Source organism: Poromitra crassiceps, assembly GCF_964638095.1.
Source record: "Poromitra crassiceps genome assembly, chromosome: 2".
NCBI classification, from domain to species: domain Eukaryota; kingdom Metazoa; phylum Chordata; class Actinopteri; order Beryciformes; family Melamphaidae; genus Poromitra; species Poromitra crassiceps.
The window spans coordinates 107,886,202-108,030,380 of record NC_139624.1 but is presented as its reverse complement, the minus strand read 5'-3'; the positions used below and the strand labels follow the sequence as shown (position 1 = coordinate 108,030,380).

The following is a 144,179-nucleotide window of genomic DNA, read 5'->3' as shown; positions in this document are numbered from 1 at the left end:
CCTTGCCTCGTATGATTGGTATGAATGGTATGATTGGTATGAATGTAGACATGAATGATGGTGGTTCGGAGGGGCCGTTGAGCGCCAATGTGTGGCTGCCACGCTTCTGAACCACCGGTACGAATGGTGTGAACGAATAATGATTCTGTGAAGCGCTTTGAGCCTTGGAAGGGCGCTATATAAATCCAATCATTATTATTATTATTATTATTATTATTGTCTGATACAGACGTCTCCCCCTCTCTCTCTCTCACTCAGAGGCCATTTACACCTGGCATTAACATGCGTTTTCTGCCATCAGATTGCAATCCGATTGTATTTTATCACTTCAGCCTGATTCCATTTACACCTGGCACTAACATGCGTTTTGGGTGAACAGATTGCAATCCGATTGCTCTCCAGCTCGAACGTCATCACGCGCGCGCCCCCTGAACGTGTGCATGCATGTTTGCATACATGCACAGGGAAATAGAGGTTATTGTTAAGCTCAAATGCACAGTGAACGTCCCCTTCACCTGGACAAAACGATGGCCGATCACGCAGCACTGCATCTATTTCTTTATAAAAAGGACACGTTGCTATCTGCCCCTGCCACTTTTCTTGTTCTTGTCCTTGGCCTGTCTGTAAGCCGTGTTTCCATTACCCTCAGAAATGCGCAAAATCTAAATATCGCAATAAAAATCGGGTAATGCAAACACGTAAATTTCGAAACCTCCCAAATATTGCAAAAAGCTTTTGCGCTCTCATGAAGTAGTTTTTCAGACGTGTCGATATAGCAGTTTTCTCTGTAGGTTATTCTCCCATGGAGCTGTTTGACACTGGGTCCGAGACACACACACATACATACGTTTTCCGTGCATGTCATTGGCTGTAACCACCTGTGTTGCGTTCAGGTAACATCCTAAATTACAACGTTATACAATTGAGAGCATAATTTCTCTTTTATATCAACACTTCTCCTTTGGAAAAGGAGCGGAAAATGAAAGGAAAATGAGGGAGAAAGGGTTCGATAAGCCGTGGCAAAACCTCCGCAGCAAAACTTTGAAGCAACGCTACCTAGCAGAAAGAGAGTGTTGTGCAAAAGCGGAGCGGGGGGGGGGGAGAAAGAGAATTTTTAGCCGGTCTATGGTGACAGGCTGCCTGTGTGTGTGCGCATTTGACACAGCGGCGAGATGAGGGCACACACCGGTGCGGTGTATTTCCGTATGGTAGTTGCTGAATGCGTTTTGAGAGGACGCATTGCATTTACACTTGTGTTAAATGTTGTCATAATGCGTCCCTGACCACCTCCGGAGGTGGTTTGGCCGATCAGATTGCAATCCTTCTTCAATGCGTTTTGGGGGTGTTTACACCTGTACTTTCAAGTGATAAAATACAATCGGATTGCAATCTGATGGCAGAAAACGCATGTTAATGCCAGGTGTAAATGGCCTCTCACTTGCACTCTCCCTCTCCCTCTCACTCTCAATCACTCTCTCTGCCGCTATCTCACTCCCTCTCTCTCTCTGTCTCTCTCTCCCCTATGGGCTCTATCTTCCCAACTTGCATTAGCGCCCGTTTTGCGCTGGAATAGCGCCACGCAAAGCCCTAATTGTGGGCGTGTCGGGCCGCTGCACTTCACGTCATCTCAGCGCAAACCCCGATAGCCGTATTTATGCCCATATTAACAGGATTCACCACAAGTTGAGATCACTCCCCTTAAAAGCCACAGCGTCACTGCCTGCACATCTGTGACAGGCAGCAGCTTCTTTCTGGCTTAGTGCAAGCAGAGTGACAGTGTGAGAGAGAGAAAAGAAATGAATGAATGAATGAATGGTTTATTTTCGGTCATAGGTTAATGAACCACAAACAAAATTTAACAATTTGTGCGAATATACAGCAAGAGAACATCATCATACATGTACATATCAAACCATTTCACACAAATACAATTTATACAATCAATGACCGAAATAAGGAATAGGCTGAAGCCAAGGCTTATTTTTTGCCTATCCTGTAAGAAAGAGGGAGAGAGTCAGAGAGAGAGAGGGGGGAGAGAATGAGAGAGGGAAGAGAGAATTGGAGGATGAACCAGTTCGGATTGTAACGAAAATTGATGCTTTTGTAATTAGTAGCCTTTTAATTAGCCGTTTCGCTCATGGCTATAACATACACATTTAAAAATAGCCTATTCGTTTCTTTAATAGGGTAGGGATGTGTGAGATTTTATTTCAATAGCCTATACCAGAATTGTCCACTCGGGTTAACCTATTGTTGCATGGTGCAATTGTGCAGGGAGAGAGGTTACTGTATACTATCAATGGTTACTATTTATTAAACCTTTATTTTACCAGGAAAATTACTTTTTCGAGTAAGACCTGGATACTGGCCGGTGTTGTGCCAGAAAGTGATTTTCTGCCAGAAACTGATATCGATCCGCGGGACCACCAAGCACAGCGCTGCCTCGGTGCCTGGGCAGTGACAAACCATGACAAACGAATTCTCATTGTTAAATCAACGTGTGTTTTTTTCTGCAGTGTAGGTTAGTTGAAAATCAACATGGCATTCTGAGGAGGGAATTGTGTGTCCGCGCGCGAGCCGTGCGTAATGGCACTATCCAAGCGAGGATTTCCTGCACTGCGAATACTGAGAATACTGTCTGCGCTCAGGCGTACATCTGCGTTTGCGCTAAGACCAGCTATTTCCTGGTAGGGCTGGGCGATATGACGATATATTTCGTCTGGACGATAGAAAATGTATTTCGTCTGATATGATGCTCTATCGTTTATATCGTTGTGTTGCAAATCACACTCTTTACGGCAATATTGTCCGTCATTTGTATGACGCTGTGCTTTCTTCATTCATTTTACTCACGTCCACAGTCCACACACGCACCAGACTGGTGTCAACAAGCCCCTTGCGTCCCTTTATAAGTGGCACAAATGACAAATCAGCCGGTGAGTAGGCTAAAGAGCAGGGAGATGTTACCTCCACTCCGTCCGCCTAGCCTACCCAGGCATTTGCGCTGTGTTTGATCCATATTTGCGTGTGTCCTCCTAATGTTAAACCTGGCAAAACATCTCCTCCCATCCTCCCAAGGAAATCCCTTGAGGGCAACAAAACATCTATTGTTAGCTTTAGCTTTTAGCTTTCCCTGGGTGAGTTGTGTTGGTTCACGTTGTTCTTCTTCTACCGTTTTATTCTTCTTCTACTGAACATGTAGGTATTTTGACGTTGACTAAAGAAATACTGCCGCCTAGAGGTCGCTTTTAGATATGATTCCAGATTAGTGCTTAAATCAAATGCAGCAATAGCAAATGCTAGTGAATGCTAGTGTCCTCTTTGAAAATCGAACTGGTGGTGTGTGGTTCAGTTTGTGTTTCATTCTACTGCCCTGCAACTAATTATTATTATTTGTGTTGTAAAGAATAGCCATGCTTATCTGTATTCTGAATGCATGTATCCTTTGTGAGGTTTGACAACATTTTAACTGGTTTAACTGCTACATAAATAAATGGCCATGTGGTCACTTTATATAAACTATAAATAGAATTTACAGAAAATATGTTATATCGTGATATATATCGGTATCGGGATATGAAATGACGTATATCGGGATATGAGATTTTGGTCATATCGCCCAGCCCTATTTCCTGGCGTTAAAATTGAGAGCACCCAAGGCGATTTTTTCACATTGCGCTGAACTGCCTATTTTGGAACGGGCAACTCCCAAACCTCTCTTTGCGCTCGCCACATACCGACGGTATCTTCCCCACATCGCTAAATGACACTTGCGCGAGACACATGATAGGCTAGAGGCCCACCGACACGCCTGGGCCACGCCTACACCTGTGTCATCACAGCGCAAAACTGGACGGTGCGCTGGGAAGATAGCAATAAGAGGCACGCAAACGCAGCGCAAAGGCAGCGCAAACGATAGCGCCGTACAAAGATAGGGCCCAATATAAGTCGTGTGTGTGTGTGTGTGTGTGTGTGTGTGTGTGTGTGTGTGTGTGTGTAAATGTGTGTGTGTGTGTGTGTGTGTGTGTGTGTGTGTGTGTGTGTGTGTGTGTTCATGAAGGGGGGCAAATTTCAAAATGCAGTGGCAGAGGGCTGAAATTTTGCATGGAGGTCAAGTGTGTGTGTGTGTGTGTGTGTGTGTTCATGCCAATTGGCTAAAAGGGGGAGGGGGTTCGAAATGCAGAGTCAGAGTTAGGGATGGGTACCGAGACCCGGTACCAAACGGGCCCCGGGGCCGGATTTCGGGATACCGGAGGATCAATAAGCTTTCACGTTAACGGTTCTCTTATCGGTACTGTCTGGAGTGGAGAAATTAAGAAAATCAATTTCCTATAGGCTATATAATTGCTAAATAAACGTTACGTTATCTTGCACATTTTATCTCACCAACTCCGTAAGACAGGCCTATGATGTGTTTTTTGCGATTTCCAAACGAGAAAAGGGATCATCTTTTCCGCGTTGCTCTCCGTCAGACGAGAGAGACACAGCTGCTGCACTGCCAGCCAAGACGAGAGGAGTAGGACTGAGAGAGGAGAGGGGAGGGGCTGGGGGCGTGCCTGAGAGCACCCACCACACACATGCACAGGGAACAGGGAACCGGCTAACCTCGCGTCACCAGGCTCTTCTCGGGGAGAAAGAGCCTGGCTCCCGCCCACAATTGATTTTGTCACCCTACCTGGTTCCGGCCTAGAGCCCGCCCTAGACAGGATGGGCAGCGTTTCTAGCTCGTCAACTTTCACGTTAACTTGACAATTTGACCCAAGTATCAGAACGGCAAACAACAAAACAAAAGATGGACGTACCGAACAAAGTTTTTGAAGAAGTTCTTTTAGAAACATTGCGGATTCACAATCTCACATCTTTTAAGCCAATACAGAAGCTTTGAATCAGACAATTAATCGAGGCAAGAGACGTCAAGCTAACGGCAACAAAGACGTTTTTTGGCGCACTGCCTTCCAGTGTTCATTCTGGTTCCGTGGTTTACGCCCCATGACAAAAAGCGGGATGAAAGGTGCCCAGACTAGGAACCGGCAAGCGAAGCAGGCAGATAGACTAGACATGCAACTGAGCAGAGCACATGTTAAGAATGGCTGAAAGAACGAAGCGTGTGGTTGTACTTCACTCGAGTCGATGGTGACAATTCACGTTGTCACAAGTGCAATAAAACCTTCGCTAGTAAAAGGTGGAAACACGAGCAATTTGTCTAAACACTTAGCCAAAGTGCATCACATTCAAATGGAGAAATGCACAGTTTTTGACAAGCTAGCTCGCCCTCCATCATCTCCTGTCAATGATGCCACGGCTGCTGTTACCCAGTCTACCTCATCAGGTAACTATAGTATGTGAACATGGTAATGATTAAGACGAGAGTAGTAAACATTTCCCCGCTGTTTGGGTGTGTTAATCATCATAAATACAGTCTGATATAAATCGTCAGGTGACGGTCATCATCTCAGTTGTCGTTCAGAAATTTTACTTTCAGAGCAGGGGGTGATTTTTATTTAGTGATTTGGGGGGGAAGTACAGCAGACAGATACTGTCTTGCTTTATTTTTATTATGCTTTCCCTAGCTGAATGTTGCTATTGGCACAGTGTGGTAGAAGGATATTTTAGGATATTTAAATTAATAATAAAAACGCACCCATTAACACGTTCACTGCCAATGACGTGTTGATACGTCAAAAAAAATCCAACGGTTGACTGCCAAAAAAAAAAAAAAATTGACGGTGGGACGTTGATCTAACCCTTTTACAACTCTTATATAAATATTGGAGCCGCCGAACGTGTACAACCCATTCCACCGACCCACTAAGTGGCGACAGTCCTCTCCACACTAGAAAAAGCCGAGCCAAAACTGCAGGGGAACGCGCGATGAAACCATTTTCATACTGTAAAATGGATTGGCGAAAACGCTTTCGCTTTCGCGCTGATTGCTGGTGGTGGGGGATTGCAAATTTGCATAATAGATTATGGGTGCAACACACTTTGAAACACGCAGCATAAATAAGACCAGAATCGCAAAAGAAACGAGCAAGCCCATCCTCGCCCAGCGCCCGCCAGCAGACAGGAGCAGCAGCAAAGCAGCAGCAGCAGAAACGAGCTTGTGACACGCCCGCTGCAGCCAAGAAGAACACACACGGAGGGAGGAGTTTGAAGTAGAGGGGGGTTTCCTGCTGTTATGGAGGAAATTACTGTTCAAAACTATTGTTTAGATGTCTGACGTCTTACTGATGCCAAAAATGAATGGTTAAAGTGACTGTTCTATCGAATTTCACAAAAAGCTATTTATCTCAGCTTAAATTTTCAGACGCTGAAACCATGCTGTATTCAAGTGCTAATGCCTACATAACTACTAACTCTACAAACTAACTCTTTTAGACAGAGAAAGCACACATTCTATTAGTTCTTTTGAGATATTTTGTGTTCACAAAATCTTAGCAGAAAAGAATCCTCGGGTCTTGAAAGATGAGCCAGAATCCTCAAAAAAAACCTCTGGCAGAAGCTACCTACAGTAAAAAAAAAACGGCTGGCAGTGAATGTGTTAAGATTTTGCTACTTTTTTTTGTTAAAGCTAGCTGAGCCTGCAGCTACAATGAACCAGCCCAGTCCCACTCCCACCCCTCCTCCCTCTACTGCTGGTCCAAGCAGAAACCCCTTCACCATGGCAGCTAGTGGGAGAATGACTGAGGAAAGGATAAATGAGTGCCACCTAAAGGGGAAATTATGCTCACCCTGCCGTGAAGGGCGCGTGGGTGGAGCGAGGGGCGGGCGCGTCAAATGACGTAAATTTGTTGGGCGTGGTTATTCGCTAGCTCCGTCGGGCACTTGCGCGGTGCGACATTTTTTTCCTCACAGCGCACGGCTTCTCTCCAAACATGTCCGCTTTCGAGCCACTGAACCCTGAACACTGAGCTGTGTTTTCGCCACATTTCTTGACCCATGTGGTAGGCTATAAACTTAGATTTGCAACTGTTCGTTTTTAGTCATTTCACCAAGTAAATGTGTTGTGTTGAGAGCATTATTGAGAGGGATTAAAAGCAGCACAGAGTAGTAGGCTATCAGGGCTGAGAAGTAAAAACGGCTTTCAGTAAAAACAAGTTTGGTGAGTCCTTCATGTGCTGATGTTCGGTCGTTTGAGAGTGAAAGCGCACTCAGTACTGCACAGAGTTTCATTGCGACTTTTCACGGGCTGTTCTCACCATTGTACAATACATGCTGATCACTTTCTGAGTATAATGGCATCACCCCCAGCGCGAGGTCTGCACGGTGACTACGGAGACTCGCGGGGCCCCACCCCCACGGAGCTTTGCTCGAGTATAAGAGCACTACTGTGACCAGGTTAATTGGTCTATTCCCCCCCCCCCTTTCTCCTCTTAAAAATAGCAAAAAGAACCGACAACAACCAGTCCCATTTGTTTTAGGATTTTTTTCTCGTAAAAATAACAAAAAGTACCGATAAGAGTACCGTTAAAGTACCGGATCGATAAGCAGTATCGATAAGAGTACTAGTATCGTTAATTCCTTAACGATACCCATCCCTAGTCAGAGTAGGGCGGGCTGCCCCTGCCATCCTGCATTTTGGAAATTTGCATAATTATGTGGTCGCAGCTATTGCTAATTTTGTCTTGTTAATACAGGGGGAGTCTCACTGAGAGCAGTGCTCACTTTTTCAGGAGCACCATGTTCACATTCACACACATTCACACCTGGAAGCTGACCAGTACAACCACAGCCTGATCTGTTGGCCACTGATCAGCTCCACTGGAGCGATTGGGGTTAAGGGCCTTGCTCAAGGGCACCTCAGTGCTGGTAATGCAATCCCCACCCAGATTTATCCTGATGGTCCGCGGGATTGAACCAACGACCTTCCGGTCACAAGCTCACATCTCTAACTTTTGGGACACCACTGCCAACTTCTTGAAATCTGGTTGAAACTGAGTTGCATTTTCAGAGATGTAATGAATCCCATTTCAAACTACCTTGGTTCTGAAAAGGTTCGAGTCCATGTGTGTTTTGCTCTTCAGACTCTTGTAGAATAAGACAGGATAGGAGGATTTGAACTGCCTGTCTGCGCGTAGTCATAGTCTCTCGCCCCTATCGTTGCATCGCGCTGTTTCTAGGCCGAGCGCCTGGCGCAGCGCAAATCAGTGGGCGTGGACCAGCGCATTTGATATCGTTGTGCTGGCGCTACACGCAGCCTAAAGCATTACAACCACGCCTTTTAAGCGTAAAATTATGCACCTTCATGCTCATTGGATAACTGCAATAAACGAATCGCACGCTTGCCTTTTTAGCTCCAATTCCAGTGGTCCCGCAAAACCAGACGAAAGCCAAACGCTCTGCCCCCCCCCCTCCCTTCATCCAGTCTGTCTGTCTGTCTCCATTATAGGCTATTATTCCATATTATTATGCTTCTCAAACCAATCTAACTGCAGTTTAAATACTGCAAGCATGTAAATACGCTACACTATAGCAAGATCAAAGTGAAAAGAATGTTCTAAATGCATTGGATAGAAAAATATAGCCTATCCCTATATGATGAGATTAATTTTATATTGGTGAAAGTTTGTCCAGAACGATATCGTTTTCTCTCCCCTGCTGCAGGTAGAATGATGCACATAAATATACCCTACATTATGTGAAGTCATTGCATAAATGTGTTTTTATTGTAAAAATAAATGTGAAGTAGGGCCAAGTTATTGGAGCGGACATCACAGTATAGCACATGACAGTAGAAGCGCGTTCCGAAGCGCGTTCCGCTAACACTTATCTAAATCACGTTAATTAGACAAGGGATATATATAGGCCCAGGAGGACATATATGTTTCACTTAGGGTGGTGTTTTAATTTCGATGTTTTATTTGGTCCAATATTGAAATGTTCTACAATTGCAGGCTGTGTTACCATTACACATTATTTTAGATCGACCTTTTATATCTATTTTGCCTCATTTGGTTGCTATTTAGTAGCGAAATGGAGTACCCAATTGCATGCTGGGACATTCACAGGCAGTGAACTTATAACTGCTATTTCCTATAGGACGTGTGTTGTGTCTGTCTGAGCGAGGGAGTCAGAGAGAGACAGTCGTATTGTGCCTGTCAGACTGAGGAGAGAGGGAGAGAGTGACACAGAGAAGGGTGACAGAGGAGAGAGCCAGAGGGGAGGGAGAGAGCCAGAGGGGAGCGCTCCGCGCAACTGGCTGCACTGAATAGGCCTGCTTTTCAAAAGCGCAAGGCGCTAAATTTACGCCAGGTCGGAAGATAGCAGTACGCCGGTATTTAGCGCCGACACGCCCACTTTGGCTCATTCTGGGACTGCGCCACGCCCATTCGGCCTAAAGCGCATTTGGCAGCGTAAAGCCATATTGATATCGTCCCAAAACAGGCGCAAGGCACGTTTTTTTGCGTTTAAGGCCCGTTTTAGCGCCGAAGGCCTGTGGGAGAATAGGGGCCCTTGTCTCTGAATCTCTCTCACACACTCACACACTCTCTCTCTCTCTCTCACACACACACACACACACACACACACACACACACACACACACACACACACACACACACACAATTTATAGTGCTGACAAAGTTGACTCATCACAATTCTACCTCTCATTTGCTGTCATTTAATTGATTCTTCATTTTGTATAGTCATATCCCATGCGTTATTGATAATTTCAGGAAGGATGTGTGACAGAAAACAGCATGAAAACAATGATTTATTACTCAAACACACGCTCCCCATAATTATTTTATCCGTTTTGGATGAATAATTTCCCCAGTCGAGCGCTGCACTACACAACTCGGTAAATGCCCAGAAGGACTGTGAAATTTTTATGATGGTGGCAATTTAGTCAATAAAAGCAGACGCATCTCCCGCTGAGCACTTCCATGAGAAAGTGTTCGCAGACTGAGTGAAGTGTCATCACTTTGGCTGGGGACAGCCGCATCCTGGGGGCCTTCCTTCTGAAGCCATCAGCTGCTACTTCTTCACACACCACCTCACTCCACACAAATGTCAGTGGGGGTTTGTGCACACCGGTGCTGCAAGTTTCTTCTAAAATAGTAACGTGCAACACAATTTGTGAAAATGTTGAAAACGGTTAGGTTATTTATTCGCTACATTCACTCTCAAGTTGTCATCCATCGATTTACATCAAGGCCACGTTTGACGAAAATGCTTTTCCCCCCACTTTCTCTCTCTTTCCACTCAATTAACATTACTGGAATATTCCCATGTGCAAAATGTTAAGTGGGATATTGCAGCTGCAATCTTGAACTGGCTTTTAGGAGAACTAGGAATTTTGCATGCTACGCATGCTCGATTCCTATGGTGGAGACTCTGGAGATGATGCGCCATGGCTGGAGTTATGGAAATCGCCGCTCCGCAGGCTCCCAAAATCGTGACTGACAGACAGACAGACACCGCCCACCCACCTAGGCGCCATCGTGCAACTGTGCTCATCGCCGCATAGTACATCACTTATGACATTACTGATGACATCACAATCAAGTGACATCACTGATGCCATTACTGATGACATCACAATCGTGACAGACACAAAGCGCCGCCACCCACGTAGCCAATTTGAACTAAGACTAGGAATTGTTTGTTGGGGGGAAATTACTACAAATGTTGAAGAACTTAGAAAAAGAAGTGTGCTAGTGGAAGAGAAAGTTATGCCAATGGGTTATGCATGCATAGAGAGCTTAATAGAGAGCTTACTCTGGGGTTCAGAATTCATCTATGCCAGTGACTACAGTATTCATCATCATTCAGGAAGATGCCCCAAGAAAAATCCCTTTGCTAAAAAGCATGCAAAATGCTGCAGTGCCTGTGAAAAGGTTATGGAAGTGGCCCAAACTCAACTCTCCGAAAAACTTCTGGGCTCAGTCACATAATGAAATATTAATCACGACCCTTATGTCCTAAGTGGAGATGACTTCCGAATAAAGTTTCTAGGGCGGCTAGGCTGCTCCAGCGGTCACAGGAACCATTGGAATAACCCAATGGTCACGGGTTCAATCCCCAGCAATACAGCGGCTAATGTGTGTCGATTAACCGCCCTGTATACTGTCAACGTGTCCTTGAGCAAGGAGCTGAACCCTCACTGCACCTTCTCACTCAGTGCAAGTCGCTCCAGTTACGAGCGTTAGCAGCAGTAAAGCTGAAATGTATGTAAATGAATCACTAAACCCACGGCCCATTAGATTGTCTCCTCCGACTCTCCCACTACTCTGAGTGTAAATATAGAATATCCTCAGCAAGACCGTAGGAAGAGAGAGCTACAGGTACTGGCTGATGCTGCATACTTTTGATGTTGACACTGACATATTTAATGAGTGCTTATTATATTTCTATCTCAAGATGAGATACAGTACGCTTGATACTTGAGTCATACAGTAACAGATCAGTTATAGTGAATCTGTGAGTCTCTCCCTGCCTTGGACTGTGATTGAGCTAAAACTGCTGAGAAGTCGACTTCAGTGACGCATCGCAGCGATGTAATGTGTCAGTTAGTTCATAATGATGTAAATATGTCCTGTGTAAACAGAGGGAGGTTCCACTTATGATGTAAATATATCCTGTGTAAACAGAGGGAGGTTCCACTTATGATGTAAATATGTCCTGTGTAAACAGAGGGAGGTTCCACTTATGATGTAAATATATCCTGTGTAAACAGAGGGAGGTTCCACTTATGATGTAAATATGTCCTGTGTAAACAGAGGGAGGTTCCACTTATGATGTAAATATATCCTGTGTAAACAGAGGGAGGTTCCACTTATGATGTAAATATGTCCTGTGTAAACAGAGGGAGGTTCCACTTATGATGTAAAAATGTCCTGTGTAAACAGAGGGAGATTCATAATGATGTAAATATGTCCTGTGTAAACAGAGGGAGGTTCCACTTATGATGTAAATAGGTCCTGTGTAAACAGAGGGAGGTTCATAATGATGTAAATATGTCCTGTGTAAACAGAGGGAGGTTCATAATGATGTAAATATGTCCTGTGTAAACAGAGGGAGGTTCCACTTATGATGTAAATATGTCCTGTGTAAACAGAGGGAGGTTCATAATGATGTAAATATGTCCTGTGTAAACAGAGGGAGGTTCCACTTATGATGTAAATATATCCTGTGTAAACAGAGGGAGGTTCATAATGATGTAAATATGTCCTGTGTAAACAGAGGGAGGTTCCACTTATGATGTAAATAGGTCCTGTGTGAACAGAGGGAGGTTCATAATGATGTAAATATGTCCTGTGTAAAGAGAGGGAGGTTCCACTTATGATGTAAATAGGTCCTGTGTAAACAGAGGGAGGTTCATAATGATGTAAATATGTCCTGTGTAAACAGAGGGAGGTTCCACTTATGATGTAAATAGGTCCTGTGTAAACAGGGGGAGGTTCCACTTATGATGTAAATAGGTCCTGTGTAAACAGAGGGAGGTTCATAATGATGTAAATATGTCCTGTGTAAACAGAGGGAGGTTCCACTTATGATGTAAATAGGTCCTGTGTAAACAGAGGGAGGTTCATAATGATGTAAATATGTCCTGTGTAAACAGAGGGAGGTTCCACTTATGATGTAAATAGGTCCTGTGTAAACAGAGGGAGGTTCATAATGATGTAAATATGTCCTGTGTAAACAGAGGGAGGTTCCACTTATGCGCTCCTAAACTTGGCAGACATGTAGCCTCCTTATCAATAATAAATCAAGACTTCCAAATTGAGGTGTCCACCATGTGAAAAAAGAGTGACACAGATGAGAAAGTGACACCTATTCCTAAATGACTCACAGCAACAAATAAAATACAGTACTTGTACTTTTTAGGCGATAGTAAGCAACTTAAGCGTGGTGCAGGTAAAAATAAAAATACATTTTGAATTTATAGTTAGGACTCAAGATTCTTATGAAAATACCCCCAAAAAACAAAAACAAAATTAAAACGTGCCCCCAGGGCAGACATATGGAGAAAAAGGTGGCATTATAATGCACATGTGCACATGTTAGCCCGTCCCTCAGGCTACTGTACTTACTGTAATAATAATAATATACAGTCAATGTGTGCAGCAGAAAACTTTCCAAAACACCAGACGTACGATAATTATCGTATTTATACGATAATTGACCTCCAACAATGATCATTTTGACCCTCTGGTACGATAATTCAACACTGCCCAGAATGCATTTCGGCATTGACGGGAGAAGGGAAAAATGTCGGTGCGGAGTTTTTCCTTCCAAGGTAACTGTTTACTTTTAGTTTGGGCTCTATCTACAGTATGGTTAATATGGCACTTTATGAAGTTTCTAATAGTTTAGTAGTCAAACGTAACTAGTTGATCCCCAATATGCAATCGGTTTTTCAAAATAACGCCTATTTGGAAATATAATTTTGGAGAACCGTGCCGACAGACCATCTCCGCTGATTTGCATGAATGACATCGCTAGTTAGGTACTAGCAGCTAATGTTCGCGTTAGCAACGCAAGCGTTAGCATTCCACTCGCTAATGCTATCTTCAAAAAGACCTGTTGACAATCTGGCTAACATTATGCTGTCTGTTAGATAGACCATCTATATCAGCTGATCTGATATATCTGATAACATTACACAGCTATGGTTTTCAACAGTCCTTGCTTCCTTTATCAAACTAATAGCACAGCAGCTAACATTAGCTGCATATTCAACACCCAGTATCTAACGTTACTAGATTTGATTGGTTTTATCAGTGTACTGTCATGTGTTGTTGTGTTGCACTGTTGTTGTACGTCTTCTTTGTGCTTTGTCACAAGATGAATTTCCCCCAGTGGGAGAATAAAGTACTGAACTGAACTGAACTGAACTGGTGATTTCACTGGATCCAGTCTAAATCATGCAGGGCAAAACCACAAAACCTGAATAATACTCTGCCTACTGTTATCTGCCTGATGTCACACTGTGGTATATGCCACTTTCCACCACAGAGCATTATGATGATGATAAACTTGATTTGTATAGCACCTTTCTTAACTCATTGAGTGCCAGCCACTTTTGGAGAACGGACGCTCCCAGTGCCAGAGTTTCAGAGCGTTTTCAGTGATTTCTCGAGGCCCACAGAATATTGTGTGATATTACTATGTAAACACCGAACACGCACAAAGAACGAGGAGACTCTATTGTATCATCAGCAAAAAAAAGTTTATTGATACCATTTTCCGTTCTTTAGTTATCAGCCGGAGAAGATAGGTTGTTTTGAGCAAAAAGAGACGTTTCAAATTATAAGCTGAGATATTCAGCCTTTTGTGAAATGAAGCATTTCAAGCACATTCACTGACTCTGAAGCTAACATTTTTTCTGATGTGACACCTCAAAAATAATTTCCTTCAATAAAACAGTGAAAACAAAGGAATTTTGTTTGGCCAAATAATATTTTTTAGCTGCAACCAGCAGCGCTGGCCCCTGCGTGCGCAGACCCTACACCTTCTTGCTGGTCTTGATTTACTGCTGGTGGGCATCAGATATTCTAGCTTGTTTGCCTGTCTCTGTCCATCGAGCCTGCTGTCTGGGTCTGTGTTTACTGTCAATGGTTGTATGCTGCCCTGCGTGCCCCACCCCCCTCCTCCTCCTCCGTGGGAGTGTCTCTGGCGGCTCTGCTGCGTTTGCTCTGCGTTTGCTCTGCACTGAAAAGTGCGCTGCACCCCGCTTTTTCACAGCGTGTCGCCGGCTCCCAGCTGAGAATAATGTAACTTTTCAGAAAGACGCTGGTGTCGGCAACTAAATCATATGGAGGGGCTATCGCAGCGGAGACGGAGGGGCTCAATTGTGGCAGCAGATTGACTGCTGTTCACAGGCACAGCTAACGTTATGCTTCATGCATATCGATGCATACCGATGCCGTTTCCGTTTCCATAACGACTTCTTCTCTGTTTTTTACTCAACTTTCTCTAATCTGGAGAGCACTGTCGCCACCTAATGGGTCGGTAAAATAGGTTATACACATTCAACATGCCCCAAAATTTTACAGGAGATGGATCTGGCTTTGATCCACGTCCCACCGTCAAAAAACGCAATTGACGACAATCGTCGTCATTGGCACTCTACGTTAGTATTCGAATTGACGACGATTGTCGTCATTGGCACTCAATGAGTTAACAAGGTTACATGGTGCTTGTACAAGTAAAAAATACAATACAAATAAAATGAAAAAGCATTAAAACAACATAATGCAATACACACAACAGAATAAGCACACCAGTGACGAGTCGATCAATGGTATAATAAGGGAAAACAATTTTAAACAAGCAACAAGAATTATAATAAGCTATAAATACAAATGGAAAGTTTTTAAAAGTGGATACTATGGACATATTGTTAGGCAAACAGATGACTACATAAAGGTTTATTATAATTAAATTACAATAGCCAATGAGCTGTATTGAGCCTCTGCCGATCTCACACTCTCTCTCCCCCTCTCTCTCTCTCTCACACTACCTCTCTCTCGCGCTCAGACAAGCACAAAGACCGATGAAAAAGAAGTTGTTATACTGTACGTAGTATAACAACATGCCAGTTTTTTATAACATGACAGTTTTGAGCCCCTGACATTCAGAGGCTGTTGCATCATCCTACCTGTGCAGTGGGGGAGAAGAAAAGGCGAGAGAAAACGAGATCATTCTGCCCAAACAAATGTTCACTGCCTGGCTTCCCTACCAAAGCCACAAATGTGAAATCTCCCAGCATGCATTGGGCTAATACATTTCGATAATAAATAGCAACCAAATGATTTTTCTAGCCGATGCGTTTAGAACATTCTTTTCACTTTGATCTTGCTATAGTGTAGCATATTTACATGCTTGCAGTATTTAAACTGCAGTGAGATTGGTTTTTGAGAAGCATAATAATATGGAATAATATAGAGAGAGACGGGGATGAAAGGGAGGGGGGGAGCTCGGCAGCGCTTGGCTTTTCTGACCGGACTGGATCGCTCCGTGGAATTGGAGCTTAAAAGGGAAGCTTGTGATTTGTTTACTGCACTTCTCCAATGAGCAGATTGTGCATAATTTTACGCTTAAAATGCGTGGTTATAATGCTTAAGGCCGCGTGTAGCGCCGATACCAAAATATCGAGTGCGCTGGTCCACGGCCACTAATCTGCGCTGCGTCTGGCGTTGGGCGCAGTTCATAGGCCAATGCAACGATAGAGCCCTATATGCTTTACATACGCACGCACGCATGCACGCACGCACGCACACACGCACACACACACACACACACACAGGTTATAATGATAAAAAACATGTCAAGTAAGATAGAAAAGGAACATAAAGAGTCTATGTTAGCGGGGTAGAAAAATAAATTGAATTGAAAAGTACATGCATACACATACTGTACATACGCATATGCATGCATACACGTGCATACATACATTCCCTTCCTCTCCCCTCCTCCCTCGTCTGTGGTATACGTTAGAATTGTACATAACAGGAATACTGAGGGCTGAATAAACCGAGTGGGGGGGGGGGGAGTGATGTCCCATCTATATTGAAAAGTGAAAAATAAACAGCAAAGAGGCTGTAACTCAACAGCCCCGGATCACAAGATTCGTACGGCTACCAAGTTACATTGTGTTAATAGTTAGCCATACATATTCAAAGCACATGAATCTTGACAGAAAGAAAATAAACAAAATAAAGAAAAGCATGACATGCATACAGCGCACGCGCACACCCGCATGTGTGCACACACGCGCGCGCGCACACACACGCACGCATACACACACACACACACAGGCACACACACACGCATCCACACACACACACATGCACGCACGCACGCACACACACACACATACACACACACAGCTCCATTCTGTTTGGTTGACTTAATCCCCTGCTATACATATTTATAGTAAATAAACATGTAAAATGACATACATTCATACGAAGAAAATTCAACAAAAACAAACTTAGAGTCTATAGAAATAAAGAGAAGATTTAAAAAGAGAAGCCAAGCGAGTGTTTCAGTATGTCCTTCTGTTACCTAGTGAGCTTCCGAACCCCAAAATAAGTGTACATATAGCCTAGCGCTAGAGTCTTTCAAGAGTTGTCTCTTCGGCGTGAAAAAGCAGAAAAAAGAATAATCCAACGAGGAGGGAAAAAAGAAAAAGTGAATCCGTTTGACCCATGGATCGATGACATTATTTCAGGTCTATACAGTCAATGAATGAAATTGGTTAGCTTAGCAACACGCTAGCATAGTGTGGCCGGCTCTGTTAGCAAAAGTCAACAAGTGGCTAGTTAAATTAGCTGGTTAGCTTAGCTAGCCAGACAGCCGAGAGTTTGCTGGGGCGAAAAAGTAGAAAAAATACAAAAATATAAAAAGGCCCAGACTAACCAGTGTCATGATCGGTGGAAGCCAAATACTTTTTGGCCTCTGTGACAGAGGAAAGTCTTCTCCTACCTCCCTTCTTTGTTACGATGGAGAGCCTGGCCGGGAAGTGCAAAATACATTTCTTACCTGACATGATTCTATCTCTTATGCATGCATATGATGGTAAATGGTAAATGGCCTGCATTTATATAGCGCTTTTATCCAAAGCGCTTTACAGTCAGTAGGTACATTCACACACCGATGGCGGCAGGTTACCACGCAGGGTGCTGGCACACCAACGGGAGCAATTTGGGGTTCAGTGTCTTGCCCAAGGACACTTCGACATGCAGACTGGAGGAGCCGGGAATCAAACCACCGACCTCTTTTATCCAAAGCGATTAGTGGACAACCCGCTCTACCTCCTGAGCTACAGCCGCCCACGGCTCTCCACCTGTAACTCCCTGTCTTAGTTTATGTACTTTATGTACTACTTTCATAGTACAGTTTCTTCTTCTTTCTATTTAGTTTAGTTTAATTGTGCGCCTAAAATTATTTGTGTGCTCCTAACTTTTTCAACTCAGGAGCACATGTGCTCCTTGGGAAAATGGTAAGTGTAGAGCCTTGGATCCGAGGGAACATTTATTGTTATTGGTTATTCAAATCGTCACAGGTGTTATTGTTATGATTTGTGGGTTTTTATGCGCGTGTGCCAGATGCTTCACAAAAAACAGTCTAGATGCAGTTATGTGTGGGGGGAAAACAAAAAACAAAAGACAATCCTAATTGCTACATAAAAGTCCCACATATTAATGCAAAGTGGTCTCTAACCTGGGCCTATACCACGAAGCAAGATTAATGGCTTAGCGAGGTAACTTCAGGTTTAACCCTAGGTTTGCAGTGCTACGACGCTAGTTAACTTCTTACCGAGATAGATCACCATAGCAACTTATATTCTATACGGCTAACCTGCTCCAGAGCAGGTTAAGTTGAGAGGATAAGATCCCAAAACCTATGAAAGACCCACCTTCTGACCAATCAGCTCTGTGGAAACAGCGAGTCACCATTCATAGGATCCCCATATGAAAAATAGATTGCATAAATGGGGGGGGGGGGGGGGGGGGACAACAACATTGTCAGGAGGCAGCAGGGTGTGTGTCTTGTTTGTCTCTCTCCCTATGTGTTCCCCCTCCCCTGAGTGTTTCTGTACAGTGGGTGGAGTTTCTGCACCTGGGCTCTGCAGCACGGCTGGCAGCAATCTTCTAATCATCAGACCCGGCTCTTCCACCACTCGTCGTCAGATTGTTCAGTCACCTACGCTACGTGGTAGCTATTCCCAGCTCTGAGCTTTAATCTCTTTTGAATATCTCTCGAAGTTTCCTCGTGTTTTCCTGTAGACTGTTTTTGACGCCTGCCTATCCTCCTGTGCTCAGGTCGTATGGTTCCTCTCCCTGCTGTCAGCTGTGAGCAGAGTCCCGGGTTCGTCTCCATCTTCACCTGCTGTAACTCTCTGCCACTGCCTGCCTGCCTGCCGCTCACTCCAGCCATCTATTTTTCAATAAACTCTGTTAAACTTGGAAGCTGTCTCTGTGTCTGCTCTTGGGTCCAAAATCCTTAAACTGTAACAAACATATGGCTCCTGTTGAATTAATCGAGGACTAAAGCCTTGCACTTGTTGCAGGCTACATAATTAAATTAAGCCCTACTTACCACTTTGGAATATGCTTTTATATTTGTCATTTTTGTGCTCCCAAGTAGGCTAGATATGTTTGACCCCGCCGATCGATTGCAGCTGAGTGGTGAGTGGAGAAATATCACTAAACCGGCGTAAAAAGGTTACATAAACGTCTCCAAAGGGCACGGTGCCGTGTGCACAACGGAGCTGATGCTGACGTTGGGTTGGACATGGTCATACATGCCAGAATAGCCTACTACATCTAAGCAATTTAATATGGGATCACCTGCCCACAGATTATTCAGATCTAGGCTACTCCTGCATTTTGCAGCTACAACTGTGTTGCTTTTGGCCTGTATGATGTGATTGAACTTCATATAATTTCCAGCATAGTCCTTGTATGAAATATGGAAATATGCGACTCTGCTGCCAATATGTGACCACAAAATAGGCTATTTTTATCAATGAAATCTATACCCACACCATGTCGATTCAGTTTAGCAGCCTTTTTTTATTTTATTATTATCATTTTTTTTATTGATAGCCTATTTTAGGAATTATTCCATCAGTGCGACCAAATGCATCATGAGATTATTATTCATTGAGCCTAAATAGTCTAAATACGCCTACGGATTTTGGAAATTTAGACTGAGATAGATTACACATTACTTCCACTCGAAAAAAGACATGTAGGTTTTATTGAGTTTACTGAGAGGGTGAATTGAAACTGCTGTAGGATCATATGTGGAGGCAGACACTGCTCTTCAAAGAAATTACTGATGTGAATAAAAGTGGTAACTTTAGACAGTCATTCAGGAACAGACTAATTATATCCAACACAGATTTTGATTCTGACATACAGTATAGCTCCGCTAATTAATACACTTTGATTTGCGCTTTGAATGAATGAGGAAATAGGCGTGTCTAGTTGTTAAAAACCACGCCTCTTTCATGGGCACGAGCTCGAGCACGAGCCATGCATGAGCCACTTACTGTACCGAGTTGATACCCACGTTCGTGGTATCGTTCAGCTGGATTGCAATGATCTGGTTATGCCAAACCAGATCGAGGGACAGATCCCGGATCTGCTTATTCTACATTTGTGGTATGGGCCTTAAGTATTTGGTTACCAACATACAGTAATAACACTTCTACATAGTGGCTCCTCGACAGTATATTTCAGAGATATTGAATGATAAATTATACAGAATATACGTGACACAGTCTGGTGAACAGAGTAACAAGTAGGCGACCGTGAAATTGCACACATCAAGATCCAACCTTGTTATTGTTGTTGTTTTAAATATTAAAACAACAAGAATAGATATTGAAGAATGCACTCAATATAACAAACAACAGTTTTAGCATCATTAAATACTTATAATTTGTTCGCAAACTAAGCTTGTTCACGGCAAATCAAGCTTGCTCAACTTTCAGGGCGATTTCCTCTGAACGTTGCTTTTATGTAGCCTAAGTACGGGCATTCAAATAAGCATTATGTATGACACATCATTTTGAAAGCTTACAATCTGCACTTTCATAACCTGTAACAAAGTGAAAAAATGCCCTTGGCCTACCTGTTACCCAAAACACCAGTCCTTGTCACATATATATTGATTTTTGGCAAATAGATGCATAGTGTTTTGGAACAGGACTCTATGTGTGTCCTTCTCCAAGAGCAACAAAAAGGGATCAGATTGAATTTTCTAGTGGCCAACTCGACTACTGTGGTCTTGTCATTGCCTTACAGAGAGCTATATCAATAACCTAGTAGCAGCTGCAGCTGCTGTGCTAGCATAGCAAACAGTGGGTAGAGGACCACACTTGAGCGTTCCTCTGGGAAGGCGAGGGAAATCAGAGCAGTAATCAGCGGCGGCCTGGACTGTGGAGGCGCATGGAAGTGCAACAAGCCAAGTGACGCTGATGGGAGCCGACAAAGAGAATTGGAAGAAGATCAGGAGACACTCTTACTTAAGAAAGCTGTTTCCTCGGCCTGGGAAACTTTGATTTAATGTAATGGAGTCCTCATCAAAAAGAAGAAGAAGGGACATTTGTAAATGGTTCGCCTGGAAGTGGCATGCACACAGTAGCCAGTGTACTTAAGAGTTACAAGTCACAGGCCTGGGCCATCGGGATAAGAAGATGTGAAGTGTGTGTGTGTGTGTGTGTGTGTGTGTGTGTGTGTGTGTGTAAGGTGGCAGAGAGCTTCGGCTCTGAGAACATTGAATTGGGTACAATGCTTGTTCTTGTTCTCTGATGTTTGCACACAGTTGTTTGGGCTCTGTAACAACAGTGTAATTAACATCCCAGGGGTGTGAATAGCAAGTAAATTAATACTAATTCTATGCAGAGATGTACAAAATAGCCTTCTTTTTTCAAGTGGCTTATTAGTGAGGAACACCAGGCATGTATGTGCATATGTGCACGCAAACTCACACAGACACAGCTATGAACATACACACATGGGTATACAGTAAGTACAGACACACGCACGCGCACGCACGCGCGCGCGCGCGCACACACACACACACACACACACACACACACAAGAACAAATACTGTACACACCTACTTCCTAGTGTCGGAGTGGCATAAACAAGAGGAGGCTGTGAATGATGCAGTGTGGGGACTTGGCTCTCTATCAGAGGGAGGCGACCTCGCCGCTTGTTCGGATGTTAATTAGTTTGGCCTGTTTGCATTTTCATTTATTTATCTGGAGCACAGAGTTTGAGCTGATAATCTATTCACACTGATATTGGGCGATAAAACTTGAGCTGGGATGAGGTTGGGCCAGCCAAAGTGCTGCTTTCCTTAAATTATTCATTGAGACCGCAGCCCTGAGTGGCATCCCATGCATTTCAAAGTCACTTCGTCCCACCGTTTATCAGCTCAAGGTACATGTTGGGTATGGATATCGGCATCTAATACCTTATCAGTCTCTCTCTTTCTCTCACGCCTCGACATCAAACGGCTGCATGATGTATTATCTCTCTGTTCCCTTCAGCTGAATTAAAATGCTATATCACTTTTTCCAAAGGCGCGCATTGTGCGGAGATGCATTGATATGCGGAGGCGTGTAATGAGAAGAAGAGATGACAGAGTGCCTGGACGGGGTGCACCTGCCGCACGCTGCTGGCCAAGTCGGCGTGATGGAGAGACAGGGAGTGAGCTGGGAAGTCGGCGTGATGGAGAGACAGGGAGTGAGATGGTGTGATGGAGAGACAGGGAGTGACATGGGAAGTCGGCGTGATGGAGAGACAGGGAGTGAGATGGCGTGATGGAGAGACAGGGAGTGAGATGGCGTGATGGAGAGACAGGGAGTGAGATGGCATGATGGAGAGACAGGGAGTGAGATGGCATGATGGAGAGACAGGGAGTGAGATGGTGTGATGGAGAGACAGGGAGTGAGCTGGGAAGTCGGCGTGATGGAGAGACAGGGAGTGAGATGGTGTGATGGAGAGACAGGGAGTGACATGGGAAGTAGGCGTGATGGAGAGACAGGGAGTGAGATGGCGTGATGGAGAGACAGGGAGTGAGATGGCGTGATGGAGAGACAGGGAGTGAGATGGCATGATGGAGAGACAGGGAGTGAGATGGTGTGATGGAGAGACAGGGAGTGAGATGGCATGATGGAGAGACAGGGAGTGAGATGGTGTGATGGAGAGACAGGGAGTGAGATGGCGTGATGGAGAGACAGGGAGTGAGATGGCATGATGGAGAGACGGGGAGTGAGATGGCATGATGGAGAGACAGGGAGTGATATGGGGATGAACGCAGACCTCCCTCTGCCTAGGCTCCCTGTGTGGCTGATTTACAAGTTATGGCCTTTTTCTCCTTCCTTCCTCTGTCATTGAAGGGAGATCAGACAGGGCCGATTGCTTCAGACATCAAGCATCATACAGTCGATGCGTCTGGAAGCGGCGGTCGCTTTCTCAGTGCATAAGCGCTTATGCAGAGAGAGCTTTCTGGATGCATTCACAGCAAAAAGAGAAAGAAAAAAATGGCTCTCTGTGCCTTGCCAGAGTCCACCCATTTCTGCAGCCTCCTAACCTCCCCCGGTTCTCCATTCCACAGTCAACTGATGCTCAGTGGGATGTAAGGGCACTATTTTCTCCCGTATCCAACCAGCCCAAACCCCCCCCCCACACCTCCCCCCCTCCCTCACTCTTGCCTTTCTTCCCCCTTTTCTCTCTCTCCCCTTTTCTTTATCGCCAACTTGTGAATGGCAACCAATCAGGGGCTAGAGTCGCCTCGGCTTCTGCCTCGGTGACATCTACCGCCAGAAGTGATGTGCACTGCTAGAGAAAGAGAGAGGAGGAGAGAGAGAGAGAGAGAGAGAGAGAGGATGAGAGAGAGAGAGATGATAGAAAGAAAGTGTATAGGAGGAGAGGGGAGAGAAGCCAGGGAAGGGGGTGGAGAAATAGAGCAAGCGAGGGCAGAGAGAAAGAGAGAAGCATAGAGAGAAGAAGGCAAGAGACTCGCTCTCTCTCTCTTGCACGCGCACACACACACACACACCCACACAGTCTCTCTCTCTCTCTCCCATGCACATTTGCGCCGGCTGAGCTGGTGTCAGTCTTGGAATGTAAGCACCGCCGTGAGGAGTCAGATTGTCCATCGCTAAGCACTGCTAAGGAGTAGCATCAGTCTCCCATGCTCTGCACATCACAGATGGATGCTACGCTGCTGTGAAAACCAAAGGTAAGGCTTTCCCCCTGATTCTTTCAGTTCTTTATTGATGTGTGTTTATATTTGTCTTGCCTCCAGACTCTGGGGGATAATCTGCTCCTTGCTCTATGGCAGACTAATGTAGCAGCAGCGGCGTATCCTAACAGGAAAGAAGTGCTGTAACTTCACACAGAGGTTCATTCACACAGAGGTTAATTGATAACAGCAAATGCGGCAAAGATTAGGTTTGCTGCTGCGCATTCTAATTTGAATTTATTTATTTTTTATTCATAATTTATGCACAAGGGGTGTTTGAAAATGAAGGGAACTATAGGGATTAGCACCAGAGCAGATTCACAAAAATGTGTCTTCAGAATCAGAAATACTTTATTCTGATTGTTAAAATAAATTATTGTGACACTGTCTTATGACAAATTTGAACTTTTAACTCAATAATGAATCTTATTTTAGCCAAATCTGCGACTCGGTCACGCATAATTCCTCATTGGTACCACTAACGAGCATTTTTATAGCATCAAGTTGATTCCATTATGCGTTTTCTAACATTCAGCCTATGACACCTGTCACACAGTGGTCACATTTAATATGGGACCTTAAGGGGGTTGGATGGTGTTATGGCTTCAGGTTATCATACTTTATTTATTTATTTATTTTTAGCGTGAACTTTACCACAAGTGCTCCATCCAACTCAGTGCCCTTCTGACTTCACATGATGTGTCAGTGTGTTCACAGTTCATATGTGTGCATGGGTGTGTGTCTGTGTGCGTGCAGGTCTGTGTGCACAGGGGCATGCATGTACATATATGTCTATATGTGTGTATGTTATGTATGTACTGTACATGCCAGAGAATGTGTACATGTTTGTGTGCATACGGCCATGCTGTCTATGTGTACATGTATGTTTGTGTTTGTGTGTGTTTGTGTGTGTGTGTTTGTGTGTGTGTGTTTGTGTGTGTGTGTGTGTGTGTGTGTGTGTGTGTGTGTGTGTGTGTGTGTGTGTGTGTGTGTGTGTGTGTGTGTGTGTGTGTGTGTGTGTGTGTGTGTGTGTGTGTGTGTGTATGCGTGCTGGGAGGCAGTGCTGGTAAATGGAACTGTGATGTGGTGTGAGCAGATTGGATGGAGAGGCAGTGTGGCAGACATATCTCTCTGGAACGCATGGAGGTGTTTATTGCCGTGTTCGAGCGGCGCGACCAGGCCAGCCAGCAGGGGTGCAGGGTCTGTACATGTGCATATCCTCCACAGCACAAAGTTAATCCGCCCCTCTCTATCTCCCTCCTCTCTCCCCCTCTCCAGCACTCCCACTTCCCCTGTGTTGCCAGCCAGCGTGCTGCATTATACACACAGACAGCTTTATAGTCGCTAAAGTGATATATTGGGGTGTAGTTAGCGGCGGGTCGCTCGTGTAACGCCATTATTGTTTAGCGTAAATTAGCCGCTAACGTGCTTGCTGAATTATAGTCAGATATGGGAATGACCTTTCAGTGTGGAAACGAAGAGAGGTGGAAATCCATCCTCCCACACAGGCAGCGAGGCTCACAAGCGTTCATACAGCCGCTTTCAAATATTCTAAATGGAAAATGTGTCTTTTTGAGGAAATTAAATTCATTAAAGGAGTATTTTCTGGATGAAACAGAGTATGGTCAATATTGTGAATTTTGATTTGATTCATCGATTTCTATGTCTCTTATGGTATCTTTAGTATTCGTGTGTACGTATTTTCTTGTGGTGTGGCCATGCATGAATTGTATTCACATAGCTCCTCAACAAGACAGACGTTGAGGTCAATCGATCATCATTACCTTGTTATGATCCAGTCACCTCCTAAAGGCGTATTGCACCCCTTTCATAAAAGAGTGGATTTTTAATTTTAGATTTTCACAGTCATCCCCTTTTAAGACCCCCCCCCCCCCCTTTGGAGTAGCTTTTCAACGAGGGGGGAAGTGTGGACTGTATCATGAAATTGCTCTGAGGATTTCAAAACATGAGCAAAGCTTGCTGAGGTTTGCCAAAGACTGCAGCCGGTGTGAGCTCGCAGGCTTGGGGAAGGTCTAGGGCTCCCCCAAGTGGAGGTTTGCACAGGTGCTGTCATCTGCTGCATCAACGCTCCATTCTCACACACGCACACGCGCGTGTGCACACACACACACACACACGATTCCAGAGCTATTCAACCTGCCAATCACATAACACTGTTTCCTCGCCCTCAAACCCACATCGCCATTTGTTTGTTTGTCTTTACAACAAATGTCACATTTTGCCGCTCGCAAAAAGCACACGTTAGCACACGTTGCCCTCTTACCATATTTTCTCTTCCTCTCTCTCTCTCTCTCTGTCTTCCTCTCTTTGCTGCCCCTAATCTGTTCAATTGTTGAATCTCAGCAATCTGCACATAATCAGCCATAGTAATGTATGTATGAACAGAAGGGATCTGAGATTAGGATGATATTCAAGTAGTATTGTCCTCCCAACCACATTGGTGTGTGTGTGTGTGTGTGTGTGTGTGTGTGAGTGTGTGTCAAAATAAGGGTTCGTGAAATGGTTCCCGTAGGCGTAGCTGCTCTGATTTGAACGTTTTTGTCTGTTGAAGCCTTTTCTTTCTCTCGAAGTACTCAGTGAGTAGAGTATTTTATTTTCTAATAGATTCACAGCGAATTTCCTCGCTGTTCAATTTGTTGTTTGATCAGTTTTATCCGAACATGGTATTAGCAAGTCCACTGACTGAAGAAAATTTGAGCCACTGTCGTAGATATATAATGAGTGATTTTCAGAAGGTTCCTGGGAGCAAATTCAGAGTGAAGTTGAAATCAGAAAGCGGAGAGGTTTGTTTGCAATTATTACTAGGGCTGGGTATCGTTTAAACAATTACAATACCATACCTACAGTACAGTACAGCCTACCAGTACCCTTAAAGTGATACTCATACCATAGAGTAGTTCATTCAATACCAGTATAGCCATACTTTTGAACCTTTTGTGGAATCTTGGCACGCTGAACTGCCATCTCCGTCACATTCACTGTGCTCGACAGACTGTATGGGCTGTAGCTGCTGCGGTAGTGGACCAATCACACGTCACATTAAATTGAAGAACGCATGCGGTGAGCAAAACCATACAAATATTTTTATTTTATTTTCTAGATCTGTGGACAAAAAGGATTGAATGCAGGTATCATTTGACTGGAGAAGTTTCAATACTACTTGGTACTGGGTTATTTCGGCCGAGTGAAAGTGTTCGGCTGCACATGCATGTTCAGTTTTGGAGTACCCTGAATTCATACGCACCAATGTGCAAGCCTGTACTCCTATAGCAAAAATTTCCTTATGAACGTCTTGTGTTTGTCTGATCAAAGATATTTGTATTCAGCACAAGAAGAATGTATAATTTATCAGATTACTGAAATAGAGCGCATACGCTCTTGCCAGAGTGCATCTTAACCAAGATTAAGAAAATAAAAGCCCTACTTGAAGACAAAACCTTTCTAACAATTGTGTCCCTTGCTCCCTTCACATCTCTTGTCTCATCATGCCAGGCCATATTAGCTGCCTACAACCTAATCTAATCATAAACAACATTTTAATAAACCCCACAATTTAATGGGCTGAATAAGTTGAGATAATTCACTTTGAGTCTATAGCATCTGGCATGGATTCAGCATGCTCACTCATCCTTTAATGGAGTGTTTGGAAGAATTTTGAAAAGACACACTGGCCTAATGCTTAATAGGCACGCCACATCAAAGATTAACATCCAGAATGCTATTAAAACTCAAGGACAGCCCGGAATGATAATTAGAAAATGCAATCACAAGCATCAGGCTAGATTAATTGCAAGGCAGAGTTTCGTGATTTGGGGAAATGCGTGTGTCACACTGATGCTAGAGCATGGGCATGTACAATAGAGATAACACCGTAGACAGATCAGCGAGTGCTTCTCTGGCTTCTTCTGATTCAGCAGCAAAAAAAAAAGAAAAACAATCTGAAATGCCCAGAGAGATTAAAATAGCTGCAACTGTATGGCATATTGGCACCTAATGAGTTCCCCCTCTGCCCTTCTCAGCACTTTTAGCTCCGGCTTCACAGAAAGGCCCACACCTCTCTTTATTTCATAATTTACTCTCTGCTTCCATATGATTATGTTTGGCTCTGAATCACCAGAATAAAATGTTGCCATTTTACATGTCTGAAAACCAGGATACAATATCAACGTAAATTTTAAATAAAACGTCGGGCAAAATATGTATTTAAAATCCGGCATTTTCCAATGTGAAACAAAACGTCTTAACTTGAAAGCCTCACTGCCTTTCCAACATTACGTAAATGAAAGTAAAACAACTTGGTTAGGTTTAGGCAACTAAAGCAACTTTGTTAGGTTTAGGCAACTAAAGCAACTTGGTTAGGTTTAGGCAACAAAGCAACTTGGTTAGGTTTAGGGTTTCGGTTGGGGTTAAAACCGAAAGTAAAAACACGATGTGCCTCGCTTGGTAGTCGAACATGTGCTCTCTCACTTGTAAGACAGGAGCGCTACAGATCTACTTTAACATGAGACAGTCATTAGATTCTAGGACGTGTATAACATTAATATTCACGTATCTAGATAGATAGATAGATAATTTTTTATTTCTGTGTCATGCACCATATTCAAGGTGCCCAGCCCGTCTGGGCTTACAAGACACAAATCATTCAAGTTCAACAATACAAACAAATCAACAAACAAGCTACAAAACGCTCAAACATAAACAAGACAGAGTTATATATTCAGATGAACAGCTTCTCCATTCTGAGATTCCAAGCCCTCCCAATAAACCTGGCCAAACTGAAGACTTCATCTCTGAACAACCATTCCAACTTCGCATCATCTCCTGACCAAAATAGTTCCGGTTTCTTATTTTGCATTAACTGAAATAGAGATAATCTTGGTTCCTCATATAGCGTACAATGAAACAAAAAATGATTTTTTTTTCTAGAAATGTGATATGCAACACTTTTTGGTTTAGAGATAATATAATAATAATATATTACATTCCCGTGGATTCCATAAAGGTACAATGGCTAAATATTATTCTGGCAAGTGGGCTGGGTTAGATGATCCCATGTTGCTTATTTCTGCATGAGCGGTGCAAAACAGATCACAATCAGAATCACTTTTATTGCCACAATATGCAAGGTTAAAAGTTCTGGTAGGAAAAGCAGCTATAATACTTTAAAGGAACAAGCGTAGTCCAGCTGCCGTTACTATAAAGTGACATATGATGGGATAGGGGGGGGTCCATGTCAGTGGGGGGGGATTCGGCTATGCTCGGGGGGTATTTGGGGGAGGGGGTTGATAGAGTCCTTAGTAGAGGGGGCTTTCAGGCATTGGTGATGAGGCAGATGGCAGTTGGGAAGAAGCTGTTCTTGTGTGGCGAGAGGTTTTGGTCTTGAGAGACCTCAGTCTTTTGCCGAGGGGGAGTATTTCAAAGAGTTGAAAATAGCATGGAAAATAGCATGGAGCCGAAACTGGCTCCATGCTTCCTCCGAGACATGGGCAGTAGCCAGCCGCTTCTTTTCACCTGACAGGGGAAGCTTCACCGGTAGGACATAGCACGTGGCAGGATTACGCTATTCCAACGAGTTCCCCTTCCTCCGAACAGGCTCCCCGAACGACCAGAGGAGGCACCACATCAGCGACCAGGATATTGCATGTTTTGATGAGGGGTTCCTATATGAAGGAAACCCCCAGGAGGCACGGGGAGAACATGCAAACTCTGAGTCTGTTAATGTTAAAAATATATTGCATTGCATGTTGTGAGGTTTTTTAAGGTTTAAATGCAGGGTTCCTCTGCAGCAAACCTGCAACTTCCTCAGAACATTTTCTGAACCATTTGCAATTTATTTCTGATTACAAGGATTTCACTCAGTTAAACTCTCTGTCTGAGTGACTGAGTATGAGTGGAATGAGCCATGTTTTACTTTGAGATCTCATTAGCTAAATTATTTGATTTTCTATTCAAAGGATAACATTAATTTATATTCTGTACTCCACTTTCATCAATGGAACCATAAGTACTAATGTGTTCACAGACAGTAAGGGGCTCTTTGTTCATTTGAATGCCTCCATTGACATTACAGTCCTTATTTAAGAGCTGGGAACAAAAGCAGAGGAATTGCAAAACTGCCGTGTGCCTTTATGCAGCGTTCCCCCGAGGTACGCCATGAATGCTTGTCAGGATAACTCTGGCACTCTGGCCTTTATACACGGACCCTACTAAATAGGCTCTTTTAGAAAGGGAGGCAAGATTTATTAGGATTAACTTCCAAAAGCCCATAAATTATGCATGCGTCCCCAAATTACCTATCAAGACAAGTCCTGGTGGGGACACAGCCTCTGTGAGGTATTGGGAGAGGATTGCCAATAACCTTTTAACAGGCACAAATCCTGATCGACACCTGGGGATGATTTTGGTGCTGTTGTCAGTTCACCGCATGGCTGCAATGAATTCACCGTTACAGCAGCTCAGAGGATGTTGAAACAAATCCTGCAGCATTAACCAGTGGCGGTTGCCTAATTGTTACAGAGGAGAGGTTGTGACTGGGGGATTTCTCGTTGGGATCCTGGAAAGTCTATACGCAAACAGGGTTCCCACCTTCTTAAACATGAAATTCAAGGAATTTCCAGGCCCAATTCCCTCAAATTCAAACCCAACACAGCATAGTTTGAGACACAGATCAAGGTTAATTAGTGTTACAACACAGATATTTTTTTATAATGAGAACTAGCAGGCTTTACAGAAGCTCACAGACAACAATTACACTGTTTAACCTGCATCATTCAACTTCAATCACTCATGCACGCACGTGGCCGTCACACTTTCTCAAGGCAGGTGGCGCGTGAAACAAGGACGCACAGATGGTGAGACACACAAGCAGACAGCGGAACGTAGCCTATTTACTAAATTAATGAAAACATCAAAAGAACTTCAATATCTATTCTTGTACAAAATATAGAAATTCAAGCACTTTCAATGACTCATGTCTATTTATTTATATATTCAAAAACGTTCAAGGCCTTGATTTCTTCCTCAAATTCATAAACTTCCGTTCCTAAGCAGTGTTGGGCAAGTTACTCTGGAAAAGTAATTAGTTACTGATTACTGATTACTCCTTAAAAAAGTAATAAAAGTTACTTTACTGATTACTTTTTCAAAAAGTAACTAGTTACGTTACTAGTTACTTCTTCTTTTTTTACCCCAAAATACCTTACACTTAAGTTGTTACATGTCTAGCATGTCACTGTATTAATTATTTTCGCTTTGGTATTATATTATGTTAAAAGAAACGCCAAAGGCATTTTACTTTGAAATTCGGTTAGAAAGAACAGGATGTGGTGTGTTAAGACTGGGTAGCTTCACACGCGAAAAGACGTGAAATGAGAGAGTCAGACAGATAACGTTAAAGTAAAGAAAGATGCTGTTACTGTCGGAGTGGTAATAAAACAACACAGCCTCAATGCAAACGTTTCAAGCTTTGTTGCTGTAAGAAATGTGATGATGATCTGTCAACATTCCATTTACATTTACATTCCATTTACATTACGTCATTTGGCAGACGCTTTTATCCAAAGCGACTTACAATAACATATTTTTGTCAGCAATAGAGAAATCAACTATGCAACACAGTCTATGACAGCTACAACTTCTGAAGGAATAGTGGTAAAGTTGTTTTTTTTGTTTTTTTTTTATAGAGAGAAAGATGTTAGTTCAAGAAGGGCCCAGATGGAGCCTGAAAAAGTGTGTCTTTAGTCTTTTCCGAAAGATCGGCAGTGATTTGGCGGTCCTGACCGAAGGTGGGAGCTTGTTCCACCATTGGGGTGCCAGGGACGAGAAGAGTCGCGAACGGGATGAGCCACTTTTCAGCCCCCGTAGTGGAGGAGGGGCGTAGCGTCCCGCACTGTTGGAGGAGCGGAGGGAGCGGTGAGAGGTTTGGAACCTGACAATAGATTGAAGGTACAGAGGGGCTGTCTGGTGTACTGCCCTGTAGGCCAGAACCAGTGTCTTGAATTTAATGCATGCCGAGATGGGAAGCCAGTGAAGGTCCCGGAAGAGGGGAGTGACATGAGAGAATTTGGGTTGGTTGAATACCAGACGGGCTGCAGCGTTCTGGATGAGCTGAAGCGGTCGGATGTCAGCGGCAGGAAGGCCGGCCAGAAGCACATTGCAGTAGTCCAGGCGGGAGATGATAAGTGACTGGACCAGGAGTTGTGTTGCTTCCCTGGTGAGAAATGGGCGGATCTTGCGGATGTTGTACAAGGAGAACCTACAGGAGCGAGCTGTCGCAGCAATGTAGGCCGAGCAAGACAGCTGGTTGTCAATGATCACCCCGAGGTTCTTAGCTGTTTAGGAGGGAAGCACAGTGGTATTGTCAATGGAGATGGAGAGGTCTGCTAGAGGGCAGTCTTTCCGTGGGAGGAAGAGTAGTTCTGTCTTACCAAGATTGAGCTTAAGGTGGTGGGCAGACATCCAGTCACCAATGTATTTGAGGCATGCGAAGATGCATGCCTCGATTTGGGTGTCTGAGGGGGGGAAGGAAAGGTAAAGCTGGGTGTCATCGGCGTAGCAGTGATAGGAAAAGCCATGAGATGAGATGAGATGACCGAGAGATCTGATATAGAGAAGGAAAAGCAAGGGGCCCAGGACAGAGCCCTGGGGGACACCGGTGGTAAAGGGAAGGATCTGGAGAGAGATCCTCTCCATAAGACCCGGTATGAACGGTTAGAGAGATAGGAAGCAAACCAGGAGTGTGCAGATCCTGAGATGCCAAGGTCAGATAGAATGGAGAGAAGGATTTGGTGGTTGACTGTGTCAAAAGCAGCAGACAGGTCCAGGAGGACAAGGACAGAGGAGAGGGATGAGGCCTTAGCAGTGTGAAGGGCCTCTGTGACTGCAAGGAGAGCTGTCTCAGTAGAGTGAGAAGCCTTGAAACCGGACTGCAGAGGGTCAAGGAGGTCGTTTTGGGATAGATAGAGAGAAAGTTGATCGGACGCTGCTCGTTCGAGGGTTTTGGAAAGGAATGAGAGAAGAGAAACAGGTATGTAGTTCTGAATAGCAGTAGGGTCAAGGGAGGGTTTCTTAAGCAGAGGCTTGACTCTAGCATCCTTTAGAGTAGCCGGAACAAGACCAGAGGACAGAGAGGAATTGATGAGGGTAGTGAGGAAGGGAGATAGGTCAGGGGAAATGGTTTGGAGGAGAGAGGAAGGGATAGGATCAAGGGGACAGCAGGTGGCTTGGTTAGAGCTGATGTGTTTAAGCACCCCACCAGGAGAAAGGGGAGAGAAGGAAGTAAATTTGGGAACAGGGGGCAGAGAAGCAGAGTTGGAGTCTGGAGCGCTGTTAATGGTATCTGAAGGATGGAAGGAAGAGCTGATGTCATCCACCTTCTTAGTAAAGAAGGTTACAAAATCATCAGCAGAGAGGGAGGAGGGAGGAGGAGGAGAGGGTTGAGGAGGGTGGAGAAGGTGGAAAATAGTTTGCTGGGGTTGGATGCGGAGGATTGGATTTCAGAGATGAAGAAGGAGGTTTTTGCTTTTGAGACAGCAGAGGTGAAGTTAAGTTAAGTTAAGTTAAGTTAAGTTATCCTTTATTTATCCCCTTGGGGAAATTCATCCTCTGCATTTGACCCATCCCCTACTAGGAACCTTCCTAGAACTAGGAGCAGTGGGCAGCCACTGTGCAGCGCCCGGGGACCAACTCCAGTTCTTTTGCCAGTACCTTGGTCAGGGGCACTGACAGGAGTATTAACCCTAACATACATGTCTTTCTTGATGGTGGGAGGAAACCGGAGCACCCGGAGAAAACCCACACGGACACGGGGAGAACATGCAAACTCCACACAGAAAGGACCTGGGACGGACCGGGGTTCGAACCCGGGACCTTCTTGCTGTGAGGCAACAGTGTTAACCACTGAGCCACCGTGCCGTCCTGGAGTGGATAAGGTGGTAGGAAGAGAGATCTTCAGGGTGATGTGATTTTCTCCATTTCCTCTCAGCTGCCCGAAGCTCTGTTCGATGAGTTCGCAGAGATTCAGTCAGCCAAGGAGCAGGGGGAGAGGCAGGCAGGCTTAGTGGTGAGTGGGCAAAGAGAATCAAGAGCGGAGGAGAGAGAGGATAGAAGAGTAGTGGAAGCCTCCTCAGCGGACAGGAGAGATAACTGCTCGGCTGAGGGAAGCAGGGAGAGGACAGCAGAAGAGAGGGAGTTAGGTGAGAGTTTTTAGGTTGCAACGGGAGGTGATAAAGTGAGCAGGTGAAGGGTGGGAGGTGGGGAGTGAGATGGGAAGAGAGAAGTTTATAAAGTGGTGGTGGGATACAGGAAGAGGGGTCACAGTAAGGTTAGAGGTGGAGCAGGAACTGGTGAAGACCAGGTCAAGCACGTTCCCTGCTTTGTGAGTTGGAGGAGATTGAGAGAGGTAGAGGTCAAAGGATGAGAAGAAGTTCAAGAAAGGCAGAGATTGCAAGGTTACCGACTGGATGTTGAAGTCGCCCAGGAGAATGAGTGGTGTACCATCCTCAGGAAAGATTGAAAGAAAGGTGTCCATCTCGTCGAGGAAGTCACCAAGATGACCAGGCGGGCGGTAGATTACCACAATGTTGAGCTTGGTGGGTAGGTATACGGCAACTGCATGGGACATCTGAATACTGTCAGAAGGCTTTGACCAGAAGGTGAAAGTAACAAAGTGTACAACACTTACTTCCCGAAAGTGGATCTGTTAATCCAGTGAACTGTTACACCCAAGTCTACCTCACCCAGCATCGCCTTCAATTTAGCCTCCATCCCCACATATTCTCTCTCGAGGTAGCCAGCAAACGTCTTTCTCTGTGGAAGATTGACATTTTTCTTCGTGGCTATTTTCTCTATGATGCATTGATATGAAGGCGATACAAAGGACAATCATGTTCCTTGCCTCTTTGACCGAGACAAACTCAAAATAATGGCATGAATACCTACAGCTTTTGAACGCGTATTTCTCTTCTCCTGGCTTCAGCCTCCATCATGCTGCTTCAGTTTGTTTTAAAGTAACCACACTCTCTGACCTGTCGCGCCGATACGTCATGACGTATGTGCGGCGCGACAGGTCTACCTGAGTCTGTGAGGATTACTTTTTCTTTTCTTCTCTTTTTACATAGAAAACACTGCATTCTGGTGGGCAATGATCTAATGCAGTAACGCAGCGTTACTTGGATTAGTAACTGTAATATAATTACTGTTTTGGAAATTGTAACGCCTTATATTACTTCGTTACTGAAAAAGTAACTAATTACAGTAACGCATTACTGCCCAACACTGTTCCTAAGCATGTATTTCAATTGAACAAGGCAATTAATCCCCAAATATTCGAGTGGAGATTGTGCTGTGTACAGCAGTAGCGAACTATCATATTGATGTTTGCAATAATAATAATAATAATAATAATAATAATAATAATTCATTGACTTTATATAGCGCTTTTCAGTGACCCAAAGACGCTGACAGTAAGAGTATGAAGAACAAACAGAAACAGTAACTGTGAAGCACACCGTTGGAATATATAAATATTCAACACATTCTCACTCCCAAATCGTACTATATCACTGTCACGCACCTTACTATATCACCACTGTCACGCACCTTACTATATCACCACCTTGCTATATCACCACTGTCATGCACCTTACTATATCACCACTCTGTCACGCACCTTACTATATCACCACTCTGTCATGCACCTTACTATATCACCACCTTGCTATATCATCACTCTGTCACGCACCTTACTATATCACCACTCTGTCATGCACCTTACTATATCACCACCTTGCTATATCATCACTCTGTCACGCACCTTACTATATCACCACTCTGTCATGCACCTTACTATATCACCACCTTGCTATATCATCACTCTGTCACGCACCTTACTATATCACCACTCTGTCACGCACCTTACTATATCACCACCTTGCTATATCATCACTCTGTCACGCACCTTACTATATCACCACTGTCACGCACCTTGCTATATCACCACTCTGTCATGCACCTTACTATATCACCACCTTGCTATATCATCACTCTGTCACGCACCTTACTATATCACCACTCTGTCACGCACCTTACTATATCACCACCTTGCTATATCATCACTCTGTCACGCACCTTACTATATCACCACTCTGTCATGCACCTTACTATATCACCACCTTGCTATATCACCACTCTGTCACGCACCTTACTATATCACCACTCTGTCACGCACCTTATTATATCACCACTGTGTCACGCACGCACCTTACTATATCACCACTCTCTCACGCACCTTGTGCGTTGGAGGTAAAGCACCCACCAGCCGGTACCGCTGTGCGTATTATGGAACATGTACCGTTAAACAGGCACTGTGCACCTGTTGTGGTCAGGCAAAGGTCAAGTTACGCTGTGTGGCTCCACAGGTTGGGTTTAGGCATTGGGCAGGGGGTCTTAGGGTTAGGCATATAGGCGAGGGTTAGGATTAGGGTTTGGATATGGTGGGAGGCTTAGGGTCTCCAGGGCAGACCCCCCTTCCTGAAGAAGGGTCTCCCCAAGCCCAAGACCCTAACCCATAACCAGGGAGAGAGGGTATTTTCCGCCTTGGAAGACCAGCACCAGCCCCATGGCATAACTTGACCTTTGCCTGATCCCAACAGGTGCACAGTGCTTTATAACGGTTCGCCCATGGCGCGTTCCATAATCCGCACAGTAGCGGGGCGCGTTAACTCCAACACACAAGGTGCGTGACAAAGCCATGACATACTACGCCATCGGTGTGAGAACGGGCTGAAATATTTCATGGGTAAAATAAAGATAAAACATGTTGGTTCAATAGACTTACTATATTATAGAATAGTACTGATTGCTCTGGAAACTATAGACTAATAGACGGTAACTGAAAAAAAAATGTTGTTTCTCTTACCTGTACACTATTTGGATCTCATAAATATGGATGTATTATGGAAATATCAATTAATGCAACAGTGCTTTTATAGTGAATAGGGATTTCATTGTGCTGGGTTTCAGTGGATAGTTTTTGTCCCATGAGGGTCTAATGCTGTTTCAGAGGCTTGATGCCCTCCATAACAAAAAGCCTTTCAAGACTAATCCATATTTCAGCATGATGTGATTATTCCTGCTTCTTGTTTTCACAGGGAATCGACAGGGCATCATATGAGAGGACTACAATGTCTGTTCTGACAACGTTGCTTTCCAGTGTTCATCCTATTAGAAGCCTGCTACCATAATCCACAAGTCATCCAGGACATTTGACCTCCCCCAACTGACTGGATACCATGATCACCAATCAGCTTCTGCTCCTGATGATGCTGTCCATCCTGTGGCCCGGTGTTGCCGCCCTGCCTTTCACACCTGGGACTATTGGGAATCTGTTTGGGACGCCTGAGAGTGACGGGAGGATACTTCAGCGCTCCAAACGCGGATGGATGTGGAATCAATTCTTTCTGCTGGAGGAGTACGGCGGAAACGACCATCAATACGTCGGCAAGGTAGCATGTCAGAACGTTGTTGTCGCTAGACTCATTTGGGAGGTTTAGACCCTTCAGCTCTTTTTCATGACATACTTGATACTTAAAATCAAGACCGAGACAGTGGTGTCTGGGTAGTGCTGTGGTAGATTACCTGCCTACCAACACGAGGGTCCTGGTCCGTGCACTATAGTGCCTCCTCTGGTTGGTTGGGGGGCCCTTTTCGGGGGGTGGGAGGGGAACTGGGAGGAATAGCGTGATTCTCCCACATGCTATATCCTGCCAGTGAAACTCCTCGCTGCCAGGTGAAAAGAAACGGCTGGTGACTCCTCATGCATCAGAGGAGACATGTGAGAGTCTACACCCTCCCCAGCTCAGCAGAGGGGGTGGGGCAACAACCGCAACAGTGTAGACAGGGAGAATTTGACATGTAAAATTGGGAGGGGGGGGAAATAAAAAGAAAACAATTATTACCCTTGAATACAGAGTTGGATTGCACACTAAATTGTAAGGCACAGTTACGGGCAGTAGACTTGATAATTTGTTTGATTGGCCTGTAGCTGAGATAACCCTATGTGAAAACATTCTCTCAAGTGTTTTCCTCATGTTACTGAACAGAGTATTGTCATTATCCTTGCCATCAGTTTTAATGAGCAGTAACCTAAATGTGTCCAGCAAAAAACTGAGATATACAGTAATATCCTATTGTTGAAATTGCACTTCTTCTTTTCTTAAGACATCTCAGGCATCTCAGACATCATGGATGGTCCATTCTCTGTGAATGTTTTCAAAATGTAGCCTACCTATTAATACTTCTTTACACAGGTGTTTTTATTTATAGATTATTATGCAATGATTTTCTTTGTCTGGCCCACTTGAGACCAAATGGGGTCACATGCAGCCCGTGAACTAAAATGAGTTTGACCCCCCTGGTTTAGACCCTTCAGCTATTTTTCATGACATACTTGATACTCCATCCAAATCAAGACCAAGACCAGAGCAAAACGAGTTTCATTCAAGACAGTCTGGATGTGTTTCTAAATGTAAAAAACAACACTTAAGCAGTTTCTTAAGAATGAAAAGAGAAGTAATGTAGCTCTAGTTCTGCACTAAACCTTCAATAGCAATATAGCGAGCGCCTGGCTCCTGGGTTACAGTGCTGGCTTGCCTGCGGAGGCTTAGCAGGTCTGGCTGTGGCAGTCGATAGACCATCTCGAAGTGGTGTTGGAGGACCAGTAAGCAAAGATGGGAAAAGTACAAAAAAATGTTTTACTTAAAGCAGGACTAAACCGCAAAACACTTTTTTTCAGCTTTTAACCAATATGGCTTTTGGGGTGGTATGTGAAGGATTCTGGTCAAAATCTCCACATTTGAGACCAATCTGTTACAATTTTACAAACCCCTATCATTTCAGCACCATAAGTGCCCTCTATGGGTTCAAACCTGCTTTTTTTGTGCCCTGAATGGGCAATTTGGTACATCGTTACGTCATGGTGGTATTTGCGCTTGCCCCACTCATGTGATTTATTTTTATCTTTATGTGATTATTACTGTAGTTCACGTGGCGCAAGCCCTTTAAGAGCAATGCATCATGTGTAATCGCCTACTGTGGCTAATGTTAGCGGCTAGCTAGTTATGTTACATCGCAGTAAAACGCCACTGAATGACCAAATTGATATAACTTGATATAACGAGTAATACTGTTTCCATACGGATCACCAGCGTTAGTTTGTTGTTTATAACGTGGCTATATTGATCATTTATCGTTCTCTATCTCTGATACACTGAAAATACTGGGAGGCGGGCCATAGCGTCTCTGTCGATGATTTGATTTGACAGTTCTGGGCACAGGCGTTGGCCAATCCTCGCGTGTTCCACCCCCAAATCGATTGTGTTCTGGCGCAAAGCGAGTGGGTTCCAGGACGAAACAGGGTCCTCTGCATTCTACAACAAATAAAGACATTACAATTTGTTTTATTTTGTATCTTACATACTTATTGGCCAAGTTATGATAGTTTATTCTGCCAAGGTACAGAAGGGAGTAGAAGGGCCATCTTGCCTGCAGAGTTTTCAAATCAAGTAGAACACCGTTTTGCAAGACATTTCGGGGGGTTTGGTCCTGCTTTAAGTATAACTACATTTACTTGTGTAAAAAATAATCTGGTAAAAGTAGAAGTACTGATTCAACTTGTTTACTCAAGTAAAACTAAAGTAAAAAAAAAATACATGCTCTGAAATGTAATAAGGTATAAAAGTAAAAAAGTATTTCTACCAGCTGTTTCTGTGCAAACTTAACTGAAACTCACCTCATGTTTTAATGTAATTTGACTATTAAACTTAAATGATCCCCTCCAAACATGTTTTAAGATGTATAAAGACTATACTTTGATTAATAATTTGCGTGATATGTTTTTTCCACAAAAAAGTGCAAATAAAAAAGGTGCACATAATGCGTGAAAGCTGGGAGAGTGCGAGATGAGAGAGACAGACAAACATTACATTGGTTTTGTCTGTCGTGCATTACAACTAAAGTAACTAGCTGTTTTGAAGGAGTATAAAGTACAGATATTTGGGTTAAAATGTAGGGAGTAAAAGTAAAAAGTTGTCAGAAAAATAAATACAGTACTCAGTTAAGTATAGATACCTGAAAATCCTACTTAGTGTAAGTACAAAGTACAGTAACAAAGTATTTGTACTTAGTTACTTCCCATCTCTGCCAGTAAGATGTGCTCTTCCCTCTGCTCTTACGAATGTCCCCAAGAGACAATTTTGGGAGGTTTAGCTGGTTGTGTTTGATGTAATTGGTTGTAATGTAGACTAGAGGAATGTGCTGCCAGAAGACCAGCCTTCACAAGAGATCATGCACAGCAAGGGTCTCTAAAGCGCTGCTCTTTGCCTTGAGCTTTTCCTGTTCCATTTTTGTGCCTATTCATTATATGACTCATTGAAAAACACCAAAATGAATCATATCTCGTATCAGCATTTAATTAATTTCCTGCGGGCAGATGCCATCAATATAATATGAATATCTCAACAAAGGAAAACAGTACAAACAATGTGTGGCTCTTTCAGCAGCTAATTCATTGAATTAAAGAGTCATTACCATCACAAAGATGTCACGGGCTGATGAGTCATCTTCAGCCACACTGGTTCCAGAAGTTTGACCTTCATTTTCTCCATAGACCTTTCTTAAAATCCCGATATAAAGAGTCTTGAACCTAATTAACCAGAGACCATACCCATCCAACATTGTTGAGTGACATCATCCATTGATCAATCAATCACCATTGATCAATCAATCAATGCCCTCATTTTCAACAGTGTAAATCGGGAGCTGTAACCAGGAAGCGTGTAGGTTTCTGCCGTTAGCTTGCTAGCTAGTTAGCATTGTTATTTTCACTTTGGCGGCAGGGAGGAGGGAGCGGAAGCTGCTCTGATTGACATGGTCGGAGCCAATGACAGAGCTTGTAATAAGCGGGGAGCGGACATCCGGCAGCGACTGAAACAGTCGCTCCAATGGGAGAGCAGCTGACAGCAGCCTGTTTCCGTGCAGCCAGACTCCTCTCACGGAAGGGAGGGGAGGCTGGCCAGCGAGACTAACCTAACGACAATCTGATATTGAAATAGCTCGCTGACAAGAAAGGGTGGGATTGGCGGACCGGTAACTCCCTCATATTTAAACTTCCTAGTGGAGTGAGAGGCAGTTCTCCTCCCAACGTGTTTTAGCCATAACCATAAACTGAACCAAGTTCGTTTAGTTGTCTAACCTTAACCAAGTTATTTTAGTTGCCTATAACCAAGTTGTTTTAGTTGCCTAAGCATAACCAAAGTTGGTTTAGTTGCCTATACACAACCAATGTTTAAACATAATTGATGTGATGTTTTCAAATTAACAGAGGCGAGGCGTACCACCTGCACGCACCATTTCGCTCATATATGTTGTTTTGGGAGTCATTGGAAATCAACTTATTCTCTTTTGGTATGAGGACATGTTGATTCCCTAGAAACTGTGGAGCAGATTGAGAAAAACATATCTTCAAAAGAGGGAGTCCAAGAACCAATGGCTGACTTCACGGTAGCCATGTCCGTATATTTATATGGGGTCTCGACAGAGTTTCAAGATATGGAGACCTCTCATGTTACCTCATACTGTATCACAATAACAATCAGCTCTCAACATTATGTAAAGTGTGATGTCTGTTATGACATGCGTCTCCTGACTCATCACCCCATCCTCAATAGCCAATCAGCCCCTGTCAATATGACATCTGTTATGACGTCGCTGCTGAGCCTATGAAGTGGCAGTATATATAGTCATGGTCATCATCCTCTCCCTGATCATTCACCTCAGTTGTGGCTGTACCTGGGCTGATTGTCTTCTCTGGAGCGGTGTTTTGCCCCACCTACCTCCACAGTGCACCACAAATGTCTTGACTCCTGAAGAATTCCTTACGGGGGGGATTCTCTAGCCTGGTAAACCAGCCGGTCACGTGAACTCACATTTAATTTCATTCTTCGTTCCCGTCTGGCCTTAAGCTTTCTCCCAGTGTTTAGCAGTGAGCGGAGGTTGGGCGGGTGTACTTGCCTTGACAGACAACTCCTTCAGCCAATCAGCGTTGCATCCAGTCAAACCCAAATCCACTCGGGAGAATGACAAAACCCATTTTCCTCCGAGAAACTCCGCTGTTGCATACTCCTGTACTTGTTTAATTGTTATTGAGTCTATTTTTGCAATAACTGCACTTTATGGCTGCTTAAAGGGATAGTTCGGTTTGTTTGAAGTGGGCTCCTATCAGCTAGTTCCATACACTAACTGAAATAGGTAAAGCCTTCTGGACGCTGAGCACACCGTGTATCAAGACCCAGCACTCTGAAGCAGCAGCCTCCAGACCTCTGTCTCTCTAGTTCAGGGGGCCAGGAACTAAAACGTAATTTAACCACCTAAAACAATGCCCACCTAAACAAATCAATCAGTGTACATGCACGCTATATTTTGACAATTTTCAGCACTTTACTTTACCGTCAAACAGCCCTCTCATTCGGCACTACATTTCCTCCCAACCGTAGAACTACCGTATTCCTCTGCTAAACGCCTGCACAGAGCACAGAGCCGCGGTTTACAAAACAGGAAGGCTTAGAAGAGAGACAAACCACTGACTTACTTTAGAGACAACAAGTCACCTGGCCCCTCTGGTCTGGGACGTTTTCCCCAATTTATCCTGGGAATGGTGAAAAATGTCTGCAGGATACCGGCATTTAGGCAGCATATTATGGCAGTTCCTCGTATCTCTCTCTCTGCAAAAGTTCCTCTTCTGTATATTACTCTCTCTGGTTCATAATTGTATCCTCTTGTCACCAAGGTGAATGGCATATCGTCCTCGCTATCAAAATCACTCATATTTTCGTTCGTGTATTCTATTTGTTGTGTCTTCACTAACAAACCGGGAGAAATAACCCAAAATAACAGCTGATCTGCGGAGTAATCCAGCGCCGCGGCTCTGTGTAGGCGTTTAGCGGAGGAATACGGTAGTTCTACAGTTGGGAGGAAATGTAGTGCCGAATGAGAAGGCTGTTTGACGGTAAAGTAAAGCGCTGAAAATTGTCAAAATAGAGCGTACATGTACACTGATATTGATTTGTTTAGGTGGGCGTTGTTTTAGGTGGCTAAATTACGTTTTAGTTCCTGGCCCCCTGAACTAGAGAGACAGAGGTCTGGAGGCTGCTGCTTCAGAGTGCTGGGTCTCGATACACGGTGTGCTCAGCGTCCAGGCTTTACCTATTTCAGTTAGTGTATGGAACTAGCTGCTAGGACCCCACTTCAAACAAACCGAACTATCCCTTTAAACTCGACAAACATTGACATTACTCCTCGAGATGAACTGGCAAGGAGGCGGCCATTGTTGTTTTGTTAGTGCAGTGCTAGTGGCATTCCTGATTGGCCAACTTGCACTGTCAATCACAGGGCACTGAGTGCAGTCGCTGATTGGTTCTTCCACTTTGCAGTTTCTGCTTAAAGCCCTCCCAGGGCTTGAGGCCAGCCGGTCCGGCAGAACTACATTAAATGTGAGTTCACGTGACCGACTGTTTTACCAGGCTAGGCATTCTATATCCTAGACTCAGCAGATTCCCTCCTCTCTCACCACAAGAAGAGGGGCATCTTACCACAGAGACATTACGCCAAAATTAGTTCCCATGCTATTTGTGAATAAAGCTTGCTTGTCAAATTTTACCCACTGGTCTCATGATTGAAATGGACTATGTTTACTTTCCTAAATTTAACCACAGTGGTTTTAATTGCCTACATTTAATTAACCAACCTTTTTGGGACGTAATTCAATTTGTGGAACATTTTCTAATTCATGGTGGAGAAATGTAAGAAAGAACCTAATTCAGGTCCTGATGGAGGCATGCTTTTCCCTCATAATATGTGTCACGTAAATCGCTGAACCGTCGGTTTCAAGGTCGTGTTCACTTCACATATTTTTGTGAGATCACGTTGTTTCGAGAACGAGCTTGACAACTAACTACAGGCCACTCATAAGCATCTCAAAAAGGGGAAAAAAGTTTTCAGGAGTGCGTCCCACCCCCCCCCCCCCACCCAGATCAGAGAGGTTCTTGTCAGCTCACCCGTGCAGGCAGCACTATAGAGACAGCTGTGATGGGGAACGCTGCAGTTATCAACTTGAGGGAGGGAAATGAGGTGACTGTCGACAGCCACTTTTCTCAGAGGAAGCCGGCTTTCATCACACACCTCATTCTCTGGAGTAAACAAGTGTCTTGCGCGGGGTTGAGTAGTTGGATATGACAACTTCTTTTGCAGAAACCATCATCCTGATGTGTCGAAGAGAAGGGAACAGCAAAGGTAAATGGAACGGGGAGGAGGCGGAAGAAGAAAACATATCAATCAAGAGGGCCAATGAAATTCACCTCGTTGTGTTATGTGATGAAGCGACACAGCGGATGCTAACTATAAAAAGGGGCCATCCGTTGGTGTGTCACTGACTGGTGCGGTCTGGCTTTCTTCCTGACTCTTTGATGCTTTCTGGCACCCAACTTCTGCGGCATGACAGCAGTCACATTCACCAGCTCTCCCACTCTCCCTGCATCCAATATCACTCACTATTAAACTGTCAGAAAGACATGAGGCTGTAATAAATTAGTGGGGGGAGGAAATAGGGCAGCCATGCTGCTTTACAGAGGAGGCGGTGGCGATCCATATCACTAATTCCGTCAGTTTAACTTACTTTGGAGTTCTGCGGAGAGATGGAGACAGTGATGGAGATAGAGAACAAGATAGAGTGACGAGAGAGTGATGGGAGAGGGAGAGAGAAAGAGAGAGAGAGAGAGAGATGGAGGGCCAGGAGTAAAAGCACTTACAAGCCCAGCGCGGAGCCATCAAAGCCTTGATGGTCTTCCTCATAAAGATCTTTTAATGGCCTTGGCAGTGCACTGTGGGAGACCTTGTTTATTTCACATTCACCCACGCACACTCACTCTCTCACTCACTCTGTCACTTGAGGCTGAGTTTTTGATTACAGCAATCAAATTTGGTGTAAAGAACAGTCAAGATCTCGTATAGTGCAATATTTCCTCCAACGAAGATACTGCGGCTGCTGTTAGGGTAGCATAACAGTACATGCTGCCCATATTGCTAATCAAGGTGTTTGAGAGGCTGTTTTGAGGCTGAGGCTGAAATACCAACTGAGTGACTACTTGTTGGAAGGATAAGCAAGGGAAATAAGAAAAATTTATATTTTCAGCACACTTCTGATTTCAATTCAAACTTTCACGTTTGATTATTCTTCTGCTTTGATGAATCCTACTGAACAGAAGTCCACATTGATTACATTTGTGGATGTACCGTACAATAGGCATGCATGCATCAAGTATGGTTTTCACAGACTAGTCGACTATCAAAACCACTAGTCGACAGTGTGCACAGCCAACTAACCGTTCATATGTGGTTTTAGAAATAATAAATCTATAAATAAACATATTTGTTTGAACAATCATTGGTACTACATTGTGTCATGTTAGATAAACATAATGTGAGGTGATTTGAGACAGATACTGTAGACTCCCGTCTATGTTATGCAAATCAAACAGTCGGTATCTCCAACTGAAGTTGCTGGGGTTTAGCGGCTCAAATCTGTAAAAAGCCTTTTAGAACCTGGCCAAGGGATCAAGCTTGGTCCCGCCTACAGGTACATTAGTTAACCCTTCACTAGTCTCAATGCCAGACCCATGAGAGTTCTTACGCTGATACACTACATTACTGCATGCTGCAGAGCTCTCTGTGGGTCTGGGACACTTTCTCTCAGCCAGCTGGAGTCGGAAGTGAACCGTTCACTTGGCCAGTGATTCAGTCTTCACCAATCAGTAATGACTTTGCTATCAGTGACGGCATGGGAGGTGCAGCCCATTTTTCGAACCGCTCTCTCATTGGTGCTACGACCTGTCACTCATTCAATTTCACCCCCCTAGACGCGCCCTGAAACCCCAGCAGTGGCTGTGAAGTGGCACAGACTCACTAGTATGCGGAGCGCAGCGATTCAACGTAATAGTCTGGGGAGAGACTAACCCTTCACTGGCTGTTTTCGAGACCTTTTTGACGAGAATTGGTCATTTTTTTATTGGCTGAAAAAAAAATATATCTCCCGTGTCTAGTCGACTACTTTTTGGGAGTAGTCGAATGCCCTAGCCTCAAGCAGCAAACCCTCAAATCTCTCATCGCAACTGACTTCCACAGGGCCGTTAATGACTGAGCACTCAGTGTTTGCAGCTGTGGTGTCCTACTTCTTAAGCAGTAGTGGGAACACTTGCAATGCTGTGCAATACAATCAGAAACTTTGGAGTCTGGAGCATTTGAGCAGTGTGTTTGAAGCGAACAAAATCCTATTACATTTATTATAGTGTGTGCCTTGTAAACAAAACATGCTGGCCTAAATTATGCTATTCCAGGCAGCTCACTTTGCTGTTATTTTGCGAATGAGGATCCCTGAGATTTTGCAAGGCCCGCTCAATATGTGACAGCATGAATTTTCTACCAGCTATGAAAAATAGCGAGGAAACTACATGTGATGTGGTGTTACTTTACCCTGCATAAGAGCATTATAGGCACAGACTGATTTGCTTGTGTCTTAGGAGAGGGTAGCGAGAGGAGAGAAGAGAGTAATTATGCTGTATCCGTTCTGCACTCTATTTTGCTATCTCCTCTTTGCAGCACTGAGTTACCAGAGACCTGACAAGAATTGCCAATGATTTTGCTGCTTTACTGACAATTCCTCAGTGTTTGTGCAACGATTTAACTCATCAAGGCACTCTTCTGTTGTAGGGCCTTGAAAAGGCTGTGTTTGTGTTGCAAAGCCTTGATTCAATATAGGCTGGCTGTGCTAACATTTGATTTAATATAGCCTGGCTGTGCTAAAATTTGCTTTAATATAGCCTGGCTGTGCTAAAATTTAATTTAATATAGCCTGGCTGTGCTAACATTTAATTTAATATAGCCTGGCTGTGCTAACATTTGCTTTAATATAGCCTGGCTGTGCTAAAATTTGATTTAATATAGCCTGGCTGTGCTAACATTTAATTTAATATAGCCTGGCTGTGCTAACATTTGATTTAATATAGCCTGGCTGTGCTAAAATTTGATTTAATATAGCCTGGCTGTGCTAAAATTTGATTTAATATAGCCTGGCTGTGCTAAAATTTGATTTAATATAGCCTGGCTGTGCTAACATTTGCTTTAATATAGCCTGGCTGTGCTAACATTTGATTCAATATAGCCTGGCTGTGCTAACATTTGATTCAATAGCCTGGCTGTGCTAACATTTGATTTGTTATAGCCTGGCTGTGCTAACATTTGATTTAATATAGCCTGGCTGTGCTAACATTTGATTTAATATAGCCTGGCTGTGCTAACATTTGATTTAATATAGCCTGGTTGTGCTAACATTTGATTTAATATAGCCTGGCTGTGCTAACATTTGATTCAATATAGCCTGGCTGTGCTAACATTTGATTTAATATAGCCTGGCTGTGCTATATTTGATTTAATAGAGCCTGGTTGTGGTATATTTTATTTAAAGGGGGACTTACCCCCTAGATATGTATCAGAACAGTTATTTGAAAAAACCTATGGAAAAAAACAAGAAATGACATATACTCTTGTCTATACTATACTCTTTGGCTGTGTTCAGCTCAGGATTTTTTTTCGGAAATCGACGCCATTACAGTTTGCCCACCGCCTCGAAAATAATTTATTTGAGAGCTGCAATATCTTTATAAATATCAACAACTAGCCAACGCTGGTGGCCTGTATGGAAACAGCGTTGTTCAAAATGGTTGAAAGTTATATCAATTTGGCCATTCAGTGGCAAACTAGAAATTTAATTATTTTTCTCCCATGTGTGTGCGTGGCTTGTCTTATGTTACGTTAGGAGAGACTAGTGATGCGAGGCTCGTTACCGCAGCACACAGCACAGTGAGGACAAACGCCCCGCTCTCAGCTTATGTAATCACAATGCGAGATTTCTCCACGTCATTCCCTCGTTGTAGCGAAGCTTGTTGGCTTGCTGGAGGCAAAGCGTTTGGGCTTGCCTCGTGAAGTGTGCTGGATCGTGGATGAGGGCTCACGTGCTCTGATCGGTCAGAATCACGGAGATGGAGATAGGGACCGACATGTCGGTCCTGGGACACGGTTGAAATACCACTGGGATGACTGGGTGTAAGGCAATCAGGCACCAGGGCCTGGCCGGTTGGAAGATGGCCAGGATTCAGTTCGGGTCCGGATTTAGTTGTGCTAATGGTTGACATTATTAGGGGAGTAAGAAATACCTGAATCAAGCAGGAATCTCTCGGATGTGGCCGGAATCTCTTGGATGAGGTTAGTCAAGCCTAGAAGTGAGTCGCCTTAAAGTTAATATCCCAGTTGTGGCTTATATGCTCGCGTTTCGGTGTATGACATCACGTCATTGGTGATGTCACAACGTTCTAGGGAGCTATGACATCATCGATGTTACGTCTGACATTGCCGATGACCTCACAGGTGAGCTCTATGCTATGACATCATCAGTGTCATTGTTGATGATGTCATCATCATTACGTCGTGGCGCGCCGGCTGGTGGGCATCGACTGCCCCAAGAACAGGCTTGACGGTGGGCCATTATGGGCCCTTTTCTACAGCCGCTCCCAGATTCCTGTGGGGAATCTGTATTCTTCCAGAAATGGCCGGAATGGCCCTCTAGTCCCACCTGGTATAGGCAGGGCTTGGTTGATTATTCTGGGAGTGAGGGGGGCTGTGGTCCGCCTGGCCACCGGCCGCACGCCGTTGTCCAGTCCCGTACATCACAAGAGCCAAGATTTGGTGACTGTCCTCGTTGGCCAGGATGTGTGTGGGATCCTACTGCAGTAGCGAGCTGTAATGGCCTCTGGGGGCTGGAGCTTCCAGTTGACGAAACTCAGCGGCGTGAGGTCGGCGCGGGAGCCGCTCAGGAGCCAGGGGTCTATCCATCCTACCCATCCTACCCAGCTACTGCGGTAGTGAGGAGCCTCTGGTTCTGGTGGCTTGCGTTTCCAGTCGATGAGACTCAGTGGCGTAGGGTCGGTGCGGGAGCAGTTTGTCTGCCCTCGTTGGAGGGAGGCCTCTGCCCCTAGTGTCTCGTTGGCCGCCCCGTGGAGCGCCGGTGTGGCATCCTCACTGAGGGCACCGAAGGTCGTACACTCCTCCGGCTTGGGGGGAGCCGACCTGAGGCCACCGTAACTCGGCTTCAACTCCTCGCTCTTATCCGCAGTCGTGTGGAGTCGGGGTGTCTTTGGCCAGCTGTCTGGGTTGAGAAGAGGGAAGGGGGATCCGCAACCCCGCCTGCTGGTGGTGAGTGCGGGAAGAGGCCTTCCCCACGCAGTGTCGACCACAACAGCTACCTGTGATTGCGGTGGGTCGTCCTCCCACTCTTCCCAGGCCTGCAGCAGCGTCTCAGGTAGAACTGGACCATCCCAGCCTGGCTCCCATCTCCATCGGTGGTGCACGAGCAGGACAAGATGGATCCTCCCGAACTGATGGAGGGGCAAACTCCTCGGGCGGGATTCCTGCTGCAGGGCGGTGATGGGGCAGGGCTGCTCGCCTAGACCAAGGTTCGGTTCCGCAAGGGCTCTCTTGGTGCAACAGGTCTGCTCTGGGCAAATTGCCGGCGAGATGATGAGGGAGACGGCCGCCCCGTGAAGCATCTGGGGCTCCTGCCTCGCCGTCCGCAAAGGCATGTCCACTTGCTCCACTTGCTCGGACCTCTTGGCCTCCCTGGAGGCCTTGGCTGGAGTCGTCTCCATGAGCCCGGGCAGGGCCAGGAGGTGAATTCCGGGAATAGGTTGGTGAGATGGCTGGTCCCGTCCTCTGGGGGGGTCCCAGCTGTCGTGTCCAGCCATCTTGAGGTGGTTGATGCCGTCCGGCTGACTGTGCCCTGTGCTGTTGGTCTCAACGTTCGCCATGCCTCCCTGAGTCTGGTGCATCTCAGTGGCGGGCTTGGCCGCCCCGTTGCACTCTATGGTATGCTCAGGGTCGGCAACCTTTGCCGGCGGACGTGTCCTGGGTGCGGGTGTTGGTGGCATCTGTAATGGCCATTGCCTTTGTCTGGGCAGTGGAACCGGGGGTTCCCTAGCCTGGGGCGCTGGCTCTGGAGCCGCCGTGCTGACCTGACCCTGGGGTGAGGTGAGAGGCACAGGTGAAGTGGGTGGCGCCCTCCGGGTTGCTAGCCCTGAGGCCGGTACGCACGCCTGTCTCTGGTCTTGGGGGGCGAGAGGCACAGGTGGAACTGCCGGGTCCCCGGCAAGTGGACGGGCGCGAGGCCGGGCCGCTACGTGCTCCTGCTCGACTTGCAGCCAGGCACGAACCCGGGCCTCGAGGTGGGCCAGCTCAGCTTCCCGCAGGTGTCGGCTTCTCTCCAGGCGGCGGGTGATCTGCTCTTTAGCTTGGAGGGCCTGTGCCTGGATCTGCTGGGCTTCCTCTTCGGCCTGTTGGGCCTTTGCTTGGACCTCTGCTTTGACCCGTTGACAAGATGCCCCTGCTTGGACCCGTTGAGCCTCTTCTTGGACCCGTTTATGGGCCCGCTGGGCCTCTCTGGCTAGCTTTGTCAGCCAGTCGTACTGCTCATGGGTTTCCTCCTCCTCCGCGTGTTGGCGGCGAAGGTTCTCAGTCGCCACGATCATCTCCTTGAAGTATTCAGTGATGTCCCGGTTGGTCTCCCTTTTGCGCGCGATCTTATGTTCGAACTCGGCCCTTGTCTGGGCTGCCTGAGCGGGGAGTCGGTGGTGGCTGCGGATGAGTTCCTGCCCCTGGTGGATCTTCTGGTGAGAGTGTAGGGGGTCTCGCCCTTTAGTACTACTCCGAACGCTGGATACTTGGCTGTATCCAGTATCGATCTGGTGGATCTTCTGGTCGGAGTGTAGGGGGTCTCGCCCTTTAGTACTACTCCGAACGCTGGATACTTGGCTGTATCCAGTATCGATCTGGTGGGGGAAGGGTTGCTCCTCTGGTCGACGAGATGTCGTGACCAGGGCGGGCTCACCTGACTCCTGCTCCATCTCTGAGCGTCGCAAGTCCTCTATCCGGCTCGAAGGACCAAATTGTAGCGAAGCTTGTTGGCTTGCTGGAGGCAAAGCGTTTGGGCTTGCCTCGTGAAGTGTGCTGGATCGTGGATGAGGGCTCACGCGCTCTGATCGGTCAGAATCACGGAGATGGAGATAGGGACCGACATGTCGGTCCTGGGACGCGGTTGAAATACCACTGGGATGACTGGGTGTAAGGCAATCAGGCACCAGGGCCTGGCCGGTTGGAAGATGGCCAGGATTCAGTTCGGGTCCGGATTTAGTTGTGCTAATGGTTGACATTATTAGGGGAGTAAGAAATACCTGAATCAAGCAGGAATCTCTCGGATGTGGCCGGAATCTCTTGGATGAGGTTAGTCAAGCCTAGAAGTGAGTCGCCTTAAAGTTAATATCCCAGTTGTGGCTTATATGCTCGCGTTTCGGTGTATGACATCACGTCATTGGTGATGTCACAACGTTCTAGGGAGCTATGACATCATCGATGTTACGTCTGACATTGCCGATGACCTCACAGGTGAGCTCTATGCTATGACATCATCAGTGTCATTGTTGATGATGTCATCATCATTACGTCGTGGCGCGCCGGCTGGTGGGCATCGACTGCCCCAAGAACAGGCTTGACGGTGGGCCATTATGGGCCCTTTTCTACACTCGTCCAACTTGCGATATACCGCCCCATCAAATCCGTTTTTAATTTTCGTTTGGGAGCTTTTCGTGATTCTTGTTAAAAGTTGTGCAAAAGTTTTCCTCTCAGCAGAGTTGCAGGCTGCGTTCTCCCCCTCCCTCCCTCCTCCCAGACCCTGGCTAACCCTCATGGAGCAACAACAAACAAACACAGACAGAAATAGCTGGTGTGCGATTTTTCTGCTCAATCAGTGATTGGGTACAGGATTGCGGGAATCCCGCATCTGTTTGCGAAGGTGCGACTGGACAGGACGCTTTTCACAGACAGGGGCACAGCGTCAGTGAGGCTGCAGTAGCTGAGTAGCCTGCTATAGTCGGAGCGAGGTGAGTGTCTCTCAGGGCGCAGCGCAGGGCAGAGCTGCAGATCTCTCCTCATCCTCCTCGGCCCATTCAGTCTGTCCAAACTCAATACCGATATAATCTCAGTATGAGATTCAGGGAAATATATTATAGTAGCCGATGTGTTTAGAGCAGCTTTGTCACGTTGTCACGTCGTAGTATAGCGTTATATTTTACATGTGCGCTAAACTGCGATGAGATTTGTTTGCGGAAATGTCAGACTGTTCTCATCCCATGCAAAAGCCCCCACCTCGGCCATGAGAGGCAGAGCACTGCTGTTGCTGCGCGCGCCCCCGCTTGGGGCTCGTGCATGAGGATATGACTCTCTCCCGCCTGACTGGCCGGGAGAGAGTGCTTCCAACTCGGACTGATAATATAAACATCATCATTTGAGCTTATCCAGGTAAGATATTAATAATGTAATGACACATTCAGCGATGGGCTAACCACCATTACATGGTGCCACCATGTGATGGTGCATGGTGTGATGGTGCAAGTGGACTGAAAACTCAGAGTGAGGTTTTTTCATCTTGCCTAGTTGTATAGGCTTTGGAGATGCACCGAGATGGACGCGCTAAACCCACCGTGACGTCAGGATGTACCAAATATCCCATTCATTTTAGGGCACAAAAAAAAAGCAGTGTTCCACCCATAGAGGGCGCTTATGCCAGATATGCTGCTGAAAAATGATACAAATGGTCAAATGGAAACAGTTTGGTGTCAAATGTGGAAAATTTGACCAGAATTCTTCACACATCACCCCCAAAGTCATATATATTGGTTAAAAGCTGAAAAAGGCAAGTTCTCCTTTAATATAGCCTGGCTGTGCTAACATTTGATTCAATATAGCCTGGCTGTGCTATATTTGATTTAACACTTTGAGTGCCACGGCCCTTGGGCAAAAGGTGCTGTACTGTGCCACATAGGCCGCAATGCATTTTAAAACAGTCATATAATTTCTTTAATAATTACTTTAATGTAAACACTGAACACGCACAAATAACGATGAGACTCTCTTTTATCACCTGCAAAAAAAAGTTTATTGATCCCATTTTCCGTTCTTTAGTTATGAGCCGGAGAAGATAGCTTGATTTGACCAAAAACAGCAATTTTTTTCTAGAAACCTGAGATATTCAGCCTTTTGTGAAAGGAAGCATTTCAAGCACATCATTGACTCATTGCTAATATTTTCTGATGTAATGACACCTCAAAAATAATTTCCTTCAATAAAAGAGTGAAAACAAAGGAATTTTGTTTGGCCAAATAATATTTTTTAGCTGCAACCAGCAGCGCTGGCCCCTGCGTGCGCAGACCCTACACCTTCATGCTGGTCTTGATTTACTGCTGGTGGGCATCAGATAGCCTATTCTAGCTTGTTTGCTCTCTGTGCATCGAGCCTGCTGCAGCTGCCTGGGTCTGTTGTATGCTGTAGTGTCCTGCGTGCCCCACCTCCCCCCCTCCTCCTCCCCCCCCCCCCGTTGTGGGAGGAGTGTCTCTCTGCTCTGCTCGGCTCTGCTGTGAGTGCGTTTGCTCTGCGTGTACTCAGCACTGAAAAGTCCGCTACATCCAGCTTTTTTACAGCCGCGTGTATTTGTCACCAGCTCCCATGCTTCCAGTTGAGAATAATAACAACTCCACGGCTGATCATGCGAATGGGCTGTTGCAGCGGACACGGAGGTGCTCAATTGTGACAGCAGATTGGCTGCTGCAGGGGCACAGCTAACGTTATGCTTCAATGAAGCAGCTGCATACGGACGGATGCGATGCGATTTCCTTTTCCCCAACGACTTCTTCTGTGTGTTTTACTCCACTTTCTCTCATCTGGAGTGCGCTGTCGCCACCTAAGGGTTCTGTAAAATAGGTTAGACACATTCAATAGCTCTCATATTGTAAGAGGCGATGTAAGAGGCATAGATCGACACCCCCCCGTCAAAAAAACAATTTTGAGTTATTGACGCCATTTGGCGTCGCTGGCAGCCTACGGTAAATTTCTAATGACGCCATATGGCGTCGCTGGCACTCAATGTGTTAATATAGCCTGGCTGTGCTATATTTGATTTAATACAGCCTGGCTGTGCTAACATTTGCTTTTGTCAAGGCTGTGTGTGAACACTTTCTGCAGTACTTTGTACAGAGTATCACTGCTATCTGCTCTAGGTGAACACTAATGTAATGTGATGGCTGCAGAGTTCAGTGTACTGGCCAGAGTAAAATTAGTCTCTTCTTTATTATATATACCTATATATCATTATATTATATATACATATTATCATTATATTATATATACCTATATATTATTATATTGATCTTTTTTTTTATGAAAATGAAAGACTTGATCCATATTTGTGACATAGACCAGAACAGCCGCGTCTTCAAGCGTCCAGTGGGAAGACCACCGCCCCTTTTACGGGGGCACCCACCACAGGAAAAGACTGTACAAGAAGCCGAAAACACTTCAAACTATTTAAAACGGTTTAATTTGATAGAGATATGCCGAAGACTGTGTTGTTAGTTTCACTAACAAAAAAAAAGAAAAAAAGATCTTGATAGATATGTTTTAATAGAGTAGGGGTGATACCGTCAATGTGGACAATGCATGTAACCTGGTGGAAACTGGATACAGCGTTCATAATAAGGCAAGTATCTCGTTCGATGTATCTTGCGCATTCTATGTCCGGCCGAGTTGAAACATATTGTCATGTCATGGTGTATTTGGGTTATTTATAAATTAAATGAATTCAGTTCTTTTTCTATAGATTTTTTTTGTACTGCTATTTTACATTGAAGTCAACGGTGAGTGGCTAAAAAGGGGCGCGACCTTCACGTTTTGCGAATTACCCGGATGTGCTGGTCTGGTCTATGATCTGGTGAAAGGGGTAACAAGTAGGCAACTGTGAAATCGCACAAATCAAGATAAAACGCTGTTAACAAATGTTTTTTCACGTTTTATCATAATAGTGAAAAACAAATTTAGATGTTGAAGAACATACTCGATATAACAAACAACAGTTTTAGGATCACTAAATACATAATTGGTTAGAAAACTAAGCCTGGTGAACTTTCAGGGCGATTTTCTCTGACTGTTAGGTGTCTGAACATTGAAATACTGTAAGCATACATCCTTTTAAACTATTTCCGGTTACAATGTAAGCTATGCCACATCATTTGAAAGCTTACAATCTGCACTTTTTTATCATCTGTACAAAACTGAAAAATGACCTTGGCCTACTTGTTACCCAAAACACCAGTCGCTGTCCCATTTGAGACTCATCATAATCCGCAGGCCACGGTGAATTCTCACATTTGAGTTACAGGACTACATGAATTGAATACCCTATTAGTAGGGGCGATCCCCAAAGAAATGAAATCCTAAACCTCCATGGCGCTGGCACTGAGCCCCACCAATTTACCTGTACAGGAATACTATTATTTTTAGATGTCAGGTTATCTAACAATAAGGTGGTACAAGACTGCTTACTTCTGCAAAACTCCAGCCTTATTTACCAGTCAGGGAGAAAAATCGATGTCCATGGGGAGAAGATCTGTTTACCCATATGATTAGGAGGCTGACTGTATAAGACATTTGATAATTAGGGAAAGTGCAAAAGGTAACGGCTTGTTCATCCGTTCAGTGACGGAAATATGTAAAATTCCTATCACTATGTTCTCCAAAGGCTGTCAAAATACTATTATCCAGTAGACAGCTTGGCTACATGGAGTAGAGATCCCTTTGATGGCTCCTTGTTTGTTGTTTTTGCTTCTCAGGTTCCTCATTATGGGATTAACATCCAAGGCTGGGGAATGTGGTAATAATCAGATGAAAACAGGCAGGAGAAAATAATCAAAAGCTTTAGGAAAAATGCAATTCCTATATGGTGACATGGACTGAAATTGCATTGACCCTACTATGATAATATGTGAGGAAGTGTGTGTGTGTGTGTGTGTGTGTGTGTGTGTGTGTGTGTGTGTGTGTGTGTGTGTGTGTGTGTGTGTGTGTGTGCGTGTGCGTGTGCATGCACATGTGTGTGTGCATATGCGTGTGTGTGCCACCTGCTGGATGCTGTGGGTAATGCTATCACTAATTGCTAATACCCTTTGGAGCATGCAATCACTGTCGGCCTGTGTGTGTGTGTGTGTGTGTGTGTGTGTGTGTGTGTGTGTGTGTGTGTGTGTGTGTGTGTGTGTGTGTGTGCACGTGCACGTGCATGTGTCTGATACCCGTTGGAGAAACTGACCTATATTTATATGGACGCCATGTGGCCCTATCGCAAAAGCTGTAATTTAGCGTTTGCGCTCGTTTAACGCGTGCAATGCAAATTGGGGGTGGGCACATGCGCATGGCTGTTATAATTGCACTGAGCATAGGCATGCCACATGCCAAAGCAGGCGTTTCAGCGCTAAAATGTGGGGATAGATGGCATTATCGTATCGTCAGCAGCGCACAATTACTTTGCACTAAGAGCTTTGAAAACCACCTCTTAGCTGCGCTCTTAGGTGCTAAACACTCGCTGCGCTTGATTGCACCATAATCTCCACGATGCGCAGTGCAGAAACGTCATTACGCACGGACGTGCCACCCCAGGACATCAAATTCTGCTGCTAAAATTGGGTAACCAGCAGATTATTCGGCGAGGCAAACAACTATAATTCACTGAGAAACTTTTATCACATCTCAAGGAGGGGTTATGGTAAATGAATTGAGAAAACTTGTACATTGTAGCCTACTTGCAATAGGCTATTCACCTACTGCTATCCCATAACCCGGAGGGTCGTTGGCACCACAGCCCATCTGTCACAAGCTCTCTCCATCTCGCACGAGTCGTTACGAGACTGGTTTAATTGAGTCCACTGTAAATCCTCCAATCTTTTCTTTTATCTCCGCCGTTTACCCGCTGCAAACGTTTGTATTGTCCCACGCCAGTCAACAAAATAACCCGAATTGCATCAAAACACAGATGTTCTTAACAGGTAGATATGATGTGATGGTGTCGTTATGAGATAGGGATACTATATACAGTCAATAGGCCTACACCTATCCAAGTTACGCTTGGGGAAAATTACACCATGCCTCACGCAAACTGTACAGGGAGTGCAAGACGGGAATCTGTTTTGATTGTAATGCCCAGGCATTGCCAGGCCACACCTGTGAATAATTCTGGTGGTTAACACCGCCCAAATCCTGTTTGCGCCGTGCATAAATGATCTAATCTGCGTTTGCGCCCGTTGTTGTGACGAGTTATGCTTCCCCGTTTTTAATTGCATCACCACCATATTTTGGGTCTGTTTTAACTTAACTCATTGAGTGCCAAGGACGAGTATGTTCGTCAATTGGTTTAGTAACGTAGAGTGCCAAGGTCAGAGTAACGTAACGTAGAGTGTCAATTGCGTTTTTTGACAGTGGGACGTGGATCAAAGCCTAATATATCTCCTGTAAAATTTTGGGGCATGTTGAATGTGTATAACCTATTTTACCGACCCATTAGGTGGCGACAGTGCTCTCCAGATTACAGAAAGGTCCGGAAAACAGCAGGAAAAAAACCCCGTGATCAAAGAGAAACCGCTCATGCTGCAGCCAGAGCCATATAGATGGCTCTGACTGCAGCTGATGTTGGCTGCGAACAGCAGTCAATCCGTGCACACAACTGAGCCCCTCTGCCTCTGTCTGTTTGTCTGCATAGTTTCTTCACACGATTAGCCGCCAGAAAGGCAGCACCCGACGCCGAAGGGCCAAACCTTTCCCTGCAGTCCGGTTTGGCATTTCCGTGTCGCGCTGGGAGCCGGCGCAAAAAAACTGAGCGCTCCGAAAATAGACTGGGTGCGTGTTGTGTGTTAGTGTGGGGAGGAGTTTGCAGCTGAGGGGGGGAGAGGGGGATGGGGCACGCAGTGCACCACACAACTACACCACGTCACTACATCAGAAAATATTATCTTCACTCAGTGAATGTGCTTGAAATGCTGCATTTCACAAAAGGCGGAATAACTCAGCTTCTAATTTGAAAAGTGTCTTTTTGCTCAAAACAGCCTATCTTCTCCGGCTCATAACTAAAGAACAGAAAATGGGATCAATAAACTTTTTTTTGCAGATGATAGAAGAGAGTCTCATCGTTCTTTGTGCGTGTTCGGTGTTTACATAGTAATATCACACAATATTCTGTGGGCCTCGAGAAATCACTGAAAACGCTCTGAAACTCTGGCACTGGGAGCGTTCTCCAAAAGTGGCTGGCACTCAATGAGTTAAAAACAGGGAGGCCACGTCTACCAAAACACATAACATGTATATAATTTTTAAACAGTTACGTTTCTGTATAAATCATTACAATATGCTCCCGTGAGGTGGGGATGCGTTTGGCGGCGGGGGTGCTTGGCATAACACCTGGACACTTGCGCATGGCAGACTGCTATTGTCGTGCAGAGACGATAGTATAAGGCAGGAGCAAACAGGTGTGCAAAGCACACAAAGTGGAGAGCGCCTGTACCAAGATAGAGCCCCATGTCTCCACCTTCTAAAGGTATACAGTATATAGTGAGGCCAAAATACCCCAGATTTGGCGGCATTTTGGAACCAGAGTCTGCGCAGTAGTAACCGGTGGATGGGACCGGAGTGCAGGTTCCCGCCCCTCTCTGAACTTGTTATGTAGCTGCTCTGCTGGTTCTAGCTTTCCGTAGTAGTGTCCGTACACATATACAGTCCATGCTCTAGCTATGTAAATATGGTGCTTTAAGTTCTAATATATATATATATATAACAAAAGAAGGTACCACCGCACACTGAAGTCAGGATTAACTGACTCTCCTTTCTCTTCATATATATATAAAAAATCTCCCCCCAGATTTTTTTATCCCATTTTTATCCCCCATTAGTGCTAATTTTTAATATATTCGTCCTGGTTGCTGCTCCACCCTCTGACGATCTGGGGAGAGCTGAAACTGGCTCCATGCTTCCTCCGAGACATGGGCAGTAGCTTCTTTTCACCTGACAGGGGAAGCTTCACCAGTAGGACATAGCACGTGGGAGGATCACGCTATTCCAACGAGTTCCCCTCCCTCCAAACAGGCGCCCCTAACGACCAGAGGAGGCACCACCTCAGCGACCAGGATATTGCATGTTTTGGCGTGGGGTTCCTATATGAAGGAAACCCCCAGGGGGCACGGGGAGAACATGCAAACTCCACACAGAAAGGCCCTTTTGACGACCCCACCCGGGGGCACTCGAGGACATGCGGACGGGCACGCACTCCTTCAGCGCTCACAGCGTCCCAGTTGGGAATCGAACCCAGGACCTTCTAGCTGTGAGGTGACAGCGCTTACCACTGCGCCACCGTGCCCCCTAAGTTCTTTTGACTCGTCAAAAGTAAACATGTAGATTCCCACTATGAGGTTGATCAAAATGACGCCTAAATCAGATTTTCGTTATCGGAGCTTGAGGAACCGGTCATCTCAGCTCGACCAGCTAGCCTGTGAGCTGCTCAGCAGGGCAACATCCGATGAACTGATTTGCACAATGTGGTGATTAGCTAGTGTCTCCCGCCATAGCATTTTGATTAATGTTATGATTTAATGTTAATTCCTTTTGGAACAAATGTTGGTTTAACAGATTAAATCTAACATTAACAAGAGAAGCTTCATGTGGCTAACGTAACATACTGGGCAGCACTGCGCTGCCTTGTGGGTGTACTACGTTAGCAAGGCTGCCTGCAGGGTTAGTTTTTCTCTTCTGTATATCGTTACAACAGCTACGAGAAGAGGAAGCTTGTGAACATCCCCATAGTCAAAGCACTTTATCTCAAATAAAACCTCCAGTCCAGTGTCTGTTTATGTGATTCCAAAGCGCCAATGCCCCGAAGGCAAACTAACGTTACTTCCTCGCACACTTTTCTCTAAGCCATCTACTTTTTTTTAGGTCCCATCCATCACACGTTGTGGCATCACACAGGCTGTGATGAGGGGAGCTGCCAGTGATGGCTTGAGACAGGCTGTCACAGCTGTCAATCAGCCCTTTTTATTTAATCAAATAACTACTTAACACGTTCACTGCCAATGACGTGTTTTTACGTCAAACAAAATCCAACGGTTGACTGCCAATGACGTGTTTTTACGTAAAAAAAAATTTTTTTTTGACGGTGGGACGTTGATCTAACCCTTTTACGTCTCCTATACCAATATTGGAGGTATTGAATGTGTATAATCTATTTTACCGACCCACTGAGTGGCGACATGTCTCTCCACAGTAGAAAGAGGCGAGCCAAAACTGGAGGGAAAAGCGCGAGGAAGCCGTTCTCATACAGTAAAATGGATGGCGAAAACGCTTTCACTTTCGCGCTGACGCACAGCGGTGGCAACGGTGGGGGGTTCCAAGAATAGACTGGATGCACACTTTGAAACACGCACCATAAATAAGCCCAGAATCGCAAGAGCTTCATCAGAGCTCTCAACCGGACCGCCAAGAAACGAGCGAAACCCATCCAGCGAGCCCCATCCAGACTGCCAGGCAGCAGCCAGGCAGCAGCAACTTGTTTGTCACAGACCCGCTGCAGAGCCAAGGAGGGCGGAGGAGAACGCCCACGGAGGGAGGAGTTGGAAGCAGAGGGGGGTTTCCTGCTGTTATGGAGGAAATTACTGTTCAAAACTATTGTTTAGATGTCTGATGTCTTACTGATGCCAAAAATGAATGGTTAAAGTGACTGTTCTATCGAATTTCACAAAAAGCCGTTTATCTCAGAATAAATTTCTAGACGCTGAAACCATGCTGTATTCAACTGCTAATGCTTACATAACTACTAACTCTACAAACTAACTCTTTTAGACAGAGAAAGCACACATTCTATTAGTTCTTTTGAGATATTGTGTGTTCACAAAATCTTAGCAGAAAAGAATCCTCGGGTCTTGAAAGATGAGCCAGAATCCTCAAAAAAACCATCTGGCAGAACCTACCTACAGTAAAAAAAAACGGTTGGCAGTGAATGTGTTAACACGTTGAGTGCCAATGACGAGATATCTCGGCTTACAGGATCCAACCGTTGAGTGCCAAAGACGAGATATCTTAAATTTTTTTTTTTTTTTTTTTGACGGTGGGACATCGATCAACCCCTTTTACGTCTCCTATACCAATATTGGAGGAAGAGAATGTGTATAATCTATTTTACCGACCAGCTAAGTGGCGACAGTGCTCTCCAGACAGAGAGAAAGCCGAGCAAAAACAGCCGCGGGAGAAAGCCATTCTCAAGGAAATAGCTGGGCGAAAACGCTTTCGATTTCTCACACACACACACACACACACACACACACGCGCGCACACACACACACTCGAGTACCTTTGAGCATAAATAAGACCAGAATCGCAAAAGCTTCATCAAAGCTCTCAGCCGACACCCCAAGAAACGAACGAGCCCGTTTTACAGTAATCCAGACTTGCCCGAGAGCGGCCGCGGAGCCAGCAGCAGCAGCACAGACGGAGGGAGGAGTTTGGAGACACACACACACACACACACACACACACACACACACACACACACACACACAAACACAATACAGTATACAGACTTGCCCAAGGGCACCCATAATCACAGGCACGTGAGGTGGTTCTAAAAATCCATTTATCTCAAAACTCTCTGAAAATCTCTGAAACCATGCTGTACTCAACGGCTAATATCTACATAACTACTAACTCTACAAACTAACTCTTTTAGACAGAGAAAGCACACATTCTATTAGTACTTTTGTGAACTTTGTGTTCACAAAGTCAAAGCAGAAAAGAATCCTCGGCTCTTGTAAAATGAGCCAGAATCCTCAAAAAAACCCTCTGGCAGAAGCTAACTACAGTATTGAAAAAAGGCTGGCAGTGAATGTGTTAAAAACAAACTGATCAAAAAAAATGAGCACTTGAACATACATTAGCATGATAAGAATTATAATGATAGAAACCACCTTTGGAAAAAAAACTTGTACTTTGTTTCGTTTGGCTCATTTCCCATCCACTAACATGGCGGAGGCGGGACTTGTGACCTATACTGGGATCAACCGCCAGGGCGGCGATCTAAGATGCTTTGGCCTCACTTCTAGAGAACTCATATCCTCTCCATTCTTTTTTACAGTCAATGGTTGCATATCATATATTTCTCGATACGTGTAATGTTACAGCCTAGACCTGCAGCGGTCACCATAACCCTATCTCAAGTTGTTTTATTGGCATAATAACAATAACGTTTTCAAATTAACCAACATTTTTCAAATGTTGGAAATGCTCCTGTGGGTGGAGGACTTGTTGAAATGTTGATATGCAATGTATTTTTGCTTCACAAACGTTGAGATGAACATATCTGTGGTTTGCAGAAATGTACTGTAACATGCCAACATATTATTGTGGTGACTGGATTGGATATGAAGCTCATTTGAATGCAAAAATGCATACACTCTGACTTGCCAGCATTTGTCTGCCATTTATTGTCTGAAGTTCCAGGCTTCACAGCACGTCATAAACTCTCGGTTCACTGGTCTATAGGACAGAGTTGCTCATTATATTCCACACACCGAACAGACCGTCCTGCAGCACAGAGATATTAACGTTCAAAACAAACTCTTTAATTGTTGTTATTGAGTCTATTTCTGCAATAACTGCACTTATGGCTGTTTAACTCGACGAAGGTTGATGTTACTGCTCGAGCTATGGAGGCAGCCATACTGTTTTAGCAGCGGCGCTCCTGATTGGCCGGTTACGATGTCAACTATGAGCCAGATCCCTGATTGGCTTGTGAACTCTGTAGTTTCTGAAAGCGCCCGCTCAGGCCTGGAGACCAGATGGAAACGCAGAACCAAACAGAATGTGAGTTCACATGACCGGATGGTTTACCAGGCTATATGGCTAGCTAGCTACTACTACTGGTTTAATCAATTCCCGCTGCCTCTGTCAGAGCTGGTGTCAAATGTGCAATGCAAGCACAGTCAGTCAGACTAATGTTAGGTTAGTCCTCTCCTCTGCATTAATGCACACCTCTGATGCAAGCACAGTCAGTCAGACTAATGTTAGGTTAGTCCTCTCCTCTGCATTAATGCACACCTCTGATGCAAGCACAGTCAGTCAGACTAATGTTAGGTTAGTCCTCTCCTCTGCATTAATGCACACCTCTGATGCAAGCACAGTCAGTCAGACTAATGTTAGGTTAGTCCTCTCCTCTGCATTAATGCACACCTCTGATGCAAGCACAGTCAGTCAGACTAATGTTAGGTTAGTCCTCTCCTCTGATGCAAGCACAGTCAGTCAACGGAATGTTGCAAAAAATGACATATCCATCTGGAGCAGAACATAGAAAGAAGAAGAAAACAGAATATGAGAAATAACAGAAATATAAAGGTACTGTATGTTGCAGGTGAGCGTCGGAGCGTTATGGCAAAACGAATAATATCGATAATCGGTGTGTTACATTACAGTAGATGTGCGAATGATCAAACATTGACAAGTCCCAGTGCCAATTCTGCTAATTAGGGCCCCAGAAGGCTTGGGCTGGCCCTGATTGCACCTCAGAATAGTTAGTGCTGCAGCGGCAAGTACATCTCTGACTTTCCTCCCAATGTTGACATCACTCTTCCGATTGGAGGGGGGGAATAATTAGTTTCCTCACAGCATGCAGGCATTAATATTAATAAGTTACTGACGTACATTCTGTGTCCCGAACTACTTGTCATTTAAAATGTGAGCCCATGAGATAGTGCTCTAAATATATCTGCTGACAGATCCCAGTACAGTAATGAGCTTGAATCAAGTGTCTGTCACAGTATACCGCCATTACTCTTCCATGACACTTACGGTGGAGCCTCTTCAAGGTGATGGATAAGTCAGAGGTGACTAATTTTAGCAATTGTTGCTGTGGGGTCAGGTTTCATCATTTTTCAAAGGGACAATTTGGAAGACAAATCAAATACTAATTTGATTCAAACTAATGGAGTATGTTATACTTGACTCGGTGGGTAGCAAGACACTGTTCTGCTCTCACACTAAAACAGACAGATTTCTAGGTAGGTGCATACAATTTCAGCATATGAAAGAAAGAAAGAAAGAAAGAAAGAAAGAAAGAAAGAAAGAAAGAAAGAAAGACAGAAAGACAGACAGACAGACAGACAGACTCTTACAAAAATTATTGCTTGCATGGCATCAAGGGTAGACCTTTTAAAAAATTCAAAATAAAATAAAGGCGAAATGCCTAAAAAAAATCCAAATCCAAATAAAATAAAGGCAAAATGCCTTTAAAAAAAAAAACATCCATTCTTGGCGTCCGGGTAGTGTAGCAAAGTTAAGTTAACTTAAGTTCTCCTTTATTTATCCCCATGGGGAAATTCATCCACTGCATTTGATTTGACCCATCCTCTACTAACCTTCCTAGAACTAGGAGCAGTGGGCAGCTGCAGTGCAGCGCCCGGGGACCAACTCCAGTTATTTAGCCATTGCCTTGGTCAGGAGCACTGACAGGAGTATTAACCCTAACAGACAGTACATGTCTTTGATGGTGGGAGGAAACCGGAGCACCCGGAGAAAACCCACACAAACACGGGGAGAACATGCAAACTCCACACAGAAAGGACCTGGAACGGATCAGGGTACCTGGGACCTTCTTGCTGTGAGACAACAGTGCTAACCACTGAGCCACTGTGCCATCGGGCGTCCATACAGGCACAATTGGCTGGGTCTGCAGGTGGGAAGCCGCATTGAGGGTATGTGTCCTGGTCGCTGCACTAGCGCCTCCTCTGGTCGGTCGGGCCGCCTGTTCAGGGCAGAAGGGAACTGGTGGGAATAGCGTGATCCTCTCACGTGCTACGTTGCCGGTGAAGATCCCTGTGGTCAGGTGAAAAGGAGCGGCTGGCAACTGCACGTGTCGGAGGAAGCATGGTGCTATAGTCTACGGCTCTCCCCAGATCGGCAGAGGGGGTGCAGCGACCGGGGTAGCAAGGGGGAATTGGACAAGTACCAGTTGGGGGGGGGAATGGGGGGGATCAGGAAAAAAAACATCCATTCTCACAACAAGGTGGTCCATTTAAATATGGCCCCCTTCTACACTGGTCTTTGCTACACCAATGCTGCCACACACATCGCTGCCGCTGGCAAAGCTTTGCCCCTCCACCCCAGAGTCTTGCATGGCTCAAAGGTTAAACATGTGTATTCAATGTCCTGCTTTGGGCTCTTGGATACCTATGGGGATTCTGCATTGCGCTCTCTGATTAGTTTCACCTGCTGCTTGGCTAATCGAGGGACCACATTCTGTAAAGAGCTGAGCCATCAGAACCAAACATAACTGTATTTCCATTTGTTGCAATAAATGGTTAATTCTATGACAAGAGTGTTCCTGACTGAAGTAATATTGATCCACTTGACAAGGCTAAGAGGTACAGTAGTAAATACCCCATTTCATGTTTTCTGTATTCACCCTGAATTCATTACCCTCGAATATAGAGAAGAATTGCACAGTTGCCGTCAATTGTAATGGACAGTTACAGACGGTAGACTTGATACAGTAATTGGTTTGATATGCCTATGGTACAGTAGCTGAGATAACCCTATGTGAAAAACGTGTTTTCCTCATGTTACTGAGCAGGGTTGTCATTATACTTGCCATCAGTTTTAATGAACATTAGTCTAAAATGTGTTTCAATCATGAGAGACCAAGCTTTATTCACAAATAGCATGACAACTAGTTTTGGCGTAATGACACCGTGGTAAGATGGCCCTCTTCTTGTGGTGAGAGAGGAGGGCATCTGCTCAGACTAGAATAGAGGAGTCAAGACGTTGGTGGCAGACTGTGGAGGTGGGTGGGGCAAAACACAGCTTCACATACCATCAGCCCAGGTACAGCAGCAACCACTGTGGTGAACGATCAGGGGGGGAGAGGATGATGATGTACTGCCACATCATAGGCTCGGCAGCGACACCATAACAAACGTCATATTGACATATTGACAGGGGCTGATTGGCTATTGAGGATGGGGTGATGAGTCAGGAGTCGCACGTCATAACCGACGTCACACTGTGGACACACACGTCATAACAGACGTCACACTTGACTTACACTTGACTTATGCTGAGAGCTGATGGCTATATTGTGATAAGGTGTAACAAGACTATTCTCCATCTTGAAACTAGGTCGAGACCACCATTTATGGAATGTGGAAAAATTGAGATATGTAATATTGTTGAAATTGCCCTTGTTTTTTTCTTACATTAAGACATTGCATGCTGTGAAGGTTTTCAAAATGTACCTGTACTTCTTTACACTAAAGGAAACGGGACAATTTAGAGGTGTTGTTATTTATAGGTAAATACTAAATTGTTTTCTTTGTCTGGCCCACTTGAGACCAAATTGGGTCGCATGTGGCCCATGAACTAAAATGAGTTTGACACCCTTGGAAACATGAATTTGTTTGAAACTGCTTTACCGTACAGTTTATTTTAAATATGTATTCTCAAGAAAAAGTAAGGCATTCCACAAGGCATGGCTTCAAGTGTACAGGCACAACAAGCTGTAGGAGAGTAAGTCAGAGTTCTGGTGTGTGTGTGTATGTGTGCGTGAGAGAGACAGAGAGAGAGACAGAGAGAGAGACTTGATTAGTTCATTACATGGGATTCATTGGGTGTCTAACCTTCTTTAGCGCCTCATTGATTTTTGTAGTAGATGACATTGACAAGACAAAATGTTACAGCTGCACGAGGATTTTTATTTATTTATGTAAAAACATACCGTCTTCTCAGCCTGAATCACAAGGTCCATAGAAGAGTGTCCCATCTAACTGACAAATGAAATTGTGGTTTTGGGTATGGACATGTATCCACCTATAGGAAGTGACAAATTGAAACTTAAAGCAGCTACGAGCAACTTTTTCGATTGTTATTAAACAGTATAAATTTAATATCAATGCATCACATCTTACCTCTAATAGTCGACGAGACCAACGCAGAGTAGTCTCGCTTGAACCCCGAGTGAATCGGCCAGTGTTAGTCTGTCTGTGGCCAGGGCAGATCAGGAAGTGAAATGAAACGGTTTGCAGCAGCCACTTCAGCCATAACCACAAAATAACTTCCAAAAAACCTGTTAGAATATAACGAGAGATGTTCCCGAGAATATGCGTGGCGTTCACATTGTTTATGTTATGTTGCTAGGCAGCGCAAACGGCGTAGGCAGGCAGCTGCGTTTCACTTCCGGGTTTCACTTCCGCGTTTCACTTCCGGGTGTAGCCGGGCCGGCGGTAGGAGAGAGAGAGAGAGAGCCCCCTGTTGACGCAAGTTTAGGCAGACACAGACTTAATAATCACCTATGGGGGCAATCTCCGATTGACACAGCTTTGGTCTCTTTAAAGCCCCCCTGCAGTGTATTGTGTCATTTTTAACACATTCACTGCCAGCCGTTTTTTTTTTACTGTAGGTAGGTTCTGCCAGAGGGTTTTTTTGAGGATTCTGGCTCATCTTTCAAGACCCGAGGATTCTTTTCTGCTAAGATTTTGTGAACACACAATATCTCAAAAGAACTAATAGAATGTGTGCTTTCTCTGTCTAAAAGAGTTAGTTTGTAGAGTTAGTAGTTATGTAAGCATTAGCAGTTGAATACAGCATGGTTTCAGCGTCTGAAAAATTATTTTGAGATAAACGGCTTTTTGTGAAATTCGATAGAACAGTCACTTTAACCATTCATTTTTGGCATCAGTAAGACGTCAGACATCTAAACAATAGTTTTGAACAGTAATTTCCTCCATAACAGCAGGAAACACCCCTTTCCTTCAAACTCCTCCCTCCGTGTGTGTTCTTCTTGGCTGCAGCGAGCGTGTCTGTAACCTCGCGTCACCAGCTCACTGCTTTGCTGCTGCTGTGCCTGTCTGCCTGGCGGCCGCTGTGCAAGTCTGGATCGGCTCGCTCGTTTCTTGTGGTTTGTGTTGAGAGCTTTGATGAAGCTTTTGCGATTCTGGTCTTATTTATGCTGCGTGTTTCAAAGTGTGTTCCACCCGTAATCTATTATGCAAATTTGCAATCCCGCACCGCCAGCAATCAGCGCGAAAACGAAAGCGTTTTCCCCCATCCATTTTCATGAGAATGGCTTCCTCACACATGCTTTTTGCTTGCCTTCCTCTAGTCTGGGAGAGCACTGTCGCCACTTAGTGGGTCCGTGGAATGGGTTGTACACGTTCGCTGGCTTCAATATTTTTATAGGAGACGTGGGGAGCGTTGATCCACGTCCCACCGTCAATTTTTTTTTTTTTTTTTTAAGCCGAGATAACTCGTCATTGGCAGTGAACCGTTGGATTCTGTAAGCCGAGATATCTCGTCAATGGCAGTGAACGTGTTAAAATATTTTATATTTTTCAACATGTCCTGACAATGTTGATTAGCCACACTGTTCGCCAAATATTTTGGTTCAGAAATGTAAGTTAGTTGCTAAAATGAGACGATTACATAAAATATGACTATAAGTGGAACTACTAACAGTCATACGTACAGTAATCTCAATTTGATTCTAACTCAGGATGAGCTAGCATGTTAACTAGCTAGCTAACTGTTAGCTACGTTAGGTAAGCTTGCTGCCTGTTGCTCTAGCCCACTAAGCTACCTCGGGCTCAAAAGACCACTGACAGCCCGTTCACACCATACGCCGAAGAAATGCTCAACCTACGCTGAACCCACAAGTTTAATTTGGTCCTTGTTAACAGGCAAAGCCGTTCACACCAGCCATCTGCGTGCCTTGCTCAAGGCACACAACACACGCTCAACACATGCTCAAGCGATCGTTCCGGATTCAGTCCTATTTTCCAAGCGTGAAGCGTGAAGCTGCCAGGCATGAAGTCAATGGGAGTTGTGGGCGGGTTCAAGGCGTGCCGAGGAGGCGCTGAGGAGAATAGAAGGCTTCTTGTGTGACCAGTTAAGCGTCAGCTCAGCTTGAGCCTGCCTCAAGCTTCAGTTCTGCTTATGTTAAGCGCCAGGTGTGAATAATGGCTGACGTGACTGAAACACAAGAGTAGATGGTTAGCAAGTACGAGTCACGTTGATTTCAATGGTGCCACATGTTTTAAATCTGTTGCCCGGTTGTTGAGCTATCGGCAAGGAAATGCAGGTAAACTACGGAAGGACGTCTGTGAATTTTATTCCTGGCGTAGCTTATGCTGTTTTTCCAGGTGTACTATACTGTAGCTTACGCAAATAGCGTAGTGCAGAATCTGATGACGTTCGATGACGTTATATAGCAGGTGCTCATAGGACATTTAAAAATCAACATTAACAGGTAACTGACTGGAGTGGGGCTTTAAGAGTGAAAAAGAAACAGTTCCTTCAAGAGTAACTAAACCTGAGAACACATTTGTGGGTTTGCTGCCATCTAATTGTTAAAAGTGTGCTGCTGCGATCATCTTCTATTGGCAAATGTTTGATACCAGGCAGGTGACCTGTTAAGCCCCCCACACATGATCTGCGGTAAAACAGTTCTGGGCCCCCTGTGCCTTTGTTTTCCTTTGGGGAGAGTGGTGCCGCCTATTATGCAGCCCTTGGCATCGCAAACTGCTCGAATTTGCCACCATGCACTGCGCTCAAAGTTCAAATGATTTCAACTTTGACCTTATTTACCACTGACCTTTCATGAGCGCAACATCTTCCATAGCATTTAGGCTACTGCTGCTCTCCGCTCTACCTCGCGGTGGGAGGATAGAGAAGATTGCTTATCATGTGAAGGTAGTTTTAGACATCTTTTTAGTTTTACTTTTACATGAGAATATGTTCAATCACAGCTAATCTGACCTTGATTTTGTTTTAACTCACTTTTAAGCAATGTGTTTTGTTTTAATCTACCCCTTTTACTGCGATGCATCTGTCTCTCAGGGTCACTATGCTCCCAATTCTATGCATTACTTTTAATAAAATGTGTATCCATTAAATGTTCTTATTTACTTGTACTAATTTAGTTAACTTTTATTATTATGACTATTAATAAAGTAGATTATTCAGATTTCCGTTATTGTTTTGAACATGTGTTTGTCTTCTCATTTTGTTAAACATTTTGTATTGAAGTCTTGCACGAAAGGTGGTATGGAAATTTGATTGATTGATCAACTGATCTGGCACCAAAAACACAGAAGTGGTCTCGCAAACATTAGATCTTCTCTATCATCCCCTAACATGATTTCTGTTTATTTAAGTTCACAATTTTCTAAAACAGTCACCTCTTGCTGCTATTTGGAGCTGACTGGCATGCAAAGTTGCCTCAGGCAGCTTTGCTCTTCTCCACTGAATGACATGTTTTGACATGTCATCTCAATTCTATACAGCTGTTTGCATTAAAAAAAAATGACAAAAAATGATCCTTCAATGACAGGTTTGTTCCATCGTACACTGCAAAATACATCCATCTTGAAGAGTCATTTTAGTCCAGTGATTTTCAAACTTTTACATGTCAAGGACCCTTAAAATGACAATTTAGACCACGGACGGATTTGATTTTGTCCCAGGGACCGCCATCTGATAAGATTTTTGCTTTTAGATTACATAAACTCTGTCATTGTGTTACTTATGGATGGTATTATAGTGACAATTAATTACCCCCCTTCTTGCTGGGGACCCGCTGTAACCCCTGGTGGTCCCCAGACTCCACTTTGAGAACCACTGATTTAGTCATATATTCAATGTTCTCTCTCTGTGTCTCTCTCTGCCGAATGTTCAGCTGCACTCCAATGTGGACAAAGGTGACGGCAATGTGAAGTACATCCTGACAGGGGACGGGGCGGGCACCCTGTTCCTGATCGACGAGAAGTCGGGGGACATCCACGCCACCAAGAGGCTGGACCGGGAGGAGAAGGCCATGTACACACTGCGCGCCAAAGTGGTGGACCGCAACACCAACCTCGATATGGAGCCCGACACCGAGTTCAACATCAAAATCCATGACATCAATGACAATGAGCCAAAGTTTGCAAAGGAAACCTACTTTGCCAGCGTCCCGGAGATGTCTGAAGTCGGTGAGTGAAGGCTTCGTTTAGTTTTTATTAAAGAAATACCTTTCACCAAATACTGAGAAGCCAGAACATTGGCCAGGTGTTTTGTTTGACATCTCAAAGCTATCATGAATACAAAACATGTTTTACAATTGCCAAGTTTGTTGAATGAAATTATGTATTCAGAAAGACGTGATTTGCCAACTACACAAGAAAAAAATGTAAATGAGTACCGGTATTTGGCTGTGAGTGTGTTGTGCAGGGTACTTTTTCAGCTTGGTGTGCCATATTCATTGTAAAATTCATGTCAAAATTCATGTCAATGACGTACACTGCACTGACAGATAATCTTGCCTCAATGTAAATGTAAATACATTTCATTTGATATATGCCAGTATGACTTCGTTCAAGAAATCATCATAAAAACAATGAAGAAAATCTTGAAACAAGAATGTTTCTCCAAGATACTTTTACCAAGTAAATGCACTGAAACAAGTCACATTCTCCTGAAAAAATTGAAAAAAAAGTCCAATATGAACACCAATATTAAACCGGTGAAATTGTCTGCCAGTGCAGTGAAATTATTTCATATATGCATACACACAGACACACACACACACACACACACACACACACACACACACACACACACACACACACACACACACACACACACACACACACACACACACACACACCTAAAATAACCTTGATAGCCTACAGTAAGGATAAAAGTTAAAAAGATACACGGTAAAATGACTTAACAAGTCTGTCAGTTGTAGTGCTAAGAAGATATAGAAGTCAAGTGGTAAGTGTGTAATTTATGCTTGCTCAAGTATTTATTTCTGTTTCAATTTCAAAAATTGCACGGCTCCTTATTTATTTGTTTATGTATGTATGTATGTATGTATGTATGTATGTATGTATGTATGTATTTATTTATTTATTTATTTATTTATTTATTTATTTATTTATTTATTTATTACTGCTTTCATATGATAGTAATTTGTTTGGTCAGGCTCATTGGGCATTCATAACAAGCAGCGCCATTTCAGTTTTTAATAGGCAATAGAAATATTGAAAGTTGTCACAGTCTTTTCCAATTAAGGATTTGCTTCATTGCATTCCACTCCATTCAAGTAGCATAAATAAACCAATTGGCATGGATATAAACAAAGCCTATGAAAATAATGCAGGCAACTTGAAATCAATCTGCAATTATGCAACCACAAATTAATACATGGCAGCAATCAGGGGTAAATCAAACGCTAATTGTCTATATGACAAATAACAATGGCCCATTTGGAATTCATAACACATTGGTCTTAGATTTCCAAATTGCATGGACAAAAGGTAAAGGCAAAAGGTGGGTCAGACTAATAAACTGCCTTATGTGTTGAGACTGAACACAGTGGTTAATCAAGCCAGCCAGCCATGACGAATCAGCAGCCCCCTTTTATGCTATCAGTGCCGGGACTAAGTGGGACAGATGTTCAAGCGTTCATTAGTATTCACGGAGACAGTCAGACCCAAACAGGAAACATCAGAGGTCTCCTGAATGCCAAGGACAGTATTTGCAATGTGGCGTTATTGAAACGCCTGTGCAGATTGTGCAGGACATAGAAACGCACTGCCTGCCATGAAAGGATATTTGAGAGGAAACAGGATAAAACAAGCTATTTCTGAACTTAACTATTTTGGTTTGACTTTCTTTATCGATTGACACAGTTTCCAGCATCTAGATTCAACAGATTCAAAGGCACAGATACTGTAACGCTATCCTCAAAAACATGTATAGCTACTTTGTAAGCACAGCTCTTAAAATCACTCATAATAACCCAAGTTTCATTCTAGAACGTCATGTATTAGTTTTGGGGAAATAAAGTGGTATTTAAAAAACACACACAAATGATTACATCCTCAGAAAAATTGCTATGTGATCTAGCATGACTTCCCAAAATGGGCTTTCCTCTCATGCCAGCAATCAGTTTGTAACACTAGGTGTCACTGTTTTTTTTATGGTGCTCATCTCATTTTGGAAGTAAAACTCACACGCTCGTCACAAAGAGGTGTTGAGACGTTTAATTATCATCTGATAAAGGTAACATAATCTTGCTTATATTATTAATTCATCTATAGTGTGGGCATGCAGTGTCATCAGATTTTACTGATTCCTTTTACAGCACAGTTAGGAGCAGCTAAGCTTAGCACAGTTTGTAAACTGTTTAAAAAGTGTAATAAAGTTTGTTATATTATACATTTTATCACTATTATTGGTGACACTATTATTCATGATTGTTCAATACAATAACATACAATAATGATAGGCTACTATCATCTTGGACTGTGGAACCTTTGCCTCTCCTTTTACTTTGTTACTTACTTACTGAATTAATGAATTCATTAATATTATCTATATTGCATATTTCATGCAAAATGGAGCTCAAACTGCTTTACAATTCAGCAAGTTAAAAAGTGTGGTGCAGGTTAAAAAAATATTAATTTACATTCTCAATAGGCGTTGTGACATCACTTGTTGCTGGATGTTCTGCTGCAGCTGACACAGGGATGCACAGTCATGGATAGTGATAAAGGTGGCAGATACCAGAGCAGACATAAAACCACTTAGAAATCCTCGCATTTTGAGATGGAAAAGGTGACTGTCACCTACAACTTTATTACTCAATTTCCCCTCTGGGATCAATAAAGTTTTTCTGATTCTGATTCTGAAGGTGACTTCCATCCGACACCACACGTGTACAATTCCATTTCAGGAATAGTGCCCCTGCAGTTTACAAAAATTAGTCTAGATGCAGCTGTGTGATTAAAATAACCCCCCCCCCCCCCCCCCCACTCAATTGCTGCATACCCCTCCCACAAATTAATGCAATGTGGTCTCCAACCTGCAGCATGCTCTTTAAAGACATCAATCAATTGGTGTGGTTGTATTGTGGTTTTCTGCCCTCTTCAGAATGGCTGAAGGGGGGATTTCTTGTTTCTCATTGTCAAAACATCAATAAATAAGAAGCAGGGTTGTGACTGAAGGGTTGCTGGTTCACTTACCAGCAGGGGAAAAAGGGAAGGGGAAAAATAATAGAGTGATTGGAAGTGAATGGTTCTCTTCCCTTAACAGCTATGAGCTGCGGTGGCCTTGAGCACAAATTAGCCCCAAGAGCTGTACTTACTGACCAACCACGTCCTGTTTTTATAAGACCAGCGACCATGTTGGAAATAAGTGTTTACACTTTCACATGTTTTATCCCTTGGATTGTGTTGTCTTTTATAATCCACAATAAATCAAATCCAAATCGAAACACTATAGTTATACTGGGCAGCTGTCTGATAGGTATGAATTTAATGAATATGAATCTAGGGGTTGTCACGATACTAGAATTTCTAACTTTGATACCGATACCCAGGAAAATATCAATACTCAATACCATTTTCGATACCATGAGGAGGAAATGACAATACATCAAGAGGCATAAAAATACACATGGGGACACATGCTTCTCCATAATCTAGGCCTTATAAAACGTATTAAAAACTTTGCACTTACACAGCAGATTACCCCTGCTCTAGTCATCAGCCTATCAGAAGACTTTAGCCTGTTGAAGCAACAGATACCCACCAATGATAGGGAGGGAAAAATCAGTAGTATGTTTGAGTTTTACGCAGTGGGTGAGTCATTTATTCACTCAGTCAGTCAGTCATGTCACGGAAAGGAATGCTTATTTCGGGGGCGCTTAGTAAGATTCCCTCTCGTTTCTCGACGGGGTGGTGTGTTTCAAACATGCTGCTTAAATGTTCACCCCCGCCCACTTGGGACGCTGCGTGAATTACAACGAGCGCACCTACACACACTCGGACTGCAACGCAGGACCATTTCAAACCAAGGGCTGAAAGAAAATCAATCAATCAATCTTCTTGGTGGCAATCGATTATCTAGATTAGTTAGCCGCGATTAGCATAAAGCTAACGTTAGACTGGGTGGTACATCCATTACCTCCGCACATTATCCACACAAGACGGTAACGTTATTACTGGAGCTTCTTGGTGGCAATCGATTATCTAGATTAGTTAGCCACGATTAGCATCAAGCTATCGTAAATTAAATGACTGTGTGGTACATCCATTACCTCCGCGTTAGCAAGCAGCTAACGTTATCTAGCCAGTCAAAAGCACTTATCACAGCTAATACAAAGTCTCCCCATGAACCAAAAACACAGCCCCGACTCTAGTTTCCCCCCGCCACCGGTCAAATTGCTACCGTTTGGCCAGACAGGCTTCATTAGATAAATATTATTTTTCTGTGTGGACTTTTTACTGGACTCTATGTTGGTTCGGACATTCATTAGTGAGCTAGCAAACATTCTTCTTCTTCTTTTGGTTTTAATGGCTGTTGGAAAACAACTTTTGGGTGCATTGCCACCCACTGATCTGGAGTGTGGACTTACCCTGCTAGCCGGGCGCTTCTCGCTCATACTGAGCATTAGCGCCCGCGGGGACCCACTTAACATTTCCCCATAGACCAGCTTTCCGCTCTCGTGGCTAGGTCTTAAAAGATTATTTACCTGAGCCAGAAACTTGAAGTGAAGACCCTATCCGATGCGCACCATCGTCTTCTAGATAGCGACAGATGACGCCGCTTCCAACTTGTTGCATAAAATCCACTTTTACGTCTTTTATATCGAAAAGTCCTTGATGCAATACCATTCAGGAAGTGTGGGGGGCAGTACGGACAGCGACGCACTGTGTTTACACTACTGCCCGACCAAATAATTAATAATAAACTTAAAAAACTGAAGAAGGACTACCGAATAACGTCCTCCCACTTTGGTTCCGCTTAAACTGGTGTGAATGCGGGCCGGGCAAAACCAAGCTTCTGAGACTCCAGAACGGAGCCAGAGCCAAAACCAGAACCAGAACCAGAACCGTGTCTGTCTGAAAGCGGTATCTGTGATTCGATGCACACCAACATTTAATTCCTAGCGCACAATAATCAATCATAATTAAATAATAAGGAACCAAAATAACTACAATAATCAATTTCCTCAGATTTATTAATCTAGTTGATATTAAATACTCCAGAAGGAGGATCCAACACTCATCCCCTGAAGGTTTTCTTAGAGTTTCATTGGTGTATTTCCGGCCGGAGCCACTATGACAGGCAGGCTCGTGAACGCGCACAATGTCACATCCGCCAAATTTCCTGGGAAATCTCTAGCCGTGAGGAGCACAATTCTCCAGCGATAGCTTTGGAATGGGTGAACGCAGAGACACGGCTGGGCTAAATTTTTACGGACTTACGGATTGGACCTTCAATTTGCTTTTTTTTTGGCTGATCCCATACATCTCCCATACATCACACACACACACACACACACACACACACACACACACACACACACACACACACACACACACACACACACACACACACACAATTATAGGCTACTTGAATATTGGGAGATGTATCCTTTATCTCACCCTGTTGTATCTTTGCTTTCGTCATGACACTATACAAGAAGTAACACAAATAAAAGGGAATAACAATTGCATCACTCCATCCGTGGCTGTACCCCATCTAGCCACAACCCAGGGATGTCTGCCCCCGCGGTTCCCACACGACGCACGTGGTCCTGGGCCGAATTTGCCCTTGTTCATTAAGAGAAAGCACTGTATCAATACTGTTACAAATGAGTATTGTATCCGTTTCAAAATTGTAGTATCTATTGATACATTTGACAACCTTATATGAATCAGAGTGTTGCTGAAAAGAACCTAAGTGTTCAGCAAATCTTTCCTGGATGAACAAGTTCAAAGACATGTACAGTATAGGCGTCTGTTGATTTGTGCAGCCTCACAGCTTCGGCATTAAAGCGGCATCATCTGTTGCTTTGCAGGTACATCCGTTGTGACCGTAACGGCCTCCGACGCTGACGATCAGACATATGGGAACAGTGCCAAGCTTGTATATAGCATTCTACAGGGGCAGCCTTACTTCTCTGTAGATTCTGAAAATGGTAAGCCATCAACCCAACAAACACTCACGCATGCAGTTTCTCATGTTGTCTCTAAACAGATTTTTGGCACTGCTCAGCCAAGCGTTTTTGAGAATCAAACGGGATAAGGATTTTCTCTGTTATTCCGTGTTGCTAATCTTGGAAACCTTAAAGACCCCCTCAAGTCAAAAATGTTTTTCTTCTTCTTCCTTCAGTTGGAGGTTTGAGCTTCACTGTGCAGAATGATGCATCTGCAGAGTTTGACACTAGAAGGCTGTTTTCACAATTGTCTGCTGAAAGTGGAAAGTTTCTCTGTGCTTACTGAAAACCCATTTCTTTAGGGGGTGGGCCTACGAGCATGATTTGTGACATCACAAAGTTTGGTAGCCAAATCCCTGTCCAATATTCAACTTACAAAAGTGTGATGTGGAAACTTGAAGCCTCCAGTGCACATACACTGAGAATGGACTTTATGGTGAAGTAGGAGCTTTTGTCCAGAAAAATTTTGAGATGAAATATATTTGCATATTCATAGACTTTATAATGAGGGAGGAGGAGATGCCATTTTAAGGACTTTTGTGGGGAAAACCATATCACACACAAATTATTATTCAAAGTAAAGTATTTTACATACATATTAAAACATGACTTTAGGGGGTCTTTAAACTTCTTTTTCACTCTGTCTTCAAATCTCTCTTTCAGAACACTTTTATGAGTTGGCCAATTTTATTGCAAAATAAAAATACTGTAAAATGTATAATTAAGTTCTTAGTTTTGTTTGCATCTAATTTCTAAGAAAATGAGCCCTTCACATCTAATATTAAAAGCTCAGGAGCTGCACCTTTTATTCTGCTTTCTGAGAGGATTTCAGAGCCTGCAGTGTTGAAAAATGATGAAAACGCTGATTCTTTTCTGCAGCCGCATGTCAGCGTGCCGTCACTTTGTTTGTGACTCATGCAACCTTCAAAGGAAAGCCCTTTCAAAAGGCATCACTCACATCATTTAGCCACAGCATGCATGTCTAAAATTAGAATAAGCTGGCATCAATGTAAAAAAACAACAACCAAAAAGCATTCCTTTTCAGGCACAATCAAGACGGCTCTGCCCGGCATGGACCGAGAGGTGAAGGAGAACTACCAGGTGGTGATCCAGGCCAAAGACATGGCCGGACAGATGGGCGGGCTTTCAGGAACCACTACAGTCAGCATTACACTCTCCGACGTCAACGACAGCCCGCCGCGCTTTGCTAACCGTAAGATGCTATTTCTCCCCAGGGTTCCTACGCATGCAGGTCTGAGAAGTCTGGAAAAGTATTACAAATTAATTTGATCATTTCCAAGTCTTGCATAGTTTGGGAAATAGAACAAAAAGTCTGGAAAAGTATGGAAAATTTTGTGGTTTAGGTCTGATACACGCATAATTCTAGCTTTTATGTTGTAGATTATGATTACGTTTATGAAAACTTCATTGTCCGCAGAGTGGAAAGGTGTCTTTGGTTCCACCATAAGACATGTCATAAAAGCATAAAACACAACATCTTTTATAAAAAGGGGGCATGTGGGCAATGTTCTCTGTTTCAATTTTGTCTCTGAAGTTATGTCATCAGTGATGTCACTTGAGCAATTGTGCATCTGACAGCACTGATGATGTCATAGGCATTGTGACATCAGCAGTGATTGTCATAAGAACATTGTGATGTCATCAGTGATGCGAAGTTACGACATCATCAGTTTGTGACATCATCAGTGATGTCATAATAGCAAGTGAGCCCGCACAGCGGGCAAGCTGCAGGGCGGGCGAGGGAGCAAGTGAGCCTGCACAGCGGGTGAGCTGCAGGGCGGACGAGGCCGTGCAGCGGCCGAGGTGCGTATGTGAGCTGGGCGAACTGCAGGGCGGGCGAGCCCACGCAGCGGGCGAGCCTAGGAATCGAGTGTGCGAGATGCCTAATATGAGTAAAATTACGGACACAGGTCAGGTTGCCCCACTTTGAGTCCACTGTTGATGTGAAGCATAATGTTCAGATAGAGGGAGGATGCTCTTATTAATCAGCCGCTGTCAGCATGCATTACATCAAATACCCACCAAAATAAATCCAGTGAACAACATGGGGTCTGGGAAAATAAGGATTTTTTATTTTTATGGAAACCGTAGGAACCCTGCCAATCATCTCACATATTCTGATATTTGTCGCTGTGAAGATTCATCTATACAGTGATATGACATGTTAGCAGGGGCAAGATGTCTATCTGTGTAAATCATATTGAACACCAGACAACATCTTCAAAACAAATCAAGGCCTGGAAAAAATATGGAATTTCTTAATTGAAAATACGTATGTAGGAACCCTGTCCCCCACTCTTGTATTGATTTACCATATACTGTATACTGTAGGCCTCCAAACACAATTGACTGTTTTCTATGTCGGGTCTCATCTGTGGGGTGAAGACAAATCTCCACATCACACTCTCATGCTTGCACCACCCACACATGCAGAAAAAAAAGAATGAATCCGTAATGAATTTCTATCTTTCTCTGTCATCTATAGATTCCTTTCGTGTGACCGCTGTGGAGTCAACGGAGATCGGAGGCGCGATTGGTCGAATTAAAGCCGACGATCCGGATGTGGGCCGTAACGCTGAAATGGAGTACAGCATCGTCGGCGGTCACGACATGTTCAACATCATCACCGACCAAACCACACAAGAGGGAGTCATCATCATTAAAAAAGTAAATAACTCCTCTCAGTTTACCTTACTTTCAAGGTCTAATATAAAGCCATCTGCCATCTGCAGTCTGCAACCGCAATGAATTACAGGAAGATTATATAAAAACATCCACTGCAACAAGCCATTTAAAGTATTATTGAATGCTAAAGTGTTATTTTTTTAAGTGAAAAGAAAGAACATAAAAGGAAAAATGTGAATAGGGTGAAATGTATTTTGTTCGCAACGCAAAACAACCTCTTGCAAGAATCATCTTGAGACGAGTGACATACAGTAATGTTTATCCAAGTGGAGTGAACATCCAAGATTTCAACAAACTTTCAATTGTTTCAAAAGAAGTCTCGGAGAGAACTTGCACTGGAAAAAAAATTATAACTATTTCACCTCCTGGGCAGATTTTCTTTTGCACTTAAATGAAAAGTACAATTTTAAGACCAAAACAAGATTCAGGCTCCAACTCAATACAAGATTAAAGGGCATTAAATGACAGGTTTGAATGTATAAATGCTCCTTTTTGGAGGAAGGGCCAGCTATTCCCCAGAATGTACACAACTGCTATCATTATTTCTATAAAAGCTAGTTTAATCCTTTCACCTTAAAGAGCTTCTCGACTCCCGTCAAGTTTTCATGAAAGAGTCTGACTCAGGTTGGAATCCAGCTCCAACCTCTCTCTCTTTAAATGAAATTAAATTTTTGCTTTCTCTTCATCTCTCCTTTATACAGTATATCAGCCAATTATAACACAGCATGTTTAGCTTCAATGGAGAAAGTAGATAGCATAGTTTCAGATTAGAAACAGCCCACTGATAACATTGATTCATGTGTGAAGGATATACGACTGAAATTATTTTGAGCTGCGGTATAAGACCAGATACTCTAAGCCTGTGAAATGAATAATGTAAAGCTGGCAACTCTTTTTACTTACAAAGATCTTCAAGATCAGTATTCCTCACTTGGATTTGTAACTTAGAGTTGAATAAGATAAAGTCAGACAAATGGAATGCAATTGCCTATCAAAATCCTGGAGGCGGACTGTTTTTATAGCTTGAATTCTGACGCTCTTTCATCTCCAGGCGCTGGATTACGAAAATAAGAAGGACTACGAATTCAGGGTGGAGGTGAGAAACACCTACCTGGACGCGCGCTTCATCCACGGGGTGCAGTTCAAAGACTACGCCATGGTGAAGGTGACGGTGGAGGACGTGGACGAGCCCCCGGTTTTCACCAGGAACCCCTACATCATCGAGGTGCACGAGGACACGGCCGCCGGCAGCTTCGTGGGCGTGGTGTCGGCCCGGGACCCCGACGCTGACAACAAGCCTGTCAAGTAAGAGACAGAGAGAGAAGGAAGTGTCTAGACTTAATGTACACCGCCTCCGGAACACATGTGGTACGGCTGCAAACAGACCCACACTCATGTAATCTGTCAGACGCATGCGGGATCCGACAAAAATAGAACAGATGCATAATTTTTCCGTACCGCATGTATCACCCATCTATGAACATGGGCAAGAGTCAATCCAGCAGTTTTACCGGATCCGCAATGCAGCCGTAACGCATCTGGTGTACATTGCCTGTTAGCCTGGGTAAAAGCCTCCTGATCACGGGACCTCACATTGTGTTTGGCTCTATGGAGCAGTCTGGATTTCCAGCCGCCCATTTCATGAAATTACAATGTAATGTAACCAATCAGGGACTGCGTCGTAGTTGATGATGTACCTGGACCAATCAGTTGCTGGCAAAACAGTAATAGTGTCTCCCGAAGCAATGAGCGATAACCTTAACGTTAGTAAACACACAGATATTGACACATTGTACTCTGATGATACAAAAGTACATTGTCTGTACCAGATACTAGTTTCATCTGAGTGAGTATTCGGCTCAACCCTAGACAACACCGACTGGATTTGGCACACTGATTGGCTGAAGGAGTTGTCTGTCAAGGCAAGTGCTCCCGCCCACTGAAATCAATATGGGTGGCTGGAAGTCCAGACTGAGGTCCTGTGATCAGGATGGCTTTAATCAAGCTAGTCTAGACTGTAAACCTCCAAACTGCTGGTGCCAAGTGCTAAATCAAGCTAGTCTAGACTGTAAACCTCCAAACTGCTGGTGCCAAGTGCTAAATCAAGCTAGTCTAGACTGTAAACCTCCAAACTGCTGGTGCCAAGTGCTAAATCAAGCTAGTCTAGACTGTAAACCTCCAAACTGCTGCTGCCAAGTGCTAAATCAAGCTAGTCTAGACTGTAAACCTCCAAACTGCTGGTGCCAAGTGCTAAATCAAGCTAGTCTAGACTGTAAACCTCCAAACTGCTGGTGCCAAGTGCTAAATCAAGCTAGTCTAGACTGTAAACCTCCAAACTGCTGGTGCCAAGTGCTAAATCAAGCTAGTCTAGACTGTAAACCTCCAAACTGCTGGTGCCAAGTGCTAAATCAAGCTAGTCTAGACTGTAAACCTCCAAACTGCTGGTGCCAAGTGCTAAATCAAGCTAGTCTAGACTGTAAACCTCCAAACTGCTGGTGCCAAGTGCAAATCAAGCTAGTCTAGACTGTAAACCTCCAAACTGCTGGTGCCAAGTGCTAAGTGCTAAATCAAGCTAGTCTAGACTGTAAACCTCCAAACTGCTGCTGCCAAGTGCTAAATCAAGCTAGTCTAGACTGTAAACCTCCAAACTGCTGCTGCCAAGTGCTAAATCAAGCTACGGTAGTCTAGACTGTAAACCTCCAAACTGCTGCTGCCAAGTGCTAAATCAAGCTAGTCTAGACTGTAAACCTCCAAACTGCTGGTGCCAAGTGCTAAATCAAGCTAGTCTAGACTGTAAACCTCCAAACTGCTGCTGCCAAGTGCTTTAATCAGCTAGTCTAGACTGTAAACCTCCAAACTGCTGGTGCCAACTGCTAAATCAAGCTAGTCTAGACTGTAAACCTCCAAACTGCTGCTGCCAAGTGCTAAATCAAGCTAGTCTAGACTGTAAACCTCAAAACTGCTGCTGCCAAGTGCTAAATCAAGCCTCTTTCTCACAACCCATTCATTCTCATCACGGATAAAAGCACATTTAGTCAACTTAGCAATTAATCAATGGCCTGTTAAGCAGTCATTTCCTCATCACCGGAGTGGTTGCAATATTTTCTATAATTTGATTGTTTCGAGACAAAACTCATTGTTCCAGCTTTAATTATAATGGTACAGAAATCAATAACAAAACAAGCAACAGAGAAATTCAGTCTCCTCTTATCAGTTTTATTTCTTTTGCGTGTGTGTGTGTGTGTGTGTGTGTGTGGGGGGGGGGGGGGTGAAAATGAGCTCACTTCGCTAAATCTAATCCATCAGCGGAGCCATGTGTCAGGACGGAGGGGGAAGAAAAGGATATTATTCACGGCTCCCTCCTGGTGATTTCCCAGTGGAAGATGGCGGCGGCCCTGTGAAGTGAATACAGACACTGTTTATTTCCCAGAATTATGTAGGCTCTCTGTGGCACTGCACAAAGTCAAAGCCACAGAGCCTAATTTGCTCTATCGATTCACACTGCTCCGCTCTGCCATTGCACACATATGGTGCCTGCCGGTCTCTGACACAGAGAGCTGCCATTCTCTGCCAGTGCCACATGGAGTATTGTGTTGCATATTTAAATTTCAGTGAAATATGAAAGGTGACAGTGACAAATGAGGAGGCAGCAGGCAGGATGTATCATCTTCTGACAATAGAGAGCATGGAATGAATCCCCCATTGGAGCCAATCAGTGATGTGCTGTGGAAAAGACATTTTTATGGATTGAAGAAATGCTTTAGTGTGATTGTACTGTAAAGATAAACATCAGTGCAGGCATTTCTGTGGAGAGCAGAAAGGATTGCAAATGTATTTTCTCATAACTGCACTTAATGTTACAAGGGGTTATGTTGGATATACAAATAAATAAACTGTGCTGTGTGGGTTTACAGTGTCCAAGTAACTGTATATTTATTGGTATTGACTGCCATGCTTTTTGCTGATGATTGCATCTTTGTGTTATTCTTGCAGATACTCTATTGACCGCCATACAGATCTGGAGAGGCTGTTCAACATTGACTCTGTGAATGGAACCATTACAACATTGAAAGCACTGGACAGAGAAATGTCCAAATGGCACAACATCTCTGTGGTGGCTACTGAAATAAGTAATTGTTGCTTGCATTTACTCAATACATTTCTATCTAAAGGGGCAATACGTACAGCAGTCAGCAACCAGTATGCATTGCAACAACACCAATATAAGTTATCTCCTCCTAAAGGCCTAAACATGGTCGTCCGTCAGAGCCTCGCCCCGCCCTCCCCGTAGGACGGCGGGTGGAGCGCCGTCCTACGGGGAGGGGGCCCCGTCGGCTGACGGGGGCTGCTCGAAAATGTGACTTCACGGCGACGATACGTGCGTGACGTCAGCTGCAGGAGAGTTGTTATTGGCCGTTGCCCTGGCTCATCGTTGTAAAGTCGCATTTCAAAGCATGATGTTAGATTATAACGAACTAGTTGTGTGGCTTAGCCTTCCCAAATGTTGAGGGTTGTTTTTTAGAATTGAATACATAGAATTGGGAACGTTACATTCAATTTCATTCAGACTGCCTGGCACATAATCTCCGCCATTTTCACGCGGAGCTTCCACAGGAGGGAGGGAGGGAGGGCGTAGTGGCGTCCGAGCATGTAGGGCTAGCTGGCTAGACGGCTCCAATTCGAGGCGGACGGACGACCATGTTTAGGCCTTAAGGCTTTGGCTCAGCCTCCTCCCCTCTCTCACACATTTTCACAATATAGTTGCGTATTAGAGCTCCAACAGAAACAACCGAGTGAAGAAGAGGTATCTAACAATAATACCATATGTATAGTATTAGTGCTTGCTTTGCTTTTTTGGCTTGAGAACAGGGCTTTTTAACTTTCATAACTCAAACATCTTGGTTGTTTACATGTTGTACCATCCTCCATCACTGAGCAGAGGCCTATACCACGAAGCAAGATTACTGGCTTAGCGAGGTAACTTCAGGTTTAACCCTAGGTTTGCCATACCACAACGCTAGTTAACTTCTTACCGAGGTAGATCACCATAGTAACTTATGCTCTACGGCTAACCTGCTTTGTAGCAGGTTAAGTTCAGAGGATAAGATCAAAACCCATGAAATACCCACCTGCTTACCAATCAGCTCTCTGGAAACAGCGAGTCGCCATTCATATGGTCCCCATATGAAAAATACATTGCATTCAAATGAAAAAGAAAAAGAAAAAAGAAAAAAAAACATATGGCTCCTGTTGAATTAATCGAGGATTGAAGCCTTGCACTTGTTGCAGGCTACATTTAAATTAAGCCCTACTACTTACCACTTTGGAATATGTTTATATATTCATTTTTGTGCTCTCAAGTAGGCTAGATACGTTTGATCCCGCCGATCGATTGCAGCTGAACGGTGAGTGAAGAAATATCACAAAACCGGCGTAAAAAGATTACATAAACATCTCCAAAGCGCACGGTGCCGTGTGCGCAACGGAGCTGAGGCTGACGTTGGGTTGGACATGGTCATACATGCCAGAATAGCCTACTACTATCTAAGCAATTTAATATGGGATCGCCTGCACACAGATTATTCATATCTAGGCTACTTTGCAGCTGCAACTGTGTTGCTTTTGGCCTGTATGATGTGATTGAACTTCATATTATTTACAGCATAGTCCTTGTATGAAATATGGAGATATGCGACTCTGCTGCCAATAGCCTATATGTGACCACAAAATAGGATATTTTTTATAAATGAAATCTATGCCCGCACGTACCGTGTCGATTCAGTTCAGCAGCCTTTTTTTATTTTATTATCATTATTTTTTTTATTGATAGCCTATTAGCCTATAGGAATTATTCCATCAGTGCGACCAAACACATCATGAGATCATTATTATTCATTGAGCCTAAATGGTCTAAATACGCCTACAGATTTTACACACATTACACATTACTTCCACTCGCAAAAAAGACATGCAGGTTTTACTGGGTTTATTGAGAGGGTGAATTGAGCTGCTGTAGGAAACTGCTCTTCAAAGAAATGACTGATGTGAATAAAAGCGGTAACTTTAGACAGTCATTCGGAAGACTAATAATATCCAATGCAGATTTTGATTCTGACATACAGTAAAGCGATTTGCGCTTTGAATGAATGAGGAAATAGGCGTGTCTGGCGCTGTAAAAGCTGGAGCAGTCCATATTGGATTGTGATTGGCTAGTTGTTAAAAAAGAGACACAAGCTCTTGTGCATGCTCATGCTCTTGTGCATGAGCATTTTCATGTGCACGCGCTCTCAACTTGATTAGAAAAACCTGGATCCACTTAACGAGTTGAAAACTAGATTAGTGGTATGAGTTAGCTAGATGGCAATGATCTGGTTAAGCCAAACCAGATCAAGGGACAGATCCTGCTTATCCTACATTCGTGGTATGGGCCCCTGTTTGGACAATGAAATCTCAGCACCTAGTAAAGGAGGTGGTGAGTCATTGGTCCTCAGATCAAGGTGATTTTGTGCTACATGAGGGAGTAAGAACCTTATTTATTTTAACCTTGTACATATACAGTAGCAGCAAATAAATCTCTATTTTGAGTATGATGCTCACTTTGATGATACCACCATGAAACATATTGCCATGGACCACAAAGCAAAACAAAAAATATGAGAATGTTGGCACAAGTATGCAGAATATATGGCCATAAAAGAGATGTATTTAAAATAAAATACTGTCATCCATGCTCACCTATTATTAACTGTTTTTTTTTTTGTTTTTTTTCAGATAACCCACGGCAGACAACGAGAGTGCCAGTGTTCATCAAGGTGTTGGATGTCAATGATAACGCACCTGAGTTTGCCATGTCTTATGACACATTTGTCTGCGAGAATGTCAAAGCAGGACAGGTGTTTTGAAATTCATTATCTTTGGTGTAGCACTGAAAAGATCTTAAGCATGATGTATACTTGTGTAAATATAAAATATATAAAGTCAGGTACTGTAACACAACACACCCTCTGTAGGCCCTCTGCTCTTGGCAAGCAGTGGGTGTGAACAGCTGATTTTTAAATGTATAACTTGGCCATCTCAACAGAACTGAAAACACAAAATTTTTATGTTTCTGACTGGACTTTAGATCATGTCTGCTTGTTAGCTATAGGTAACATACTGTCAGCTCACTTGTCTTGCTGTAAACATCTGATCTATGCACGAGCTATACTGTATCTAGTAGATCCTAGCATTAGTGGCTAGAAGTTGCTTTTCTAAATTATCCATTGTTTGTGCCCAGTCAGTTCTCCAGTCAACCTCTATGATGGTGCCAGATGTGGTTGCTAGATTTGTGATGCATTTGCAAGCCTCTATATTTACATTATATTAAATTTTTAATGCAAATGGGGAAAAAAAATGTCTGTAAAAACAACAACAACAACAGTAGGAGAACATGCCCTGCTAATGGAATCCACAACTCAATGGTATTGAGTTATGCACATGCAGAAGTTGTTTGTTCCCCCATGGGATTCATATTCTCTCTTGGCCCCATGGGCTCAAGATGGCGCTGTTGAATCTTGACTTTGCTTTATATCTTGAGTTCCACCATCGATTGCTGTGTTTCAAAGTATGGCAAAACTTGGTGAGGTGGTTGGTCAAAATCTGATTCCGATATGATGCCTTCCTCTATGTACATACAGTCTGAAATATAGATAAAAAAAATATTCCGCCAAAAGTGTGATTTAGCTAGTCCAGATTAGTCCCATCTGGACATGTGCGCAGTAGCGAGGTACAGGCTGACCTCATAGAAAACCACACCTCAGAAGAGGATTGGTGATATTATGCTGATGGACCTATCCATAAAAAAATAGGAGTTTGAGATTGGAGTAGCAACAGTCCGCCATTCCTGAGTTTTAAACATTGTACTACAACCTACCGTATATACTGTATACTTCCCGATGTTTTCTCACACTAATGTTCTATTCTCCACAGCTGATTCAGACGATAAGTGCCGTTGACACAGACGAACCCCTGGTTGGACACAAGTTTGTCTTTAGTATAAGTGCCTCCAACCCAAACTTCACCATTGTTGACAGGGAAGGTAATAAACACTTATGCAAAATTATATTTAACAATTGTCAATGCTTTCCTATATGAGTATAGAACAAAACAATAAATGTGTTGAAGAAAATACTGAATTACGCTAGGTATAGCAGTAGTATCTGTTGAGAAAGATTGTGTATTTCCAATGTTTGTTTGATTGATTGATTGATTTTTACTGTCATGTTGGTAGACTACTCTTTGTTGAAGGGCTTTTAAAGTCCTCCAGAGCTGTTTGACAAAACTCCTTTTACAGTTTCAGCCATTGTAAAAGTCTGTCTTAGCGCTGCATGTGTCTTGCTTTGAAAGTCACACAATAGAAATAGAATAACAATAATATGTTGTGGAGAAATACTGCAATTCAGAAGAGATCAATCCTGACCATTTCGAACAACTTAAAGGAGAGTGAAATGTTTATTTTGACCTCCTCTTTGGTAGGGAGCCATGCAGTGCTAGTTCAGCAAGGTTACCGTCAATGGCTATACAGTATCTGTATATTGACTTTACATTGAGTTTAACTGCTTCAGTGTGCCTGAGGGATAGCACATATAATGTAGGTTACATGATATTCCTTCAAACATAATTTCAAATCTTCACAGCAGCCTTGAATGAGTCACAATTCGCCTTTGTTTTTTCAGAACTTTCTACATGGTGTTATTTTTACTCTGGCACAGTGTAGACTGCTGCATAGTGTGTGGACTTCACAGTTGAATAAACGAATGCCAAAGTGTTGAGGCTCTGGGGCAGTAGAAATCCTAATAAACATTCACCCTCGTCCCACTGTCAAAAAAAATACAGATGGATACAGTCAAGTTCACACTTATAATTCCCCCTCTAGAGATCATTAAGAAAATTGCCAGACAAAAGGTTATCCTTTAAACTCCCATTTCCCTACTCAACCAAAGAACAGTTCTGATTGTTGACGGCTTTACTCCGTCTGGGTCTGAGTTGTGTACCATTATTTACCATCAGTCAACCATGTAGTTTACACTACAGCAGAGTAAATACTAGCCAAATCTCCTCCACACCCGGAAAGCCACTGGGATGCAAACAGTAGCAGAGACTCCAGATGGGTCCGACTTTCAAATATTAAATAGAATCAAAGTGGAATTTCAATAAGTTACATGTACTTAGGAAGACTTTACTTAGCAAGACTTTAATTCATTTTGCAAGAAAGTGTGGCCATGCGTAACAACAAAGCTACATGTACAGTATATTTTAGAAGAGAACAGTCTCCTTCTGTTTGTTTGTCAGCAGGATATCTCAAAAAGTTATCAGCAGATTTGTACGAAACTTTGTAGAACAGTAGGTCATGGGCCAACGTAGAACTGATTAACTTTCCACGTCCACTGTCCAAAAGGGCGCCTAACTTCCAAACATAATCACCATGAACACCATGAAACTTTGTAGAAAGGTTGGTCATGGGCCAAGGCCAAGTGATAAACTTTCCACGCCCACTGTCCAAAATGGGCGTGGTAATGGGCATGGCCAATCACAATTCAAATGTAGTTTCTATTGCAAGGTAAATAAACTGACTCTGAAAAAGACATCTAACTTCCACGATACTTTGTAGAAAGGTTGGCAGAGGTACGCACTCTACCGAGTGCCCTCTATTCTAGGATTGTCCATCTATCATGCGATAAGCAGAACAGGAAAATGGTTTAACCTCATCAAGATGTGGATTTGGTCCCGTGTCTTCCCATCGCTCACCAGCTTTCCCCGCGTCTTTACATCCCCCCCAGATAACACTGCCAATATCCTGACACGGAGGGGCGGGTTCAGCCGGCGAGAGATGAGCCTGTACTTCCTGCCTGTGGTGATCTCAGACAATGACTACCCCATCCAGAGTAGCACGAGCACGCTGCTGGTGCGCGTGTGTGGCTGCGACAGCCGGGGCAACATGCAGTCCTGTAACCCCGAGGTGCTGCCCTTCTCCGACGGCCTCACCACGGGGGCGCTAGTGGCAATACTGCTCTGTGTTATCATCCTCCTCAGTGAGTACAACTCCCCGTGTGTGTGTGTGTGTGTGTGTGTGTGTGTGTGTGTGTGTGTGTGTGTATGTGTGTGTGCGTGCGTGCGTGTCCGTGTGTGTCTCCAAACCCCTTTTGAACTAGAGCTGTCACTTTTTAATTGAAATTCGAATGTAACTTCGTATGTGGGGGAGGGGGGGGGGGGGGGGGGCGTTCAATATGTAATTGACACATCTGAATTAAATAGTTTTTTTTGCGGCGGGGGGGATTTCTTTTTAATGTAATTCCTTGATGATCCAGCAGAGGGCGCTCCGTTCTAACAGCTTGACCTATCCTGACCACCTGACATGTCTTGACACAAGTTGTTGTTTGATGAGAGACACAAGACAAAATGGAGGCGGAGGAAGATTCAGCCGATGCAGACTGATGCAGACAACAACAAAGCCAGGAGCAGACAATCACAACACTAGCCTCAACGCCACTCATCAGTAATTCTTCCTTCTTCGTCTGGGAGGTCGGCTCAAATGGCTGCACGCATATTCACCTTATGTTCCAACACAGGGGTCAGCCAGTTACTTCCTATTGTGTTTACACTTCCTGTGACAGTACAGTACGCGATATTTTTTTCCGGATGATGGCGAAGGCTGGAGGCACCCTCTCTGCCTGTGATTGGCCTAGCGTCAAACGTTCCTCCAATCACATTCGCTTGGCTATCCTGCGTCTCTTTCTACAGTCGTGGTCAGACTCATTGGGTCAGACAGACAGCAGTTTCGTTTGCTAGCATGCATGAAAGACGCCACTGTGTGTTTATGTTTTTGATATAGTCTGGTCTCTGGTTTATAATCCTGCCGCTACTCTTGGCAGTGCAGGTATGTAGCCTACAGACAAATAAAAAAGAAAAGATTCATGAGAATTGATCAAGGGTGATATAAAAACAGTGTCAATGCCCATTTACAGTGAACTTTAATTCAACTCATTCTAACACAAGAGTGACATGTATTTGAATTGAAATATTAATCAGAGCAACAATGTGATTACATTTGGAATGACAAGAAACAAATACACATCTGTGCAATAGGCTATAATACCCCGTTCAAGACAACTCGGACCGTGAATTGAGGCCAGAATTACAGCTCGGAAATTCGGGTATCATTCAGAGCTCCGGTTTCTCCGAGTTGGCGTCACAGCCACATCACAATGGCTACTTGCATCGTTAATGATAATCACAGAATTATTATAAAGATGTTTGTTGATGTTTTAACACACAAGTTGAGTTCTTAATTATGTAATGTTAACGTTTCATATGTGTTTGTATCATCTGTGTTTCGCTCTGTGTGAAATTCAGCATTCAGCATGTTCGGTTAGCATTGTTCGCTAGTAGGTAGCTACCATGCTAACGCGGGTTGCTATAGCAACAGTTTGGGCTTTTCCCCCCAGCGGGAGGTGCAGCGTGAACGCAAATCTGTCCAGGGCGGAGGTTCCGTGTTGAAACCTCCGGCGGGCCGAGTTGTCATGAATGCGGTATAAGTATAGGCCTAAGTAACTCAGTTATAGGGTTTGCAATTGTAACGTTCTCATGCTTGTTGATTTAATGATTGTTTTGCACCTGCTGCTCACGTTATGAATAAATGCTTAGATGACCATAGCCTCAGCAACAACTAAGTGCATGTTAGCTGTCCAGCAAACACACCACTAATATCTATAGGAATCATGCTTGGAAGTAGCCTACTTTCCCCCCCGCTGCATCGTGACATTGAATTAAAGTATATTTAGGCTCGTTTGAGATACTTCTGGCTCACCTGGAAAGAAGGTGGGAGCAGCTAGCAGTACTAGTCACAGTGTTTTGAACAGGAAGTCATAACACAACTGGGTCAAGTGGGCGGGGCTACATAAGGCGAATACAACGTTATAAAATGGGACCTTCTTCGGCTGTGTCATTTTGGGTTTCAACTGCTCCACAGTGCCAGATGTATCGGTTTGGTGCTCAGTGGTGGTGTATTGCAGTTTACAATTTTGAGCATCAGCTCTGGCATGTGAATAAGGGCTCGCTATTGGAAACTACAGAATATTCTGGAATACCATGGCCCCGGATACTTTGATAACAACGTTGTGTTGGAGGTAGGTACAGTTTTATTGTGTTACTTGAGTACAACAACAAATCTGTGGACACACCTGCTAGCGAGTCACCCCACTCACGTTACATAGGCTATCTCTTATGTGACGTGTAACGTAATCTTTATGGGGCCGGAATTAACCAATTAACTTTGGATATAATCGAACAAATTGCGGGTCAATTAAAGTTCGTTTGAACTTTATTTTTGGAAAAAGTGACAGCTCTATGTTGAACCTTCTTGGCATTCTGTGTAGGGCTGGGCAATAATGTTATATTGATATTGTGATATTAGACTAGATAAAGTCTTAGATTTTGGATATTGCAATATTGTGATATGGCAGCACAAGTGTTTTCCTGGTTTTAAAGGCTGCATTACAGTAAAGTGATGTCATTTTCTGAACTTTGCACACTTTCGGGGATGGGGCACCGCTGCTAAATGTATGTAGAGGAAACCCTGCTATATAATAATATAATAGTGCTGCAATATTGATATCAAGGTATTTGGTCAAAAGTATTGTGACACATTATTTGATTTTGTCCATATCACGCAGCCTAATAAAAGCGTGTGTGTGTGTGTGTGTGTGTGTGTGTGTGTGAGTGTGTGTGTGTGTGTGACATCTCACATGTGGCTTTGACTTACAACTGAACATTTAGCCCACTTTGTAGAAAACACCAAGATATATAAATACTGTATTGTGTGTCGCCATTCAGCCTAAAAATACCAAGATCAGATTTTTGGTCCATATCGCCCTGCCCTAATTCTGCGTCCTAGTAATCTGTACGATTCTTTAGATTGTTTATTTCTGGGACATCTTTGGTACTAAGCGCTCATTGCTGTGGTGTTTCTGCACTGCAGTTCCCAGAGGTCACATGTCGATCAAACAGTGTGGGAGGAGCTTAGATTGTCCATCAATGCAGTTTGAGTTCCTGTAGGTGGCACTTTGTTCTTTGGCTGTTCAGCCATGGTGCTATCGCTGCTCATGCTAACTATAATCAGTACTTCCTTTATTGCAAACAAACCGCTCTTGCTGCTTCCTGCATTATATCAATAGAGTAAGTGTTAAGAATAGAATAGAATAGAATAGAATATAACTTTGTTGTCCACTACAGTGGACATTTGCATTTCACTTCACAGGTTGGTTAAAATGTGACACCACACCACACCAAATAAAATAAAGTAAAGTAAAGTAAAATAATGTTAGGGTTGTGCTACAACCCGGGTTTTACGAGTGAGAACGAGAGCTCTCACTAGTACCTACAACGCTGCGACGCAGCCCTATGGAAGACTGTCATTCTGCTCCAAAATTACTTTTCATTAAAACCGACCACCCACCCGTAGGTGGCGTGGTACCCCCCTGGGGCTGACACGGATCCACGTGACTACGTCACGTCCTGTCAGCCCAGGGATAATCACTCTAATTTCTTCCAGCCTGCTGAGATCCGACGCACCCCGTGACGCATCGACACAGCAAGGCTGGGTAGTGAGAGCTCTCGTTCTCACTCGTAAAACCCGGGTTGTAGCACAACCCTAACGTTTTACTTCGTTTCGAACTCAAGCTCTCACTAGTGCCTCAATTCAACCGACCTTGCTGCCGGCAGCACCCACAGGGCGACCCGAAAGGCACCGGTGAACCACGGCCATATGGCAACGTTTATGCCTAACCGAATGACATATTAGAGTGGCAACGATACTACTTTCTTGCCACCGACAGCACCGCGTGCGCGAACTGCGAACCGGACACGTCGAGACTGTAGTACCTGACAAAAGTGTGATGAGAGGACCATGAGGCCACGGCACACATGTCCTCCACCGACACACCACGCAACAACGCAGAGGATGTCGCAACACCTCGCGTAGAATGCGCCTTGATACCCTCCGGGGGAACCTTGCCCACGGCAGAGTATGCCAACGCGATCGCCTCCACTATCCAGTGTGATAAGCCATCCTTGGAAAGGGGTCCGCCCTGGGCCCTTTGCCAAAAGCAAACCAACAGCTGATCTGTAATGCGTAATGAATGTGTCCTGTCCACATAGGCCGAGAGCGCCCTTACGGGGCACAGCATGTGCAAACGTCTCTCCTCACCTGAACTGAACGGCGGGGGACAGAATGCCGATAAGACTATAACCATAGACCTATAGCTGGCATTAATATTCTTGGGCTGGTACGCCGGGTTAGGTCGCAACGTAACCCTGCGCCCATCGTCCCCAAAAACCATACAGGCCTGCTGCACCGAGAGGGCAATCAGGTCACCGACTCTCTTTCCTGACGATAAGGCCAGCAGCAGCGCGGTCTTTAAGGACAGAACCTTTAAATCGGCGGAGTCCAAGGGCTCAAACGGATGACCCGTTAGCCCGTCCAGCACCGTAACCAGGTCCCATTTGGGAAAAACGCACCGCAACGGCGGGCGCAGTTTACGCGCCCCCTTCATGAAGCGCGAGACCAAAGGGCACACCCCCACGGGGGTCCCTTCAATCCCCCTGTGGCAAGCCGAAATCGCGGCTACGTACACCTTAAGCGACTGCGGGGACTGGCCCGCGTCAAGCAAGCTTTGAAGGAAACAGAGAACTGGGCGCACACTGCAGTTCACTGGATCCACACCCTTACTTGTGCACATCGCGAAAAAACCTGCCACTTGTACGCGTACTGAGTGCGGGGTCGAAGCAGCCCTAGCACTCCGAATAGTGCGCACCACATTGTCGGGCAAGCCCTGTGCTAGCAACTGGTCCCGTTCAGGAGCCAGACCGCTAGCTTCCACCTGCCTGGGGAGGGGTGGAACACCTCCCCCTCCGCCTGGGATAGGAGATCGGCCCGTACCGGCAACGCCCAGGGCGGATCTTGCGCCAGGGAGACCAGGTCCGCAACCCATGTCAGCCTGGGCCAAAACAGACTAAAACGAGCCGGAGGCGCTGTTCCCTCACCCTGTCCAACACCTGACGGATCAGGGGGGTCGGGGGAAACGCATAGAGCCCCTCCCTCGGCCACGCGTGCGCTTTCAGCGCGTCATGACCTAACGGGGGCTGTCCTCCTGGATCGAGAACCACAGTGGGCAGTGTGTCGCGCGCCGCGATGCAAGAGATCGACGCAGGCGCGACCAACCTGGCCCAAACCTGTTCCATCACCCGAGGGTGGAGGCACCACTCCGTATAACGGGGATTGCCTCGAGACAGCAGGCCGGTCGTAACTCCGCCGTCCCGGCAGATAGACCGCTGACACTGAAAGGAGATGGGGATACACCCACAGGTGAATCCCCGCTATGGTTCAGCGCCCCCGACCGCACACCGCCCTGTTTGTTCAGGTGGGCGATCGCTGCCATATTGTCCGAGCGAATCAGCACATGGTGCCCATGTGTGAGCCGCTGGAAGTGTTACCTCCGCAGGCTGGGGGGACTGCGGAGGCAACGTTCTCTTTCGAGTCTGGCCGCACGCGGACTTGTTCGGCAGTGCGGTCCCCAAGAGAGCTCCCAACCAACAATGGGCCCACGACGCCACTCCTGTCAGAGGAACCCTGCGATGACGGTCCCCGGCCGAGTCCAGGCGAAGCCTGAGAACCATATTTGGACCACGGGAGCATGTGTAGCCTCCCCAGCGGGAGCACATGCAGTGCTGAGGCCATCAGGCCCAACATCACTGTGCACTGATGCACTGACACCGAGGGCACAGACCTAACGTCCTTGGCTTGCTGTCCGAACCGTGCAAGCCTGTCGCTCTTGCGAAAGGCTCGCAGGAAGTCTAGCTCGAGCCCCAGGAAGGTTGCCGCCTGCGCTGGGACGAGGCAACTCTTCTGCCAGTTCACCAAACACCCTAAGGTTTGCCGGTGATCGGTCACCACCTTGGTATGTTCCGTGGCACGGACCCTCGAGTCGGCCGCTAAGCGAACGTCGTCGAGATATAGGAAGACGCGGATCCCCCTCGCGCGGACGGGAGCCAAGGCTGTCTCCACGCACACCGTGAGGGTTCGCGGGCTCAAAGACATGCCGAATGGCAAGACACAGAACTCGTAAGCCTTCCCCAGGAAGGAGAACCTCAGGTATTTCCTGTGTCTCCTGACCACGTGGACATGGAAGAACGCACCTTTCAGATCCCCGGAAGTAAGAAATCCCCCTGTCTCAACTCGTTGAACAGGCGGGGAAGAGAGCATTCGGAACGGGACTTCCTCAGCGTCTTTTTGAGACGCCGAAGGTCCAATTTTGGGCGCATGGAGCCGTCCTTCTTGGGCACGATAAGTACCTGTGGTAGAAAACCCAAGCGCACATCTGCCTTGGGAACCGAGCGAATCGCCCCTCTGGCGAGGAACGAATAACCTCCTTCTGGAGTATGTCCATGGCCTCCCCCTCCACGGTCAGATTGGGGGTCCCGTCGAACGTGGGTGTGGGCCTGGCAAACTGTAGAGCGTATCCCTTCTGGAGGGTGTGCCGTAATGGGGACGGGGAACATAGATGCTCCCAGGCATCGAGCCTCCCGTCATGAGCATATTGCTGGGCACCGGGACCTTTTGATCCGGTACCCTGATGGGGGGGCGGGACATGAGAGGCTACGCCCCCCCCCCGCCGCATGGTCAGTTCCGTAGAAGCTGTGCATGCTGGGGGAGAACTTCTTACGCAAGCTCTGCCTACTGACGCGCTGTTGTATCGAAGTAGCCCCCCGCCCCCTCCTGCCGTGCGACTTTCGCAGGCTGGGGGGCCTGCGGAGGTAACGTTATTTCTCGAGACTGGCCGCACGTGGAGCTGTCCGACAGTGTGGCCCCCAGGCGAGCTCCCGACCAGCAATGGGCCGTCGGTGCCATTGATGGTGGGCTGTCCTAGGAGCCTCTAGCCGAGGCCAGGCCGTAGCCATGGACCAAGGCGAGCCTTGATGATGGGTATGAGACCCTGGGCGAGCTCCCGACCGAACTCGGGCCTTGGGCACCGAGGACGGTGGGTCTAAAGCTACAAGCCGCAGGCTGGAACTGAGCCCAGCCTTGGTGAGCCAACCGGTGGGCTTGACCTGAGCGCTGCCAACCGAGGCCAGGCCATGGCCATGGACCAAGGTGCGCTGTGCCCCCTGCCAGGCTCCCTGCACTTGCAGGGGGCGCCCCAACAAGGGAGTGCGACCCATGGAGAGCTCCCAACCACCCCGGGCCTTGGGCACCAAGGGCGGTGGGCTTGTCCTTAGAGCTACAAGCCAAAGGCTGGCACTGAGCCCAGACCTTGGGGAGCTATAACCCCTGCTGGACGCGTAGCGCCAGCACGGGGCGGTACGTCTATTGTAGCGGGGGTAGCTCGCGCCCAATGTACTTAGCACACAGATACTAACTGCACGGGTGCACGCCAGCTATCTGCAACAATACTATAGTTCTGTGCTAAACAGTACTAATGCTATCTGCACGTATGCGAGCTAGCTTTCACACTCTTTTGAGAGCGGACCTTGGTCCGCTCTCAGTGTTGCGTGCTATTTGCACGCAACACTTAGCAGACAAGCAAGCTGGCTAAGATGGCGTAATAACTGAGAGAAGTCAACACAACTTTTAGCTAGCGTACTTCGCTCAGCTAAATCTCCGTGTGCCCCCTTAGGGGCCGACGCCAGTAAAATCTACACTACAAGCAGTATGTAGGTCCCAGCAACGCCTGTGCAGCGTGCTCATGCCCTTAGGCAGTGCACACATCATTTCATTGTGCCGGTCGTAACCGGCCAGCGTAGCCTCACAGCTAACACAGCACCTAGCTGTTCCCCCCTCTCTCTGCTAACAGGAATAACGGGGTTACCGTGTAAGCAATAGCCTGCGACGGTAAGAAGCTGGAGTGCTACAACACTAGATACTGGCTGCACGGGTAGCAAGCTAGCTATCTAGCTAACTGAAGAGCATGGCTTCTAGCTACTACTCTTGCTTACCGCGCGCCCTACACAGAGGTAGTCGTTACCCTGTCTGGGGACGCAGCCAGATAGCTGGAGTGCTACAAGCTAGTCCAAGCTAGCTGCACTGAGCAACTCGCTAACTATCTATTTAACGTTACTCCTGGAGTAACGTGCGCGCTCTGACAATATAGCCGGCGCCTAAAACAAGCAAACGGACGCTAACGACACGGGTGCACGCTAGCTTATCCGCAAGAACCAGGCTGGCTAGCCTATTGTTCTAGTGCTACACTGTAAGCTAACAGCACGTATGCAACCTAGCCTAACAGTTTTGAGCGCGGACATAAGTCGGCCCTCAAACGATAACGCTGCCCCAGCCAGGGGAGCGAAGCAAAGCTACACAGCGGCAGCAATAACCACTACACGGCGGTAGCAGCAGAACTACACGGCGGTAGCAATAAACAGTTAACTAAGGAAGATACTCTTAGCTTTTAGATGACTTGTTCCGACGCCGCTGGTGAAGGGTACAGGATCGGGTCCCCGAAGCCTGCTTTATCCCGTCCACGCAAACCTCTTGAGGTGGGCAAATCAGCCGGAACGAGCCTAGTATCTAAAGCTATGTAAGAGAGCTAACTCAGAGTTAACCGCGGAGCTTTAGAAAACACGTCTTCTCAGCGGCTGGAAGAAAACGTAAGTGATTATCCCTGGGCTGACAGGACGTGACGTAGTCACGTGGATCCGTGTCAGCCCCAGGGGGGTACCACGCCACCTACGGGTGGGTGGTCGGTTTTAATTAAAAGTAATTTTGGAGCAAAATGACAGTCTTCCATAGGGCTGCGTCGCAGCGTTGTAGGCACTAGTGAGAGCTTGAGTTCGAAACGAAGTAAAACATAAAATACACACAATAGATAATGTCCCAAAAATCTAAAATATAATAAGAACAATGAATGTGTTGGGTGATGAAATGTTTTGAAACATGTTTTGTGAAATATTCTCATAGATACTTTAATTGAATCAGATGCACAATGTTACTGGATGTATTTGTTAGTTGTTGGGTCCTTTTTAATATCTAATGAATCAACAGTGATGAAAGCCACCGCCACTCGATAAGACATTACTTTACATACGGTACTTGACTATATGCAGCGATTCTCCCTCAGAAAATAGATCAGTGTTTGAAAGCTGCTTTCATTAGCAAATAAATCCACTTGACAAAAAGGTCTTTGTATAGTTCCCTGGTAAAGTAGGTCACATGCTATTTCCTGACATCCTAAAGCACCACTTCAGCCCTCTTTGTGATCTAATGCAGTGTATAAAAGCATACAGTGCAGAACAGCAAGAGCGCATATCGTTTTACCAAGCAAAAAGCAGAGATGTGTAGTGCTTATGTTCAAGGGCATATCAATAAGTAATGGGTTTCAACTGTCATTGAACCTTACTACCTTGCTTGGCCAGGCGTAGCCTACTTGAACAACAGTGTTTTTATGCTTACTGGACACTGTGAATGTGGGATATCACACTGGACCTCATAAAGGGTGTCACACTGCCAGAACCGCCCCTCGTGATGGTTCGCCTGGCCGGGGAAGTCTAAGACAAACCTCATCATTGCACTCACAAAGCTAGAAGAATCCAATGAGATGACCCAAATTGGCTTTTATTTTGAAACGCTTGCGTGAGTCTGCTTCTTTCTGTAGGTGGGCTATCCAACCAAACTCATGTTCTCGTAAATTGTGGGGGGAAATTAACATGTGCATCTGTGTGTGTATGAGACGTGTACTGGGTTGGATATTTTCTTATCAGGTTTGTTGATTTTGTTTTTCTATCTTGCTTTTTGGACCTGCACTGCATTTCCTTTTTATCTTTTGACAGGCTTTATTTTTTATGGGAAATATTTTACCCAAATTGATCAGTCCTGTACAGTAGGTTTAAAGACTCCTGCTATGGTGCAGATGCTGTTTGGAGTGATTTTCAGTCAAATGCATGCTGAAGAATGAGTGCACAGTATGTTACACTGTAAAAGTGGAGGTTACGGCATGAGGTTCTCATGAGGCCCCCCAGCAAAAACAATTGCCCACCTCTGCTCTACAACCATGTATTGACAGGCTTTCCCTTTGCATGTCCGGTGGCTGGACAGATCTTCTCCCCCCAGACTGCAAGCACTGAAGGTTGAGCATGCTCTCCTCTTGAGCGAAATATCATGACATCTGCTCATTATCCGACGCTTTTCGCGCTTGAACCCCCCCTGACAGTCTGTCTCATTCACCTCCGCTTGACTGCGACAGGCAGGCGCTGAGCTGGAACGGCTCCCCCTAACTGGCCCTCCTCATTGCAGCCCTGCACGCTGTCTAAAAACGTGGCACTGGTCAGTCACAAATGCTGGTGCAGAACCTTTTTAAAGAGCCACCCCCGCCCAGCACCCCACCCCGTGGTGAAGGCAGTAATTAACACCTGGGGGGGGGGCAAGTAGACAACTATATACCTGCTGTGAGGAAACAGCCAAAGGAAGCGGGGGCAGGAGAGTGGGAGGACAGGTGAAGCAGGATGCCAGTCCCAAATGAGAGATTGCTGCCCCTTTTTTCAGGAGAATTATGAGTTCATTTAAAAGCTTGCTCTCTCACATCACCACTCTCTGGAAGGAATGCAGTCTCTGGTTGTCTTTTACTGCAATGAGATATGAATTTGTGTGCAAGAGCAGGAAGTCGGGGGGGGGGGGGGGGGATTCACGCGAGATCATCATCTATGGTTGAATCCAAACCAATGGTGGTTCACACTAATCAGCGTCCAGAGGCAGCTATACGGCAGGATTTAGGTGTGACGACAGCAAGAAGCGAGTATGGAAGCCTCTGATAGAGGTGATAGACAAAATTTGGTTTATCCAATCACCTGACAAGTACCTTTTTGAAAAGGACGACGATTCTGTGAAAACAAACCATCTGGCATTTTAGAGCTACAATATCAATGTACATAATTTTAAACAAAATTCTTAATTTGAAAACCTTGTTGCCTTGGAAAACTAGAACGACCGCAACGCGGACTTATGCCTCCGCCATTAGTTCATTCTTGAGTCCAAATCGCCATTTGAGGCAAATTGGAAGAAATTCCGTCAAGGCGCTCTTGAGATGTTGCATTACAGAGCTTGGGTGTGTGAGGTCACAGTGACCTTGAACTTTGACCACCAAAATGTAATCAGTTCATCCTGACAAGTGGACGTTTGAGGCAAATTCGAAGAAATTCCATGATTGATTGATTGATTGACTTTATTTGGTGAAATGTCAACAAAGATACAGGGGACAGACAATCACCAAGGATAAAAACACAATAAAGCCTGGCTATAATAAGCACTGGCTTATTTCCATTGCGGTCCTCAACAAACAACAGAGAGACAAAAACATCACACGATTGGGAATCACCTTCTATACTCAAATTAAGACTATTACATTATTACTAGATTGAATAGGAAGAATGGCACGCTTGAATATTATACAATACATAAACATTTGTTGTTACATGTAAGGAATTAACATACGTAGAAAACAAGAAAAATTAGGATGGGGAGGGAGTGGGTTTGCTGGGAACCGGGGTTTAGCAGTGGGGAGGGGGGGGGGGGAAGCTCGTCCTCATTGGACTGGAGGCTATGTTATCGGCTCATAGCAGCATCCATGTGTCATGGCTCCAATACGCTGTGATCGAGAGAAGGGGGGGGGGGGGGGGGTGGGGGTGAGCGTCTAGTGGGTAGTTGCAAGTGCTGATAGGCTGGACCGAACGGCATGAGGGGGGAGGGTAGATTGTGTGGGTGTGTGCGTGTCTGTTTGAGTGAGCGGAATGCGGTCAGGAATGTCCATATGTCCTTGTGTGCAGTAGGTCTGATAAGGGGGCCGTTTCTTTCCCGGTTGGTAAGCGAAAACATAGCGGTCGCTATGGATACAGCCTTGTCCAAAGTCCTTATCTTGCAGATGTTTAGGTAAAGGGTGAACTGTGGCTCCTCGTTGCCACAAGCCCCTCCACGGGGAGAATTTTCATACACCAACAGGCAGTTTAGGGAGTCCGAAAAAAAAGCAATGATGGATAATTTGGTTATCCGAGTGGAAAGTATATTCCAAATATTTCCCTCGGAGCTCATCTCTTCAACTTAAAACACTTCCATCAAGACATTCCTGAGATATCGCGTTAACAAGCTTGAAAATGGCATTCGAGAGGTCACAGTGACCTTGACCTTTGACCTTTGATCACCAAAATGGAATCAGTTCATCCTTGCGTCCAAGTCGATGTTTGAGCCAAATCAGAAGAAATTATATCAAGCTGTTCTTGAGATATTGCGTTAACGAACTTGGGAATGGCGTTCGTGAGGTCACAGTGACCTTGAAGTTTGACCATCAAAATGTGACCAGTTCATCATTGAGGCCAAGTTAATGTTTGAGGCAAATTTGATTAAATTCCGTCAAGGCATTCGTGAGATATGGCGTTAACAATCTTAAAATGCCGTTGGAGAGGTCACAGTGACCTTGACCTTTGACCTTTGACCACCAAAATCTAATCAGATCATCCTTGAGTCCAGGTGGATGTTTAAGGCAAATTTGATGAAATTCCGTCAAGGCCTTCCTCAGATATCGCGTTAACAAGCTTGAAAATGGCATTCGAGAGGTCACAGTGACCTTGACCTTTTACCACCAAAATCTAATCAGATCATCCTTGAGCCTAAGTGGATGTTTAAGGCAAATTTGATGAAATTCCGTCAAGGCGTTCCTCAGATATCGCGTTAACAAGCTTGAAAATGGCGTTCGAGAGGTCACAGTGACCTTGACCTTTGACCTTTGACCACCAAAATCGAATCAGTTCATCCTTGAGTCCAAGTGGATGTTTAAGGCAAATTTGATGAAATTCCATCAAGGCGTTCCTCAGTTATCGCGTTAACTCATTGAGTGCCAGCCACTTTTGGAGAACGGACGCTCCCAGTGCCAGAGTTTCAGAGCGTTTTCAGTGATTTCTCGAGGCCCACAGAATATTGTGTGATATTACTATGTAAACACCGAACACGCCCAAAGAACGATGAGAGTCTATTGTATCATCAGCCAAAAAAAGTTTATTGATATCATTTTCCATTCTTTAGTTATCAGCCGGAGAAGATAGGTTGATTTCAGCAAAAACAGACGTTTCAGACTAGAAGCTGAGATAATCAGCCTTTTGTGAAATGAAACATTTCAAGCACATCACTGACTCTGAAGCTAATATTTTCTGATGTAGTGACACCTCAAAAATAATTTCCTTCAATAAAAGAGCGAAAACAAAGGAATTTTGTTTGGCAAAATAATATTTTTTAGCTGCAACCAGCAGCGCTGGCCCCTGCTGCGCAGACCCTACACTTTCTTGCTGGTCTTGATTTACTGCTGGTGGGCATCAGATATTCTAGCTTGTGTTTGCCAACCAATCTGTCCATCGAGCCTGCTGTCTGGGTCTGTCTGGGTCGGTGTTGTATGCTGCCCTGCGTGCCCCACCCCCCTCGACTGCAAACCCCTCCTCCGTGGGTGTGTCTCTGGTGGCTCTGTGCTGCGTTTGCTCTCACTGAAAACCCAACTTTTTCACAGCGTTCCACGTGTATTTGTCACCGGCTCCCAGCGCTTCCAACTGAGAATAATAACAACTCCACAACTAATCATGTGGACGGTCTATCGCAGCGGAGACGGAGGGGCTCAATTGTGGCAGCAGATTGGCTGCTGCAGGCACAGCTAACGTTATGCTTCATGCATATCGATGCATACCGATGCGGTTTCCATGTCCCCACGGCTGCTTCTCTGTTTTTTTCCTCACCTTTCTCTAATCTGGAGAGCACTGAGAGGAGGTGTGCCGGTCGTTCCTGCGTATCAACCCTCGCAAGGCGGCCGGCCCGGACGGCATCCCCGGGCGGGTCCTCAAGGCCTGCGCCCACCAGCTGGCAGGCGTATACACAGACATTTTCAACCAGTCTCTCTCCCTCCGAAGAGTTCCCTCCTGCTTCAAAAGAGCGACAATCATCCCCATTCCCAAGCAGCAGAAAGTGACCAGCCTCAACGACTGGCGCCCAATAGCCTTCACGCCAATAGCCAGCAAGTGCTTTGAAAAGCTGGTCATATCAAAGATCCGCCCCACACTCCCCCCGGACCACGACCCGCTACAATTCGCATACCGCCCCAACAGGAGCACAGCGGATGCAGTAGCACACGTGCTCCACACCGCCCTGTCCCACCTGGAGGGGAAGGACACCTACGTAAGAATGCTGTTCGTGGACTACAGCTCAGCATTCAACACCATAGTACCCTCCAGGCTGGTATGCAAGCTCAAGGACCTGGGACTTAACACAGCAATGTGCGACTGGATCCTGGACTTCCTGACAGACCGCCGCCAGGTGGTGAGGGTGGGCAACCTCACCTCCTCCCCACTGACCATCAGCATAGGAGCGCCCCAGGGGTGCGTCTCCAGCCCCTTCTGGTACGACCTCTACACCCACGACTGCGTGGTGACTCAAACCTCTAACACCATCGTGAAGTTTGCAGACGACACAGCAGTCGTGGGGCTGATCTCGGGGAGCGACGAGACGGCCTACAGAGAGGAGGTGGGGGCCCTGGAACAATGGTGCCAGGACAACCACCTCTCTCTGAACGTCTCCAAGACCAAGGAGATCATTGTAGACTACAGGACGGGGGGGGGGGGCGCACACCCCCCAATCACCATCAACGGCACAGTGGTGGAAAGGGTGGACAGCTTCAAGTACCTGGGAGTCAATATCCACCAGGACCTGACTTGGGCCGGCCACACCGCCACTGTTGTCAAAAAGGCCCAACAGCGAATACACGGACTCAAGCGGCTGAAGAAATTTGGGCTAAGGAAAGAAATCCTCAGGGACTTCTACAGAGGCACCATTGAAAGCCTGCTGACTGGCGGCTTCACCACCTGGTACGGGAACTGTACCACCATAGACCGCAGGGCGCTACGGAGAGTGGGACGCGCGGCCCAGCACGTAACAGGATGTGAGTTGCCAGATCTGCATGAACTGTATAAACAGCGGTGCCTCAGGAGGTCCCTGAAGATCATCAAAGACACAAACCATCCCCACAACAGCCTGTTCTCCCTGTTACCCTCAGGGAGAAGATACAGGGTTCCGAAAGCACGCACAAATCGCTTGAGGAACAGTTTCTTCCCGCAGGCCACGAGACTCCTTAACACAGAGGTTCTCAAATGTTTTTCAGCCAAGGACCCCTTACAAGATAGAAAATATACCGCGGACCCCCTCATTCTGATTTGTGATTTTGGGCTAAGCTTAATTGTTTCCACGGTAACGTGCTTGACTTTTAATTTGATAGGTTTGTTATTAGAATGTAATCCATGAACCATTTTAGATTTAAAGCATAAACTATTTTCGTTGAACTATGAAGATTTTGCAAAAAAAAAATATATATATATATTTTTTTATTACATTACATTTACATTACGTCATTTAGCAGACGCTTTTGTTTTGTCCAAAGCGACTTACAATATCACAATTTGTCAACAGTCCAGAAAACCACTATGCAACACAATAAATGACAGCCAAGATATTTTGATAGACTAGCACCATGTAGGAAGTAGTTTGAGAAGGAATAAGTAACATGTAGCATTTTCTTTTTAATTATTAAAAAAAAAAAAAAAAAAAAAAAAATTACTTGAAAACTTTTCGCGGACCCCCTGGTAAAGTGCCGCGGACCCCCATTTGAGAAACACTGCCTTAACATACACAAATAGTGTAGTAGCCGTACTGTACCGTACTGTAGCTGCTACCATTACGTATGTCTAATGTTTAATTGTATGTTTAATAAGGAATATGCTATTTGCACCTGTATGTCAAATACGCCGAATTTAAAACGCCGAGTTTAATTGTATGTTTAATAAGGAATATGCTATTTGCACCTGTATGTCAAATACGCCGAATTTAAAATGTTTAAGCACGTCTAAAGTATGCACACGACATGTGCACCTATGTGCAGTGAATATGCCACTGTCTCTGACTTGTCTTATCACTATACTGCCTTATTGCTTGTTGTGTCTCTTGTTGTTTTTGCACTCATATGCCCTGTTATATTTGTACTATGTTGTAAACGGACACGTACACACTCATACATTTGACTCTCTACTGCCCACTGGTGGATGTATTGCTTAACATGATACCAACGTGAAAGACGCATGGAAGTATGTGGGCAGTGACGATTACACCGTTTGAAACAGACGCCCTTATTTACGGATGAAAATGGAGTATAATTGAGCCTTATCGCGTCCGGCCAGTCGTTTGAATGCAGCAACGTTCCGCACAAACATAGATCGGTCCGATTACTCCCCCTTTATAAATTTAAAATATGCGGGAATTTCCCAAACCGATGCACGAATCTCGCAATCCCACGCCAAATTTTAAGCCCTGCATGTATCTAGAAACGTGATATACAACATATTTTGGTTCAGAAATGTTCATATTCTACATCAGTGGATTGCTGCCGCTTTTTCAGTAGAATTATGAGTTCATTTAAAAGCTCTCTCATAGCGCCACTCTCTGGAAGGAATGCAGTCTCTGATGAAATGTCTTTGCAGGAACAGAAAGGAGATGAGATATGAAACTGTGTGTACAAGGGAATATAGGAAGTCTGGGGAAAAATATAAAAGAAATGCTCCATCCACTGCTTTGCTACAGTGAATGTGCCGTTCAAGGGAAAAGAGAAACCAAAAGATTTTTTTGCTGAATCTTTAATAATAGGAGGTGAATGCCTGAGGCAGTGCTGGGGATTTATCACCGATAGCAAATGTGTCTCCCCTCTGCGCTCCTGCTCCCCGGTGCTCTTTAATGCATGACACATGTTAGGAGGCACACATCTTATGACACACTCTCTCTCTCTCTCTGTGTGTTTTGTAGTGATCGTAGTGCTGTTTGCTGCCCTGAGGAGGCAGAGGAAGAAGGAGCCTCTGATCATCTCCAAAGAGGATGTCAGAGACAACGTCGTCAGCTACAACGATGAAGGGGGCGGAGAGGAGGACACTCAGGCCTTTGATATCGGCACGCTGCGCAACCCGGAGGTGATGGATGCTAACAAGCTGCGCAGGGACATCATCCCCGAAATGCTGTTTCCCTTTCGGAGGACATCGCCCATTAAGGATAACACGGATGTCAGAGACTTCATTAACGGGAGGCTGCAGGAGAACGACTCGGACCCCACAGCGCCCCCCTATGACTCCCTGGCGACGTACGCGTACGAGGGGAGTGGCTCCCTGGCAGAGTCGCTCAGTTCGCTGGAGTCCGCCGCCACTGAGGGCGACCAGGAGTACGATTACCTCACTAACTGGGGACCGCAGTTCAAGAAGCTGGCCGAGATGTACATAGGGAAGAACCCAGACAGAGAGACCTAGCTCACAGCCATGATAGCTCTCTTTAATGTCCTCTGTCTGTCTCTCTCACTCTCTCTGTCTAGCTAGCTAGCACCAAGCTAGCTCTCTGTCTGTTTAGGTACCTAGCCAGATATCTATCTGTCTATCTAGGCAACCCATTCTCACTCTCAACCCGTCAAATGCTGATGTTCTGTCAGGAACCCTTGCTGTCGCTTACCGATGGGAAAGGAAGCCCCCTCACCTCAGAAATCAATGGTGTGGGCGAGGCAACGACTAGTCGCGTAACCACTACTCACGTGACGACAGTACCTCATCTCACCAGACATCGACATTGCGGGCGAGATGATTGACCGCTGGAGGCCGCCATTGACAGTCTAACGTTTAAGTAGGTCAAAGGGAGGGAGAAGGGGTGGGAGTGGCGGACCTACAGTAATTGACCTTATTCTTTGCCCATACAAGGACGCTTCTGCATGACGTCATTAAGTAATCGTCTTTCCGGTTTTAGACACGGAAGTAGATTACGCCTACCGTAGTAATTTTTAGACTTGCCAAAAAGCTGTTTTCAAACAAAAAACAAACTGTTTTAATATTTGGAATATTTTAATATTTTTCGGGTGAGAACGTAACATATATGTGACCAGTTTATCAGAATAATGCCTATTTGGAAATATTTAACGAGCAGCGAGGACTGGGAGCGCTGGCTGTGCTGACCGGTCGGACTAGCTATCTGTCAAACCCTACTGTAGGCTACTGCTGGCAGTGAGAAAACACTGTCGACGTGCTTTTGTAACTAACGTTAAATGCCGACCGGGTACACCCATCGGCTCCTCGCAGCAGTAACGCTATGAACATGTAACTGAAGTTGGCCACAGTGTAGCTTAATTCTGAATGTTGCCAAACTTCATTCATTATTATAGTGACGTTTTGTTTTGAAATTGGCCGCCAACTAGGGCTGAACCGGAAGAACAAATACAATTGCGTGTAACGCGGAAGAGAGAAAAAGTGGGCGTGGTGAATAAGATGAATAACATTCCTAACTTCCAACTTTCTCGTCACGAGAGAACTGGTTCGAGCCCCGACGTGTAAAGTAGCTGGCAGTAGCCAGCTGTAGATATCTACATCTCGGGCACACCTCTTGACAAGTCGTTAAGGACCACACCCCTGAGTCCAAACCAAAATGCGTGACACATATGAATTGACCAACCACGGACCTCCTTATTTGTGTGATGCAACTCGTGAGGCGGGACATTTTGAACGATGCACCAATGCACGCAGAGAGCCGAACTTCCATAACAGCCCAGCCAATTAGAGGCTTGCCACAGGAATTCCTATGGCAAAACTTATTTGTGATTCAGACCCTCCGCTACAGAGGGTCTGACCACAGGAGACTAACCCTGTTGTAACCATTTTCAACCCCGACTCAAACCCTAACCAAGTTGTTTTACTTGCCTAAACCCAAACAAGGGCGACATGGTGGTGTAGTGGTTCACTGCCACCTCACAGCAAGAAGGTTGTGGATTCGAAACCCGGTCCATCCCAGGTCCTTTCAGTGTGGAGCTTGCATGTTCTCCCCCATGTTCGCGTGAGTTTCCGGTTTCCTCCCACCATCAAAGACTTGTATGTTAGGGGTAATGGGCGTGGGGCTAGCAACCCCACCCCATAAAAACCCACTTGCTACAGAAAGTGCTCTTCGAGGGAGATATTGGCGTAGTGTGGTAGCGGCCCTAAGCTCCACTTAGGAGTCATGCCGGGGCTTGTAACAAGGAAGTAGCGGTGGCTCCTGCAACTCGCTACCGGGCCCAGTCGCTAGTGGCAAAATGTGAGGAGAAAGGGGGACCCCACCCGTTACAAATGGCTCATTTCCACCACATTTTACTGCCCTGCACAGCTCGTCACCACTCGGCTCTAATCGTTTCGGCTCGATGGACGTTTTGCTTCCACCGCGGATCATCTGCCCCCACCCACCCCCACCCCCGCATATCTGTCCTTCGCTTATAGCCGAAGTAGGCTATACGTTACAATTAAATCCATCCACAGAACTTTTAAACTGTTTATGAAATACTGGTGCCTCTAAATGACCTACAGTGTACATGGGCGAATGTTACAATCGGCCAGGAGAATGGATATCACTTTGTAGTTAGTCAAACTCAGGCATGCGCTGCGCTGCGCACGGACGGAAGAGGCGCAACAGAGTGAAGCCTGCCCTGTAACCCGCGGCCTCTCACCAGGCAAGACCGCGGCTTTACCAAACACCCGCTGCGGCCTAGCGGAGCGCTGCAGCTCAACTAACTACAGGAGCTTGCTGAGCAGCTGACTTTTTTCACTCTGAAAACAATTGAAACCACCGCCACGACTTTATTTCACCAGAGGCGAAGGCAGCAACACAAAATACTGATGGAAATAACATAACAGAAGATAAGGTAAGCCCACTAAACTGGTATGCAGCGCATTGACAGTCAGTAGATAGAGTAAACACGATTCTGCCTCGCCAATCAGTCGTCTACAATGTTTTCACGTCACTGTATGAACCCGGGTTCACAGAATAGAACCTCGACGAAGCAGGTACGAAAAGTAGCACGACTCGACCCCAATACAACCCGGGCTGGGACAGTTTAAACCGGTGGGATGAGACAATTTATCGAGTCGAGCGGAGCGGGATCGCGCTACTACCTGCGGTGGAAATGAGCCAAAAGTGCCGGCATGGGGTCCTCACCAAACGGTTGGGAGTGAGAATGTGTTGTTCTAGCCTATCTGTCTAGTTATCTAGCTAGCTAGTTAGTTACCTGTCTAATTGATTATCTTATATACATACACATGCACAGCCACACACACATGCGCGCACGCACGCGCACACACACACACACACACACACATTCCTGCGATCCACATGTGGATGTTGAAATGAAAACCAAGACTTGAACTAAGTTGAGTTTCGTCATCATTGGAGATATATTTCCTGAAGTTTTACTGTTTTTGGTCATAATCAGTAAAGATGCCTTTGAATTTTAGGACTTTTTGTGAACAATGGTGTGGACAATGTGTTTTGTAACTGACCTGAGGGATAGTAGTATTGTATACTATCAATGTTTAATGGCAGCGGGCTGGGTTGGGGTCGGGGAGGGGTCAAACGGCTTTTCCGGCCAAATACATTAGATACTGTAAATGTACAAACTGTTTTTAATGATGGACATCCTATATACTATTTGCTATCTTTGTTTGACAAGCAATGTTCATGTGAATGGTTGGTGCAGTTTATTTGTCAAACTGTGAATTCATTTCATCATATAGGTGTAATATGTAATGGAAAAGTGTATGTTGTAGGATAAATGTCATACACTGAATTCATGCTGTTTGAATGCTGAGTCATATTGTTTTATATTTATATTTTTATACTTATTTTCTTAATAAAACAGTGGAAAAAAACTATTTTCTAGTCTGTGGCCACTTTTGATGGTTATTTTCTATTGGTTATAGTTGTCTTTGTGGTTAGTGAAATACCGACGGGGGGTGTGTGTGTGTGTGTGTGTGTGTGTGTGTGTGTGTGTGTGTGTGTGTGTGTGTGTGTGTGTGTGTGTGTGTGTGTGTGTGTGTGTGTGTGTGTGTGTGTGTGTGTGTGTGTGTGTGTGTGTGTGTGTGTGTGTGTGTGTGTGTGTGTGTGTGTGTGTGTGTGTGTGTGTGTGTGTGTGTGTGTGTTTCCATATGTTTTCAATACTAAGAAAATAAGAAAAGGGGGCCAGGGACTACACATAGCAAATCTTTCAAATGTTGGAGAGATTAAACACAGCTTGAGGAGTGATGGGAGAGATATGATGATGTTGGAAATAGAAGCAACGTTTTCAGTGCTTTTGTTGACCTTGATCCAGAATGCCAAGATGTTACAGTATGTCAAACATACTTTTCAGCCCATCGTCATTTGCATTCGCTGTATGCCAAGTTGAAAGCTTTCTTTCCTTTCTGTCTCTGTTATCATCCTTGTTAGGTCAGGTCTCCTTCTATCTCACCGACCTCTTCTGAAGAAACTCAAGCGATGTTTCTCAAGCTATCTCGCAACTCACACTATTTTGGTCAGCGGGCCATGACCGTTTGATGACCTCACGTGCATGTGACATGGCTGAGGAAAGGTATAGGCTGGCAGCACCGCACAGACAGACCATGTCAAGTTCATTGTGCACAAATAGCCTATCTCTCTCTCTTTCTCCATTCTCCCCACTGTTTCCTTGCGGCCTGGCAGCAAAGGCTTTGCAGCCCGGCATCGGTCCGCAGCCCGGGGGTTGGGAACCACTGCTCTTGGGGATTGTGCTATTATTTCTTATAAATACGATCCGGAACAAATTACATGTTGCAAGGAGATAGTTGAACAATTTTGTGAGATTATTGTAATTTGTTTTGCATCATTGTGTCACTACTTTGCTAGAACGTTTTGTGGATGACTTTTCACATACAGTATAGGCTAAGTTGGCCAATGGGGATATGTGGGGGAAAAGAAAGATAGAAAATGAAGGTAAAAAGACAATAGCGGAGTATATACTAACCCATAGCTTCCCATCCAAACCACATATTTTTTTCATTGCTGGAAACCAATTACTGTAAAAACATCTATTTTGTGTTATATATAGTCATGTCAACGTTTACATATTGGGTTGTCTCTGCTAACAAATGGTAAGAATTAATTGCTTTGGCCTGTGCGTATCTATACGATTAGAGTATCAATTTAATTTTTCATGTTACCAATATCCTGATGATACATTGTAAATCTATTATGACAGCACTGAAACTATGAAATTGCAAGAAAACAAAACACATAATTAATTGATTGGTGGCTGATACTGTACGCTGCCTTGAAAATCTATTACAGTAGTTCTTCCCACATATACCCAGCATGCTCTGCCAATTAGGGCTGTGAATCTTCACTGGCCTCACGATTCGATTACGATTAATCTGTTAACGATTCGATTCGATTCCAAGATGCATCACGATGCATCTCGATACAGCTCAAATATTGCAGCTCCAAGTACCACATCCTCAATTTTCTATATTATTACTGCACATGGCTACGTTTTCATCAATTAATACAGTCAGCTAAATATCAACTCCCTTTTTTAATTAGAAAGTGCTTTAAAATCTGATTGTCATAACTTTAAATATAAACGATTCAGCGATTATCTGTCAACGATCCGATGCATTACGACACATCCGCATTGCGATGCATCGATTATACGATTAATTTTGACACCCTATTACCAATATTGTATTTTCTCCTTTCATTTATCAAACATTTTCAGTTTATTTCACTTCACTTCATCTAGAGTACACGACATTATTTCTAACTTTAATTATTAATTATTATTAATTATTAATTTTATTATTATTATTTATAAAAAAAAAATTTATGAAGATGTTTGAGATTATGCCCCCTATCGTTGCATCGGCGCTGTTTCTAGGCCGAGCGCCTGGCGCAGCGCAAATCAGTGGGCGTGGACCAGCGCACTTGATATCGTCGTGCTGGCGCTACACGCAGCCTAAAGCATTACAACCACGCCTTTTAAGCGTAAAATTATGCACCGTCATGCTCATTGGATAACTGCAATAAACGAATCGCACGCTTGCCTTTTTAGCTCCAATTCCACTGGTCCCGCAAAACCAGACGAAAGCCAAGCGCTCTGCCCCCCCCCCTCCCTTCATCCAGTCTTGTCTGTCTCCATTATAGGCTATTATTCCATATTATTATGCTTCTCAAACCAATCTAACTGCAGTTTAAATACTGCAAGCATGTAAATACGCTACACTATAGCAAGATCAAAGTGAAAATAATGTTCTAAATGCATCAGCTAGAAAAATATAGCCTATTAGATTGGTGAAAATTTGTCCAGAAAGATATCATTTTCTCTCGCCTGCTGCAGGAAGGATGATGCACATAAATATAGCCTACATTATGTAAAGTCATTGCATAAATGTGTTTTTATTGTAAAACTAAATGTGGAGTAGGGCCAAGTTATTGGAGCGGACATCACAGTATAGCAGATGACAGTAGAAGCTTCCGAAGCGCGTTCCGCTGTCACTTATCTAAATCACGTTAAATCGACAAGGGATATTTATAGCCCCAGTAGGACATATATGTTTCACATAGGGTGGTGTTTTCATTTCGATGTTTTATTTGGTCCAATATTGAAATGTTCTACAATTGGAGGTTGTCTTACCATTACACATTATTTAGATCCTCCCTTAATATAGGTTTTCGGCTCATTTGGTTGCTATTTAGTAGCGAAATGGAGAAACACAATGCATGTTGGGACATTCACATTGCAGTGAATTTACAGCTTATTTTTTCTATGGGACTCTGAGCGAGGGAGTCAGAGACAGTCGGTATTGTGCCTGGCAGACTGAGGAGAGAGGGAGAGAGTGACACAGAGAAGGGTGACAGAGGAGAGAGCCAGAGGGGAGGGAGAGAGCCAGAGGGGAGCGCTCCGCGCAACTGGCGCACTCTGAATAGGCCTGGTTTTCAAAAGCGCAAAGCGCTAAATGTAGGCCAGGTCGGAAGATAGCAGTACGCCGGTATTTAGCGCCGACACGCCCACTCTGGCCCATTCTGGGACTGCGCCACGCCCATTCGGCCTAAAGCGCATTTGGCAGCGTAAAGCCATATTGATATCGTCCCAAAACAGGCGCAAGGCACGTTTTTTTGCGTTTAAGGCCCGTTTTAGCGCCGAAGGCTTGTGGGAGAATAGGGCCCCAAAACTTTAAATCAGGATTCTGCGAATAAAGTCAGAATTCGGAAAATAAAGTAAGGATTTTGAGATTAAAGTCAGAATTCTGAGGGGGAAAGAAGCATAATGTTACATGTCACATCACTGACGATGTCACTGATGATATAATCGATGATGGACCGGAATTTGAATGTCTAGGGTCCCTAGATTTTTGTGACATCAAAATCGGGTCACAAGCCAAAAAAGGTTGGGAACCCCTGCAGTAATGGATAATATAGCTGCATACTGTAATGGAGAGAAATCCAAATTGCCATCTTGGACACCGATGTTATGAATCATGGATGGAGAAGCAAATCCTTAATTTACACAGTCACATTAGTTTGTTGTCTTGTTACAGTATAACTGTAATCTACTACTTTGAATGAGTGGTGACTAATTGCAGTACTTTCCATACATCTTTACGTATTTTATTAGAATTGTCAACCAAACAAGATGACAAAACACAAGCTGTTTGCAGATTGTGGCACTCCCCCTTGGCAGGAGACTGAGGACTGGCAGAACCAGAACCTCTCGTCACAAGGACAGCATCTTCCCATAACTGCCATCCGCCTCTTCAACGAGGCCCGAAAGCCCCCACCATGAATAAGGACTTTACAGTATAAAGCCCCCGTGCCCCCTGAGCAGAGTCGGCTTGGTAACAGGCTGAAGATTGACCTGACACCCCCCCACTGACATGATCCTATAGCCACATACTGAAGGAAGGCTCTATGAACATCCTGCATGTTTTCTTTGCTGTTTGGATCTGCTGCTAAACTTATAATCGCTCATGTGGAACAAACATGATGGGCCCTATCTTCCCACTGTCCTTAGGCGCTAAACTGGCGTTAAACGCAAAAAAACACGCTTTGCGCCTGACTCGGGAAGATAGCATCATGTTTTTAGGCCCCGAAATGTGCCAGAATAGGCCAGAATGGGCATTTCGGCCTTAAATACCGGCCTAACACTACCTTCCCCCCTGGCGTTAATTTAGCGCTTAGCCCTTTTCAAAACCAGGCCTTATTCAGTGCGCCGGGGATATAGCCAGTAACCTAGGCCTATACTGCAAAAGTTAACTGTTGAAAATTCGATGTCTGGTTTTGTCACGAGTAGCATACAGCTGAAATCTCTCTCGCCATCAAGCAGACAGTGACAGAAGCATGTTTCTTTATGTGCGCCAAGGGGAAAATGACAGACTAAATTGGTGGGTACTGCGTGCGTAATTACACAGCGGAGATGCAGGAGAGATGCAGATCTCCCCCTCTCTCTCTCTCACTCTCTCTCTCGCTCTCTCTCGCTCTCTCTCGCGTGTCAATTTCTGCCCTTATAGCGCACTGCAAGCATCAGATCTGAAATGTAGGCTACACCACAGAATGACAGACAGAACCATCACTATTTTGCGTGAAAGGCCAAAATGTATATGTAGGCACTATAGGCAGGCACAATGACCGATGAAAAAAAAGTTGTTATACCGTAGTTTTGAGCCCCTGTCATTCAGAGGCTGTTGCATCATCCTACCTGTGCAGTGGGGGAGAAGAAAAGGTAGTGAGAGAAAACGATATCATTCTGCCCAAATTTTCACCAATCTAATCTCATCATGACATCCAGGGATAGGCTATATTTTTCTAGCCGATGCATTTAGAACATTCTTTTCACTTTGATCTTGCTATAGTGTAGCGTATTTACATGCTTGCTGTATTTAAACTGCAGTGAGATTTGTTTGAGGAGCATAATATGGAATAATATACAGTATATGGAGACAGACGGGGATGAAAGAGGGAGGGGGGGAGCTCAGAGCGCTTTGGTCAGGCTTTTCTGACCGCACTGGATCGCTCCGTGGAATTGGAGCTTGAAAGGGATGATTGTGATTAGTTTACTGCAGTTCTCCAATGAGCACATTGTGAATAATTCTACGCTTAAAAGGCGTGGTTAAGTGGTTAACAGATGGGTTTAGCGCCGAGGGGAAAATATGGACTGCGCCGGACCACGCCCACTAATAGGGCTGTGCCTGGCCTTAAACGCTATTTTAAGGCCAGGGGGTAGATACTACATATTCATATACATATTCTTTGAGGAGATTGGCTGTGTTGTTTGGCATATTCATATGAATATGAATTCATAATATTATTATGAATACAATGATACAAAAGGGGCTTCTGTACACAAGACCTGTAACGTCAAGATATTATGTCAAAGTTGTTATTTAGATTACATTAATACATTTTTAAAAAAATCTAATTTTCCAAGATAAAATATTTTTTTCCAATAGACAAAATAGTACAGTACCTTGGGATGGTACTGTAGCTGCTATTATGATTATACTCTCAGGTAAGTTTTCTTGTGAGAGCACTGGACAAAGAGTCAAATGTGCAAATGAAATTAAATCAGATTTTGTTCCTTCAACATCATGAACCACCATAGGCCTACAGATAATCTTAGTGAAGAAAGAGGGCGGGGAGGATCCAGTATCTGAGTTTGTGAACAGATGGCACAACTTCAGGTAACAGGTAGGATTACAATGGAACAGATGACAGGTGGGATTCAAATTAAAATACAATTAATTATGCGTGCCATTGAATTTATATGAATTCGGAACAATTAAACAGAAAAATGGGATTGTGTTGTCCGCAGGCATTGGATGTTGGTTTTGATTATGAGACTGGGTTTTGAATGGACTAGCTTTTTCTGTTTTCTGAGTTCTTTATTGTTTACATCTAACCACAAATACAAATTTGCAGAGCAACAAAGCTATTTTACAGCACAGCACTGATTCCATATCTACTCCACATCCCTTTTGTAGGGTGTGTTTATTAAACCATCTAGCATAACGGGATTCTTTGTTCAAAACCAATGGAAACAGACAACTGGCTACCAAAGGGACAAGCTGTTCCCCATCTCATCACTCCACATTGACACTCCTCTGCAAACGTTCTCTTATTCAACACCATACTGGCTGATTAGTGGGCAGCTGTGGAGACGCTAATAACTCAAACCCATGGCCTTCTCACAGCGCCTCACTTGGTTTCTTGTCTAACAGCTGCCAGCTCACCATTGCGGGACGACGCATGTAACCGTTGTAGAAGTCACACTTTTTGACGCATGCTTCCTTAAGTAGCCTACTTTTACAGTTGGAATTGCTTGGAAAGTCATGGTTTGCTTACTGTAAACTGCTGCAACACCTTACAGACTCTGCCTTTTTTCTCTTTTTGTTGTTTGTTCTTAAGTCTTAAAGGATGGGTTTTCCGTGGGGAATATGAATATATATTAAATCTCACGCCCCTAAGGTTTTCGAATCCGTTGAAATTTTTGAAATTGGATATTCACTGCCATGCCTATCAAGCATCTATCACATTATTTCCATGTCGCTCTGACGCAAAACGCGTCAGAGCGACACCCCCCGCCTTGCGGAAGTCGTGCACCTATGAACTACAACTGTTGTTGGCCATGGTCCCGCCTCTAGAGGTCCTCCACGCCCCTTCAGAGGCCTTGACAAAAACAAAAAGGCAGCCATCTTTTTCAACCGCCTAGCCTGCTGTAGCTAATATTAGCTTCCCATAGTTCCTTGCAAAGAGACCATATCTCGGGAACGGAAGCACTAATAGACACGGGACTGGCGGCATTGGAAAGCTCGTCAAATTTTACATCTAGTAGTAGGTGGGTTGAAGTAACGAAATCAATGCTGAGCAATGTACCCGTTTTTACACATTTTTACAGAAAATAGTTACAACATCAGATGCGCGTAACTCATACGAAAATGCCTTAAAATGCATGATTTTTTTTTTAATGAAGACATCTCCCGACATATATACTACCGTTTACATTTGGTGCAATTTGGAGGCAATTTTATTTTCGATTTATTTCTTCTTCTTTGTATCTTTTATTGTCGAAGCCTTCTTCTTCTTCTTCTTCTTTGAGTTTTATGGCGGTTGGCAAACATATATGTGCATTACCGCCACCTACTGGAGTTTGATATCAGCCAAATGCCTGAGGGGTGGGCATGAAAACGAAGGCCACGCGAGCCCAGTGCATTGTGGGAAATGTAGTATTTCGAGTCCCCGCACCCGCACCTCCCCCCCACCACCCCCCCCCCCCCCCACACACACACACAGAGTGGATTTCGGTTGATATCTCTGTGAGTAAACCTCCAATTTCAAAAATTTCAACGGATTCGAAAACCTTAGGGGCGTGAGATTTAATATATATTCATATTCCCCACGGAAAACCCATCCTTTAAGCTGTGGTGTTTCCACTGGTTGTGTTTACTTGTCCACATCTATCAAAGCACCCCCTCTTAAATTTGACTTTAAAATGAAGTTGGGCCCTCAAAAACAGATTTGCAAATGAAAAATAGTGTTGACAGAATTTTGAGTGTGATGATGATTTGTCAAAACAGATTGCATTGTTAATAGTGACACAACAGATAAGCAGACATAAAAAAGTGTAGTGTCTATTTTTTTTCAAATGGGCCAGATGTTTAAACACTGGCTGCAACTGGCACTCAACCAGAGGGGCGAAGACTGGGACAGATTTACTGCCAGATATTATCACATTTGTCCAGAACTGTGGCGATTACGACTATATTGAAGTATTCACCTCAGACAAATCAGTTTAGAGCAACTATAAAATGTATTTTAGTGTGTAGTGATATCGTAAACAATGGCTTTACTTTAAAGAGGCGTAACAAGGCACAGCAAGTACTAAAGGCTCTTTTTGTAAGGGGATCAGAAGCATGTTTAATCTCATTATTATTGAAAATACCTTTGGGACATTTATTTTGAAATCTGCTAATGTTATTCTGCTAATGTTCTGATATTGCATAAATGTGTAATGAAGTCATAAGTGTTGATTGTTCATTAATTAATGTGATAAACTGCTGTGCGATGCTTGTTACAAAGGAATCCTGCATGGTTAGCGTGTGATCAGCAGGGTTCGGCAAAATAAATAAAAAATTAACGCGTCCGACGGGATGAATGGAAAGAAATGCTCTTTACTCGGCCCGGTACACAGGCATGCGTCTCCCCAATGAGATGTGATGATTATTTCATCATGGCATTAATGGTGCATTGCCAGTGTGTTTCATGTGGTGCCACTAATCTGACCGCAGTGACCCGTGCTGAGCGCCTGTTCTCCTCTGGGTCTCTGCTGCTCTCTGAGCAGTAAGAGGAGATCTCCTCCGCTCGCCTCGCTCACATGTGACTGCATGATTAGCGCTTAAGTAGAACATATCCCGTTTGATGTAAGAAAGGCATTTGCATGTCATATGGAATAATACATGACAGATTCCTCCCGATGGTAAACCGACTGTGGGGCGCTACAGTTTTATTAGTTCAATTGAGGCACACAGAAGAAAAGAAATGCTGATCTTTTCCTTTAGTCGACTGGTTGCTGGATGTAACACATTTGCCTCCGGCACTCTCGGGCATTCTTATGGCTTGTAAGCCGGCTGCCATGTTCACATATCATTCTCTCTGCAGTATTTCCCTTATCTGTGTGTATGAGAGACAGAGAGAGAGACAGAGAGAGAGAGAGAGAGACAGAGAGACAGAGAGAGTGTGCCTGTGTCCTTGTAAACTTGCACACGTGTGCATGATATTTTCATTGATTTCTAACCCTCATTGATTCATTTTGAATGGCTTTTAGATGGATCATGTCTTGGAATAGTCAGATCAGCAACTCTCTGAAAATGGTTTTACCATGTAAAGCACTTCCATAGTGTACATGACAGGCAGAGCAGCTCCTACTCCTATGTGCTCTATCTCAGTTTATTTGTGCACAAGTCCTCTCAGATCATCGCAGATTACCCGTGGATAGCAGGTTGATGCCATGACAAACTTTCTTACTTTGGGATGTTTCTGTGCCCCCTGCAAGCCTTGCGTGAAGCCACCCTTGTGTCAGCATTTATAATAGATGATGTTTTTTATGTGTTGTGTGACTGAGGAAGACACAAAGTAATGCAATCAATAATGCAGGTGAAATATTGGCATGCATACGAAATGTGATTGCTGGACCACCTGTGGCTTTCTCCTGGGGCTGGACTGTCAAAAATAGTCTTCTGTACTGCAGCATTTTCCCTAAACACTTCCTACTAACAGATAAGCAGGATGTCATTATTTGTCCTTGTTCTTGTTTATTTGGAATCCGGGACTTATTAGTTCTTACATAACAATGTTAATGGGTTAGGCTTAGATTTTTTGCTTTATCTGAACTTAAGTAACTGAAGCCACCCCTTTTGAATCAATATTGCTCATCCTTACCAAAATGTGTCATGAAGTGATAACAGTCATAACGAGTCAATGCTGTCTACTTTATGAAAGTCATTTAAAGCATTTCAAAGCAAGGTCAACTGTCCAAAACCTCAGACTGGCATCGTCAAACTGGGCATACTGAAGTGGTTCTAATAATACAGTCAACAGCTACAGTAATGTGATTGTCACCTTCTTGGTTTTATGGTGTGTGGAAGGTAATTTCTGCCAGACAACACTCAGGAGAAGCCACAAAACCATCTGTGGGTGTATCAGACCACCAAGCATGAAGTATGCGGAGAGTGTTGTTGTTGTAAAGTCTGGTATGCCTACATGTTGTTCATTTTAGTACGTTAGTATTTGTAACTTAGGCTTGAAAGCTGAAATGGATGAAAATATATACATAGCCACTGTGACATCACCCATTGGTTTAGACATAGCCACTGTGACATCACCCATTGGTTTAGACATAGCCACTGTGACATCACCCATTGGTTTAGACATAGCCACTGTGACATCACCCATTGGTTTAGACATAGCCACTGTGACATCACCCATTGGTTTAGACATAGCCACTGTGACATCACCCATTGGTTTCTGGACTCCAGATTTGAAGCCTGGAGTTTTGCATTGTGACCGTCGCCATCTTTTTCTTTTCTTTTCTTTTTTTGCGAGACAGAGTGAGACAGAGCCACAGTGCCAGCTGCGAGTGGTCCGTGATTGGCCGTGAAGCTGTGCGATCACTGGACAGTCAATCAAAAGGAATCAGACAAGTGATTCGGCCGGCCGGTCTCTCTCCCTTGTGTGGGATCCCACTCATATATATGTATATATTTACAAGCACTATATATTTACAAGCTGTATGTAACTGGTGGCACTCTATTGTAATTTTGGAGTGTATGTATGTTTTTTCTTTCTTTTCTTTCCCTGTATCAGAGTTTGTTTGTTTTTCTGTGTTTTGAAATTGCTAAATAAAATATAAAAAAAAAAAAAGGAAAAAAGGAATCAGACAAAAACAAAACAGCCATCACACCGGGACGCTCCCAGGTCCAGAGGCCCGTCATCATCAGCTGCAGGCAGCAGAAAAGGAATGCTCCAGACCAAACACACCTGTCTGAGATGGTGTGTAGGCCTACCTGTACGGTGTGTAGGCCTACCTGTACTGTGTGTAGGGCAGGCCTACCTGTACTGTATGTTTCAGCATATCTCCTTCACTACTTTGATCATGTTCTTTCAAGCACTGTGAATTGCCTCTGTATGAAATGTGCTATACAAATAAACTTACCTTGCACGTTTCAAGCTTTCCTAACAAAAAACAAACAAACAAAACGAGAAGAAGGTTCTCCGACAGCGCTGACTATTTATTTATTTGCCATGGAAATGAATGAATTTGCTGAGCAACATTGCAGACACAGCTCTTCCATCTATGCTGTCTGTTGCTTGTTGTTCTTGATCTGATATTGGTATTTTGTCATTGGCTGGCTGCATCATTTATTTAATCCCTTGCTTGAGCCTCTCCATTTTCTGTAGCTAAAGAACATAACGGGAATATGCCCACACTTGCCCAAATCTTGTATCTACTGTATATATTTTTCAGAGCATGGTGGTAAAAATCCTTTCAATGCAAGAGATCAATAACTGCTGGTTTCAAAAGTTACTATGTAGCCTACATTTCAACTGACAGAGATGTCTGAAATGCTATCCCACAAATAAAAGTTTAGGAGTGTACAGACTACTTTTCTAAGCAATTAACTATCTCACCACCAGCTAATACCAATTGATTAACTTATGTCATTGTCAGCTTTCATGACTAATGAAGCAGGAGAGCTAAAATAAACCACCCTGACTCCAGTTTTCATGACTATTTTAGTGTATGGAAATAATTAATGTAACGAGCTTGATATCAACTAACCACTTAATGTGTATCTAACTGAATGAGCGCGAGTCCTCGTGAGCCCTGAGTGGTAGCGAGTGGTTAAACTCACTCCCTGCAGTATAAAAGCCTGTTAACCAGCTCCTTGGTGTTGCGGTTAGCGTGTGCGCTTTGCAAGCCAGAGATCAGTGGATGGAATCCCGCCTCTACCCCCTCTAACCCCTGGGCAAGCCCTTAACATCGGCTGCTGCCAGAACTGTCAACACAACGCAAGATACACATACAGCAAGCTAACCAGCCATTCCAGTCATAATCTCCATAGCGCATACCGGAGCACAGCTTTATCAGACCATCTCCACCCCTCTGTGCACGGACATCGCCTACAACCAGACCATCATGCCCAACCTGGGGCACACGAACCGAGGATGCACGGCTGGGCTGATTGTCGTTTTCACCGAAGTTTGCACGGTACTCGTGTCGCCGTGTCGTAGGCTACTACATTAACGGTCATGGCACAATCATGGCACAATCCCCTCAAGCAAGTCAGAAGTGTAGTAGAAAAGAAAAGACACATTGTGGCCTTTGTGTTTATTAATTAGGCTAGGTACAATAAGCTTTCAATCTGTTCCACCGGCGCACAGCGCACAAAGGCTCATAGCCAAAACACCACTCTGCAAAGGATATCTAATTTCAGATTACTGGCTGTAGCATTGTTGTCGGAGAGTAGCCTATTTAATCTTAAAATCTGCCTCGGATACCTCATTATTTGGCGCCATATAAATTAGGGATGTTCATCAATAATCGAAAATCGATAATTGATCGTTAAGGAATTGATTCGATCATGTGGAATTTTTATCGATATTTAATCTTTTTTTTTTATCAAATCAAATAGGCCTAAACGTGCTGAAACTACAGTATAAGATTGGATTTCACTACGTGGTCGCAACCAGGTGAGGGCGCAATGGGACTATGAGACAACTGAACAAAACACCTCTGGGTGGGGCTATGGGTGTGGTCTCACTGGGCTTGCTGCGGTGAGAACAGCAACAGCACATTGTCAGCACTCAGTCAGATGAGGAAATGAAGCGAGCGAAGCTAAGTTTTGTTTGGGACCATTTCAAGTTAAAAGATGACATTGTTCATTGCAAGAACTATGATGCCGTTTTATAAGTACAACACGGCTAGACGCCAATGATTCACCACTTGAACAGCGTAGATCCCAGCCTGGTTAAGGAGGAAGGCACCTCGTCCGGCATGCAGAAAAGATCACCCGTCTGCAACCTCATCATGACCTGATCAATGTGATTGAGCCAGCTATACTATGCGCTTCCCTCACGGAGCACCATTACCAGGCGGATTGAAAAGCGCTTTATAGCGCTTCGCACATAGGCATTTTGTCAAATAAAAAATAAATAAATAATAAATAATAAAAAAAATATTAAAAAACATATTATTATTAATATTATCGATAATCGATAATTGATTGTTAATTTCCCCGAATTTCGATTATGGAAATTGATTCGAAATCCCTAATATAAATATAAAATTGATTGATTATGGGTTGATTGATTGACTTAGATATCTCCGAAATGCATATAGGCCTACATCGTGATCATTTAATGACTTACAATGCTTACAGTAGCCTAAATATATTACATGTTCTTTTAAAATGTAGGCTATATAATTTAAAGGGCCCATATTCTGCTAATATAATGTATTGTTTTATTGTTGGCCTCCACTAGAGTAGCATTGCATCATTAGTTCAAAAAACTCATTGTTTATCTTGTACTGGCTGGCTCTCACGGCCCCCTTCAGTTCACCCTCTGTCTGAAACGCTCCATTTTAGTCTTCTTCTGCGTTTTGCTGTGGCAGGGAATTTTAGTCTTCTTCTGCGTTTTCCTGCGGCAGGGAATAAACCCACTCGTCGTTTCCAGTCTTCCTCCTTCCTACACATTATAGCCAGACGCAAAGCTACAATATCTGTCATCTGTCTGTCTATCTATGTAGGTAGATAGATATACATGTATAGGTAGATAGATAGATAGATAGATAGATAGATAGATAGATAGATAGATAGATAGATAGATAGATAGATAGATAGATAGATAGATAGATAGTCATGCATAACAGAAACAGCGACAGAAACTGGCTAATCTTCCAAGAGTCCAAAAAACATTGAAAAAACATTTTCTTTAAACCCACATTTCTTTCACGTTTTGGTCCCAGTGAAATGTTATGCGATCTCTCCTGTTTCTAAATATATCTGTACCGTTTGGTTTGAACCAGTAAAACTATTTTTATAAGCATTTTACGAAATGTCTGGGAAAATAAATGGCGGATGAAAATCTCTGGTACAGTGCTGAAGCAGGAAGTAGGCGGTCACTTTGCCTCTCTATTCCATGAGACTACTGGTGTGTGCGCGAGCCAGTCTGACAGCCAGGTTGGCAAGGCAACAAGTCCTACCTGACGTCAAGTAGACCAGTGGCTCTCGCACAAATCCCGTACCATCTCGTACACGAGATTTCATCGGGGGAGGGGGGGTTCATGGGGGTAACATTTAAACACTTTCACCTATTTATTTGAAGCTTAGCCCACGTTTAATATGACCATCCAAGATTGTAACTCTATTGCAGCGGATTGGGCGTGATCAACCCTTCTGCAGGCAATGTTGCAGACAGAGTAGGAAGGCTGATCCGTGAGCGGCTGCTTCTGGGACTAGGGCTGGGATTGGCAAGGATCTCACGATACGATACGTATCACGATACTTGGGTCACGATACGATTGTATCACGATATTGCGATGCGATATATATTGCGATATTCTACAGAATTTACTCAAAATTAAATAATAGAGCTAAAGATACAACACACTGAGTACCACCCAGGTAGTGTAATAATATGTACCGGTACATCACTTTATACTGATAAGTTAGTGGACAAATCTAGTCAAAACTACTGAGTGTTGAGTGTTACTGAACGCATCGATATGGGAAATATCGATACAGTATCGATTAGGGGTGCATCACCAGGTGCAGAGGCCTGGCATGGCATGGCCTGCAAATTTTTTTTTTTTTTTTTTAATATCGCGATACTTGGCGTCCAAGTATCGATACAGTATCGGGAAATAAAATATCGCGATATATTGCCGTATCGATTATAGTGCCCAGCCCTATCTGGGACGCGGGTCGGGGTCTTAATCGGCCTCGGTTGGGTCTACTGGGCGAGGGTGTATGATGTTGAGAGACCCGAAACACCTTACAACCCCAGCTAACATCACTGATGACGCGTCCCAGCGCATGCTGTAGCATGTATTTTAAATCTAGAATCCTGGCTCCTCTGGCCAGTGACACTTAGCAATAGACTAGGTGACAACCAAGTATAGTTTGGTGACAAGCTGGAGAGACAGTTGACGGTCGGAGAGACGACATCCGGTACGGGATGGGATTAGCACCCCATCCTGGCTCTCTCGTGAGGGAGAAATCCACAACCGCTACGGATTAGCCTCCTGAAAATCTGTGCAAAGATCGATGCGGCCTGGGGTCCTTCAGGCTAGAGCGAGGTGCTCGCTGCAGGCGAATGACGTGCAGCACATAGGCCTTCTTGAGGCGTCCTCTCTGCCCATGGTAGGATTGCCTTTTCCCCGGGAGGGTCTGGTGAGACATAGGAGGAGCCCGGCCTGGAGTCACCCACACAGGGCCTAGACCAGGGGTGCCCACACTTTTTCAGCTTGGGAGCTACTTTTAAAATGACCAAGTCAAAGTGATCTACCAAACATATTTATTTATATATATATATACAAACTTGGCTGCCACAGCGAGATCTGACTGGCGCACCTGTACGTCAATCAAGTGGCAAATGCCATAGTGAGGATGGATGATAGGCTGCTAACTTTTGCATGTGCAGTATAGATGAGATCTGACTGGCTACCTGTACGTCAATCAAGTGGCAAATGGGCCTATTAGCCTATCATCCATCCTCACTACGGCACTATGTAAAAAACAACCCCCCCCCCCCCCTCAATGCCATGCGATCTACCACACTACCTTTGCGATCGACCGGTCGATCGCAATCGACGTATTGGGCACCCCTGGCCTAGACCCTCCATGCACCGAAGGGCCTTACAATACTGCGGTGTAGCACTAACTCTATTGCAGCGGATTGGGCGTGATCAACCCTTCCGCAGGCAACGTTGCAGACAGAGTAGGAAGGCTGATCCGTGAGCGGCTGCTTCTGGGAGGCGGGGCGGGGTCTTAAACGGCCTCGGCTGAGTCTACTGGGCGAGGGTGTATGATGTTGAGAGACCCGAAACACCTTACAACCCCAGCTAACAGCACTGATGACGCGTCCCAGCGCATGCTGTAGTATGTATTTTAAATCTAACAGCATATATATGATACCAGCGCATGCTGTAGCATGTATTTTAAATCTAACAGCATATATATGATACAAAATTAAGAAATGCATAATGCGCTTATAACAATTGTGCACTTCTTCAAAAAAGCACGAAATTTCTCACAGTGAGTGAATACCATTAGGTTTATTGTCAAATGTGGAGGGAAGGCGGATTTGACTTCAAATCCAAGATGGCCACCATTTCCCCGAGTCCAATGTACAAATGTGCTTATAAAAATGGTGCACCTTTTCAGAGAAGCATGACATTTATCACATAGTGAGTGAATACCATAAGGTTTATTGTCAGATGTGGAGGGAAGGCGGATTTGGCCTCAAATCCAAGATGGCTGCCATTCATCCCTAGTCTAATGTTCAAGTTTCACAAATCTGAACGTATTTATTGGTGAGAATGTTCAAGTGTGCTCATACCATGATAAAGGTTTCACAAATCTGAAAGTATTTATTGGTGAGAGTGTAGGGTCCCCTTGGTAATCTAGAACAGATTTGAAAGGTATAAGTGTAATGGTATTTGAACTAGACCTGGTTTTATGTGGTCTAGATGGGGCAAAAACAATGAAATCTAAAAATCTTCCATTTTCACAGATAGGATAAAATTGTCACAAATATCAAAGTGTTTCTTGGTGAGAGTCTAGGGTCCCCTTGGTAATCTAGCCCAGATTTGAAATGTGTAAGTGTAATGGTCTTTGAACTGGACCTGGTTTTATGCGGTCCAGATGGGGGGGGAACAATAAAATCTTCCATTTTTCCATTTTCACAGATAGGATAAAAGTTTCACAAATCTCAAAGTGTTTCTTGGTGAGAGTCTAGGGTCCCCTTGGTAATCTAGCCCAGATTTGAAATGTGTAAATGTAATGGTCTTTGAAATGGACCTGGTTTTATGCGGTCTAGATGCAAAAAAACAATGACATCTCAGTGAAATCACCGATTATTTTAGTTTTCACAAATGGGATAAAAGTTTCACAAATCAGATAGTGAGTGAATACCATAAGGTTTATTTTAAGATGTGGGGGAAAATCAGATTTGACCTCAAATCCAAGATGGCCACCATTTTCACTGTGATTTTTACCTTATGGTATTCACTCACTATGTGAGAAATGTCATGCTTTTTTTAAAGAAGTGCACAATTGTTTATAAGCACATTTGTACATTAGACCCGGGGAAATGGCGGCCATCTTGGAATTTTGGTCAAATCTGACTTCCCTCCCAATCTGAAAATAAACCTTATGATATTGTATTCCCTAACTGTGTGTGCATTTTCACGTTTCTTTCAAAAAGTGCACAATTATTGTGCTTATCCGCTCTACTAGTGAGAGTTGGGTCAAGTGTGCTCAGAAACGGTACCGGGTCCCTGATGTGAAACCAGCGTGAGAGCAGCTGTGCAGCTAATTCTGTCTCATGTCCTCCAAAGGTGTTAATGATCTCCCTCTAACAAGCAACATCATCCAACAACCGGTATCACACTAATCTGCCATTATCTCCCCGGAAAGCTGTGAGCTAACTTTATAAAACAGCTAGCATTAGCTTTCTCTTAACCTGAGGGTACAACCCAGAATAAATTAGCCTAATAATACACTATTATATACACAACAATATTATATACACAACCACAACCCCAGTCATGTCCTGCCTCAAATTGCTTTCCTCCATAAATAAACAGCCGATAGCTCATAATTTAAATGTTTGCTACTGCTACTATACTGTCTGTCAGTGTGGTTCTCCAGCTGCACGAAAGCAGACCAGCACGCTCTGCAGCGTGTCATCAAAACGGCGGTCAAAATCATTGGGACTTCGCTCCCGGACATCCACTCCCTCTACTCCTCCCGCTGCCTGCGCCGTGCCCACAGCATCATCAAGGACTCATCTCACCCGGCTCATCATCTGCTCGTCCTCCTGCCCTCAGGTAGGAGATACAGGTCCATCCGCTCTAAAACTTCCAGGATGCTTAACAGCTTTTTCCCACAAGCTGTCAGCCTGCTGAACACTACCCCTCAAAACACAACACAAACCCCCCCCCCCCCCCCCAACAATGAACTCTGACCAACTCTGACTGTCTCACACTCATTTTGCTCACGAACTCTGTACAACATTCTGGACTCACTGTTTACATGCACCACTGAACAGTCACTAACTCTGATGCCTTTATAGAATAATGTATTTATTTATTGTATGTATTTATTATTTGGGCCGATGCACTTTACCTTGGTGTTTCACTGTACGTCTCAGGGAGATGCTTGTCTATATCTCGTTGTTGGGGTAATTTAACAATGACAATAAATATACTTGAACTACTTGAACTACTACTGGAGTTCGGATGACACTATAAGTCCAAAAACAACTTGCTTGCTTAGAGAAAAGAGTATTTAATATTTATGTATTACTTACTTGCAAATGTAACATTGAATATAAGCTACAAAAGCAACATGCAGAATCTATATTAATTGTAGACGTATTAAAGCTGGCGATAGACGAGTGGTTTTCAACAGTTGGTCTGCAGCCCCCTGGCATTGCTCTGTAATCTCAACCCATTTTCTCACACCAGTGGTCCTCAGGTTGCTTCTTCAGTCGGAATGGTGGTCCCTGTGTCACAATCAGTTAAAAAACCCCGCTATGGACGACTTGGCACAAGACATCACCAAGAAATCACATAATATGACAAAAGAATCAAGCGCTGTTGGCCAGTCCAGCTCTGTTTATATGGAGCGCTTGTTTGCGGCTGTTTAGAAGACAGTTTTGTATTTCCTTCTCAGTTATGATGTATCATTTCTTGTGAGAAAGAGAAGATTGTCTGCCAGTGACAGAACTCGTATTTGGGCAAATAGTGTACACCTATGGGGTTGCAGATACAGGACACTTGTCTCTGTTGTATCCCCAATTTGTGATTTAGATTGATGAGAAGCATATAGTTTTACATAAGATCTTGCCTAGTGCAGCTTTAACAACAAACTCAACAGATTTGGTCAAACTGAGTGAAAACAGCAGATCCCAGCCAGCCAGTGGATGAGAAGATTATAATCCTGTGACCTCAAGCACATTTCCATCTCAGACTGAAAATAGTGTTTTATGAGGTTTCTTCTCTCCAAGATACCTTGGGGGGAAAATGCTCTTCACAAGAACACAAGTAATCTATTGACTTTGAATTCCTGGCTTTCATAAACAACTAATAATTTAGTTTATGTCGTAGCCTGAAGCCAGTTTTGACCAGCTCTGGCTATGGTTGCAAATTGTGACTTACTGAGGTGTTGGCCTGTCAGACTTGGACATGTTGTCAGGTTTTTCCCAGATTTTTGTGTGGTTGTGAGTAGGGATGTTCATTTTGAACAATTTCCATAATCGAAAATCGGGAAAATTAACGATCAATTATCGATTATCGATCATATTAATAATATATATATATATTTTTTTACAAAATGAATGCCTATGGCAGAAAATACGAAAGAGAACGTGTTCTCCTCAATGAACTCTTTATTTCAATGTGTCTCCTCTCCAACACTCCTCTTAAACAAGGATGTTAATTTGGTGTTTACTTTGCAGACTGCACGTTTGCATGTTTAACTGTTAAACAAAAAATATCTGCGTGCTTAATGCAGCTGAGCCTGGTAATGGTGCTCCGTGAGGGAAGCTCATACGCTGGCTCAATCACATTGATCAGGTGTTGAAAACCGTTGCCCTCAATGATATATATGGGCAGCATATCCGTCTCGATGAGGTTGCATACGGCCTGGGTGATTTTTTCTGCACGCCGGCCATCACATCTCCTCCCCGCTAAACACCGCAGTGATGGTGGGCTGAGACGAGGACGAGGCGCCTTCCTGGTTCACCAGGCTCGGATGTGCGCTGTTCAAGTGGTGAATCATTGGCGTCGTAGCCGTGTTGTAGGCCTACTTATAAACTGCATCACAGTTCTTGCAATGAACGATGTCGTCTTTTAACTCGAAATGGTCCCACACAAAACTTCGCCTCGCACGCTTCATTTCCTCTGTTGCTGTTCTTCTCAGACGCCCTTCTCAGTTCTCACTGCAGCTCAATTAGACCACACCCATAGCCCCACCCACCTGGTTCTTCACAGTTTTCGCCTATGGGAGTTTTGAATGGGTTTTTGGCGCGATGCTTCTAATAATCTCTCTGAGCAACGCTGGCTTAATCAAACGCGAACCAGTGTTTAGTAATATCATCTTCACACACGAGGACCACTTTTACGAGTTTTGAAGCTTTTACGTGCCGTTAAAAGGACGGCTAGCTAGCAAACGGCTAAATGAGACTACACTTTTGAGTCGATGGGGATATACTGTATACGTCAATAACGTCACCACTTCAAAGGGCGAACACGGAAATTCTCTTTCCCTCACCTGGTTCAGCCCGGGGTAATCAGTGCACACATCCAACAACAGTCCAGGTTGAGTGCTGACGTGACGTGGAAGCCTATGCGACAGTGTGTAGTTCTGGATTAGCTTAGCTCGAGCATTTTACTTCTAGGGCTCGCATTTACGCTACAAAACTCATGAAAGTGGTCCTCATGTGTGAAGATTATCCGACTGAACTCTGGTTCGCGTTTGATTAATCTTGCGTTGCCCAGAGACCGTATTTGAAGCATCGCGGCAAAAACCCATTCAAAAATTCCATAGACAGAAACAGTGAAGAACCAGGAAGTTCGGGACTTCCGCATTCTGCCTACAAAAATACGTCATCCCTGCGGCTCTCTATTGCGCCCTCTCCTGGTTGCGACCACGTAGTGAAAATACAATTTGATAGTTTCAGCCATTTGATTTGATACAAAAATATATATAAAAAATCAATCAAAATTCCACATGATCGAATCAATTCCTTAACGATCAATTATCGATTTTCGATAATTGATGAACATCCCTAGTTGTGAGCCAGACAAGCTACAGCATGGCCATGGCCAGTGGCACAAAGTAATGCTGTGAAGCTTAGCTGAATGTCAGGGTGATGCCAAGTGGCATCCTCTGGCTTTGACAGATGAAGCCAATGCGGAAGTGCCAAAAACTACAGTTCCTCAAATGGCCACTTGATGCTGGCTCCAAAAGTGAGTCAATCCCCCTTCACCCCGATGACCAACTTTAGCCTGGTTCAAAAAACGCTTATGGTCTCTACATTATAGCTAATTTCACCGTTCATGACAACTGTGGGGGGGGGGGGGGGGTGAATTTCTATATAACTTGCCCGTTTAGTAGAGTAAAATAGACGATAAAAATGAAAATACTATGTTTTGGGGGTGATTTACAGTTCGCCTGTCCAGTGAATGATCGCATAGCTGCCCGATCATGGACCAATAGCAGGCAGTGCTGCAGCTCTGTGGATGAAACCCCTGCATGGTCTCGCACGAGAACCAAGATGGCAGCGGCCAACATGCCAATCTGTAGGTTTCAAAACCACAAACCAGTCCACAAACCAATGGATGACGTCATGGTGGCTACGTCCATTTTTATACAATCTATGGCTGATGTACTGTACTGCTTGGACCACGACAAATAATACATAAATATTATCATTTTAAATTTGGAAAGAGTTGATGGCAAAACATCTGCCCCAGACAGACATTGTAATGACATTGCAATGAACAACTGTGCACTGATTTCCAAATATCTATCTCCAAGCAAGTAGAAGGCAGCAGAAATGACTTGAAGGATTATAAGCTAAACAACAATATGTATGTGTATGTATGTATGTGTGGCAGTCAAGTTTGCAAGGTCTGTATTTATTATTCATTGTTTACATAAACCTAAAGGAGGGATTACAGTTTGTGGGTAAAAGATAACATGCATTTGGCAACAATACATAAATGGTTATTGAGCAATATGTTGCAGTGTGTAGACTGGTGTGAAGCTTGCCGTGCTGCAGATGCACATTAGCGGGCAGTACAAGCCGAAGGAACAAGACCTTGTTGGAAGTAGCCTCCAAACTGGGTGTCTGTACTTCAGAACACAATTTCAATTTGCTCTAAAGTGCTCTCACCATATTTGTGGTGTTTGCAATCGTGGAGCTTTTCTCTCGGATAGAGAGAGATTTTATTGATAACAAAATGGCTGAGATGACATTCACAACTTCCTGTGGAATTTCACGACCATAAAAATAGGGCTTTTTGTGGTGGTTGCAATCTTGTAGCCACTCTTGCAGGTTAAAAGAGATTTCAACGCGCTACTGCTTAGTGGTTATGGACGTGGGCTGAACATTAAAAACAGGAGGCAACCGTTTCCCTTAGGAGAAGAAAATTACTCCTGAGCACAAAGGGAATGCATCAATGGCATGGCATACTGCCTAGTTTGTTATAATTACAAGCAAAAGCAGTTCTGAATAGGCATCTTAATGACCAAACAAATTGTTGCATATTACAAACCCATCTGGATCATTTTCTTAGGGAAAACGTAATTGCTGTTTAGAAATGGTGAATGCTATCTTTGTTGTGGTGGGCACATGCGGGTATCTGTGCAGGGACACACACGTGTGCACGGACACACACACACACACACACACACACACACACACACACACGCACACACACACACACACACACACACTCACATATCTAAGGTGATTATGTAGGCAGTGCATACTGCCATTTCTTGCTGCTGCCTGCCAATGGAATGCTACTCTGTCACTTTGAATAGAAGGGTAGGGGAATGCCACTTTCAGCCTATATTACTGAACATCCGCTACTTACTGTTAGCCCTGCCATCTCATCTGTGTCGTCACACCAAAGCAGAGCTCCAGACAGAAATACCAGATGAAAAAGGTGAGGATGCAGCAGGAAGTATTTGCAGGGATCAAGGTAAATAAATACACAAATACACAAATTACAATTTGAGAAAGAGTTGTCCGTGTTGTAATTAGATTGTCCAAGGCTATGGGGAGAGGTAAGACAAACTATTGTATTACTGGTATTTATTCTTAGTAATCATTCTCAGTAATCTTATGTCATTTTAAATGTCATTGCAATCTGTCTGTCTGTCTATCTCTCAGTCTGTCAGTCATGGCCAATGAAAGTTTAGTTTCAAGGTTGTCTCACATTGCCTTTCAAATTGCAGTTTAAATTACCCATGATCCCATTTTCATGTCAATAAAGTCTCTGAAGCACATAAATGTTCACCTGTCTTCAACCACAGATAAAGGACATGCATTATAACTGCTAGCTTCCACCATGATTTGTTTTTATAATACCATGCCACATCAATTGAATGGTTTTCTTTATTTAGTATTTGGCTCCATCTCCTGGAAGATTAAATGAACAGCAAACACAGGCTGGAATACTGACAATATTTCTCAGTTCGTTTCCTGACAAATGGTTGCTTTTTGCAAATATAGCACTAAAAAAAATGCTTTCCATCAATATACTGGATATATTGAATGATTATAATTGTTTATATCCTGACCTATTCAGAGTCTGTGGCAGGTTTGCTTCCATCAAACACACGGAAACTATGGACCTGTCTTTATTTTAGGCATTTAGGTTTCTTTGCAGAAATTAATATGTTCAGAGATCCAGTGAACTGTGTGGTCTTTAGTGATTTTAATGTCTATGTTTTTACGCTTACAGGAAGATACACAGACATGTGGGCTGTTTGGTTCAATACACTTAAATGGCAGACCATCAGTAGAGGGCAGCACAGCTCATTAAATAGGTTCTTGCAGGCTATACAAAATGTTTTCCTGTCCAACTCATATGCCTTTTGTCAAGTTCAAGTGAAAATATTTGGAGCCCTTTTCAATGCTGGTTAGGACCAGTATGACTTTAAGGATGGTAGATGATTGAGAAAATTATGAACCTGTAATTAAGGGTTAAAGGTAGTAGTGCACTGTATTTTAGACGTTGAATTTAACCACCTGCAGGCACTATGTAACTAAATATGGCATTTAAAAATATGATCATTTTAAAATATGAAAATACTTAGTGAATCCATATTACAAAAGTTAGAATAGTTCTTACAACAATTAAAGTTTTCACAAATTGAGGCTTCAGACATTTTTCATTACTTTCATATCTGCTATGCTTCTTTAGAAGAATTGTTCATGATAAAAAAAAAAAACACCAGTTGATTATTGGTGTATCGATCAGCCCAGGGTTCTGATCCACATCCCCAACCAAGTCCGCCCTGATCTCATTCTCGGCTCGCCTAGCCTGGTAAACCATCCGGTCATGTGAACTCACGTGTGTTTCGTTCTGCGAGACCGTCTGGCCTCCGGCATGGTGCGGGCATTTTCAGAATCCACAACTTGTACGGGCCAATCAGGGACCTGCCTCATAGCTGACATCATAACCAGCCAATCAGGAACGCCGCTGGCAAAACAGTAATAGCTGGCTCCATGGCTCTCAGGCTCCAGCAGTAACGTCAATGTTCGTCAAGTTAAACAGCCATAAGTGCAGTTATTGCAGAAATAGACTCAATAACAACAATTAAACAAGAACAGGAGTATGCAACAGCCGAGTTTCTCGGCAGAAAAGACGTTTTCGCCGTTCTTCCGAGTGGATTTGGATTTGACTGGATCAGACACTGATTGGCTGAATGACTGTGCACAGCTTGGAGTCCAGACGGATCCACAGAATGAAACAAAATGCGAGTTCACAGAGCCGGATGCTTTTAACCAGGCTAATTCTCGCCTGCTGTGTCACCCCCTCTTTCCAGCTCTTCGCTTAGCCTTGCGCGGGCTAAGATAGGGGGTGACGTTCTGGGTGAATGTAGGCACATTGTAAAGCGCTTTGGATAAAAGCGACATATGAATGCAGTCCATTTACCATTTAACATGTGACCGCGGAATGATCGGGGTTGCCTGTGTATATTTGAGAGATCACTCTCCTCAACCACAGCTTCATCTGGGCCATTGCGGGCCAATTCATTCTGCAGCAGTCTCTGTTCACTCCTCACCTGCTCCGCCATCTTACCTGTTCCCAGATCATCTGCTAAGCGCTGTCCCGTGCACTGTATCTGTGTGCGAGCTCGATCAGAGATTTGATTTCATCCCCGCTCCACAGCTTTGACCCCTTAATCTCCCTCTCTGCTGCCCATACTCCCCCCATCTTCTCCACGTTCCGCTCAGCCTGTGTGGCTTATGCTGTATCAGCCCCATGCTGGTCCCAAACCGGCCTTCACAGAGTCCACAGACAAACTAGAAGTTACTCCAAGTCACCACTTTGTCCATACCCCTACACTACATGGCAGGAGATGGAGTGACTGTTAGCATTGGTCGACCGCATTTACGACACTTACAGGAGAGCTACGTCAGCATGTCGGATCACAAAGTGCTTAGCCAGCACACCAAACGTGCCAACCTCCACCCCACACAGTGGGCCAACCTGCACCCCACACAGCGCGCAGGCCGGCTCCGGATTAGCTAGAAGTACTTCGATACCTATGGGCACTGGAGTGGCCATTATGCCCTCCCGGCCACAGGGAGTCCAGGATTTATTTATTTTTTCCCCACCTTGCTTTTCAGGGCTTCTGTAAAAAAGAGAGAGAAAATAAAATAAAAAACAAAGAAAAAAGTGATATCCACGGTTTGAAAAACAAATAATTAACTAGAACGACCGCAACGTGGACTTATGCCTTCGCCATTAGTTCATTCTTGAGTCCAAATAGCCATTTGAGGCAAAGTGGAAGATCAAGGCGCTCCTGTGATGTTGCATTACAGAGCTTGGAAATTGGGTGTGTGGGGTCACAGTGACCTTGAACTTTGACCACCAAAATGTAATTAGTTCATCCTTGAGTCCAAGTGGATGTTTGAGGCAAATTCGAAGAAATTCCATCAAGACATTCCTGAGATATCGCGTTAACAAGCTTGAAAATGGCATTCGAGAGGTCACAGTGACCTTGACCTTTGATAACCAAAATGGAATCAGGTCATCCTTGCGTCCAAGTCTATGTTTGAGCCAAATCAGAAGAAATTCTATCAAGCCGTTCTTGAGATATTGTATTAACCAACTTGGGAATGGAGTTTGTGAGGTCACAGTGACCTTGACCTTTGACCACGAAAATCTAATCAGTTCATCCTTGAGTCCAAGTCGATGTTTGAGGCAAATTTGATTAAACTCCATCAAGGCAGTTCTGAGATGTTGCGCTAACAAGCTTGAAAATGGCGTTCGAGAGGTCACAGTGACCTTGGCCTTTGACCACCAAAATCGAATCAGTTCATCCTTGAGTCCAAGTCGATGTTTGAGGCAAATTTGATGAAATTCCGTCCAGGCATTCGTGAGATATCGCGTTAACAAGCTGGAAAATGGCGTTTGAGAGGTCACAGTGACCTTGACCTTTGACCACCAAAATCTAATCAGTTCATCCTTGAGTCCAAGTCGATGTTTGAGACAAGTTTGATTAAATTCCGTCAAAGCATTCCTGAGATATCGCGTTAACAAGCTTGAAAATGGCGTTCGAGAGGTCACAGTGACCTTGACCTTTGACCACCAAAATCTAATCAGATCATCCTTGAGTCTAAGTCGATGTTTGAGGCAAATTTGATGAAATTCCATCAAGGCGTTCCTCAGATATCGCGTTAACAAACATCGTACGGACGGACAACCCGGATCCATAATGACTCCGGCCTGGCTATCGCCGGCGGAGGCATAAAAAAGGTTATACCTACTGCACAAAATTAAAACTAATGATTAATTTTAAAGGATAGCGAGTAAGTGAGGCAATTAGTTCACAAAATGATGGCACATACAATACTGTAGCTCTGATAAATGGTAATATGTTTAGAGACGCATTTAATAATTAACTTCAATTAGCATGATGATTTATTTTAAATTGATAGATACAGCATTTTGGCACAGCCAACCTTTTTTACTACTGTTTCTGTAGTGCCATCTAATCTATATTCATACTGCAAAGCATTCCCACTCTGTCCTGGGAGCTTTTCAGTCACCTAGTGAAACCCTGAAACACAAGACAGTTTTGAAATGCCTTGTAACGAAACCCTGAAAAAAGTTCTGAAATGCCTTGCAATTGTTATGGATGACGATACATTCTGTGATATGAAACCCTGAAACAGAAAGTTTTGAAACGCTTTGTAATTGTTATGGATGACGATGCATTCTGTGTGATCTGCGATGCACCACTCAGCCTTTATGATCAGGAATATTTAGTTTTCACCATGCACACTTGACAAGCTGCCACATATCCTTTGCGGGGATGATTACACTTGCTGATTTGGACTTGCCCTTGCATTCACCCTGCTCACATAGAACAGTAACAACTCCAACCAAAAGACGTGCGAGGCCACGCCGAGAGAAACGAGTGCACCAACCCAGCCTACGGGAAGTGTCAACTTCCATCTTGCCTCTGTGCCTCCCGCTCTCCCTCCCCTTTCCTTTTCCCTGCCTCCTGCACCGTCTCCATTAAAAGTAAATTAGATAATGAAATGACTCACTGGCCTCCCACTTGCCATCCTCCCACCTTCCGATAACACATTTTTCCAAAACGCATTCTCTAAAAGTTTGGACCCTATAGCTCCAAGAGCATAAAATACATAATGCTTTTATGCATAGAACACTGCACATTAGGAACGGCCGTTGGGCTTTTAAATGTGATTTTTGCCGTGCCAGCATTTGACAGATTACAAAATGTTCATTCCACCCCCTTTAGATCATCTCTGCCATTGCAGCCTCTGGCTTTTGTATATGGAGTGTGTTCCAGAGGTCAGCTCAGATCTCATCTACCCCTTTCTGCATTCGTTAAGCTCCATTCTCCTAAGCGTGTCCAAATAGGGTAATTCTGTGTTCAATTAAGCAGGGCAGACACAGGACATTCAACACAATGTCAATGTGATGCCGGTGAGAGTGAGCTATCAGTTTGATAGACAGTGGAAGAGGTGGATAATAAGCTGTTGTACGTCCCCTGATTCTGCACCACCCAAGGCCATCCTTACAATTGAATTACAGCGGTGCCCTGCTAAGTCACAGCTGATGGGCCCTCGTGGATTGCAGAAAACCACCTTCCCTCCTTCTGTCTGTGTTGGATAATTGTGCGGTTGTCAGTAGCTATCATGTGCTGTCTTCCTACCGACCACGGCCATGAAGCCAGAATGGAGGGACCCGCTAGGCCACACAAAGCACTGCAGGTGTCCTTAGGGCAAGTGGCCAGCGAGAGAGAGAGTGAGAGAGAGAGAAAGAGAGAGGGAAAGTAGCGGGTTAGGGGGATGGGGTGATTCTGCTGTGCACAGCGAGCCATATCCCTGGGCCGCGAGCCAAGTGGCCAGTCACAGGGATGGCATGCCAAGAGAATGCCATCCGGCCAGGTTGCACAGCCAGATAAAAAGGCCCGCTGGTTGCCCGTAGCTCAACATAGGCATCCCACACCACAGTACAACGGGGTGTGTTATCCTCTCTCTTCTCTTCTCCTCTCTTGTGTCCCTCTCTTTGACTCAGAACTACTGAAGTGAGTCACTTTCCACTGGCACACAGTCCAAACCGATAAGTGCGCGGCCGGCCGCTATGACTGAGAGGAAAATCCCATCCCGAAAACATAACAGTCCTGTGATCCCGGATGATTCAATCCAGATTTGAGAACATGAATAAGTTTATCCCAAGGTTAGCAGCAAGGCAAACAAGACTTTGTTTAAAAGACAAAGCCTGCAGCCTCTCCACTGCCTGCTGTCTGTGTTTTGAGCTCAGCTAGCAACGCTCTGAAAAACAGCTCAAAGGGTGTTGAGCACGACCGATCAAAACATTGAGGTAGAGAGAAATGAATAATAAATAGCTGATAATCAATATGAATTAATTACTGTTCATTTCCCTTGTGTTGACACTGTTGAAACATGGTTTAAAAAATAGATGACATTATGTCAACTGACAATGAAAATTGGAAGAGTGGTTTTACTCTCAAGTCAAGTGAAATTTTCTCATCTCATTGGTTGATTTTTCCTCACATTTTAAGAAAACTACCTAATGAAAGCATTAATAAAAAATCCAGAAACTAGCGAGCACTTAACCTACATTGCACTACTTGTTAATGTGTTCTAATTAACATATTGAGTTAGAATTTAATTACTTCATGACCACATCCATTAAAAGTATCAATTATTGTTGAACATGTCTGAAATCTGAATGATCTCCTCTGAAGAAGTGGTCTAAACGGTCTACATTTAATACTACATCAGCAAATGAGACCATCAGCGAGGAGATTGTCGATTTCTATATAGTTCTTCTAAATGCCTGTGTGTGACCAGCACACAGCCAGTTCAGGCCGCAGCTCGGCCAGCACGGTGGAGACAAGGGGAAGAGGCTCGGTGTTCAGTAACGCAGTCTTCATTCTGGGCAAACACTACCGCTTTTGTCCGCAGGGGGCGCTAAAATCAACGGAAAATGAACGTTTCTCATAGCTGCTTTAATCTACCGTACACATTATTGCTTAAAAAGTACTATAATTTGTTTTATATTTTAGCCATCAATCATTCCATCTACTAGTAGCTATCATCTTTTTGAAGTGCTTGATATGGAATTTTCTAACAAAAGTCTGCATTATTTCAATGTTTGTTTTTTACTTTTATATTTTCAGATATGAAGTGCAATTATCGCATGCATTATTATATCAGAATTATGCATAACATTTGCTCATGTTTGGCGTATTATTTTATATTCTTCATGCACTCCCTCCCCCACTATGCCCACAGCTTATAGTCCCCCTAAAGGTCCAGAGATGAAATACCTATTTATCCTTCCAGATGCATAGTCTTGGAAGGTGTAATTGGGGTCTATTTGACTACAATGGTATCTGTTTAACCTGGAGTCTTGCTTCCATGCTCTGCATCCTTTATCACCATTGATTTAAGGTTGAAGCAGGATGTGGCCTCAGCCTGGAGACTGTGATCATTTTCTTGGCTATCAAAAGTACCAATTACTTATGCTTTTCTTCTTCGTCTTTGCTTTCTTAGAGAGGAAGAAGGTGGCAGGTGAGTAGGAGGTTGTAAGGGAAGCAGTGTGGGGGTGGCAGGGGAGCGGCAGGGGGTTGATGCGGGATGACAGAAAGCTAACACAAACGAGGTGGCAGGCAGGGTGTCAGAATAGGGATACGACCAAAGACACACCTTCTTTCCCCTGTGGAGAGGCCGCCATCGCTGCTTATGAGCCTGGTCTGCTAATCTCCTGCTCCGTACAAAAGTGAGAGGAATACGCTTTTCCCACCCTGAAAGGATTACATGAAGGAGACATGACTAGAAACAGGTAGGAGTTTTTGACGTTGAAGTAAGGGTTGAATTCCCAACTCGTGAGCCAAGAAGATTTCTACTTTAAAGCCCCCTCCAGTCAGTTAGTGTTTCTACCTGTGTAACGGTCGCTGTTTCATTTCAAAGTTCTAAAAACTGCTGTATAGTCGCATGTCATCTGATTCTGTGCCAACGATCTTACATTGATAAGAACTGAAGGCTAATAGCTTCTAAACTAAAACATCATGGTGGCAGCACTGTTTGAAAATACAAAAAAATAAAACAAGAGCTTTGTCTCTTGCCTTCAATACTCTTTGTCTGTGCTGCTGCAAACCGGTGTAACGTTAGCTTAGCTGCAAGTCGCATTATTACTTACAGCTCAACAACTGGCAAACGGATTTCAAAGCTGATGCCCCCGTTGGAAAGAGCCTGACTCGAACTGGTTAACAAGCAAAACCTTTGGTCACTGAGCCCGGCAAAGTGGTTACAGCATCAGGCAGTGGACTAAGCTAACGTTGTTAACAGCTAGCTAGCTGTTTAACACAACACCTCGTCCTCAGTCAGAATCAAAGTTTACAATGAGCCGCGGAGCGAACCGTGCTGAGCTGAGAGTCCTTTCAACTCAAAGTGAGGAGCCTACATCTACATGTTTGTTTGTTCCTCTGTCTGAACACGCTCCCCGGACCGTATAAGCTTGATTTGATCTCATTGAAGGAAGGCTCTAAATATGGTATTCGGGACAGCCCTAGATATACTGTATGTATATGTGACAAAAATTCGATATATTATTTTGGCCGGTAAAAAATATGCCTGGCGGGTGGATTTTTTCCATTTACCCACCACTTGGCCGGTGAGTCAAAAAGTTAATTTCAGGCCCTGATGGTAAACACACACCAATCACTTATCCTGTCACTTAGATTAGTAATCCGCTTTGTGAACCCTCACATAGTGTAAATTTCAGAGGCAAAAATGCCCGCAGAACTCCGCACCTCGAGTACCAGGAAGCACCTGACCCACAGAGAACATGAGTGTGACCCGCCCCGCCCACTCTCTCATGCGTGGTGAATCTCCCCCTCGCTCCATTGCACAAAAAAGCATTTTTCTCAGCTTCCTGGTCAGAGACGGGCATTTCTGGTGAAAACGACCTACATTCAAGTGTCGATAACTAAAGAACTGAAGGCAGAAACAAACTTTTTTTTTTCCATTAAAGTAGAGGCTTTGTTCTCTGTCTTTTGGGATATTCAGTGTTTACATAGTCATAGAAGAAAATATTCTGTGGGTCCCGGAATATCACCGAAAAAGGTCAGAAACCCTGGTGGGGAATGAGTTAAGTTGTTCTGAACAATTAAGCAAAGTTTTGGTTTCCTACTTAACTCTAACCTCGCGAGGCAGCTGGATTCACAAGATCACGATCACGCGAGAAATCCATCTTGCAACACTGCCAGATATGCGGACCAATCAGTGTCAAGCCAGCTATGTGTGGGCGAGAAGCGAGCCTGTGATAGACAGACCTGTCAGGTATTTTTTGAAAGTGTCTGCCCCGTTTTCCCATTTCCAACGATGACTTCCCAGATGGTGTAACAAACCATCTGGCGTGTCAGGTTAACTAAACTCCCAATTTAACCAAAATTGTTTCACTTGCCTAAACCCTTACAACCATTAGCTAATAGCTAACCTAACCTTTTCCACCTGATGGACATGTAAGACTCGTGTGTCAACTGTTACATAATCCTAATATTTGCAGTTTGTGCTTTTTTTTGAGAATGTGTTGTGCTTATAGGTTTCTTGACTTGCTATCTGCCTGGCCAGCTCACTCATTAAATATAATGAGAACTCTCTGGGCAGCGATAATATCATATTTTCATTTCAGTGGAAGTAACCTATCTTTGTCATTGCTGTAATCCACAGTCTATTTTACCCAGGAGGCCACTTGGTGAGTCCTTGAACAAACTGCCAATGTAATAACTGTTGGATAATGTAATACAATTCCCCCTCAAATGGATGGACTTCTTAGATAATGTAATAACAACCCATTGTTGGATTAACTGTAGATTATTTCTTCTTAAGAGGCAACATTTTTAAATGATGATGTAATAATGATAATAACATAATAATGACTATAGTCAATATCATTATTATATCATCAGTTAAACATTGTTAGGCAATATCATTATTACATCATCAGTAAGTAACATGTTAAAACTCTTATGAAGTCATAATTATGGTTAATAATCAATGGTTTTATTACATGTTCAACCCATTAGGGGAACATTTGTTTACATCAATTTATTTAAAGACCCCCTAAAGTCGTGTTTCAAGATGCATATAAAATACTCTACTTTAAATAATAATTTGTGTCTGATGGTTTTTTCCACAAAAAAAGGTTATATTATGACTTCCCTTCCGTCTGCCTCATTTAAAAAAAATCCAAAGCAACCAATCAGGGTTATCAAGAACCTAACTAGCCAATCGCAGCATATAACACGGGCTTTCAACACATTCTCACTCCCAACTCGTGACAATGGGACGACATGACCGTTCTGCAGTATATACTGTAGAATGTGTTGGGGCTTTAACTGCTGAATACCGGACAGGGATTGGCTCCAGTATTCGTGATGTCACGAATCACACACGTTTTTTTAACTTTAGGTGGTCATTAATTATATGACAGTTATTACATTATCGGCAACAGTCATTACTACTACTACTACTACTATATAATTATTATTATTATTATAGCTGCTGCGCAGCAATGGGTCATGGCCGGGCACAGACAGAGATGCTCACGTCATTTTTTGTGCAAGTCCAAGTCAAGTCTCAAGTCTTTGAGCTAGAGTCCAAGTCAAGTCTCAAGTCTTTTAGCTATAGTCCAATCTGCTGCATGCAATCCAGTCTGCTTAGAACACTGCCATTAGTGACAGGGCTGGGGCAGAAGTAAGGCTGCAGCAGGTTAAGTGCATGGCAGTTGAACAGAGAAGCGGAGAGAGAGAGTAGAGACAGTGGAGCTAGTGGGCAGAGAGAAATACTGAAACATTGCTTATTTATACTTTGGCATGTATGACATTACCGATGACATAGCAACAACTATGACATCACCCACCCAGTCTGCTCAGCCAGGAAGGATGACATCATTGATGAAATTATCACTGATGACATCATTGCTCGAGTGACATCACATCATTAGTGTAATTAGGGTAATTACGGTGCTCTTTAGGCTATACATGGGGGCAGAAATCAACATGTTGATGCACTGTGGGCTCAATTTTTGATCAATCAGAAATCTGTTTGATACTTTTGTGTAGGACAGTCTAAAGATGCAGATGCTGAAGTTTGGTGTCGTTTGAAGAAAAAATGTGGGAGTAGGGTTTAATTACTTTTACAGTTTTGCAGTCTTTAGACTTCATAATTGGCCATAGGTTGCAGTGTACAACAGTTTCTCCTCATTTGGGCCCACATTTCGGTGAAAGTTGCAAAGCCGTAGCTTTTTTCAAAGCTTTAAACTTTAGACGGTCGCTGTAGCGCCACCATCAGGACTATTGGCACCAAATTCGCGTCAACGAAGTTTGGCATGGGACTGGACCTTTGTGCAAAGTTTGGTTTATTTTCATACATGGGAAGTCCAACTTCCCGGAAGAAGAAGAAGAAGAAGAAGAATACAGGCAAATACAATAAGTGGCCCTGCCGCTTCGCTGGTCTGGCCACTACTACTAATAATAATAATAACAATAATAACAACAATAATGATTAAAACAGATATATGATATATCCTATCCCTTTCACTTTACTCTATCACAAACTTTACACTCCTGACACCTGAAGTAGTTGGCACACAACCATATATTAACCATGGATGTCATTCA

At 44.3% G+C, this 144,179-nt stretch overlaps 1 protein-coding gene across 2 annotated transcripts; it reads left to right on the top strand.

Annotated features, from left to right (window-relative positions):
• Positions 1-37,029: 37,029 nt before the first annotated feature.
• Positions 37,030-106,925, top strand: LOC310789725 (cadherin-10-like; the record flags this gene model as incomplete). Of its 2 annotated transcripts, XM_083651387.1 has the most annotated exons (12): positions 37,030-37,242; positions 70,518-70,812; positions 76,695-76,814; positions 77,878-78,045; positions 79,339-79,520; positions 80,590-80,843; positions 83,532-83,668; positions 84,560-84,575; positions 86,218-86,431; positions 87,507-87,615; positions 89,357-89,608; positions 106,435-106,925. In XM_083651387.1, 12 exons carry the CDS (start codon positions 37,030-37,032, stop codon positions 106,923-106,925), a joined length of 2,451 nt encoding a protein of 816 aa, XP_083507513.1. The 2 variants fall into 2 exon arrangements, with proteins under 2 accessions (XP_083507513.1, XP_083507514.1); XM_083651388.1 differs by lacking the exon at positions 84,560-84,575 and having other exon boundaries at positions 86,310-86,431.
• Between the last annotated feature and the right edge of the window lie 37,254 nt (positions 106,926-144,179).